The sequence below is a fragment of the Vanellus vanellus genome, assembly GCF_965231255.1.
Source record: "Vanellus vanellus genome assembly, chromosome: 3".
NCBI classification, from domain to species: domain Eukaryota; kingdom Metazoa; phylum Chordata; class Aves; order Charadriiformes; family Charadriidae; genus Vanellus; species Vanellus vanellus.
Genome location: NC_138907.1, coordinates 44,707,958 through 44,844,115, shown reverse-complemented (window position 1 = coordinate 44,844,115; position 136,158 = coordinate 44,707,958). Strand labels below are relative to the sequence as shown.

The 136,158-nt window shown below is 40.5% G+C and overlaps 4 protein-coding genes across 7 annotated transcripts in view; 3 read left to right on the top strand and 1 right to left on the bottom strand.

The window, feature by feature from the left end:
- Positions 1 to 24,171: 24,171 nt before the first annotated feature.
- Positions 24,172 to 51,461, top strand: GPR137B (G protein-coupled receptor 137B). The gene is made up of 7 exons (XM_082480632.1): positions 24,172 to 24,555; positions 33,278 to 33,327; positions 38,340 to 38,562; positions 42,393 to 42,546; positions 44,610 to 44,734; positions 48,575 to 48,699; positions 50,642 to 51,461. The coding sequence occupies exons 1-7, from the start codon at positions 24,187 to 24,189 to the stop codon at positions 50,751 to 50,753; spliced, it is 1,158 nt and encodes a 385-aa protein (XP_082336758.1). The 5' UTR covers positions 24,172 to 24,186; the 3' UTR covers positions 50,754 to 51,461.
- Positions 51,462 to 53,290: 1,829 nt separating this feature from the next.
- Positions 53,291 to 89,153, bottom strand: ERO1B (endoplasmic reticulum oxidoreductase 1 beta; the record flags this gene model as incomplete). Its single annotated transcript, XM_082480899.1, has 16 exons — positions 53,291 to 54,649; positions 56,761 to 56,918; positions 57,787 to 57,920; positions 59,142 to 59,228; positions 60,425 to 60,494; positions 61,370 to 61,616; positions 61,775 to 61,867; positions 63,129 to 63,155; positions 65,103 to 65,149; positions 65,240 to 65,360; positions 67,976 to 68,049; positions 70,021 to 70,103; positions 78,741 to 78,782; positions 79,456 to 79,539; positions 84,236 to 84,355; positions 89,055 to 89,153. The coding sequence occupies 15 exons, from the start codon at positions 89,151 to 89,153 to the stop codon at positions 56,858 to 56,860; spliced, it is 1,389 nt and encodes a 462-aa protein (XP_082337025.1). The 3' UTR covers positions 53,291 to 54,649; positions 56,761 to 56,857.
- An 8,959-nt stretch (positions 89,154 to 98,112) lies between these two features.
- EDARADD (EDAR associated via death domain) lies at positions 98,113 to 113,424 on the top strand (the record flags this gene model as incomplete). Its single annotated transcript, XM_082481145.1, has 6 exons — positions 98,113 to 98,143; positions 102,512 to 102,570; positions 104,271 to 104,310; positions 107,263 to 107,351; positions 110,204 to 110,249; positions 112,710 to 113,424. 6 exons carry the CDS (start codon positions 98,113 to 98,115, stop codon positions 113,084 to 113,086), a joined length of 642 nt encoding a protein of 213 aa, XP_082337271.1. The 3' UTR covers positions 113,087 to 113,424.
- Positions 113,425 to 123,283: 9,859 nt separating this feature from the next.
- The window catches only part of LGALS8 (galectin 8), a 16,227-nt gene continuing 3,352 nt past the window's right edge, over positions 123,284 to 136,158 (top strand). The window contains exons 1-8 of one of the 4 annotated variants that reach the window (XM_082480923.1): positions 123,284 to 123,371; positions 125,523 to 125,660; positions 130,074 to 130,162; positions 131,427 to 131,637; positions 132,291 to 132,407; positions 134,122 to 134,178; positions 134,258 to 134,284; positions 135,672 to 135,760. In XM_082480923.1, coding sequence (XP_082337049.1) covers positions 125,619 to 125,660; positions 130,074 to 130,162; positions 131,427 to 131,637; positions 132,291 to 132,407; positions 134,122 to 134,178; positions 134,258 to 134,284; positions 135,672 to 135,760 — 632 coding nt within the window. In that variant the 5' untranslated portion in view covers positions 123,284 to 123,371; positions 125,523 to 125,618. Of the gene's footprint in view, positions 123,372 to 125,522; positions 125,661 to 127,959; positions 127,990 to 130,073; positions 130,163 to 131,426; positions 131,638 to 132,290; positions 132,408 to 134,121; positions 134,179 to 134,257; positions 134,285 to 135,671; positions 135,761 to 136,158 lie in introns of those variants that run through there. The other 3 variants (XM_082480920.1, XM_082480921.1, XM_082480922.1) reach the window with 3 other exon arrangements.

Below are 136,158 nucleotides of genomic sequence, written 5' to 3'. Positions count from 1 at the left end.
ATGAGGAGGAACTCCTTTACTTTGAGGGTGGCAGAGCACTGGCACAGGCTGCCCAGAGAGGTGATGGAGTCTCCCACTCTGGAGACATTCAAAACCACCTGGATGCCATCCTGTGCAACCTGCTGTAAGTGACCCTGCTCTGGTAGGGGGGTTGGACTAGATGATCTCCAGAGGTCCCTTCCAACCCTGACCGTTCCATGATTCTGGGATCAGAGCGTGTCACTTGTGGGGCAAGGAACTCAGGAAGCTAAATCGGTGCGGGGCTGTAGGCATCCGACAGATACTTTCAAAGCTATGGCTCTCTCCCAGGAGAGAGTTTCTGCGTTAGTTTGGGAAATGCAGACTCCTCCATGCAGTAGCTCCCACCAGCATGGCGAGGGCTAATGTGCTGACACAAAGTACCAACATCAACGCAAAACAAAAATATGAATCCCTATGCTGCCTTCTGAAATAATTTTGACACCACCAGGTGCTTATTATCTGGGGGAAATGAAGAAATGCGCTGGAATGTGTTTCATAAATTCATCAATGTCAGAGTTGCATTTGATTGTAAAATTAAAAAAAAAATATCTGTAAATGAAAACTTACTGACTATGTAAGACACATAGAAAAGAAATATGGGATATCTAAATACATTCTTTCTGACTAGGTCTTCTTGTTTTATAGCCTAGCCCTGCTCCCAAAGAAACACTCGGAAGCAACTGAAGAAGGGATATATTTCATATATTTTTCCTAAAGCTTCCAAGTGAAGACAGCAGTGTTTAAGGATTAAATCTTGTCTAGTAAAGTGTATGCTGTGATATTTCCACAGAATGTTTATAGCAGAAAATCACCTGAGGGCAGGCAGCTGAAATGATACCCACATGCTTTTTCTGTGGCTTTTTACTTTTCTTTAAACACCTGCTCATTTTTTTGGTAAGAAAACACATTTTTGCATTTGGCAAATTGCAAAAGCACAAGACATTCAGGGTAGAACTATACCCATGCCTACCTAAAAGAGAGAAACACATCTGTATATCTAACCACCATTATTAGCACTGGCAACTATTTACGATTGAATCCTATATTTCAGTGTAAACAGCCACTGAGACAAGTAGTGCAGTGGTCTGGGAGGAAGACAAGTCTTCTCTCCACACAATTCAGGTCTTGCTGTACTTTTACCTGCAACTTCTCTCCATATTTTCAGAGCCCGTAAAACAGTAACTGGTGGATTCAGATATATCTGGCTAACCACTGCTACAAAAGCAGTCTCTTTGGCTGGATCACCACCATATCTGAGCACAGTCATACCCACAAAGATACCTCAAGATACCCAGCTGAGGTATCTCTCTCCTTTTTTGACAAATGGATACCTAAACTACAAGCAAACTGTAACTTCTTACCCACATTGTGTACACTGGAATACCACCAACCACAAAATCATCCCCCCATTACAACCCCCCCTCTGCAGCATAAGCCTATTTCCAAACCTGCAGAACCTAAAGGCAACATGTGTTTGTGCAATGCAGCTCTATAGCAAAGAGAGAGCCTAAATTAAACCCCATAACACCTCTAGAACCACATATATACATTCACAACATAAAAATGTCATTTCTGTTAGGCTTGAAGTTTTCCATAGCCACGTTTTCCCTCAATATGAAAATCAACCTCAACAAGAGGAAGATATAAGCACAACAAGAAGAAAAGTCTGAGAGGGTAATGTTTTCCTGTCAGATCCACATAATTTCCTAGTATTATGTTCAGAATTTGGAGGATGAGGACCACTGGGAAGCCAGAAATTCACTGTAGTAAATTTGAAATTATTTTGAAGGCTGAAGAGTTAAATATCTACATCTGCATGTTTAACACACAGAGTAATAGCCATGTTATGGCAAATCCTTTGTGCATTAGTCAGTATATTGTGATTGTTTAGTCTATTTTACCTTAAGTGGATTACAGTGTTTCTGTTGTAGTTGGATAAGTTTACCTTGTATGCAGCTCCCACTGTGAGGAGTAATGAGAATTGTTAGTTCTAAGACTAAAAAAATATTTTTAGTTGTCCTTTCTAGCATCTTCAATAATGTCCTGAAAAAGGGATGGAAAAGCATGCTTACATACGATATAACTAATTGGGAGATATTAGTTGCTAACACCAACCAGAATGGAGAACACAAAACACTTTAGTGAGCTTTAGGCAGGGAAAGAATGAATTCAGATGCAAATTGGAGTATCACCAGCTAACACACCATCGATGAAAATCTTCCAGAACACAGCTAGTAAATGCCAAGAAGAACATCATATTTTCAATGGATCATAAACCAGATGTGACAGCAGTTTACAAAGCAACAGCATCCCCAGAGCAGCCACTGAGAACCTGTACAACAAATGACCAGGTTTTATTGTGTTACAAGGAGGTAGTGACATTTTCTAAAGGGATATAATGACACTGCTTTTCCAGAGATTGCTTGTGAGATCAGAGAACTCACAGAAAATTCACCACTGGAGAGAATTCAGAGTGAAACAATAAAAAAAGATCAGAGGACCAGAGGGAGTGACATATAAACCAGAGGGAGTGCATACAAGGAATTATTAAAGAACTGAACATGTGCACTTGGCTAAATGATAATGGGGAGGAGATTTGATTAACATCTTCCATCAAAGTGTCCTAAATATCTGAAGAGTGCGCTACCAAACAGACAGAGGAATTATATGTGTGAGCCTGAGGAGTACAGATAAGTAGGAGATCAAAGTAACTAAAAGAAGACATAAAATGAAGTATCAGAAAATTCTTCCTTGCCATGGGGTCTATTTTCAGAGGAATCATAGATTAGGTATGGAAGCAGAACAACAGAAAACTTTGAGCCGTCCAACACTAGGTTGGTTGGATTACTAAACAGCAGACCTTAAGGAATAATTCTGTATTTGATCACAGGATGAGACAGCCCAACAGATTTTGACCTGAGTTTCTATGTTCATACAGTACTAAAATAGCTCATGTGTATACATGAACATACATTTGAAAACTGCCTACATGTGGGGAGGCTTGAAATGGGGATTGCAGATACTGTGACTAGTTAGTGTCCCCTTTGCTGGCATGACTGGAGGAAGGAAAGTAATGCCCGGGGCCCCTCATGATGATCAGCTGTCCAAAGACGACAAAGCATTCTAGTGGATGGATCATCAAAGGACAGAGTAACCATGTGGTAATAAACTGGAAAGAACTGAGCATTTGGGATAATGACAGGAAAGAATAGGATGGAGGTCTGCTGAGAAGAAGCATTTTTTAGAGAGACAAGGTCATGGGAATCAGAGGGTCACAAGCAAAGGCAAGGCTTGCAGGAAGATCATGGAGTGAGCATCATAAATTTAAATCACTTTGTCTTGGAACTTAATGTTCATTGTTCATTAGAGTGAAAGATGATGAGATTCTGTAACTCTACATCAGCCTGTACCACTATGGAGGTCCCAAGACTCAGGAACAACTTAAAAAAAAGTGTATTTTGCAGCAGAACTCTCTACAGAAACAGGCTAATTTTAAAGCACTCTTAGATGAGATGCTTGAGAAGAGATGCCCATGAAGGTCAATATTGTACCTTGCCCTCTGCATTAGTCAGGGTACAGAAGACTGTAGAACCCCTTCTTTTTCTCTCATGAGGAGATCTTACAGGGCAACAAAAGGACAAGCTCCTTGGGAACTCATATCTTGTTCTGGAGAACAGCTGGGCAAGAATGGGGATGTGTTAACACTTGGCCAATGACGTGGTCAGTACAGAAGAGATATATGGCTGCGATATAATGGTACATAGCAGTAACAGACTAGTAACTGCCTGGAGCAGGGCAAGAAGCATAGGAGAGACAGTATCTCTCAGGCCATTCCTAGGTCTGGTGCCGGGAGAGACTGTTTACATTTCTTGGGTTACCTTCATCTATTTCTATGTCTTGTTATTAGAACTTATAACTGTATTAATAAGGGACAGAAGAAAATATCATGGGGGAAGTTATGCTTACACAGAAGCATGAGCACTTTTCTTCATCCCAGTTTATAACTTAGGAAAAACGTGATGGAAAATGGGACAGAAAAATATCAGCATCTCGGAAACTGGCTAGATAAATAAAGCAGCCTTACAATCCTCCCATCTGCCATGTAGCCACATGAAAAATACGACACTTTTAATCTTTTCTAATATTTTATCAAAGTATCCTTCTTAAATCCTAATGTTTGTTGTTTTTCAAGAATAGAGTCTCTAATCCAGTAAGAATACTAGGACTTCTCTGTAGTAAGAGAGCTCTAGTAGGGCAAGAAGGCATATAATTAGTCTTCTATTTAAATATTCAGCACTGCACTAACTACTACACCCACTCCAAGTCAACTACTACACCTACTCCAACTCCTACTATTTTGTTATTATCTAAAAGTTTTAGCTTTGTGCAACAAAAGACTCCAGACTATAATAATTGACCTCGGACTTTTAAAAAACACACAGGAGACAGGAATGTATGACCGGTTTCTCATATATGCAAAAAAACAATTAAAATATGAAGAAACATTGTTTTTTAAACAATGGGAATGACATGTGGAAAAGCACTTTGAATGGACAGGAAGACAGATATGGAGAAGGCATCCATTACCTCCTATCCACTCCAAGACTAAAGAAATAAGTACTCTGACCCACTGATATCTTACTGTCAGATTTCAGAACAGGGATAATACACACAGGGAAAACACATCTCCTTGTAGTCTGGTGATGAGATGGTATTTAATGCATCTCAAGTTAAATCATCACTTCAGACTGAATGTGCACCCAAACCAAAAGCATTGCTAAATTTTGTTTTACTTGGGACCCAGACTTTGACAGCAATGACTGTGAATTTCAGTTGTACACGAAACATACAAAAAAGTTGCATTGACTCCTGGCAACAAAACTTTTATATGATAATCAATAAAAAAAGAGAGGCCAAGCACTGGTCTGATGCTAGAGGTGGCTAGAAATTCAATAACAAATGATTACAAGAGAAGCCCAGCCTCAACTTTTCTACAAACATTCAAACAGGCTAATAAAGTCTGAAACATTGGCACAGTCTCTCCTGTAACAGACAAGCCACTATCTCACATCTGCTCCTTGTGCCTATAGAGCACTCAGCCTCATGGAGCCTGGCCCTGCCTAGGTTCTCTGCCTGATAGAAACACAACTTGCAACAACTGTCATTTAGCAAAAGAGTATGTGATTTCTCCGATGAGTCTAAATAATCATGAAAACTTAGAGAAGACACTTACCTCATTTTCCTCCACCATGACTGGGTGATCTCTTTTACAAGGAAAAAGACTTATTTCTGAAACTGATTTTCTGAAGAGGAATCCATTGCCAAAGCTAGTGATATTAACCCAGGAGAATACATCATTACCTTGAGCAGCTGTGAGTAAAACTGATTTTCAGTCAGAGTAGATGATGCCATGGTGCAGCAAAGGCCAACAATTTTAATTACTGTTTTTTACAACAGGACTGGATAAGGGAAGAAATATTTAATAAAGATAACAACTATTCTTAATAACTGTACGGTCTCAAAATTAGATTGTGGTTCATCTTTACACATAAGTGATAGTTGTGAGAGCCCTGCATAGAGGGAGAACAAAGTTACCAATGTCAGTCTATGCTTGGCCAGATTGAACACTAGGTATTAATATTTCCTTTAATGACGTTGCTTGTAAACATTTTCTTTCTTGAACAAGGTCACCAAGAAAGAAAATTACTCCATCCAAAAAAAAAGATCCAAGTGTTTCCTGACCTCTCCTGGTCAACTGTTCAAAGTGAGCTATGCCAAGGAATCCACTTAGCACACACCAAAGTTTCCTACAAGTTACTGAAATTTATTTGTGAGCTTAAGATAATTTGCTGAGTGGGGTGGATGTAAGTGTGTGCTCAAAGGCTAAAAAGTTTCTTCTCAAAAGCTTGCCTGAGGATGGCTGAATCACAACCTTAGACTCCAAGAATGTTGTCAACAACAGGCAAAATTTTGGAGTGACAATTCTGCTGATCACTCCAAACAAAATCCTAGTAAAAACTGGTGGGTAACAATTCAATATTTTCACTGGGTTTTTTTAATTTCTTTTTCTTTTTTTTTCTTTGTAAGATTTCTAGTACCTTGAGTTGAAATTGTAGCTATGAAGTCCTAAAAATATTGTAATTTATTCTTAGACTAGACATGCATAAGTTCAAAAATTTACTGTACCTTTTTAATCTAAAGGCCTAACTTGTGAGCTTGGAGATACATTATGTTTAAAATTAGTTGGACATAATGTATATAGTTGGCTGTAACACACCATGCATCTATAATGCTGAAAGATTTTTCTCATTTTTTAAAAAAATGTGTAAAGACTGTGAACTTTCCCCTGGCCTGACACAGTCCAGATCCAAAAACCAGGAGTAATTCAATGAATTACAGCTATTTATTCTTCCCGACTCAAGGACTTATATTGCTGTTCACTTCACTTGGAATCTGCAGACTAATATAAACAGTGGCCCACTCATTTCTTCCCAAACACAGTTCAGTGTTTTAGCCTAGAATGTAACACTGCAGTTTTGTCACAAAGCAACAATAAAACATGAAGACCTGCACTAAAGCAACTCTGCACAGAAACAATCATGTTGCCCCTGGGAAAAAAAGGCATTATTTGCAAACACTAGGATTGATGCAATAACTTATTCATTGGAGAAATGACAGGGTAGGAGCAAGAAAAGCAGGAACTCTCTTTTTTCTACAAGAGGCTGCTGAGAACAAACTCTGTGTGTAGTCTACACTCCCAATTAAAAGAGGGACAGGATGCCTGAGGCCAAGTAGCAAGGACTGGATTGTGTCCAAACTGCTAACCCCTAGATCTCACTGGCTGTATCCACACATGCCATGATCTCTGCTGGGTTACTGTAGCCCTAGGACAGAAATGTTAGGGTTTTTTTCTCCCCCTAGTTCACAGTGTCTGAAATAAAGTGAACCGCTAAGCAGTCTAGCAGTGGCTTAGTTACAGCACAAGACTACGGGTATACGTCGCATGCCATAGCCTGTGACACGAGGGTATGTGGAGGTATCTGAAGTCGCAAAGCCTTTGGGCTAGCTTTGGAAGATTAGATAGGGCCAAGAACGAAGTCTGGTCCTGGCTTGTGACTGCCTTTAGAGCATAGTCCTTGGACCAAACTGTCCGCAGACCGCTCCTGTGCTTTGTCTTGGAAAGAGATGTTTGGAGCAGGCAGGAAATCAGCTAACACTTAAGCAGTTTGGACTTTCAGGGATCCAGTGCATAAGAGAGACCCCTGGCCCTCTCTCATTTAGCAATACAGATGTACCTGTATATCTGCAGTCAGAGGCGTATTTGTAAGTTTTTCAAGGGGGAAAGACAGCAATTGAAAAAGTTACACTTGCAAATGAAAGGTTACCAAAACCCTTTTCAAATAACTATTTGTTCTTGCTCTTCAGTCTCAAGTGGACTTCTACCTAAACAGTCTTTCTTGTCATATCTTCTCTCCCTTGAGCTCTCTGAACCCACTGTTAACATCCTCCTCCTTTACCTTTTCCCCACAAGGCCTTTAACTCTGACTGTTTATGTTCTTCCTAGTTTCCTTCCTTGTCTTTTTCCAGAAGAGGCTTTTGATTAACCTTTTGGGATATTAGGGCTGACCCACTTTATGGCTCATTGACCAGTTCTCATTCCTTGAGTTCTTTCTCAGAGAAACTCACGTCTGTTTTCCTTTAATTGCAAATCTTTTATGATTCTCTCAAACTTCCTGCATGAAAAAAACATTTGAATGTTTTCCAGCAGCACAGATCTTTCAAAGCACAGTTCTGCCAGCATGGGTTATTCTTATTTGCAAGTAAGGCCACTAAACTTAAGGAAATGACTTAAGAAAGAAAAAGTATTACCCAACAACTCCATCCAAATGTGGTCCTTAATTCTCTATTTTTTTCTTGAAATATAATAAATCTTATTTATGCATTTTATGTATTTAATGTCCGTTAAAACAATGACCCAATCCAGCAATCCCACCCATCTTTAGAGCCATTAAATGCAATACAAAATTGCCATTTAGAGCCCCCTATTCACCATGTGTTGGAGATGCAATTATTGAAAACAAACAATGGAAAAAAAAGTGTATTATGTTGGACCTAAATTTTCACAAACTGATTGATTTTTGTGGATGGACTGATATTTACATTTTTATCATCTGAGGAGGGAATCTAACTTCTGAAGAATGAGCCACAGCACTTGAACAAACGAGAGCATTGTGTTATTCCTGAGGGAAATCTACTGCCCTCTGCTTCTTCCATATTAGTAAATACAATTCAGTTATTGAAGTACTCAGCACAGGACCTTGCCTCATCCAAAATGTAATTATTTTCTGCAGCTTATTCCCTGCAGCAGTGTTAGAGCAAAAAGCAGATTTTCATACAGCAATCATGGTACAATACTCTCAACCGCACTTTCCATTACTACTCTGTCAAATCTCAAAATTTTTCCTGTTGATTTGAGAAACATTTATTATTATTCGACTTTACAAACAGAAAAATTAAGGGACCAAAGAAATACGGCTTGTCTACCTGGCAAAACAGAAGACACACAGGAAACTCAGTGGAGATTTCCTGACAACCAGAAGTAGCTTTCTGAAGTGGACCAGATCATGTTTCTTCCTAAGGCAAATGCCAGTTTCAAGTAATAACTGTCTCTGTGGGTATCCAGTGTGTGAAGCTGTGTAGTTATTCTTAATGCGTACAAGCCTCAGGAAAGCTCACCAACTTCAGATATTCAGGTGGTTACCACATGGCAGAAATTAATGAAAAATCAAAAGGAAAACTTAGTGCAATTTTTTTAACGTGAATATGTAACGAAGAATTCTGTTGCTGGCTGCCAAATTCAGCCTTACTGGGGGGCACAGGACTGACAAATTACAATTCAGCAAGCAGAGAAAGATACAGAACTTTTGCAACAATTTCCATTGTATGGTGGAGGAATTAAAAGGTTGGTCTTAAATATCTGCAGGCTGTTTCTGATCCCCATACATTGTGCCATCACTTTGAAAACAGGATGTATGCTTCAGAGTGAAGTAAAACAAACAGCCTGACTTAACACAACAGCAGCACCAAATCACCCCTGACAGTGCAGTATTTTTCAAATAACCCTCTATCCAAAGACAGCAAAGTACAAAGATAGTAGAATTAGAGAGGAACTTCTGCTTGGAATGATTCTCGCCTGAATAACACCTCACCTTTAAAGTTTCCACAGCATCATGTCCATTTCACATGGCAAACTATGACCAAGACTAACTTATTTTTCTTGTTTGCTGACACTCATTTTCACACATTCAGCATCATGCCCTGCACATTTCATACATCTAAGTGTTCTCAAAAACTTGGGAACATTCCTGCCTGAGCATTTGCAACCTTGGGACTTATATTTAGTATCACATATATTATATATACATACAGAACTTATTTGTACATTACCCTAATTACTTCACTGCCACTAACTGATAATTTTTTTAGTTTCTATGATTTCTGAAACATTCCCTAGAGTGTACTAATGTTTTCTCAGGCTTTTCAGAATTACTTAAACAGAAATCCCCCAAATAGCTCAGCCTTGCCTAAGGACTAGACCTTTGTAATCTCCAAAGAGCCCATCTTCACCAAGCGTGCTTTATCCCTCTTGGTACCAGATATAAAAATTTGTTGCACGTGTTGCTTCAGTAGAGTAACAACTCAGTTACTGTACCATCATCCAAACCAGCTGCTTTCAGCTGCTCCTGGCTGTGGTGGAGCCAGACCCAGCACTGAGAAGATGAAGCCTGCTGAACTTCCACTGGCCTCAGTAACCTTACTCCTTACTTTGAGGATGTCTTTTTTTCAATTGAGAAGGAATAAACCCGGGACGGGGAAAAACTGGATTTCAAAAAGGAGTCAGGTAAGAGAAGGATGGTGGGAAAAAGAAAGAGAACCTGAGTCTTTTAACTCAGAGGATACAAATATAAGCCCTGACATTACCAGCATTTGTGCATACAAATTGTCCCGTTCACTTTAAGGGGCCTGATCACATAGTAACAGCAAGCAGAAGAGAACAACTTGGGCTATCCAGTTCTGCAGGCAGAGAAGCAAGAAGTGAACTGCTGCTGCCTAACCGTGTGTACACTCCCAGCCCTACCAAATGAAACCCAGGGTCTGCTGATCCTTCCAGTCGTGGCACTCTGCATGAAAAAATGGATATTTTCTTTGACTAAAGGTCTCACTTATCTCCAGTAATTCTCAGCTAAGATAGTGAATTCTCTAATTGAGTGCCTGCTGTGTTTGAATAAAGGAGAAATGCTGCCACTCGGTAATAAGGAAGGATGCTTAGAGAAAGGAAAGGAATAGGCACGCCTGACTCGCTAAGCACAAGAAAGGCACTGGTACTGGTCCAAAAGGCAAAACCAGGGTGAAGTTAGTGCCAACCAAAAAAACAGAGCAGCACACAGGAGGCACCAAGAGGCTTAAACTGTGTATTTGGAAGTTATTTCTTGCTAAGATTGACTCCTGCTTCCTATGTCTAATAGTTTATTTCTTTCTTCAGACTCCATTCAGTGAGTGTTAAAGCATTCTTGGCATTGCAAGCTTTCTCTTTAGGATATCTGGCAAACTGAAAATATAATGAAGCAGCAGCTGAGGGCCCCAGCAGGTTTTCCCCTGTCAGAGGTCCCATACCTGTGAAGTCAACCAGGAAAGGATCCAAGCATACGCTATGCAACATGCACAGGCTACAATATGCGATACTTTTAATATTGCACACCTTGCAACCTTCCAAAGGTGACTTTTCAAAGTTGGCATCAGGATTGTTTGAAAACAGCCAAGAAGCTACAATATCAAAAGGGAAGCAAAAGCTCACCACAAGGGATGTACCTATGCAGCTAAAGCTTATGCTAATGGAAGGAAACCTGTTGTGCAGCTCCACAGAGATATTTCAAAATAGGGACAGAGCTTGGACAAACTCAAACCCCTGGCGTGGCAGACTGAGTCCAGTGACTGATGAGAACCTCTTGCCTCCCCATGTGTTAAGCTTTACACATTGAAAGCGAGACAAAACCACCTGACTCCTACCACACAGCCTTTTGCAGCACTCTGCTGCAGACCCTTTCTCAAAGTAAGCTGTTCCCTTCCCGCTCCCCCACTTCTCCCTATCACACTGTAGCAAACACACCCTGGCTTTCAGGATGGAGATGGTGCTCCCTGTCAACCATCAGCAACTACTTCGTAGATTTTCAAGGCTGCGGTGGGTGGGAGTTGGCACCGGCCATGCTGGAAGGGGAACCACATGCTGGCACATTGTACTTCTCCCAGTACAGCTTAAATCTCATTTTTTTCCACCATGATCCGATACAGAAAAGGAACAACAGCACCCTCCGCTGGCCGCTGCCATGAAGACACCTGCGGTAAAGGGGCTGACTGGAGCTGCTGCTGGATCTGTTATGATAAATCTAGAGAAATACACTTTTTTACTAAACATACTAATAGGTCACGCTCTCTGTAAGTGGCCTCCAGCTCCCTCCTGTCACTACACACATACATATCTTAAAAGCAGGGGCAGCGACTATAAAGCTTATGCACAGAAAGAGCATTTCTTTTTAGTGTTAATAACAAGATTCATAACTATGTTACTACATATGAAAAGATGTATTTCCCAAACAGGATAAACTTAATTCGCACTTTAGTTATGGTACCAACCTTATTTGGGAGTTCGTAATGAAAAGTTAAATTAGGTATTATCATCATCATATTTCCTCCTCCAAGATTTCTGGCCATTGGATATGTCCAAAATTCAAACAAAAAAAAAAGGACAATCTAAGCCACTGCGCATGAGGAAGACAGGGTGTCTGTGTGCATGACAGCTTGCAAAAAATGTCTTTCATTTGATCCAGAAGAAGTAAATAGTGACTCTCTGTGAGTAAGCACATTCAGCATATTTTGACTTGTTTATTTTTCTTTGAAGACCACCTGTAAATTATTGATCTAAAAATCTGTATTTTGTGGAGCTACAGAAACTCTTTAGCAATGTTGAGGTATCCAATAATAAACCCCAAAAGGTCCATACTGAAAATAATGGTCTAACGGTTCATGATCAGATTACACATTTATTGGGGAGGGTGGGGGTGTATTTCTTTTCTTTTTAGCATATGTGCATTCATGCAGGTTAATACAGTTTATTTTTATTTTAGTGGCTGCTCCTGTAGAGTAGCAGTGATTCCAAGAGCTGGCTGATATGTATATTTGATTCTGATTACTCTTACCAATTACATAACCAAAAAAATACCTAGACTGAAACTGGGAAAAGTCATTTATAGCCATTATATTTGCTTACTGTAAATACATGGAATTTAGATATTTATGTGGAATTTAACTGGATAGATTGCATTTGAAATATGCTCTCCTGAGATCACATGAGTGAATAGACACAGAATACATATGCAGTGGCTAGATTAAATCTTACCACAAATCTGGGCAACCTGACCATCTGTAAGAATTCACATTGGATTAGATCTTCAGCCAGTATATTATACAAACTTGAGTGAAATCGATAAATACAGTGACTTCAGCTAAGAAAGCAGTCATAGCTTCCAAGACAGAAACATGACCCTGGGCAGGGGGATAAAATCAACATTTTCTGTCTGCCCAAATACATAAGCAGTACCACTTTTAGTATATTTACCTATTCCAATTCTGGTGACGCTCAAGCTTCTTTCTAATAATCTGGCAGCATGTAGGTTGTTACGGAATTTAGAAATGCCCAGATTTTGCATTATCCAAGCTAATAAAAAAAATACTCCTTATATAATTGTTTAAATGTAAACAATTATGAAAAATGTGATTGAAACTAATAAAAGCAAAAAATGTACAATGAAAGCTAACACACTGAGTCAAACTGTTAAGTCTATATAGAATCATAGAGTTGGAAAAGACCTTTAAGATCATTCAGTCCAACCATAAACCTAACACTGCCAAGTCCACCACTAAACCATGTCCCTAAGTGCCACATCTACATGTCTTTTAAATACCTCCAGGAATGGTGACTCAACCACTTCCCTGGGCAGCCTGTTCCAATGCTTGATAACCCTTTCGGTGAAGAAATTTTTCCTAATATCCAATCTAAACCTCCCCTGGTGCAACTTGAGGCCGTTTCCTCTTGTCCTATCACTTGTTACTTGGAAGAAGAGACCAACACCCACCTCTCTACAACCTCCTTTCAAGTAGTTGGAGAGAGTGATAAGGTCTTCCCTCAGCCTCCTCTTCTCCAGGCTAAACAACCCTAGCTCCCAGTGGAATCCCCCTGAAAGGATGGAATTTGTTACTCCTGAATTTTCAGGATTTTTAACTGCTTTGCATATACAGGTATCTATCACAAAATGTCATAGAGATATTTGTATCTTCTCCTCATTAATCTCTGTATTTTACAGTGAATTAAAAAAGGCTGAAAATTTTCCATGGTCTCTGTATCTGTCAGTTGCTGTGTTTTCAACAGAAAGCACAGAAGGAGAGGTAGTTGCTTTACTTTTTAATGAAAATATTTTCATCTCTTCTAACATTAAATTAACTTTTAATATAGCTCTATAAGGCTTCTATAAAGAGGATATACTGTGCAAATAACTAGTTTCATGTTTTCTTTTTTTTTAAATAATCACTTTCTTTTTACAATGTCCTGCAAACTGAACAAATGAAAATAATTTACACTTAGTGTGTCTGAATGAAAACATTTGGAAGACTGACTTTTTCTTATGAAACTCTTTTTTATAGAGCTCTATGAGGGAAACTGATCCCCCCCACAACTGACTTCTGACTACCATATCACACTGTCCTTTTTATTGCAAACTTTCTCTGAAATGACTATTTTGCTTCTCTTAATTCAAAATTATTGATAGACATAAACACAATAAAATAGGTAGACCATTAGAATAGATTTGATAAGATCCTAACTAAATTATAACCAAAGCTGTCTGAAGATACAGACAGAGGCTTGCATATTCTACCTTTGAAGATAGTTCTGGAAATTCTTTCTTCTTCATATATCTTTATCCTCTTTTGCCATGTGTTTGAATACAGGACACACTTTTAGCAAGGTGCAATAAACGGCCTTAGGAGGCCTGTAGGCCTCCTAAGACTACAGTTTTATACTTGTGGTTCTCTACAATTTGTATTCTCAAAAAAACCCAATACTTAGCATGACGTATGTAATGGACACCTGATGCCACCGACCTGACAAACGATTGGGACAAGCAGTCTCAACATATGACAATCCCAACAAGCATTGTCAATTAGTTAAAATCACTTTTGATTTTAGCTTTGTCATTGATGCCACTGACTGAGGTCTCTTTAGTGCATCTCTCACATTTAAACTGACAAACTAGGTTACACATGTCTCAAAACATTTCATACTGATTAATCAGAGTCAAATTCAGCTGCTCAGCTTCTTTCATTAGGGTAGTTTGAAATTCTGTATATTTTTTCTATTCATTAATCAAGTGATTGTACCACCTTCACCTAGCTGAGATTTAGACATTCATTATTTTTTTTTAAAATCTGGGCCAATAAAATGTGTAAAATAAAACAAAAGACAGCAGTTTCTGATGCAACATTCTCAGCAATGGTATAGTTAAAACAAAGCAAATACAGGACAGGAACAGAGGAACATGCCTCTTAAAACATTTTAATAGCAAAAATGATTGAAGTCCTTTTACTGCAATGTTGCCTGTTCTATAAGAGGATTGGAATTCTGCCATTGTATTATACTGGATTTTGCTCCAAAATAAACTACAGCCAGCACAGCTGGAGGTGATAGAAGTATGTCCAGGATAAATACCTACTTCCTGCCCTCCATCCCAGCTGTTAAATCATTCTATCCCTTTTCCTTTCACAGCATGTAGCACTGGACAGTTTCTAACCTTTCCTCTCTGCAAAGCTCCTCAGCTCTTCCCATCCTGTAGTTACAAAGACCTGATATGCCCTTACACAAATCTTTATTTTACCAAACCCCAATTCACATATATCTTCCGCCCTACAAACAATCGTATCACTTCCTAACAACTCTGGTTCCTCCTAGAACACTTGTTATGCTACCACTCTGCCCTCTGAATGAAGCAAGGATCCTGGGGGAAAAGTAATCACTAAAGGTAACACCAAAAAGCACTTGCAAAGGGGTCCATACAAAACTTGCGCTGACAACCTTAATTACACCATTTCCTAATCTTTAAACAGTTAATATCATATTACTTAATAAGTATAATTTGTTATCTAGTTATAATTTAACATATATTTATAATGAATATATTAACGTATAATATGAATATAGCTACACAATGCATTTCTATTTATTTTTATAATTATGATTTATTATAACTGTATTGTCAAATATTACTAAGTAATTATAATTGTAGCTATGATGCTTATTTAATATAATAAACTTATATAGACACAGGTTTATGAAAAGAAAGGAGAAAGACAAAGTTTTTGCTATCCACATGATGATACCATCAAACAACTTGCTTATGAGAATTTTACAAAAATCCCCCAATGGTTAAGAGATCTGCTTAGTACTTACTTTCTCCAAGCAGAGTTTCTTTTTAACATAGTTCCTGTAATAACATCAGCAGCTCTGTTTCTTCAAGCTTTCTCCTTTCCTCTTTTTTCACTATTTTCTTTTTTCACACTTTTATGTTCTCTGCTCTGCTCCACCCACTAGGGAGATTTATTCAGCTGGGCCATTTGAAGTCTAATGCATTTAATGTTCTGTCATGGTATAAGCAAACGTAAACAGTTGGTGTGATTATTCAATTCATGAAATCATCATCTTTTATTTTACTGTGTTGGAAGTGAAAGCAGTTCCATTTAAAAACATACAATATATTCTTGGCACTTTTCCCCCCAGTAAAACCAAGATTTTGTTAAGCAAGCTACTATTAACTTTATTTTTCACATAAATGTAATTTAATGATGTTAAGGAGATAAAGCTCAATTGATTTCTGCCACCAAGCCAAAGTTCATGAACAAATAAAACCCTGCGGAAGCAACCAGGACAAAGAGCGGGGCAATGTGGGTTACTGCTTTGCAACAGGGGTAAATCCAGAAAAGCTGCTGGTCGGGACAGGAAACTGCCTGGCTAAATGCGGTTGGCTGAAGGACACGAACTAACATAACTTCTTGTGTTTCTCTTCCAGGGGAGTTTTATGAAGAAAACAGGCATCTTCCCAGGCAGGCAGTACAGAAAAGCAGATGCCCTCAGGACACACAGAGCTGGAGGGGACAGAAAGCAGCTGCACTCTGTGTCTGGGTGTTCTTGAGTTGGAGTTTTTCAGTCCGGAGAACAGAAGGCTCCGGGGAGGCCTTATAGCAAAGTTCCAGTATCTGAAGGGGGCCTCCAAGAAAGCTGAAGAGGGACTTTTTACAAGGGCATGTAGTGATAGGACGAGGGGGAATGGCTTCAAACTGGAAGAGGGTAGATTTAGATTAGATATCAGGAAGAAATTTTTCACTCTAAGTGTGGTGAGACACTGGAACAGGTTTCCCAGGTAAGTTGTGGAGGCCCTATCCCTGGAGGTGTTTGAGGCCAGTTTGGATGGGGCTTTGAGCAACCTGGTCTGCTGGGAGGTGTCCCTGCCCATGGCAGGGGGGGTTGGAACTAGATGATCTTCCAACCTAAACCTTTCCATGATTCTCAGGTGGTCAGCTGACAGGAGTCACTTGCCTGCCTAGCCCCCTGGCCCCCACCTAACCCTGAATGCTGTGCATACACGCGTGGCAGCCGTAACAAATAATAACCTAAGCGACCCACAGCACACGGGTTAGACCCCTCGCACCCCGCGGGGCCACAGGCACGGCTCCCGCCGCCCACGCTGAGGCAACTGCGCCGCGGGGCTCCCTGACAGGCCCTGTGCGGCGCTGCCTCCCGCGCCCAGCCCGGCTCCGCCTCCGCCCTTAAGTTTGAAAGTGGGACTTGTTGCGCTCGCCCTGCCAGCCCTAAAAATAATAATGATTAATGATTAAAAAAAGAGAAAAAAGCGGCTACGTCCGCACAGCGGCAAACCGGCAGCCACGCCCTGCTTCCCCGCCGGACCCGCCCCGCCGCCACAGCCCGCCCGCCGCTACGGCCTGTTCCAACCAGCCCCGGCCGGCGCTTGCAGCACGGCGCCGCTCCATTAGGGGGCGCCGTGGTGACGAAGAGACAGCCGGGCGGGGGCCGCCCCGGCGCGGCAGGGCTGGCGTGAGGGGAGCGGGCCGGCGCTGACCCTCTGCCCGCGTTGTTTGAAGGGAAGGGCCGCGTGGAACCCGCCTCCCTCCATCTCACCGCTCCCTCTCACCCCTCCTCAGGGCCTGCGGCTGCCTTCCTGCTCCCGCCTCCCCCTCCCACCGTGGCCCTGCGCCTGAGGGAGAGAGGAGTGTGCGGTCGTGGCGCAGGTTGAGGCTGCTTCTGGCACGGGGTGGCCGTGAGTGGGCCTTCCCTGTCTCTTGCTGTTGGCAGGTGGGGGTGGAGGGCTCGAGGCGAGGGGTTCCGGGCTGTTTTTGTCTCCTTTCTGCTGATGGAGGGGCACCTTGGAGGGGGTGAGGGCACAGCTCAGTCCCGGGGCAGTAGATGATGCCCTTCTGCCCGGCCATGTAAGGTGCTAGCTCTCTCCCCTTCCTCGGCCTGAACATGGAGCCACTCAGACCGTCTGTAAGCCCACTTCCTAACACTGCCCAGTCCTCTGAGCTAGGCTGGGTGTCAGCACTGACTGGAGTAGTTGTGGGATGCTGGAGTTGAAAACCCTCTCCAGGCATTAACCTGAGAAGGATTCAGCAAGTTTCGGGATGTTTGGCCTCCACAGCTGAGTTCTCAGCTGCTTGAGCGAGCAGCTAATCAGGGCTGAAGCATATGATTTCTAACGTGGGGCTTTATTAGCTGTGAGCCAGATGCTTCCCCTTGTCCAAGTAACAGAATCCAAGGGAAGAAATTGAATTAACTCTCTTTACTGGATGTGCCTAAAATCATCCCTATTTAAATGGGCTTTTATTCTTTACTCATCAAGGCTCTTGTGAAGAAGAGATGTGTTACCTGCCAGGATGTGGCATAGATGATATGAAAACCGAAATACTGGGCCAAGTGATCTTTAGCACTCAAACCTTCCTCCCTCTGTTGTCAGTCCACATCTAGTCCACCTCTCTTTTCTGGTCAGCTCATACCCAGCTGACTGATAGCTCTAAGGGAGTGCCCGCTGAAGGGAAATACCGAACTACTTTAGTTCCTCTGTTATGGGTTTTTCCAGTGGGGGGTGGGGAGGGGTGCAAAGAAGGGGGTAAACCATAAGTCAAAGACAGCAGAGAAGGCTAGCAAAGGAGAGAATATATTCTACTTGAGCTAACATGGCTTTAAAGTGTCCTTCTGGGTTATGGTAGCATCCAGGAAACTGAAGGCTGCAAAGAATGATTTAAACAGTGAAAAGCAGCAAATCCTTTTCAGTGCTTTTTAATCTTAGATTTACAGATTGCTGAGTCTTGTTTTAAACCTCAAGAAACATGCAACATGAACAGAAATTTCAGGGTGTTCAAGACTTTCTTACCAGTCTGGAATGCAGACTGCATCTCCAAGCTTGAGTCTGCTACTATTGTGTGTTTTGCAATGGGGAAGTCTGCAGGAGAGCCTGAAATCTATGTATAACCACCCAAGTAGAGACAAAACTCCAAAATGAAACAAAGGCACTGATGTTGCCTCAAAAAGAGTGTGGCCAGCAGGTCGAGGGAGGTCATCCTTCCCCTCTACTCTGCCCTGGTAAGGCCACATCTGGAGTATTGTGTCCAGTTCTGGGCTCCCCAGTCAAGAAGGGCAGGGAACTGCTGGAGAGGGTGCAGCGAAGGGCTACGAAGATGATTAGGGGATTAGAACATCTCTCTTATGAGGAAAGACTGAGGGACTTGGGTCTTTTTAGTCTAGAGAAAGGAAGACTGAGGGGGGATCTTATTAATGCTTATAAATACTTAAAGGGAGGGTGCCAGAGGGATGGAAACAGTCTTTTTTCAGTGGTGCCCAGTGACAGGACAAGAGGTAAAGGGCACAAACTTGAACGTAGGAAGTTCCATCTTAACATGAGGAGGAACTCCTTTACTTTGAGGGTGGCAGAGCACTGGCACAGGCTGCCCAGAGAGGTGATGGAGTCTCCCACTCTGGAGACATTCCAAACCCGCCTGGATGCCGTCCTGTGCAACTAGCTGTAGGTGACCCTGCTCTGGCAGGAGGGTTGGACTAGATGATCTCCAGAGGTCCCTTCTAACCCTGACCATTCCATGATTCTGTGATTCTATGTTCTGATGCTTATTTTTCACAGAATCTGCCTCTTTCCATCGTCTGTTCACTGAGTAACGGATTTAATTATTCTAGAAAATTTTCTTTTGGTCAAGTATTGGCTGAAATTATGAAACCACAGTCTTCTTGCTTTAAAGCTACTTGCATTACTCCGATTAGTTTGTTCAGTGAGTTCCTGCCCGTGATGCGTAGGCATTACTTTATTTGAAGCCAATGGAGGCTTTGGCTGCCTTAAGGATTATGGGTTAAGGCCCTACATTTGTACTGTTGTACGCCACTGTATGACCTAAATGAGATTAGAATAATAAATCCTGATTTATTATGAGAGCTTTATTTAGGCATGTTTTGAGTATGAGGTCTGTGTCAGGATTAATAGTGAAATCTAACATGCCCAGGCACAGAGAAAGCCCAACAATGAAAGGACATTTTTTCCCTTGAGAAAACTGGTTCCCAGCCCTCTGTTTGGGTTTTGCCAGAGTTGCTAAATGTTGAATGGCACAGAGACGCTGGATCCCAAAGATGGTGACGTAGTCCATGACTTGGAGATGAGCCCACACCGAGTAAAGGGCGGAAGTATCCCATCAGCAGTATTTTCCAAGGCTAAGTACTCATGCTTTGTGATGCGGTAGCATTCAAAAGGCTTCAAATATAATGTTTTCAGAATTCAAAGACAAATGAGGAATTACAGTTTCAGGATTTACTGGCTAATTCATCCATCATTTTGAGCAGGCACTAGTTTAGGTGCCTGCCCTGTAGTTAAATCAGATTCCTGGACCTGTTCCAAGGGAATGTCCATTCTTTTCAGCATCCCAGCCACCATCTCTCATCGGGAAACCTGACATCTTGTCATGTAATGCACCAGATTGCAATGGTCTAAGTATTAGACACAGAAGGTATGTGCTTACACCACATAGTTAAATTTCTCTATTCTGATAGCCACATTACTAAAGGCTTCAGTGGAATTTGCCTTTCCAAAAAAAGATTTAAATTGAAATGAGTGAACTGCAAGGATGTGACCTGGTATTTCTGTGGGACACAAAATGAAGAAAGAGGAAGTGTAAGTGTTGTGACAAATCCAGGTGAATTAAGTTATCATTAATTCCACAGTATCTCTACCTTTTATTTAATTCAAAGTGTCTTAATACTCCCACTCTCCACCAGCTAGTTTACAGATCTTGTTCAACAGTAGATTTCTGTCCCACTTGTTTTTTGAGTAGAAATAGCAAGAATTATGTCCTTCAAAATGTTGTCGAGTTTTATAATTGTAGGCCTCATGGAGTGCAGAGCAAAATAAAATGTTGAACCAGAATACCGTTTTCTTTCTTTTTCTTTGGTTTGGCAAGAGGCCTGCCTATCTGGCAACCTCTCCTGGTGTGTCTCAGTTGGGGTGGAACTGGATGGACTGGGCTCTCACAATTTTTCAGATAACTTTAGGGAAAACCAACTTTTGAAGAAGGACAAACTTTAAGGTCCAGCTATGGTACTTTACTCAGTACTTGAGGTTAAAACCATGAGAGCCAGGTATTTGTAAGAAACACAATCCAAGAAAAGAAAACTCAAAAGCATGAAAAACCTGCTAGTATAACTGAGGACAAACTCTCTGGACTACCACAGTATAAAATCAAATATGAGTATGGTTCAGTATCTAACAAAATCTTATAATATTTATGTTCTTCACCTCCTAGAAGTGCTCTTTTCTGCAAAACCCTTTTTAAAAGACTTATTGAACTACACACTAGGTGCGGAGTGCTTTAGCAGACAGTGGTTCACTAACAGTCTTGCCAGCAGATGCATGAACTGCAAGTGACATCAAAGATGAGAACGCTAGACCTCTCTGCTCAGGAGCAGGGCAGCAGGTCAAATTGCAGAATTCAGATACTTTATGTTATCTACTTTTGTTTATTTCAAGTCAAATAGCAGTGGGACAGCCTAGCTAAGCAACTTTTTGAATCCTGGAGCTTGACTCAAGTTTATTCCTTTGGACAATGACCCTTAGAAAACAGTAACACAAACAGATCGCCTGGAATTGCCCAACATCCCTAGACAGTGGCAGGAATGTGCTGAAGACCAAGCAGTGGCTGAACTTCTTAAGCACTGGAGAGCGGCACAGAAAGTTTGGTCTGTTAAGAAGTTTCTTGTAATGCTGTAATGCAGAGTTTCCCAACCAACCTTTGCTCACCTGCTGGCAAGGACACATGTCTGTGACGCAGTCTGTGCGACCACTGTTCTTTGCTGCCCCTTGGCAACACCTGATCAAGGGAGCAGCAGCTTTCTTTGGCTTTTTACAACATGCTGCCCAGGAAGTGTGAGTTGGCGATCACATCCACAGGGGCATTAAGGGAAGCCAGCAGTTTGTTGAGTGTAAATGGTTCCTGCTTCTCTGTACATTTTATAATATAATTCATGCATGTGGCAGTCTTAAAATCCTGGTGGTTTTGCTGATGGCATGCCATGGAAGCTTTTACCCTCATTTAACAGGTTAAAGTCTTATAACACAATTTGTGAAGAGTTGTTACAGGTCATTGATAAGCAATAGAGTGCTTATAGCCACTGTGGGTTAATGTTAGCCACAAGCATAATCAGAAGGTTTGTGCTGAGAGCAGAGAGGTGGTGTGTAACCCACTGAATTTATTATCACTGTACTCTGGCCTCTAGATAGTGCATGTGTGCACTGGGGTTGTGGAGACCAAGGGATGTATAAGGCAGGCCTATTAGTGGAACTGGGAAAGGCTAGGAAGAGGTTTTGCTTTTCTGCTAGAAGGAAGTATGTATCAATCTAGGGGAGATGTTTTCCTGATCTGGGAGACAGAGCCTTCTGTAGTATGTATTGAAATATATTTTGCTGCATCTATTCTATTTGTTAAATGTATTGTCTAAACTCCCATCCAAGCCCTTTATCTTCCCCCTGTTTGTCTAATAAATGTGATGGCCTGAGTACAGACAGCTTCTCTACAAGCTTGCTTCAGTAACTGCTCAGTTTTCCATGTTCTACCCTGGTATTGACTCAACTTTACTTTTTTTCCAGGAAATACTCAGGGTCTAGGAGCAGGTGCTAATTTAAAACTAAGTCCAAGTTTATTTATCTTGAAGCCATAAAATGCTCTTTCCTCTGTACATGTACATGATTTTTAGTGCTTGGACATTTCTTATCCTCTCCCATCCTTCACTGTGTGTTCTGTGTATTTCTATATATAGTCAAATCAACACAGCCACTCGGTGCTGTGTATCACCCTGCTTCTGTGAGCTGTTTATCCAGGATTTCCAAAGCTGACTGCTTCTGGTAAGGGTCTTAAAATTATGTCTAGACACCTTAATAGAAGTGACCCAATTTACAGAAGCACTGCGAACTCACAGATCCCTTTCCAGTCAATGGGAGCTGAGTTTGCTTAGCACCTTTAAAATCAAACTGCTTATGTTTTACTACCTAAACATGGATTTTGGAACATAGCTTTAAGTGTTTGGTGTGGGTACTTTTAGGGCAGGATGGGCTTCAATTAGATCTTTTTAAAGAACTAGCTAAACTGATATATGCTGTATTTATATTAGTAAGCACAATTATAATAATTGTCTTTTACAACAAAATAATAGTTCTGAACTCCTCTTGAGATTAGGCACTAATAATGGAAATCATTATTTTAGTTAGTACTCAGCGTCAGAATCAGTATCTCCATACCCTGAACACAGTCTTAGTTCACAACATGGACTCTTTCACTAAAGGAATCTTTTTTCACTGCTCACCAGACATGTGAGGTCCTCCCTGGGGATTGTTCCAGGTAACAAGCACTTCTCCTAATCTGCTTGCTATAAATGATAGAACAAAACATGGCAGTGCTCCAGCCATAACCAAGGTATCTTTTAAAAACTTTGTTATTTGATGGTATATGACGCTATACATGACCTAGAGATATATGAAGCATTTCCACCACACTACAAATGTCTAAACCACTCAGTTTCAGTTCTCACTTCTCACCCCTGTGAGTCAAACCCTGCAGCCTGCCATAGCGCCTATTAATTTATAGATTTAATCCCAAGGGCACATCTGCACACTTGTGAGAAGGCGTGTCTGGTCAGCTGTTGCCACAGTGATGGCACAAATAGACAACAACCAAGAAGAAAAGAACCTGTAGCTGCATGTAGGCTTTGGTAAATTGGAGTATTTAGGGGGTTTTATTTGTTCCTGTGTACACCACATTTGGAAGCCTTGATGTGTCTTTTCGTCCTTTCTAATGAAATGTCTTATGTTAGAAGAAAAAGAAGATAATGAATGTGTTAGATTTGCTGTGCAAATTGTGTATTTCCTTATAAACACAAAGGTTTCTGCAATGCAGAGCTGAACTGTTACAGCTTATTACAGTGGTTTGAATTTCATGGGTACTTTAAGGTGCTTAAAATTATTCCTAATGAAATGCAGCTAAATAAAGTACTTGCTAAATGGGAAACGACAAAAAAATCCCACAAAGATACAATGTGGCTGCCACTGGGAAAATGTCAGGTACCTGCTTCTTGTAGAAAACAGAACATTACTTAACTAATTTAAAATCCAGATAATTTTCCTTAGGGAAAAAATCAGCAGTAAACCGTTCAGGAGCTGGTGGATTTCTTTGTTTCCTAAGGATGGTAAAGATTCGTGCACAAACATCAGCAAAGGGCAGCTTTCTGAGCTGTTCCCTGCCAATTGCTGACAAAGGCAGTCCTAATGAATCATTCTGAATTGTGATCATGTGCTACCAGCCCACAGTGAGCTGCCAAAGAGGAAGTGCAGCTTGTTTTCTTTCATTTTCTTGATTCCTATGCTGTAGGAAGATGAAAGGAGAAGGAGGAGGAGGCAACAGCGGCAGCCAAACTTAATAAATAATTCTGACGATTCCTGATATCAAATGGAGGCCCCTGAGTGGGACCCACTGAAAAATGACACCCTTCCGCCGACCCTGACGCCAGCTGTCCCTCCGTATGTGAAGCTGGGCCTGACCATTGTATATACTGTTTTTTACTCACTGCTTTTTGTGTTCATCTACGTCCAGCTCTGGCTGGTCCTTCACTACAGGCACAAGAGGTTCAGTTACCAAACTGTCTTTCTGTTCCTGTGCTTGTTTTGGGCCTCTCTTAGGACTGTGCTCTTTTCATTTTACTTCAAAGACTTTGTCACAGCAAATTCTCTCAGTCCCTTCATCTTCTGGCTTCTCTATTGCTTCCCAGTCTGCCTCCAGTTTTTCACCCTGACCCTGATGAATCTTTACTTCACACAGGTAAGCAACAGATATTTGGTTGATTAAATCTGACAGAACGGTAAAGCATTATTTTGTAAGAATCGTGAGAAAAATGTAATTTCCTAATGTACCTTGGCAATGCAAAAAGCAAATTTCAGTTATTTAGTTGGGAGTTTTAACTTTTGATCTATATGCAAGTGATTGGTGTTACAATGAAACTGGAGCCTGAAGTGATCATTTCGGGAATGGCAAATAATGTATCTACTGTCTGGTAAATGGGTGTCATTTAATTTAAAGGCTGGGGGAAAAAAATGTATAGGAGAGCTTGAAAGCTGGACATCCAAAATGCCCTTCTATTATTATTATTTATTATTGTTGTTGTTGTTAGTAGACTTCATAAACCTCCTAGCTTAGCCAACCTGATCTCTGTGTGCAGTCACAACTGTAATTTCTAATATCACTGGCAACCCCCCACCCCAGGTTTTTGCAAGCTGGATAACATGTTTCTGAGTGAGATTTCTATTCTGTGTATCACAATCAAAACTGTTGATCGAGTCCTACTGCGGACCTAAATTCCTATAATGATCTGTATTACAAAGAGCAGTGACTCCAGACCCCAGTAAGTGTTAAGTGCTGTACAGAGATACACCCTCTATTTCAAGGACACTGTGATGTAAAGGTAAATTAACTGTATAGTGGGGTGAAGTAAATAGTACCTCTATTTCAGAAAGAGGACTTGAGAGTGTAACTGTGCTACGGACAGCTAAGAAGCCAGATGAGTTAGGCTGCACAGCGCTCTGGGTTGCTGCAGTTAGACTTGCTCGGAAGTATTTATGACGAGCTCGGGTATCCTGGCAGGATGGGATATTGGCATGCTGAGGCAAAGAAAGACTGCTGGGCTTGCCTAACATCTCACAGGAAGCCTGCGGGAGGGCAGGGACTGGATTCTCTATCTCCCCAATCCCACTACAGTGCCTGGAGCAGGAAGCCAAACCTGCATTCAGATGACCCGTGTCAAAGTCCGCTTTCCCAGCGCAGGGGTAGTCAGCCGGGAGAGCACCAACTGGCCCTGGAGCACCCCCGTCAGTGTTCAGGAGGCTTGGGGGGGGGGTTGCTCTGTGCCCCACTTGGAATTGGCTCAGTGCCCAGACGGTGCTTCTGTAGTGCCTAACAGTATTTAACAGGGCTCTGTAGTCATCACAGGCCTGTCAATTCTGAACAGCCTGGCTGGAGAGATTGGGCTGCTTGTGAGAGCTGCCATCCCAGAGCTGAAAAAGCAGCAATGGTAGGCATGACAGCTGTAAGAGGATCACTTGAGTTGTAGAAGGTATTAAATACTTAGAATCACATACACAGGTTTGCGCTTAGGTTTACTTTTCTGGATTCAGTGTCTGAAACACCTGCTAACTCACCCTGCTCCACTCCCTGGGACTTCAGATATATTAAGGGCTTACAGGAACCTTTCATCTACGTGCTACCCAACTCCAGCTCAGGCATGTGGTGACCTATGCTTTATCCCATAGCTATTGTGAGAGTCACTTGATAATGGTGCGATTCCCCAGGGGCAGACATCCATCATCACGCAGTCCATCCCTGTCACAGCAGCTAGGACTAAGTCATAGCCCTGGGTCAGATCCTTCCCTCAGACACACACGTGGGGCTGCTGTGGAAGTCGGGAGGCAGAATGCAGCATCGTGGCTCTTCTCCAAGAGAAGCCGGGGCTTGCACGAGCACAGAGGGGGCACAGCAGTCTGCACTCTCTGCATTAGAGTGCCAGCACTCGGGGGCTTAGCATTCCTTTTGTCTCAGGACGAAAGAGAGCATACTGAATGCACACATATGCCCTTTTAACTTATTTTTGGCATCGCTGTCTGATATCATTCAGGAAGTACAAGTCAGTGGTTGGAAACAGAAAAAATGCTAAGGCTATTGGTTCTGCCTTTGAGACAATTTCTGCTTTGTCACCATGAGTCCTCATGATCTCCCTCTGAGCCCCTCTGTAAAAGAGTGTCATAGTTACCTGTCTTGAAGAGCTGTTGTGAGGATTTGGAAACAATCTTTGCAAGGCACTTTCAGTGTTTGTGATGCGCACCATAATTTTTAAAGATTGTGGGCCACTGTAGACAGGCATATTATTAGTATTGTTTGCTTAGAGCTGGTTGCTCCCAGTGAAATCTCATCTCAAGTATCTCCCCAGCCAAAACAAAGCCTTAAGAAATACAAACACAGCCATTGTATGAATATAATGTAAGACACAGAATAAGTACACATATTTTTAATTCACTGTTATTAATTTTTTACTTCTAACCATTAAAAGGTGGTTTGGCTTGAAATTCAGCATCTTCTTGAGACTGTATATTTAATGTGCATCTAGCTTTCCACAGTAGGCAAGCAAGAACTAGTGTGAAAGGGGTGGGAAGAGAGAATTTTGTTTTCAGTAATGGCTTATAACTTCACAGACCTGTTCAGAAACAACTTTTATCCTTTTTTCTCTAGAAAGCAGGCAAGAAGGGTCTGCAGTTGTGTCTTAGTGCATGAAAACCATGCTATTTAACTGGTGCTTAGCTAGAGGGAAAGAGGTCATCTATGTATCGTATAGGGACAGAGGACTGGAAGAGATCTCCGTGGGTCTCTGGAGTTTGCAGGTGTTTATTATCTGGTGTATGGCACCCAGACATGTGGCGCTGCAGGGAAAACTTTTAGACATAGACGTGAAAAGAAAAAGTGATTCAAAAAAACATTGCAAATCCTCCCGGCCAAACAAAAAACTCATTTGGCAAGTGCCTGAGGGCATTTTTCAGGATAATAAGCATCTTTGAACTTGACAGAAAGTTAGCCACAACTATTCTCTTTTTAATAGGTATCCCAAAGCAATGGGGACACAAATTTAGACTGTATTTTATGTGTAGCAAGACAAATATGCCATGATGGCATCAAGTTGTTCCCAGACCTGAGCATCACCATTAGCAGACAGAGAAGAAGGAGCTTTAATATGTTGGGGCAGGATGCTAAAGTGGGGGACCTGTGGATGAAAGAGAAGTTAAAATCAAAATAGTTTTAACTCAGAACAATTCCTGAGGGATCTTTGGATTAAGATCCAAATTCAGGGTCCTTTGCTATGGTCTTGATGCCCTGCTTATGGCAGAATAGAAGATAAGGCTGCTGCAGAAGAGGCTTATATAATATTAGCCCCTCTCAGAAATCATACTGCAGAAAATACGTGTGATTTCCAATGAAAGTGCTAAATTTATTAGAATTTATTAATCCTTTGTCTGTATTCATTCTCTTCTAAAGAAAAATAATAATGCAATCTACCCTCTCAGGATAAGGTTCTGTCTACTTAGAAATCACTAAAATAAATATCACGTGAGGATGAGATCCAGTGGCACTTTCGTAAAACTGTAGCCCAACACCAGCAAATAATTGCATTGTACCAAGCCGGAGCAGGTCCCTGATCCTCATGCATTGGCTAGAGAGCTGAAGTGTGCATTTCTACCTAAAGAGACCGAAAAGCCCATTAGATATGTTTGCCTCACACCTGCAGCTCACACAGGTTTATTTTGCTGCTTGATAAAGCAAAGACTGCAAATCGGCAAATAACGTATTTTCCACATTAAGTGATTCCAGACAGCAAGGATCCCGGGACTCATGCACTCTTTTATTTATGTCCTTCCTAGCCAAATCTTCCCTGCCCCTGACAAGGGGAGACTGAGATGAATCCTCAAGCTTTACAGTCAGTGCTGTGGGCAAAAGTGTAAAGAGGCTCTGGGAAATAAAATAAGTTGCCTTTTCTAGTGTGTGTGAAGGGTGGGCAGAGAAGGGCTTGCTTCACTTTGTCCTGTTTGCTTCAGACTTTACATTTCCCTGGGGAACAGGATACAAATGATGCAGGAGGGAGGCTAGGATGGAGAGTTACAGACTCAAAAAACAAGGTCAGGGCCAAAGACCGTGAGCTGTAGGAGATGCTGGAAATCCCAGGCCTCCCCTGTGGCCAGGCACAGCAAAACATTTGGTGGGCTGTAGGTTTAATCGTCAGGTTGGGAACTCCTCCAGGACCTAGGGAACTGTGGTGCTGAGCTAAAGAACAGCGAGACTGCATGGGTGGAGAAGGGCTGGTAGGCAGATTTATCTCTCTTTCCTCCTCCCTAGCCATCATCCCTTTTGTCTGGCATCCAGATTGAGAAGCTTACCCTGCCTCCCAGGCAGGGCTGATAAAATCAGGGACTTTCAAATGAAGAGAAATTGTGCAGAGTAAGACAGTTTAGAGGGGAGCTGGCCATGCTGGAAGTGCTTGGCAGGGTGGGGTAAAACCAGCACAAGGCTTTCAGAGAGGTTACGTTTATCTCAGTGGAACTCGGGTATGTCTTAGCTCTGGGAAGAAAACTAACATAACTTCTCATGCTCTAATTACTGGGGATAGCATTTCAAAAGTAATACCACCAGTGAGAGAACCAAGACGGCTTTTTATTTAGGAGAAATACTTATTTTTTAGTAGAAATTAATACACCGTATTTTATAAAGCTTGTTATTAATTTAAAGCATGATTTAGATGTGCATAGAACTACACAGGAGTCTAACTACAGATAGTAAAACATCAGCAAATATGTTTAGCATAAGATGTTGCCCTCAGTATTGGATCTATAGGAGACAAATTGCAACTGCAGACTGGCTGGCTGTCAGCATCTGATATGAAGAATGAGGTAATTTGACTTAGAAAATAATTTGATAGGAAAGCTACACATGCAAGTTTACCGTGGTTGCCAGCCCCACAATAGCCCCTGTCCTTTCAGGGCTATTTTTACCAATTTACACAAGGCTGAGTATGGTAGTCAGTCATGTTGCCCATGTCTGTAAACCCTACAAACTGTAGAGTTTAGAGAGTAGAGGGAAAATTTGCATATTTTGGCGAATCTGATCCAAATGAAAGAATGAATATGTGAGAAAGAGGGAAAGGGGAAGGTGGGCCTAGGACTGGAAGATACACAGCAGAGAAAAGGTGTGCGTACTGATGGTGAGGGACTCCGGGCTTGCATGAGGTTGTGGCATATTTTCAGGGTGCAAAGAGAAGTTTGCATGAAGTGTGACAGAGGAAGAGAGGGGCTGTGGTGAAAGGAACTGGGAAGGAAAAGTACACACTATGCCTCTTGTAGGGTTTTTGAAATGAGAACTGGTAAATAAAGCTGAACTTCATTCCTGTGCAGAGGGCCAGCTTGAGACATATGCAAGCACTTAACACATACCTGAGGCTTTTTGGTAAGCTGAGCTGGGGCTCCTGTAAAATTGAATTGATCAGCTAGCACTAGATGTTTACTGGAGGTTTGTGCCAGCCGTCACGTCAGTTCAGCTAAATCAGAGCACGGACTGAAAATTGCTCCACTGAGATTTTCTTTTTAGCGCTGGGAATATGTGACTTGGCTTTGACACCTGTTTCATTGATACTTGCAGGGCCAGAGTGGCTCCTGATTTAACTTTCATAACTGTAGCTGCAACCCTGCAGCAGCCTGGCCCTGTCTGCCTTCTCTGCTCCCCAGCAGCTCTGCAGAACTCTTTGCAGCTGAGCTGCTGATGGACTCCCATGCCATCCTCACTGCTCCTCTGCTGCTAAAATGTCTTTAAGGTCAGCTGTTTACATCAGTTCCTGCAACAGAAATTTTCCCTGGCTGTATGAAGGGCTTTTTGGAGTCTTTTTGTACTGCTGCAGTTTTATATGCCAGACATATACCTCAGGGGAGTGGAGGAGGGAGTGTGAGAATCTCATTTGAGGTTTCCAGTCCTTCGGCTAAAACAAGGAGTCAAAACAGGATATTTCTCCTTTAAAGAACAAGCAAAAGGGGAAATACTTTTAAGAAGAAAAAGTAACCCTTTAGACATTAGAAAATTAGCGAGGAATTTCACTGAATTTCTGTGTTGCTCTTCATCTTGGGGCGCTCTGAAAGGTCTTTTTAAAAAAATCTGCCTTCTGCTTGCTGTTTAGTCTATTCTTAGGAATAGTCTGGTTTGCTCTGGTTTGCTGGAAGACTTGCTTAGATGACTCAGATATTGACTGGAAGCTTTCTCAACACTTGCGGGGAGGGGCCATTGAGCAACCAGTTTCTTGAGCTAAATGTTAAAAGCAAAAAGCTGCACCCACGCATGTAAGGTATATTGAGATCAGCTTCTGACATCCTTACTCCCACTGAACAGCCCTTTATTCTGTGACAATCACATTGCTTCCAGCAAGGCTACTCATGAACTAAGGCCCCATCAGTGTTTAAGCAAAGCTGGCAGAACTTGGCTGCCTGTATTTCTGTGAATTTGTGAGAGTGTCCATGCCTTATAGAGCAGCTTTCATTCTATGTAGCATCCATTTTTTAGGCAGTGTTCATTTTCTTTCTTAATGGTTATTTTGCTCTGATAAAATTCAGAAGCATTTATCAGCTGGGAGAGGCCCACCACATCTGGAATCACAATAACAGCTGTTTTGGCGATCTCACGTTTGGAGGTCCTGATGGATGTGCAGCAGGAAAGTCATGTTTGGTTTTAGCTAAATTATCCATGGAACTTTTGCTAGGTGGGGCAGCCTTTTTTTTATGTGACAGAAGTGCTCTGTGACATTATAGGGGTGAGTGGGTCCTTTTTGGGGAACCACAGGAGATGGTATTCAGGAACTTGTGAATTTTCTAGGTTTTGTGGACCAAGCACAACTCATTGCCCATTGCAAATTGCTTGTCTTTTGTAGTTCTTTGCACAGGCTCTGAACACTTCTGTTCAGTGCTATTCCTGAAAGCCGTCAAAATTAACGGTACAATATGTGTGAGTCAGTGCTACTCAGAACAGGTGAGAATGGTGGAATGGCCCTAGAGACAAGTTTTACTTGTTTAGTTTCATTGAGGTCTGGAATCTTTTCCTTCCCGCTTGTCCACAGTGTCTTCCAGAATAAGCAGAGTAGGCAACTAGTCTAGTACAAGAAGCATACAGGGAGTATTTTGAACCCCATCTCTTCTCTAAAAACTGACAGCCCCTCTTTGTGTACCATGGAAACAGAGAAGATTCACAAGCCTCTTGTACCTCTCCTTTCAGTAGCAAGTAAGTGAAACAACATCAAACTTCTTCCTGAACTCCTGTGAGAATTCACGATCCAGGAATTTGGAGAATGAATCACAAAAATCTTTTGTAAGGGATACTGCCAGAGATGTTAACTATTTGAGAACAGTGGTTGCAGTGGTTGCAGAATATTTTTAGAGATTTTTTTCTCCAGCTTTTCAATTTTGTTCTCAGCTATTATTTTCCTAGGGCCTGCTGAAAACCTCTATGTTCTCTGCTGCTTCAGCTAGTGCTAAGCAGGCTGATGCGTCACAAAAATAATTTCCATGTCAAGGCAGCTGTTTATGGTGAATAGGAGTTAAATGACAAGTTGTTCCAGGAGCGCTGGAACAAGTGAAGCCTGATTTTCTCCAGATCTATGTCTCATGCTTGACTTTGAGCTGTTTCTATAACTGGGGCGTTTCTTATGAGACTTTGTTGTGCAGACTCTTTCGTATTAGGTGATGTGTAGGATCATCATGCAGGGTTCTCCTCACAGAGGTCATATATCAGATGCATCTATAGGGTTCATTCCTTCTGTTGGGTCAGTAATTTTTAGGAGGGTGATAAAGGATCATGTCTTTGCTGCTTCAAGGATTTTTCCATCAGTGCTCTGACTGGAGTATTTTAAGATCAGTGGGGGAACAGATAAGCAGGTTGACAGGCAGACACATGCCTGCACATACATAGCAATCATGTAAGTCCTCTTTCCTTGGGAAAGCATGATGATCATAGAAATATTAGGCAAGCTATACTAAAGGGTGTGCAAAACCGAGTGAAATGGATAAGGCAGGATAACTTGAGGAGAAAACAATTAGGAAATAACCCAGAATAAGTCATACAGCGTGATTTTTATTAATACTAGCAATCAGTGTGCTTCAGTGTTGGTTTAAACGAACATTTGTAAACTGAGCGTGTTCGGAAACTGTGTTAGCTTGTGAAAAAGCAGTGATGCTTCCCTGTAATTTTCTTTAATAAATATGATATAAAATATGCTAATATATTTTTTAAAAAATTCTGATGGTGGCTAAACACCTGTGACTGATACTACCTAGCTACATTGCAGAAAACCTGTCAGTATTTTGCCTTTTATTTTACAGCAAGGTAACTACTGTGCCTGAGCTATCTCTCCATAAAAATTCATATTGTTGTATAGTGAACCGACAATCTGCATAAGCTAAATATACCTCAGAGTAAAACAATGAGTTTGGTTCTCAATGGCATCCTTTTGGCAACGTAACATGGATACAAACACATACATCCAATTTCAGGCCAGGGTACTATGACAGGCTCTTCATGGGAATAGAGCATCTGACCCAATGTGCCAGTAGGAGCCGGTCTATGTGAGAGACATGTACTATTAGCCCATGTAAGAGCCTAATAATTACTTGCGTTTATGATTATACTGGCATTGGTCCTCTTGTGTATACTGGTATAAAGGACCCTATTCCCAAGCCAGAATAAGTAAAAATAATGGTGTAGACAATTTGTATACAAGTATATTGTGATTGCCTGATGAGTGGTTTTAATACTTTGCTTAGAGCTTGACTGCCATGGATAAGCAATAAATGCAAATCTATTATATAATGAAACCTATCATTACGTTTCTTGTGACCTGTGAGACAGGATTCCTGCAGATCACAGTGTCTTCCTTTACTTACCTGTATCCTGTTTGATGCAATGTTTTTCTGTTTTGCAGGTGATTTTCAAAGCTAAGTCAAAATATTCCCCAGAGCTACTGAAATACAGGTAAGAACTACGCAAACATTTAATGCGGTAAAGAATAGAGGCCATGCTCTTTGAGAAACACTACATCTTTGATAATTTGTGACGCTCATCTCAGCTATTCATATTGATATACCAGTGTTTTATGATGGTGGTTCTGAGGCCAGCTTCTTCCTACGACATTTAGAAATCTTTGACATTTCCCAACACGAGCACTATTTTTAGACATTCACATTTTTCAACGGCAAATATTTCAAATGCAAGCAGAAAACACTCACCCTGGTGATTTGGTTACAGGTTCTTAACATTTGTATTGCTAGGTGCATTCAGATCCAGTGCTTTGGTAAAGGTATCAGAGTAATGTATTTATTTTGACAGAAATGAGTGGGACTGGGTATGTATTAATCTGTGAGGTCAGTGGTAATAAAAGACTCAAAAGTTTTGGGAAGATGAGAGAAGAGTTGTGAAGGGAAAGAGCTAGCAAGAATGGATTCAATTTGATGATGTGTTTGGAAACTCACAGATAACCTCCCGTGGCTCCATAGACTTGAGGTTATGGTAGCTTTGCATTTAAGTGGAGAGATTTGGTTGGGATCTTGTTGAGCACAAGGGATTTTCAGGAACTACTTAAAAGCTCCCCAAAGGGCAGTAATGTCCAGAAAGCTGAGGAAGAGCTCAATAAATTAATGCTTATTGTTGCAATGCCTAAAAGCCTTAGTCGAGTGATGTTGTTTAGACAGGGGAAGAGAGAGATCGTCTCCATGCTAAAGAAAGAATTTACAATCTGAATTCAGGATAGGAAAACAGACTAATTTGAAACTGAAATCTGACCTGTTATTTGCTGACTATTAGGAGAACATAGAACTGTATCAACAGGTCAGATACTAACATTGTCATTGTCATTGCCCTGGAAAGTTTGTTATCCAATTGGGGTTTGATACAGCTGGAGAGGCAAACATCTGGAGCAAGTGCTTCGGAAACCATGTTTGGTAGAATGGCAGTACAGTGAGAGCAGGCTTCGGTTGGGCTGTGCTTGGGCTGGTGAGGGTATGGGACACGCAGGGTGTGATGGCTGACTGAGGGATGTGAGGATGCTGAACCGCAGCTGATGCAGAAATTGTCAGGATGGGAACAGAGAGGCTGCGTCTGTTTTGGTGGCCTTGGGAATGCTTTCAAGTTAGTGGGTCTGTGTGCATACCTTGGCCACATCCCAGACCCCAAGAGGCGAGAGCTGGATGCTCCCCTTTGCACTCTGGTTTCTGTGAGAAGGAAATCCAGGAGTATGGGCTGGCAGACAAGCACAGCATGCACCAGCCATGTCCCCAGCCAGCCCCCAGTGCAAGCATGCCTGCCTCTGATGGTACGCATAGGCAAGAGGAACAAAGAGGACGGCTTTGCACAAAGCCTGGGCTGCAGGTCAGGGTGGTATAGGGCAGGTCTGTGAACATGTTCCCAGCTGGCTCTAGAGGTGAGAGGTAGAAGCTTTGAACCTCATCTGTTACTGATGTTTGTAGCAAGGTTTTGTTCCTGAAAACTGCTTGAAAATGTCAAGCAGAGGGAGCTTGTGATATTTAGTTAATGCCTATGAAGTGACTATTTCAGCACCATGCTGATATAGCTCTTGGAGCATTTCCATTCCTAAACACTTATGTATTGTGACTGGAATTACTCATGCACAGACTACCCTCCCCACAACAGCTCCATGTCCACCCTGACGATTGCCTACTGCATTTCTAACGCAAATCACTCTTTGACCTGGTCTAGCCTTTTCTCTCTTATTCAGCTTTGTTGATAAAGAAGTGACAGGACTTCAGTAGTATTTTGTTTTAACATCCAGATGTCTTAGCATGAATGTGATTAGCCTTTGTAAAAGAGCCATATATATAAAGCTGAACTTGTTTCCTATCTTATACAGAGCAATTGAAGCGGTGTAATAAGTGCACACCCACGGCTGAGGTCCTGAATCTTAATTGTAACAGTCTAGTGAAAGATCACAGAATCACAGTGGTTTGGGCTGAAAGGGACCTCTAAAGATCATGGGCAGAGACATCTTTCATTGGATCACATTGCTTAAATCCTGATGTAGAGGTGGATGATAGAGAGATGAACGGCCTACAGACAGCGGATGGAGTCTGCACTTAGTGAATTTGATTTTTCTTCATTGCTAAATGTTCACTTTTTTTTTCCTAATTTTCTTTAATAAATGTCAGAACTTATTGCCTCGTATTGGTATTTCTGCAATAGATAATGGCAACATAAACAGGGCAACAGAGAGGTAGGACTGTGGTCTGTGTATTGGCACAGGTCTCAGAAATCAGGATCATTTCAGATACGGAAAAAATAGATAAAATCCTATCAGAGATCCAGAATCTTAAGCGAACTTTACTCAGCACAGCCTTCAGTGTTGTTAGTCACTGTGGCAAAAGAGCTCAAGGCGAAGCCTGTGCCAGCCCAACTTCATATTTAAACAGTCCTTCTGCACGTCTCCCTGGGCTTGGGGATTTCTTACATTCACTGACTGGGTTTGGATGAGGCTTGCTGGGTTGTGTGTGCATGCCTTGTTACTCACAAGCCTAGACACTGTATGGTTTCTGAGGAAACCACATACAAAATGCAGTAGTTTCAGACAGATTTTCCTGTTCAACAAAGCAAAACTCACTGCATTCATCTGAAGTTTGATTTTAAGCTCAAAGAAAAACTTATGGGTGCATCCAGCCTGACACAGAAAGAACAGAATACCCTGGCACGTGCCTTTGCCGTCCAAGCCAGATTACACACAGTTCCTTTTAAGGGACTAGCCCCAAAATGGGGATTAGGCACAATAGGCTTTTGAACAGTCACTGGCGCAATCTGGAAGCACCTCTCCTGCCCTGCTTTTCTATTTTCTAAAAAAAAACCCATATGCTTATTCATGCCACATAGGTGCCTTGTAGTTGAGCTGTAAGGACGCATTCTGCCTTTAAGTGAGTTGGGAATGCTTTCTGCAGCTGCAGAGACACTAAAACTGCCCTGAGGCACACAGCCTGCATCTCCATCAGTGCTTACTCAGAAGTTCAGCTACAACGCTTCTATTGACAAAAAAGGCAGCCGTTTCCCCGGCCACATCATGTTAATAAGGGGCATGGAAGATCATTATGTGAAGAGCTGCACAACTGACTGGCCATGACAGCTCACCCTGGCTTGTATGGGAGTGTGTGGGCATGAGAGCGTGACAGTGCTTTTTTTTTTTTTTGCTAGACTTAGTCAAGGAGGAGCCTGGCCTGGAAGCCTCTAAGGCTTGCTGGTTGCAAGCCAGCATCAAGGGCATGCAGGCTGTGCTGAAGCAGAAGGTCCCTTTGGCTAAGCTGAGAAAAAAAAGAGCAGGTACTTACCGTCCCATGAGCAGGCAGCATGTAAGAGCACACCTTTCCTTGTAAGCCTGAACCCCATAAGAATATTTTAACTGCAGTACAATGGACGAGCAGAGATGACATTATTAAATAGGTTTTTGGAGGGGAAAGAAAGGAAGACATGTGACTGTCACTTAAGGACTTTTGAGATATTAATAAAAGCTGTAAATGCACCACCACTACAACTGGGAACTACATTCTCCAGAGGAAGCTATGTGAGAGAGTAGCTTCAGGACTTCAGTGCTTCCAGCATGAGACTGTGAGGTTTAAAGGAACTACTCCTAAACTGCTTCTAAAAACAGAGCCCTGCCCTGGAAGGTTAAGAATGAGCACAGTCTTCCCCTGAGAGGGAATTTCCATGACCGGAGAGAAGGGTATTATCATTGGTTCACAAGCAGGGAATTTTAGGCCTTCAGTTCTCCCTGTGACACATTTAAAAGTTCTCAAAGGTATACCCTTTCCTTTCTTGCCCTCTGGAAAGAAGCCACTAGGCTTCAGCTTTGTAGCTGGGTTGATGCTATCCCAAAAGGATATGAATGTGTGACAGAAAAAGATCACCATTGGGTAAAGTATTTTTAAACAATCAGAATTTGATTCCTCGGGGACAGTCTGGATGTTTGTTGTCAGCCAAATTCAAAGTTCCCAGCAGGCATGAAAAGCTGTTGCCAAAACCTCTTGTTCAATCACTGGAGATTATGACCCTTATAAGTAATTTCCTTGGTCAGCAACGATAATGAAGTAAGCAAACACCTGAAATGGAAAGGTGCTTTTTTTTAAAAGTGAAAAGCTCCACAGCTGTGTGTAGGACTAAAGAGAAATTAGAAGCAGCTTTCCTTGAGTATGTAGTACCCTTATATTGCAGGTATCAGTGCTGAGTAGGTGTGAAAAAACAGACGGACCCATTCAGTTCAGCTTCTGGGTTTCTGTCTGTGACATTTCTGTTCCGGCTCTGTTCCTGTGGTTGTGCAAATGAACCTTTTTGTCTGGCATAGATGGCAAAATGTCAACCCAAAATCAATACGCATATTTAAATTTCTTGATATTTCTTTCAAGAGGTTGCCCATGACCACATTATTCAGGAAAAGGGACACAGAAAGATACTGGGGAACCAGTAACTCAGAGATTTTTCCTACTGTTAGACAGTTCCTTAATTTAATATGAAAACTGGTGGCAAATATCAGCAGTCAGTGATGCTTCTCATGGCAGTGGTCGTGTAGTAAAACCAGGGTCAAAACCAGTTCATTCCAGGTAAATCAACCTTTTGCAAGGTTTCTCCTGTCAGTGAGTAGTCAAAGGGTTTGTGCTGTGTATGAAGTGCATGCTCTAAGAAAGTACGTCTGTATTTTAAGTGGGTTTTAAGAACTGTGCTGTTGTATTTCTGCTGCAAACAGTCTTCCATGTTTTGCTGCTTGACATTAGTTTCTTTACTTACAGCTTGTTGTGTAACTGTAAAAACAGGTTTGAAATGAGCTAAGTTAATCTCTCCAGCAATCTGGAGTGCTTTGATTTGGGCTTGGGTAGCTGGTCACTCTGTCAGCTGTGGCAGCCCAACACGTACAGCTTTCATTGCTCAGAGTGCATCTTCCATCTCATGACTGACACTTGCTGAACAATGTCGCTAAAACTGTTTTCTCCTCACTCTCCCAGGTTGCCACTCTACCTGGCTTCTCTTTTCATAAGTCTCCTCTTCCTCTTGGTGAATTTAACATGTGCAGTATTGGTGAGGACACAGAATTCAGAGAGAAAAGTCATTGTCTCTGTCCGGGTGGCAATTAATGACACGTTGTTTGTGCTGTGCGCTGTTTCACTCTCCATCTGCCTGTATAAGATTTCCAAGATGTCTTTAGCCAACATTTACTTGGAGTCCAAGGTAAGGTACATTTTCAGTTCTTTTCAAGTACCTTCTGAGAGACAAAGGCAGTGCAAGGCAAAACCACACAGTACTTTAGATCCCCTGAGAGCTGGAGGCCTTAAACTTCACAGCTTGCACTTGGCTGGGCATCCTGCTCGATTTATTAATTAAATATTAAGTGCTAGCAAGGGTGCTTTTGGCTAACACCAGTGACCCCAAAATATGTATTTTTAAGGCAGAGTTTACGGAACTTATTGGCTGGAGTTTCTCACAGCTGTTTTTCAGGTGGATACTGCTTTCTCCAGATCCCTGCCTGAAGACCATTTCATTTCAATGCTGCTGCACAGAAGTGGTCTATACTTTGGGATACTTCAGCTTGTCAAATTATTGACTGATTAAGTTAAGTGTTTAAGGTAACAGCATGCTGAAGATAAGCCAGTCAGAGGAATAAGAATCTCCCTTTATACATTTGCATACTGTCCTATAGATAATGAGAATGTGTTTTAAAAGATTTAATGCATTATAAATTCAGCCAAGTGGCGAGAAAGGGAAAAATGTCTCTCATGTTACTCTACAAAATGTTCTTTAAAGAAATATTATTAGGTTTTCAGCTTTGGACACATTCAGTGGTCAAGGCACTGGGTGGCATCACGTAAGCCTGCAGTGTTTATTATAAAATCAGTGAAGGTGTTTTGTATTTATTATAAAAAATGAAACAAGGCTTTCAAAGGTCCCTGCGTTTGCAGTAGTTAAATCTTAAAATAAATTATTAGTTTAACCAATAGCACATTACCTTTACTACAACAAACCTTTCAAAAATGTAAGTTTCAGCTACTGTTTAGAAAATCTTATAATAAAATTCCTCTCTTCATTTACTTAATCAGATGAAAGTAGTACTTTTCCTGTTTAATCAAATCTGGCCATACTGCACAACAACTGAAAGTTCAGGGCTGACTAGAAGATTTAAAAACACAGCTTAGTTTGTTTTGTTTCTTTCAAGCCTGTCACTTGCTGACCAAAGGGCATGGGCGATGGATTATTTTTACTAGTAAGAAAAGTTTTTCTACTGCTGCAAATCACAGAAGTGTAAATCTCTGTAACAAAGCAGTGTTAACCTAAGGGAGGCTTTGCGAGATTACTTTGTTCCGTTTCCTCCTCCTGCAGGAAACTTGATCTTCTTTACTTCAAGCTATTTCACAAAAACCAAACAAACTCTAACATTATTGCAGACAGGAAAAGACAGAAAGCTCAGCTGATGAAAGTTTGAATGTGGAAATGAGAATTAAAGAGTGCTTTGCTCCTTTCTGCTGACCTGAAATGGGAGTTCCTCCGGGGACTTCCAGTAGGATTTGACTGCACATACTTAGGGATACAGATGGCTGGACCTGGCAGTGGAAAAACATCCTGGTTTAATCTGCTACTGTTTTGCTGAAAAAAATAGCTGAAGAGGAAAAATCCATTCTCTGCAGCGATATGATAGAAGTAGCACTGGAGATAATGCGTGCTCTGCGGTGCATGTAGATAGGCATCGGTAGTGGCAGCCTTTTATTTGCATCTCCCATCTGCTGGCACGTATCTTCTGACCACATGTGAAAACACATTCACCTCTGTCACCTGGAACAGGGGACCACCCTGGTACTCTGCACCAAGGCTACAGCAGCACGAGGAGGTGCACAGCCCTGCCCTTAGGTGCTGACTTGGGCCAGGTCTGCCCTGGCCAGAGCACATGTAGTGGGGCATGCTACAAATTCGGGGCTCCCCCTCTCTTCTATAAGGGCCCGTGACTGAAAAGGGATTCCTCTGGCCTTACTTTTACTGCTGTGCTCTCCCTTCCCCAGTCCATTAAGTATATTTGACTGGCAGCAAAACCAGGATGCTTTCACCCCTTTTTTTTGTATTTGGTGGGATTGAAGTTTGTTAAATCTGCAGCATATTTAACTATTAACTATTTAAGAATGACAGCTGTGTAGGGAAACCTATACAGGGGAATACTGACCCCATTCTGCTCTTCATTTCTGCTATCCCCAGTCTGTAAATGCCACTGAGCTGGGATATGGTAGGTGCCAGTCAGCAGCTTCTCTCTGCTCTCTCACCCTCGGTTTCCATGACAGCATCACTGACTTGCTAGTACAGACGGAGAATAGAGAAGTGCCTCACAAACATTTCCTCTTTGGGGCATTTCCTGCTTGCTGGTCTTGCCACAGCTTTCACCACTGCCTACTACGTATCTGGCTCCGATTCCCGTATAGCAGCAGGCTTTTGGCTCACTCCTGACACGGCTTCGGGTTGTGGCCCGGTGAATGGTGGTAGTTCCAGCGTGTTGTAAGCAGAAATTCAGTCAGAGAGGCTGACTGTATTGGGGATTTTGTGATACTCCTGAGCCTCACCCACGAATCAATATTATTTTGCTGGGAAAACAGGCAAGCTAGTTTTCTGCAAGCTTTTCCGATGAGTCCCTGAGCTCCTCTTTACTGACACTCACCGGGGAGGGCAGACTGAGGAGCTGGTTTGACAGAGCCACAGGGACAATAGCCACCGGCGTGGGTGAGCGGCAGAGGAGCCCTGGTAGTCTCCCAAAGGCCAGGGATTCACGACATGGTGACTTGGTGACTTTCCCTGATAGTTCACTAGCCATTCTGTTATGTCTGTGCTCTACCTGCCACAGCGCTTTGGACCTCTGCTCGATGGCTGCAAACCTGGAAGCAGAGTGTGTGAGTGGAGGGAATAAGGTGCAGACCTTTCTGTCTCCTGGTATAAAAGGTTGTGTGAGGGGATGAGCAACTTCCCTCTTGGCCTCTCTCGCCCCCACATAGATGAGAGGAGCCCATCCTCGTGGTGTGGGTCTCTGCCAGGAGAGGGAGAGGGCAGGGCTAGTGAAGCAAATGACTGCAAGGTATCTTGCTCCTCTAAAAGCACACAGAGCTTTAACCCATCTTGTCTCCTTTGGCTGTGCGAGGCACTATTCCAGAGCCAACTGCACAGAATTTGCTTTGAGCTTCCTTCAAAGCCAGTCCTATTTTTGTACATCTGCCTGCCTCTGTGATCAGACTCACACTGATCCCTGTAGCAATGGCTCCTGGATTCCTTCCTTTCTTGCTTTGACAACTCCTGTGCTGGTGTCTCAGCCCCCCACAGTGACCCTCTGTGCCTGACACAGTGGTCAGGCATCTCACTTATTCCTCATGCTGGATTAGGCTCTTTCCCCTGCTCTGCCCATTTTTCTCTCTAGGGCTCAGGAACTGTAGTCTCATTCCTCCCCTTGTGCCCAAGCTCGAATTCACCGACTGCCCTGCCATGGTCACTCTGCCCGTAGGCTGTGCGTCCACTTTGTCTGCTCTGTGTTGACATTAGGTAAGGCAGGATGTTCTGTTCCTGTCTGTGCTGTGTTTAACTGCTGACTGTTCTGATCTGCTCTGTACTTAGGAAATAGGAGCACAGCAAGCAGTTGTAAAAAGATGCAAGGTTGCATCATGCTATATCTAGCCAGCATCCGATACAGGATGCTCTATAGCTAATGCACAGCTGAAGGCTGAGTTCTCTTGCTCCATCTGATACCAAGTGTACTTCTTATGCGTTTTCATTGCTCTGAAAATAGCACTTGTACAATAAGTTCTAGGAATTAGTCACAGCCCATCGTGGTAAGGACTGGAACTGGTACCATTGCCTGGAAACCACTGTACTGATAAAATACAGGAACATACATAGTATAGGATATACTGATCAAAGAAGGAAAGAGAAAAAGTCATTTGCATTAGGCAGAGCAGCATGACAACCCTCGAAGTCCAAGCAAAGCAATGTTCTTGTCAGCTTCCCTTATGAATAATAACCTGTGTTTAAATCTCTTCTAGGGCTCATCTGTCTGTCAGGTGACAAGTATAGGAGTGACTGTTATACTACTTTATACCTCACGAGCCTGTTACAACTTGTTCATCTTATCGTTTTCCCAAACCAAGAAAGTCAATTCTTTTGATTATGATTGGTACAACGTATCAGATCAGGCAAGTATGAAAATATTTGCTAATGAGAAAAACTTATTCTGTATGTGATGGCTGATTTCCTAAATGCTATGACAACAGGAATTAATATATTTAAATCCTTTTTTATTATTATTATTTAATGCACTAAGATTGTTTTGCTCCAGGAATATAAATTTCTGGTAATTTCAGCATAAGGAGGAAAAAAAGCCCTCAGTGCTAAAAGAAAGAAGTAACCACTAGCCAAATGATTTTAAAAAATCAATCTTTTATTTACTCAGATTTTAACGTTATAAAAAAAAGCCTTTTATTAAAAAAGACAGGTGTTTTGTCGATTAGAAAGAATGTGCTGTACTTGGAGAAGCAGAAAAACAGTACTTGGTTCCACTGAAATGCTCAGTTCTGAAGTCATCATCAAATCTCCCATTGCCATCCAGGGCTGTAGAGTTATTTACCTTAATTCTGTCATTATTGTGATAACTTCTGTAGTTTGAGGATAAGACTAAGATTCTTCCCAATTTTTGATTGCAAGTGACAATTCAGATTGAAAACCAACAGTGATAAAAACACTAAAGGAAATAGCAGGGGATTTTTTGTGGAATTTTATGAAATTTGGGCATCCAGCTCCTTTCTCTGCTTTGAAGCATGTAGTTAGGTCCCAGTGGTTTTCCCGCTCTGTCAAGGCTATGCAAAATAGCAGGCCTGGGTCTGGACCATAAGTATATTTTGTTTGGCCTCAAAATCCGACACTTGCTGTCTCCCCATACTCTCATCAAGCACCTGCAGACCAAAAGCAGTGCTCCCAGCCACGCCAGGGCCTTGTATTGCCAGGGTGGCCAAGTGAACCTGGAGCCATTAAAAATTTTCTGTTGAGCAGTAGATAAAACTGTAAATAACAAGTAGGTAAACAGTAGGGTAGGATTTCCCAGAGGACCTCATTAAGAGTTACTTGAGTAGGGTCTGTCAAGGGACCACTGATCAACCCTGCTATGGTGCAGAGAAGAGTGCAGCTAAGCGGTGCCACTCCGTGTAATTAGAACACACAGGTTTAGGCAGAAGAGCACTAGGTTGTGACTCATCTACTGAATCAAACATTTTCCCTCTTGTTGTTGGGGCCTGGAGTGTCACTACTGCTCCTGCTGACCCCTTGCAGGGGGCACTTCTTGCAGTCTGGAGTACCAGGGGCTGGAACTTTATGGCCAGAGTATTTGATCCTGTTTTCCCTTGTGGAGGCAGAGGTCGTTCATAGGGAGCTCACTGGAATGCTTTAGGCTTTAGGTCGCAACTACTGATTTTTGAACAACTGATCTGACTTGTGACATTAGGGTTGCCTGGAATTTGGGGTAAATGATCTGAGCTGTATGTAAAGGGCCTGGAAATAAGGACCAGCTACTCAATTTGGTACCAGAATCAAAAGTCACTTTTAAAAGTACAGCCCTATGTTCATACTGTGGTACTGCCTAAGGTCACCTGTCAGAAACATTACCCTTTTCTCTCTGTACAAAACACGAGAGGACAGGATTTGCCCTCTGCAGCTATGGTGAATAGTGGAGGCGAAATCTAGAGACAAGTTCAAAGCTAATGCTATAGTAACAGCATGGTTATTCAAGCTAACAATGTGCACTGATTTGAAGGGATCCAAGCCTTAGTTTTCAAAAGCCAGATTGCCAGCAATGCCCTTGAAGATCTGGGCAATGATTGTTCCTTTACATATTATTCCCATCTGGAAAAGCTCATTTCTCGTTACCTGCACTCGATCACTCGATCAAATGGTTGCTTGCCAGGCTCCTAGACTGGGAAGACCCCTGCATTAAGCTTTGATTTTGCTGAAGAAAAGATAGCAGGAGGAGGAGGAGGGAGGAAAGGTAGAAGGAAAGGGAAATCATGTACCCAGCATATTGATTTTTTTAGTATGCCTTTAATCATTAGCCAGGTTATCTGGCTTTACTGAATGGAATTTCTGCCATGTTGTCAAGCTTTTCAGCCACTTAAATATAGATCTTCATAAGAAGACATGTTGCCTCCTGCACCTTTAAATGAGCTGCCATCTTTATTTTTAAACACTTTTCTCTTTGACTTTTCAACAGGCAGATCTGAAATGTCAGCTGGGAGATGCAGGTTACATAGTGTTTGGAGTGATCCTTTTCGTCTGGGAGCTCTTGCCTACTTCCTTGGTTGTGTATTTCTTCCGTGTCCGAAACCCTACAAAAGATCTTGTAAGTGGAATCTGTTAGTGTATTTATTAGTGTAATGTCTAGGCAGGTCCAGAGGGCTCAGTTTCTGAAGGGGCTTTTTCTTCTTTACATTTTGACTTCTCTTTTTCAATGTGTCCTTAGCAGAATAAAAGCAACCCAAACTTCCCACTTCTTTATACTAACTTCTCACGAAGGAAACTCATCATATTTACCCAGAAGGAAGACAAGGTGTTTCTCATGCAGTTTACCTTAAAAATCAGGAGCCTTCTTAAATTTAGGGACATCTTCCCTTTGAGTTAATACAGTACTGTATTGGAGTCAGTGGAAAACGAGTTTGTTATCCAAACTTGGGATCTTTCCTCACACAGCAGTGAAAATGGTTGTGTGCTAACTGTTCAATGACAGGTATGAAATAATAGATTGAATTCTTTCAGCCCTGTACCCATTGAATTGTTTCCATGTCAAAGACCAATAGCCGGAATGAGCACTTGGTGACATATTTGTTTGCTGTTTCAGCAGAGCAGAGATTAAGGTGTGAGTTGTAAGGATAATTCCCTGTAAGTATCCTTAATATCTAGGTAATTAATAGATGGACGAGCATCTTTTTATAGCTGTAGGCATAGGCAATGTCTCCAGGTAAGCATAGGATATGCTGGTTGACAAGCATATGGGGAATATCAGCCCTGCGCTAGGATTACTGAGGTAATGTCTCTGTTTCTGTAGGCCAAACCAAAGCCAATTTCCCCCAAGAAGGATGTGAATGGTAAATTCACAAGTAAGAGAAGCAACTAATAGAATAACTTTTTAGAGAAGGTGATGTTTTTTATTCTCACATACAGATTTCAGAGACAATGATAAAACTAAGATGAATAAGGAAGTAACAAATCCCCAGCTGTATAAAGCCCTTCTTACTGTTCACCTGTGATACCTGACATCATACTAAGAAACCCCATGGACCCCAGTGTCCATCACAAAAATCTCAGCCCCACTCCTGTTTAGGAAATAGCCAGGAAAACTGCAAAGAGAAGAAATGTTTTAATGTACAGTCCAGTGGTGCTGCTCTTCTAAAAAGTGACAACAGAGAGATCTAACTTTATTTAAAGTGAGTTTAGTAAGGCTAGACCTGGTGGTCAAGTTTGGAGAGTGTGGGAGAGATTCACAACCGAAGGAAAATAAGGTAGGTGGTACAATCTCTCCTTTCAAAAAGCTGATCACATAAAGACTTGGAATCCTACTCAAATGAGAGCTCCAATGCAGTCAAATGGGCAATATTCTCTCGCAAGTCAAAGAACACTGCAGTAACACATGTAACATTATCTTTTTGCATTGTGATTTGCGGAAAGCCTTAGATCTCCAACTTCATAAAGATACAGTTCAGAAGAGCCATAAGTGATATAAATTCCTTTATGGATACCTTTTTTAGGGTAGACATTATAAGTCATAGTAAGTAGGTCATATATGGATTTTTTTCTACAGAAGACTTGTATTTATGCTAAAAAATATCATGGTAAGAGTTAGAAAAAAACAAAAATTAAGAGACTGTGGTAAGGCAAAACTGAACTTCGGTGCAAGTATGCCACAAGAGGGAGACCAAGGGCCACAGGACTTTAATGTGTTCAGTACGCTAATTTAGCAGCAAAGTATCAAATTGTCCAGTGGTTGAAAATACTTGGCCTGAAAGCATGAGATGAGAATTAAAAAAAAACCTCTTTTAGTTAAAGAATCTTAACAACAACTCTGATTTATTAAAAATCAGAAATGTTCCTTATTTTTAATAAGGAACAATCACAAGAATATAATAATATTTTACAATATCTTTATCAATGATCTGGATGAGGGGATTAAGTGCACTTCAATAAGTTTGCAGATGACACTAAGTTGGGCAGGAGTGTCGACCTGCTTGAGGGCGGGATGGCTCCACAGAGGGATCTGGACAGGCTGGATTGATGGGCTGAGGCCAATGGTATGAGGTTCAACAAGGCCAAGTGCCGGGTCCTGCAGTTGGATCACAACAACCCCATGCAGCGCTACAGGCTTGGGGCAGAGTGTCTAGAAAGCTGCCTGGCAGAGAAGGACCTGGGGGTATTGGTCGACAGCCAGCTGAATACGAGCCAGCAGTGTGCCCAGGTAGCCAAGAAGGCCAACAGCATCCTGGCTTGTATCAGGAATAGTGTGGCCAGCAGGACTAGGGAAATGATTGTCCCACTACTCAGCACTGGTGAGGCCGCACCTCAAAAACTGTGTTCAGTTTTGGGCCTCTCGCTACAAGAAAGACATTGAGGTTCTGGAGCGTGTCCAGAGAAGGGCAGCGAAGCTGTTGAGGGGTCTGGAGTACACGTCTTCTGAGGAGTGGCTGAGGGAACTGGTGTTGTTTCGTCTGGAGAAAAGGAGGCTGAGGAGAGACCTTATCACTCTCTACAACTACCTGAAAGGAGGTTGCAGTGAGGCGGGGGTTGGTCTCTCCTCCCAAGTAACAAGCGATAGGACAAAAGGAAACAGCCTCAAATTGTGCAAGGGGAGGTTAGATTGGATATGAGGAAAAATTTTTTCACTGCAAGGGTTGTCAAGCACTGGAACGGGCTGCCCAGGGAAGTGGTTGAGTCACCATCCCTGGAGGTATTTAAAAGATGTGTAGATGTAGCACTTAGGGACATGGTTTAATGGTGGACTTGGCAGTGTTAGGTTAATGGTTGGACTTGATGATCTTAAAGGTCTTTTCCAACCTAAACAATTTTATAATTCTAAGAAATAATTGTGCTTTGGTTTTACATTTCATTCAGGACTTCAGAAACAAGAAGTTTGACTAGAGGCAGCCTGCGTTCAGCACTGTTCAAATGTAAAGCTCCACTCGACAGCCGATTATAGCCTGGAACGAGCTGTCTGTGTGCTTTGGTGCTGACAGGGTAATGGCGGCGTGTGGTCCTTTGCCTTGCCATACCTTCAGCCAGACAAATGTTGGAAATGGGGAGAGGACAGAGATGGATGTATTTTTAGTTCATCTCTGTCAAAGTTATTTAACATCTAAAAAATAGGGGGAGATTAAACTGCTCTCCTGCTTAAGGCCAAGGAGAAGATGTCATCCTGGTTTAGCTACAGGTGCAGGGAACCCTGTTCCCTGGGGATAGAAGCAGTGGATCCATGGAAGAGGCTCAACTGGGTCCTGGATGTCCCTCTGCACTGCTTCCAGAATCACACTGACCTTCAGAATCTTCTGTTTTCTGTTTTGATACATAGGGGAATAAAAGCAAAATGCTTTGTAAATGAAGGAGTTACATGTACACCTGTTTCCTTGTTTTATCAAAGGACCTTTCCTTGGGATTTGACCCTCACAACAGTAGATACTGAAACTGCTGAGAGAGATCCTAAGGGGCTTTTCCGCTGTGGTTTCATTAAGCAGGGTGCCAAGGTTCAGCATGATCAGTTCCTGAGGCAAGGGAGGTAACACACCAGGAGGGAGGGTTACAACTGTGGGTGGTAAAACCAAATCGCTTTAGGTGTTTCATATCCTTCAGCTCCTCAGCTGCTTCCCTGTGCTTACTTCAAGTCAGCTGGCTAAAAGTGCAAAGTGTCCAGGATGGACAGGAATTCCGCAGTCAGCTTAAATTCATACTGGAGGGTGGTTTCAGAAACGGGTCGTGTCTGTGAGCTAGAAGGAAGGAAAAGGAAAAGCTGCTAAGATCAACAGACTATCATTATGCTGGTAGCGAAAAACAGAAAATGCAAAAAGATTTGTTTTCTACAGCAAATGTAAAATTGCCTGGTTTATTTTGGAAGCCAGGAGGTGACTTCTTTTAGGAGTCAGGCACCATGCAGTTTATCTGTATCTGTTGCAAGTACTGACTGACGTTTCCCTTCCCTCAGGCCAACGCAGGAATGGTCCCAAGCCATGGCTTCAGTCCCAGATCTTATTTCTTTGACAACCCTCGCAGATACGACAGTGATGACGATCTAGCATGGAATATTGCACCACAGGGGGCACAGGGCAGGTGAGATACAAGAGGGAACCGCTTGTTTCCCATAACAGAAACTGGAGGAGGAAGAACTCTCACACACTGCAGGAGACTAATGTAAATTGTCTGGCTCCGATTGTTGCATAAATTCCAGGGGATGAGGGGAATCAAAGGGGGAAGCTGAAGTGGAAGGGCAGCACCAAGTGACTGTAGGGATCCAAGGGCCCCACAGAGACTGCAAGGACACAAGAATGAAATCAGTTACATAGTTTAAGGATTGTAACAGCATGCTGTTCTGAAGAACTCAGGTCAGATCTTTGCGTTGCATGTTTCACCGTCTGTTTCTACCAAGAGTAGCCTAAGAAGTGCCATTTACTAGTTTATGTGTGTGAGTAAGGCAACCTAGAATAACAGCTGTCTCCCGGCCTTCAGGGAGAGCAGGGAAAAAGCTCAACAGTGCAGGCAGCAGCTTGCGATGGTGGTAGCGAGAGCCTCTCCACTTAGGTTGCCCTGTAATATGGCTAAATATCTTGGGGTTTACCTGAAATAAAGGGGGCGTTTGATTTCCCACTTGCTGAAAGCTTATGGGAATCCACCTAACTGCCACTTCTCAGCCTGGAGAAGAGAAGGCTCTGGGGAGACCTTATAGCAGCCTTCCAGTACCTAAAGGGTGCCTACAGGAAAGCTGGGGAAGGACTTTTTATAAGGGCGTGTAGCGATAGGATGAGGGGGAATGGCCTCAAACTGGAAGAGGGTAGACTTAGATATTAGGAAGAAATTTTTCACTCTGAGGGTGGTGAGGCACTGGAACAGGTTGCCCAGGGAAGTTGTGGAAGCTCCATTCCTGGCAGTGTTCAAGGCCAGGTTGGATAGGGCTTTGAGCAACCTTGTCTACTGGGAGGTGTCCCTGCCCATGACAAGGGGGTTGGAACGCGATGATCTTCAAGGTCCCTTCCAACCTAAACCATTCTGTGATTCTATGAGATCCCACAGAACCCAGAACTGGCTCAAAAAGCCTGTTTTCTCTGTGTAACTGTGAGCTCTTGGTAAGGATTCCCTTCCAGGAAGGAGCAGTTCACAGCAAGAATGACAGCACCCAGTGCAGAGAAGGAAAAGCACTACCAGAACGCTATCTTGTCCCGAAAGGAGGCTCAGGCAGTGTTACTCATTTGCTGTTTCCTGTACCTGCAGTACACTCGCAGTAGATCGGTGTAATCTTAAAATGCAGGCTAACTTGCTAACCGTAGCTAACATACCTAGCTCTAGTTCTTGTCACTCATTTAGCTAAGATCATGTAGTCACTGTCTCTGAGCCCAAACCATGATTCAGTAGAGTTGGATATTCACTATTTACAGTTATCAGTCATCCCACCGCTGCATTAGTTTTTCACATCATAACTAAACCCATCAAGGATGCTGGAGGTGGTGCAGGCCAGACTGGTATGCAGCCGACAGCTGGAGGCACCCTCCCTTCTGCACAGAGGCGTGAGGGAACCAGCCACACTGGTAACACAGGCACAGTTCCCAGTGGAAAGCACACCAGCCACGTGCGTTGTCTCACCCTGCTCGTGGGAGAAAAGCCAGTATGCCGGAGCGGCTAACTAAGTACTGGCACCTTGTACGTGGAGCCAGGAGGTTCAGGTCTGTCACGGAGAGGCCCTTGCAGTGCCAGGACTTGGCAGGGATTAGCAGCACTGCTTCTAGGGATTTCAAACACCTTCTGGACGAGTGAAACAGAAAGGGGAGAGTCTTTAGTGAACTAGAAGAATCAGGAAACAGTGCGTTGAGGACACTTGGGCCAAAATAATTGTCAGATCCAAAAAATTAATAGCTGCCTGAACCCCCGGTTGGAGTTTTATTTTATTTTTGTGCTTCAGCGTGAGAACCACATCTATGCGATTGCATTTTGCCCACATTCACTAAGCAGGTACCTGCAGGACCAACCCGCCAGTCACTAATTCTTTTGTTTTCTTTTCCAGTTTCTCTCCAGACTACTACGACTGGGGCCATCAGAACAACAGCTTCATGGCTTACATAGGATCCCTCCAACAAGATCCAACACTGGACACAGACCGGCCAAGCCCTATATAACTTCAATCAACTACAGCGTTCTAGGACATTCCAATATTAAAACAAACATTCTGAAAAACAAAGCTTAGCAATTTTTCTTCACCTTTTGGTTTTTAGAAGTGTTCCTATGCACAGATAAATGAAGAACTTGTCTTTGCCATGAGCTTTTCATAGTTCAAGGAGAAGTATAAGCTAATGATTTAAACTTTGAACTGTTCTAATTAATACCTTGTTCTAAGCCATGGTATTTTGGCTTTGAATAGAGTTGTTAGAGGATATAATTTAATCATTTTATGCTCATTTTAAAAGAGCAAATTTCATGAAGTGAAATGGCATAATTATTTTCTAAGTATTTTTATTTTTACACTGTGTATTAGGTTAGAAATACATGATTATGATGAATATACTGTAAACACATGAACGGGTTGTTCAAATGCATGACAGTAGCAATTCTTACATGCACATAAAAGCCTGTAAGGGAAGAATATCAACCCAATTAAATACTGTCTTTTCAAGTTACTGCTACAATCTCGGAGCACAATTTACTCTTTGGATCATCACCACTTACTCAGTGTGGAAAGATGGTTGGAGGCTAAAAGTCATCGATACTCTAGTTATGATCTCAAAACACACTGCATTCTTCTAAGAAAGTAAGAAAATTGTATCTTCTCGCCAGTTATGGGGACAGGCTCAGAATGGCAGAGATGGGCATCTGCTCTGGCTGGAGCCTTCTGAACTGCAAACCAAGCCGAAAATTTGTAAGTTTGAAAAATTAAACTTACGTGATCATCTCTGTAAACCAGTTCCAGATATATTATGTAGAAGAGCAAGTGAGATACCTAGTCAGGGAGATGGGTACGTATAACAGTACTTATTTATTAAAAACCCAGGAGGTACAGTCTGGGAATAGAACAAGAGCCAGGAATACGTAAAGCAGAAAAAACCTCAAATGGACCTAGAGAATAAATTCGGCATAACTAGCAGGTCAGCAAAGCCTTGTATGTTCAGGGATAAATTTGGTGGATAAATACCATTCTAATATGTGACATTTGCACTTAGATTAGTATTAATTATTTTTAGGCTTGCTGAGGCAAGCAGGAACCCTACCTCTACTTCAGGTCTTTTTATTGTGCCCAGTACTGCCTGGTATGCTCTGCTGTAGAGAGCTCTGCGCCCCCAGCATCTCTTTCTTCTTCCCCACATGAAACAAATACTGTAATTCAATCCACATTTCCCTAGGAGAAAAACATATTTCTTACAGTAATCTTTACTTCTATAAACGTAGTCCATTTTAAGGTGTAGTACAGCATCCCCAAATGGCAGACAGGCTTGATGTTTTCCTCATATTCAGCTTCAGGAAGTACAAGTAGAACATTCGCATATACATTTCACAGGGGATATAGAGGAATAAAAGAAGGGATGGGGCGTAGATCTGATCAGGTCTGCTTGGAAGCCGAAAACATTGTAGTTCCACACTCATATGCCAAGTCTTCCACGGGGTCTTTGGTTTTTGGGGCCTTTGTGGCAAAAATCAACACAGGAGCCTTGCCTCTGGCAGAAGCACCCTGCCACTTGTTTGCCCTCCAGAGCTTCCGTTAGTTTCTTCTCAAATGTTCACTGAAGAAAAAAAGCCAATTAAACTGTCAGCCAGAGCTTAAAAAAGGTGCCACAGGGTTAGAAGAAGAACAGAAAATTTATTAAACCCTTTGGAATTCCACAGTCATGTTTGTACAAAACTGCCTGAAGACCTAGTGCAAGAAAAGTCCGCAGGAATTACGTTTTCTTCACAGTAGATGCAGCTGCACAGCAAAATCTACATTTGCAGATACACAGCAAAACATTTAATGATGTGAATTCTGCGCTTAAAACAAGCTTAATCCCTATGCCACAGTATGCATGCAAAAAGTGGAATTACAAGTGACTGTAACCAATGAATTAAGTACTCTCAAAACACAGGAGATTTAAACAACAATGTGAAAGGGAAGATCTTAAATTTAAATTAAATCACTATAATTATCATCACCTGCATAACAGGTACTTACCCACCTAAACTGAGGATGAAATATGTGTATCAAATTTTTAGTAAGACAATTTGTTAAAAATACATACATGGAGTGAAACAGAAAGCTGCAGAGACCCTTTAGGGGGAATAATTTCACCACTGGGTAAACCAACCAGAGAAAACATTTACAAAATTGATTTCATAAGCTAGTCTGAAAAAGGGACAGAACAGACCAAACTTCATTTCAAAATAAGCTTTTACACCTCTTAAAACCATTGGACTTAAACAGTGGCGAAATTTGGCCATTCATACAGAAGCATACTGTAATTCTGCCCCGTAAATTTCTGATGTGCTGACACACTACAATGCACTGTAAACAGCAACAGATACACGGGTTACATTCATCTTTTGAATGGGATTAAAGTGAGAATAAAAGCCTGCTCATCATCTTAAGCTTAAATGACTGACATATAAATAAAGTTATATATTTCTACCAAGTGCAGTTGAAAGTTAAATGAAATGAGAGGTAAAAAAAATTTCAAGTGAAAACCCAAAAATTACATTCACAAAAAGAAGTTGTAGCAGAAAATACTTTAATTTGCATTTTATAGATTCAAACATAGCAAAGATTCAGAAGTGTTTAGATCTCAGTAAGCAGTTCCAACACTGATTTTGATTTTAATAAATATTACATTTCAATAGGCTAGGTATATGGAGGAATTGTGAAGTGATGAATTGCTGATTGCTCCTTTATAAACCATAAGCATCTAGATTATTTACAACATATTACAGGTCATTTCCCAGAAAAGCTCAAAGCAAGGTCAGATGAAGGCAACCCAACCATCAAAACACAACTCAAGAAAGTGTGGCACAGTGTATTTCATGCACATACAATGACAAACAGCACAAATCGTCATCTGAAGTAGGAAAACACTTTTGTTATTCCAGCTTACACGAGTCTCTACATTTTACTGTTTCAAACTGATATTCTCAGCTTCCTCCTCAGGCACTGAGGAGCTCGTTGTTCAGCAACAGCTGAACAACTATGCAGCCTGCACCGAGTCTTTTCACCATTTCACATTACGTCTTCATGACTTGGGAAAAATGAAACATTTTTGTCTCTGCCTTCTCACTACCTCTGGGATTACAATCATTGTGTCATTTGTACAAGGAATGCACTTTTACTCTGAAATGAATGGCAGGCAATGTTGTCAACCTGATCTCCAACAGGGAGTTGGAATTTAAAATAGTTTACAGGTCATGGACAGTGTAACTAAACGTATTCTTTACTATAAAAACAGATCTGTAAATTTCTAAAATTTATTTTAACATATAAAGAACTAAGTCGTCCAACTCACATGGCAAAACTTCATAGGCAGCATAGTCACAGGATATACATCAAATACAGTAGAAAAGATGGTGACAGGAAAATTGTTTCAACTAGATTTGTAACAGGCAAACTCTGATGTCCTATTTGTACAATGACAGTGAAGTGAAATGCCTTCCATATGTGACCACCAAGCGAGATGTACCTTCAAATGCGACAGAACTTCCCCGTGCACAGAATGTGCTGTTCAGTTGCATTCCTGTGTTTTCATGACACAAAGGAAAAGAAGAAAAGCTTCCCGTCTCTCTATGTCCTTACCCAACGGCGTTAACCTTGTCTGCACTGTGCCAATGAGGGCTGCAAGGAGCAGGTGTCCAGGATCCGCGTGCCTGAATCTCTCACCTGTCCCACATGCAAGTGCACGATGTTAGTATGTGATGCTGCTTCAGTGTCTGTAGATTTTAGCCAGGCACAGGTGGAAAAAAAGAAAAATAGCAAGTTGCATCCCCAGAAGAAGGTTGGAAGCAATTCACTTTCCTCATAAAGCAGGAGAAAAGGGAAGAAACAATTCTGAGACTCAGGTCTTTCCTGGGGCAGCACAGACAACACAATATTTTATTATTTTTTCTTAATAAAAAATCCTGCCTCAAGCTTTAGGCACTATAATATATTATAATACAGATAAATGCCAGCTATACAGCATTCTTCACACAAGTGAGCCTACGAGTTCTAGCCCTTGCAGGTCAATCCAAAAGGCAAGGAATTCTTCTTCAATTTAATGGAGAAATATAAACTCTAGGGTGCAAAGCGCTGCATCCTAGAGTATATCATAAAGAGCTTGGAATAGGCCAGGTGAATCCACCGAGAAATCACCTGCTCTTCTCCACTAACTAGAAAAAGGAAGCCTGTGGTGACGTGCTCAGGCAAGGGAGGCTGCTGGGTCAGAACATAACAACCCCAGACTGACATCAGGTTTCTCTAACTCTACATTAAATTATCTGCTGGCTTAAACAGGAACTTAGGACTGGACACCAGGTCATTGCCAATTTGTGCAACTATCCCCAAAGTTTTGTGGGGTGGTTTGGTTTTTTTCCTCTGGTTGAGGTTGGTTCCCCCCCCCCCCCCCTTTCCTTTAGCTTATCCCAGTTTGACTCAAGAGGGTTTACTTTCTTGAGAAACAGTGTTTTTTGTAATAGCAAGTATCAGCAGGACAGTCTATCTCATCTCCAGTCAGGTAGAAATTTGAGGCTAGTCTGGAAACAAAGGACACAGAGCGTATTCCAGCTTTCAGAAAATCTCAGCTGTAAAGGACCACATTATGGAAGCCAATACAATTACAATCAATTATATAAACAGGTCACTAAATATCTGGTTGGGTGAAAAATGTTTAAGAGCACTTTATTTTTTTGAAGACTTATTTTTCAAAACAAGAGATGTATCTACACTGTACCAGCACTTCCTACATTCATAATGCCTAACTTCACTTTGAAACATGCTGGTTTAAAAAAAAAAATTTGTTACTTCATTTTAAATTTAAACCAATATTTGGTTGCTACTAACTGGTAGTGCTGTTTCTGAATTCTGTTTTGGACAGTGGTAAGTTATCATTGACATTTGCAGACAATGATACACAAGTAATTTCTTATTTTATGAAAGTTACGTTATTAACATACCCGTTTTATTAATGCTGACTATCCTTTTAATGAAGATACAGTTAGGGATTGCATAGATAGAGTATGCAGTATTAAATGTCAGTATGATTATGATTTTAAAAAGCATCTTTATTTAAAAGTGACTACAAAAACAAGTTCTTATTTTTTTGCACTGACCTTTTAGTGTAGCACTAAAACATAACCCATAAAGAGCAAATCTATTTCCACAGCTCAAAGATTGAAATGTGCTATTTTAACATGTTAGACATTAAAAAGAATTTCTGAAAACTGAACTTGTAATTACAATCTAGAAAAAAAAATTAATTTGATTGACTGAGGCTTTTCAGCTAGCAGCACTCCACTAACCATCTCCCCCTGCCCTTACTCCCACCCTCAACAAAATGCAGGTAGCCAAAGGGCTGCAGAAAAGTCCCTTCCAACTGTGCTGCATCAGAGACAAGGTAGTCATTTTAAGGAAAAAAGGAACTTCTGAAAAGCAGCACATAAGGAAAAAAGAATGTTGATATCAGCAAGATGCAAAGGAGCTTGGTAAGAAAGAAAATGTTCTGCTCAGTAAATTTCCTATTTTTAAGCAAGTTTCATTCTTACAGTAAGAGGTCAGAACTCAACAAGAGCCTTGTTTCCTTTTCTGTTTGTTTGGGTTTTTTTTTTTTGGTTGTTTTGTTTTGTTTTTGTTTTCCTCTCTCCTTTTAGACAGCCAGAATCAGCATACCCGGTCCTCAGAATATACCAAAGCTCAGTACTGGGGAGAGGCGAGAGGTGAACCACATCTCTCAGGACAGGCCAAGTCAGGGTGGAGGTACATATGTTTTCATATAAAACAACTCCTTGTCGCAAAAGGACAAGGAAATAAAGAAAATTTATGAAGTTTCAATACAATGGAACTGTGAGCAGAGAACTTAAAAAATAAACAGATCGGCATAATTTACACATTTAAAAACTATATATTTCATTCATAAATATCTTCTCTAATTAATAACCATTCCTAGTTTAAACATAAATATTCAAGTTGGTATTTGATTTTACTTTTTATCAGTTCATGTGAGTCCTGTAAGGATCAGTTCCTTCTGCTCAATGCAGTCATGTAAATGGTCTTCACTAATGGGTTGTACGAAGGCCTTCATTACCTAGTTTGTTGTAATAAAACTTTAAAATTCTGCAACTCTCTTATACTTGTGGAAAGCCTGTAAAACAAAAAACCCTTAAGTGTTAGTATGTCAACTGCAAGAGACGTGCAAATCATCATCTTCCATGGGGTCTTTTTGTTTGTTTTTTTTTTGTTTTAACACAATTCTGTTCCAAAGATTAACTAAGATACTACTTTCCCTCAAAAAAATCTACTATCTGACTCTCTATTATATTTACATACTATATGGATTAAAGGGATTAAAGTTTAGATATATTGTAAATTTTCCGACTTCATTAAACATCTATAAAAATAGCTAACCAGAGGTAATAAACATTAATTACATTCTTAGATTCAAGATCTGAAGAATTAGCATAATGAACAAAGCAAGTTCTACACATCTTTTAAAGCTGTTGAAATGTTTTGTTTTACCACTCAAATGGGGTAATTTTTTTCAAAAAACTAAACAAAGATAAAATATTAACAAAAATAATCATATAATACACAAAAATACAAAAGCCTAAGGGCTAAATGAAAGTGGTTTTCTTCCCTTTCGCTACTTTTAACATACACACATTTAAAACAGAAATAAAAAAATGTAGAACAGCTCTACTCAGTGTCCAAAACTGAGGAGATATACCCAAAGTCTAATGCTTGAGACTTAAATCCAGCTTTCACAAGATGGAATTTATGCGATTTGAGATAAAGAAATGAATTGTATCCCAACACACAATGATGATCCACGCTAATAATCAGCATTCCACATACTCAGTTTGGTGGCACTAAGTTTATCAATATCACTATTACTAATAATAACACAGCCTTTAAAAGTTACTGCTGCGCGTACAATATGATCTTTCCACAGACCTTGAATGTTGGCACTGAAGTTTTACTGTGTTTCGACTATACAAATCATAAAAACTTACCTTCCAAAGGCATTTACAAGAGCAACTATTTCTTGACGTGTGAGTTGAAAACCTTTTGATGGGCTATTCTCAGGAAGGCTCTGTATTTCTTTCTCAGAAAACAAGATCTTCAGAGCAGTTCCTAAGCCTTGAGTCTACAAGAAAAGTCCAACGTTTTAACATCAATAAGATCACTCCTTCACTTCCCATCTCTTTTCTTCTCAGCCACAGCAGATGCATATGAAAATATGCCTGTTACAACACTTGCAGCTCCCTCTTGCCCTTTACCTTACAGATGCCCCACTGCTGCAGGAGCTGTTGGATCAGATCTCCCCTTTTCTTCTCCCCTCCCCCTTCCAAGTCAAACTAGGTTTTATTATGAGGTATCACAACACTTCTGCTTTTTCCACCTCCAGTGCCAGTGGCAGACATTGCAGTTTCAGTTTCGACTCCTATTTTCTATATAGAAATACAACAGAAGAAGCTATTCTTATTGCCCCTTTTAATTGGACACTGGATTTTGACAAAAAGTAGTTGAGGCTGGGTGCAAGAGAATTTTCTAGGTCAGGAAATCTGGCCCTATTTCATTTTTGTGAGAAGGAAAAAACAGTAATAGATCAGAAGCATTAACTAGGGCAAGGTAGGCAGAACGCCGGAAATTCAGTAGAGACCACCAAATTTTTGATGTTATAAATTTCTTTGAAAACTGAGCTCCGATAAGCTTAATGTTATACAGCAGTATAATAAAGTAGGCACCCCAAAGTAACAACTATTCTCAACCTGGACTTAACATTAGTCTTAAGTTTTTAAAACTTGTTCTCAATTAAAAAAATAATAGGCGTCCTGAAACTGAAATTCTGCTTTTCAACTTTCAGCTTTACTGTACACCTTGGCATTCATTTGCTGCCTTCTGCATAAATTGTGAAAATCTAAATTACTTCTTTTTCTTATGCTTCAATTTGTGAAGCTAAATCTCACAATGAATTTTCTAACAACTAAGCAAGTGCTGTATTTCTAGGAAGGCTTCCCACAGGTGATTCTACACAGCTCACCCAATCACTGAATACAGATAAGATATTGACTGCCAGTCAGACTTTGCCACGAAGCATCTGCTTTAAATACATTTTTTCCAGAAAATACAAACTAAACCTTTTAGTAAACTAAATAGCTGTAGACTAAACAAAACAAACATTTTTTAAAAAAAAAAATTGTTGAACATATGTCAATTTTTAATACATAGGTAAGGATATCAAAGACCAACCATGTGCACAAAGTCTGAATGCTAAGGTAAGAGGCATCCTGTCAAACTGAAATAGATGCTTATCTTCTAACCTCCACCCTCCCCACCATGTACACACACATAAAATAAAATATACCTGCAGTTTGCCCCACAGCCTGCACTTATCGCAGCCAACACAATCCATTATGCGGGATATATTCTTGAAATGCAATCTGAATTCTTCCTATCAGTTAAAAACAAAATAAAAAACATTAACTTAAATTATTTCTTAGCTTTATAAAAACAGAAGGTTAACTAATCTAGTACCACTAGAATATAAATTCTTTATTACTAAAACTAAACAAAACTACTACCATATGCAGTCAGGCCATAACAAAGGTCCATGTAAACCCAGAATTTTGTTTCCGAGCCACTGCTGATAGTTAATTCATTGAAAAACAAAACAAAACAAAACAAAATACAGGACATGCAGAGTAACATTTGGATTCTGTACACTGAGTTTCTACCAACTTGCTCAAAATTTTGTGAGCTATAAGTACTGTATCTGTGTCCCCGCTCAATTTCTCTACCACTATTCAAATCCCTTTTGAACCAACCTACCTTTCTGACAAACAGGCAAACAAGCTACAATTCACAAAAGACATTTCCTGTCAAAAGCTATGGGTAGGTTGTTGCTTTGCAGCTTCAGACAAAGTAGAAGCAAGCACAGCACAGAACTAATTAAGATCTCAATTAAATATTTAAGGTCAAAAAAACACTAGCTGGGCTGATAAACTACTGGCACCTTTCTAATAGCATTCTTTCTGCTGATGATGAAATTCCATACTACTACTGAAATAAGCATTAAAAGTGTTAATAAGTATTAAAACAGACCTTTACTACTGAGCCACACTCCAACTGTGGAATTGTAGTGCATACCAATCTGAACACCAGTATGTTAACACTGGAAGTTACTAGGCAGTAACAGCATTCACATTAGGTTCCCACGTTTAGGAACTATGCTTTTCTAATGTTAAGTATAATACTATATAACATTATATTATACCATATTATATTACACTATATAAGGCATGTGTTTTTTAAGCAAATGTCACTGGATTGTTGGGTTGTTTTTTTTTCAGGCTCTATTTAAAAAACACCATTGCGTCTACTGGTAATACCAATTCATTTGCCTCACCACAGTCCTGATGGCAGACCCAAGGCACTAAAACAGAGATTTCAGTCTGCTGGGCCCAGGACAACACCTTGCATTCATTTACTACAAAGTAGAGTAAGAGGCCTCAGATACAATTCTGTAAGTTTTTAACCCTGCCTTTTCTACTCTTGGTAGTATGCTTCTGGTAGGTAGAGAAGTTTTCTAAAATAACAACCTAATTCTAAAATAGGTATTTTGGATGTCATTCAGAAAACTAGCTTTACCTTTAATGACTTGGCTCCTTTTTTATCTCCAGCAAACATGGACTTTTCATCAAAGTGCATATGGAAGGACCTAATAAAGACGAAATGCAAAAAAAAAAAAAAAACAACAACAACCAAAAAACGCTGGCATAAACAACCATGTTCCATCAAGCTTGGTGAACAGCTGATGCCATCAGTGTAAAATACTTTTCAGAGCTCCTAGTCTTGGCAGAATAGCTCTTAAATATTGACTGAATGGTATCAGTTTTACTATTTAATCACTCTAGCCTGAAATCTGTTATTTACAGTTTTGTTGAGAACTCTCGTCACTCCGCTTCCACTGATCAAGATTTCTTTCTCATACACACTGAAATTGTTTTAATGTTTGCCTTTCAGTTGATCATTGCCTGATCACATCTCAAACACCCAGCAAGATTATGATTAGGGACAACAATGAAGTCACACAGCACATTACCAATCACAAAAATTGTGAGAAGGTGAGCAAAGGAACTGGATTAAATAACCTTACAGAGCAAACAGAAGCAAGAAGGGATGGCTAAAACCCCAGATCTTAAGTCTATGATAAAAGCTGGATTACTCACTAGATCACAAAACACTACATGTACTATTTTCCTTTTCAAAATAAATCATGTGGATATTACACTGAATAATTAGAAAAAGCAATAAATGGGGAGTAGCCCAGGGTGTTGTGTGGTTTTTGTTTTATTTTGTTTGATTGGATTTTTGTTTTTGTTTTTGTTTTTTTAGATTGGTATATTCAAACCTCAAAAATATTCATCTCTTCCAATCAAATGTACAAATTCCTCTTGTTGTCTCCTATTATTTATTTTCATTTCCTCATTCCACTTTCCTGCTTGTCCTATCTTACCAAGAAGTCATCTATTCTCACTTGTGAATATAACTGAGAATTTCAAACTATTGATAAAAAGAAATCTTATGCCTTACTTTGTATCCCTGAAGATATCTAATAAAAGAGCTTTAGATTCAGCATCCTCGTGGCCATTTCCAGTGTAAAGGTCAACAACTGAACGCTCAAAGTATGGTGCAACCTTTGACAAAGCACGCAGCTCTATCAAATATAAGAAATATAAATTTTTGAGCCTCCTTGGTCCTTCTCCTTTTGTTTCTATAGGGTCAAAGCGACGAGTGAACTCTTTCACATTCGGTCCCCAGCGAGGCTTCCCCCACGTTTCTACACAGAGGCAAAAAAGGGCAGAGGAAATAAAACATAGTTACTTTCTTTTTCTAAATAAGCAAGTATGCATCAAAATTTTTCAGAAAAAAAAATCTAAATACATGTTACAGATATTGTAGAATTCCATTCAGCAATTTTACCTAGACTTAAATTACCTTCAAGAAGATAATTCGCACAGAGATGCAAGTTGATGCTAGCATGAAGTCCAGAAATGAGTTTATAAAACACTCTTTTTTCAAGGCAAAGACCTGTCCAGGAAAAAAGACAAACAAACTCCAAGCTAAATACTGGAAATAATGTCTTCAAATGAATATACCTTGACATTTCAGTGATGCAAATCTGCATCATTTAACTTTCAAGAGTTACAAGTACAGTACTTCAGCATTGTTAATAAGCCCTTATATCCATCATAGGAAGTATTTACCTCTTATTTTTTACATATTCTTAGGAATAAGTTTCACATTTCTTACTTAGTAATTTAGTGTTCTAATAAATACAGTCAAATAAGTATCTGGTCAATTATTGCAGATAAATTGCCACACAAAAATAAGATGCTTACATTGTTTGAGCAATGAATTTGTAATAGTCTTGAATTTTGACAGTCTGGAAACCAAAACTACACTGTGATCCATCCTAATTAGAATTAAAGTTACCACTGAATTAGAGTAGTGACCTTACAGAAAAACATAAAAAAAAAACAAACCAGAAAACCTTATGGCATTGGAATACAGCAAAAATATTTCTTCCTAGCTTTATTGTAAATTCACTGAAGATTTCAATGCATAGAGCAAAACCTTGAAAAATATGGTTTTGATGGATACAAACTTTTACAGCACAAAAAGAAACGTAATGGCATTGAGTGGCCAAAATATAATTTAAATGCAGAAATTGCTTATGATACCACTTGCACCCAGAGACAGAGGATAGATACACTTAGAATTTAGGAGTTTGTTCCCTTCTCAGAGATATGTTTGTGTGAATTCCCTGCCACTCCAGTCTCCACAAACAGAAGCAGGAAGAGCTGATGGTGAAGCCTATCTGTGAGGCTGCGATACAATGTCATTCACAGACATCACATTTTGAAAAGCATGTAAATTTGTATGCTTTCCTACAATAGCACCAGTTAGAGATTTCAAACCAGGACAACAAGTAAAGACTTCCGAAAGGCAGAATGAGCTAAGTTTAAAATTAAGTACATTTAACTCATTTATGTTTTTCCACACCTTCAAAATGCAATTTTGATTGCTACCACTGTACTAATACGTACTAAGACGTGAACTCCCCCTTTGCAAAAGATGAAACAGTGAAGGGTTTAAGGAGTACACCATCTAAGTGAATGAGATTTCCAAAGACCATCGAGAAAAAAAATACTCTTTGAATGACACTCAGAGGTTCCACACAATTTATTAAAAAAACCTACACTATGAAAAATATTTGGGGAGAGGAAAAAAGTACTAGTGTTTCTTCTAGTGAATTTAACATTATATTAACCCATCCAAGAGGCTTTACCTTCTAGCCATGTGTAGAAAGATTCTCCTGTAAATGAAAAGTAAATAGTTAAATGAAGAGTATTCATTTTCAATATCACAGTATCTTTATATTACTATGCACACTAACATTAGCTGCCATTTGGACATAAAGCTAAATAATTTAGTTATTAAAGTGAGAATAGGTACTGAAGTGGCTGAGCTTTGAGGTTAGTTTAAATCTGATGGGGTGAGAAGAAGAGAAATACAAGAATGAGCATGACTAAGCTACTAGTCAGGGCATTCAGAAGTGTAGGGAAGCAGAAGCCTGATTATATGCACTAGTGGTGAAAACTATATCTGATAGCCTTAACCTTGACTGCTAACTGTCTTAATGTTTCCTGTAAGCTTCGATCTTTTGCCGAGAGCTTTCAGTTGACTGAAAAATCTTAGTCTGTCTCACTGTAGACAGACCAAATGTTTTTTCTCCCCACCTTCCCAAAATCAAGAAGGACATTCAAGAAAGTACACAAGAAACCCCATCGCTCTTCTTTTAAGGGATCTTACATCAGTATCAACGGGGCTCTGGAGGAGACCCAAGAATCTTAATTTATGCATCTCCAGTTATCTCGACAATAACATTATCACAAAACATATTCTGTTACAAGGATAAGAACAAACAACAGAACTGTATTTTGCTCTTATGCACTCCTTCCCCCTAATCCAAATGAAAAGTTATCCCAATAAAAACATTTTCTGATCAATCATCTACATAAAAACATAACTTTCCTGCCCTCTAATGCAATAGCAATAAAGTGAATAAATCAGATATCCAAAACTTTAATGTTTGCTTCATTTCTGCAGATCGAGCAAAATAAGATGACTTACCATCATCTCCTCCTTAGGGGGAAAAAAAAATATCCATAAGCATTAAAAAGATAATTTCCACATCAAAACAGTAATGAAACACAGGCTTTACTACAAACACTGAAAAAGTGCAAAACCCCTTGTTTAATCTACAAAGAAATAGGCTACTTTCCATCCTCTTCCTCCTCCTCAAGACTACCTGCGACTAAACACAGTAAAATAATGAAAGTCACTAATAATTTGAAATCTTAGTAGCAGCTGATTTACATATTTTTGAAAGCTATATTTTAGCTTCAGAAAGATGGTTAGGTAGTTGTCTTCTTCAGTTCACATTATCCAACAATCCAACCAGTGCTCCTTTCTGAAATTCTGATCCCTGAGTTAAACTGCTCTTACAATTCTATTTGTGTATACTATCAATATCTTATCTTAATATTTATAACTGAGAAAAGCTATCTTGATTTTCTAATGTGTCGTGTGTTTTCTAACTCAATCTATTGGCTAATGGTCAATTTTTAAGGGAAATGAGACACACTGACAGAGGAAAGCTGATTCATTTGGAGCATCAGGTTACAGTTTTCAAATTAAATTGAAAACTCAAAACTCAAGTCATTGGCATACTTTCTTTTTAAACATTCTTGCATATAACTAAGCCTTCCTAAGTATCCATTCTTTCTTCAAATAATGCCATTATTTTTACAATTGTAATACACTAAATATTATGGATGGAAAATGTACAGCTACATTACAATAGGATGACTACGAGCTAAAGTGATTAAATTAAATGCTCTAGGAAAAAAAGACACAGGAAGAATGCAAGAGTGCTGAAATTTTTGTTGAATTTCAATTCCTTCTCATTCACACTGGAAAATTACTCTGATACTTACTAAACAGTGAAATTTACTTCAGTTTTCATGTTAGCTCCCCTGACATTAATAAGCCTATTCACATGCATAAGATTAAGCATGTATGTAATCAAGTATCACAAACCTTAGTCTAAATATTTAAAATGGACAGCTACTTCTACACAGGAAATTAAAAAAAGCAGAAAGGAAACCTAGAGACTGAAAATTACTATTTGTATCACTTGTACTGCAATAGTCACTATGTTAAAAGAACTGCATTAGAAAATAAAACAGGCAAGACCCACCCCTACTAGGCGCCAATGGATTTAAAGGACGATAGACAGATCGAGGCCTAGAAAATAAGTTAGAAAACACAAAAATCAGTTTTAAGCTAAATTGAAGTGCAGGTGTAAGAAATAGGCTTCTTCTCCCTCCCAATTACTTGAAGCAGTTTTCTTCGTAGATGCTGTTCCACACTCTCCAAGCAGAAGGCCCCTTGTATCCAGTGTAACGTTCTGGATTCAGCAACAAATCCACATACTGTGCATCTGGAGATCTCTCATCTAAATAGGAAACCTTTTGTTACATATTCTAATTGGTCATTTAAAAAAGATTCAATTTTAAAAAAACAGTCACACAAAAATTAAATATAAATGAGGTCTCATATAATACTATTCTGTCTTCCAGTTGGATTATAAATGCCTTGTGTGTAAAAATACAGCAATAGACACACTAAATAGAAAGCTCAAAAGTATATAATTTATTCTAAAGTCTCTTGTGCCACCATAATTTCTACAGCGTCTGAATACACTCTCTGTGGCTTCAACTCCACCATAAACACTTCTCATGCAATGTGTTCTCTCACCCTATGCTAAGATATAAACAGTGTTTTGTTTTAAACGGGCTTCAAATTCAGGTTTCTTTGTCCGGCAGTATTTGGTTCGGGGGGTTGCTTTTTTGAAACAGGTATACTGCTACAGGGGCTTCTTAATAAAGACAAGGTCAAAGAAGTGCATCTTGTAGTTGTTACACATTGTATATTTATTAGCTAAATCACTTTTTTCCCCCCACATACCCTGGTATACTAGCAGAAAGTCTGGATCACATTGCTTAACTGAACAAGCTTTCAGCATATTGCAGAATGCTCTGTTGGTTATGGCAAGAAACATGTTATTTAAGCAGCATTTCAACAAGTTATACTCTCATCCCTAAAATTCACTACCAATTCAGGCAACATACCCAAAGAAAATTGTGAAACAATATTCTCTCTGGTTGAAAACTATGTACAAATAGAAACTTAAGTTTTGAGCTACAACCAGTAAAAAGCAGGAAGAATTCCCTCTTCTTTGAAATTCTAGGTTAAAAGCAACTCTTGCTTAAGAAAACCCGCATACAATACAAGCCAGTAGTCCAGAGACTTATTCATAGGAATAGGCCAAGCAGTGCTACCAAGTGTTCCTTCCGATGTCGAAAAAAGCCACAGAAACAGAGGGTGAAAACTGCTCTAAAAAGAAGAGATGATTCTGCATGAGCAGTTAAGCATCGCTTCAGCAGTAGTAGCAAAAACAGAGAAAAGAGACAGACACAAGACACACAACACAGTGAGTGCCAGATGGGACAAAGTCAAATTACAGCTTTATTTCTTTCTTTGACAGCATGGCTAACCTAAGCAGTTCCTACACTTCCTGGTCACTTCACGTCTCCACTTTTTCTTCTCATTATACAACTGAGTCTGTGGGGCAGCGCAACAGAAGTACAGAAAACTGACCCGGGTTATGAAGTTTTTTTCAGCTAGATCAATTCCCTTATCTAGTTTATCATTAAGCTCAACAAAAAGCTAGTGAAAAGTAAACCTGATTATATGGCTTTGTGCTACAATTGAGTGAATTAAGAGCTCTCTCACCACCAGGAAGAGAGGAGAGGAAGAGAACAAGAGTTTCTACCTCCCTCAAGTAAAGTTATTCTCTCTCACCTCTCCCGGCTCCAGGTCACAAACTCACCTGATAAGCCAGTTCAGCCCAGCAATATGGGAGATGTCAATTTACTTTCCTGCTATTCAAGTAAGCTGAATAAGCTTACCATGCAGAAAGATGCACACCAGTGCAAAAAAAGCACTGAAACAACACAGCTGGGGGCAGCACAGCCTCCTTCAGCAGTGCATGATGCACGGAGAGATGGAGGTAGAATCAGGAACTACTTAAGTTAGTATTGCTTCTAAATGCTCCTAAACTATACCTTTCCCAACTGAGTCCTCTTAAGTAAGGAGGCAGCTTGAAGATAGTAGAGACGACAGCGGCTTACTGCATTAACAGTTCAGATCTACAGTTATGCTCTTTGAGTTATTTACTACAGACACAGCTTATACAGAAAATCTTCAGACGAGACACAGCAGAAGTGCTGAAAGAGAACCGCTGTTGGCACACCCACTACAGCTGCTACTTTCTCAGGTGACACTAAACATTAGCCTTAAGGTAGATTAAAACATCTTGCATTATACTCTAAGTCTTCCCAGCATAGAATGCGTTCTAAGGTATTTGTTAAAAAGGCCTTTAGCAGCCATTCCTGAACTTGGCAATTCTCATCGCTATCTGAAAAACATTCCTTTGAGCTTTGAATGTTACAAGCAAATAAAAGGACTCATATGTGGAGCAGAGGGAAGACACCTAGCATCCTAAAGTTTTAACAATAAGAAAGTCTTTACAAATAAGGGTGACTTTAATGCACATATCATTTGGAAACATAGCAAGGCTGGAAGAGGAACAAACTCAGCCCAAGTATAGACAGTAGAATAGCAACAAAAATAACATAGTAGTAAGAAACTGACTCAGGTGCAAGTATTTAGTCTAATATTTGTGCTAGAGGCAACTCTTGTGAGAAGCAGCTTTTTTAAAAAATATATGCTGAACTCCTCCCATTTACCTTCTTTTTTATTTTCATAAAAGTCTCCTGTCCCCACACTAACAGGGGGGACCAGTGAACGTGCACTGCGTAGACTACCAAATGCTCCTTGTAAAAAAATTAATTCTTTGCGTGTAAGGTGATATGAACTGTCACATTCCCATGCAGTACAAAATTAAAACTTTCTAAAAATTGTTATTTGCAGAGAAACTATAATCTTTTGTGTTTTTTAAGAGACAGCAAATAAAACAAACACTCTGAAAAAGCTTAAACATTTTACCATCAAGTTCACAAAAATGATCCTGTGAATCATCGTATCTTGCCCAGTCAATGAAAGCCTCCTTACTTTGGTTACTGAGGGGAAGAAAATAATTTAAAAAAATTTTAAACTTTTAAATAAACAACATTAATAAGAGCTACCAAAAGAAACACAATCCACATATAGTAGTTAACTCGGAACTGAATTCTGAATTACTATATCTGACACTCAAGAATATATGGAATTACCGCTTGTTAGCAGCGCAAAGATTCAAGCAGGCATCAACTGCAATACTTTAAAGAGTCATTTTAATGACAGACAGCAAGAAAGATTTCACCATCATTATTTGAACAAACTGTGCACCGGCAGTGACTTCTCTTTCTTCAGAAAGAGCTTAGTAAAATACTTTCATAGCATACATTTTTAAACACTTTTCAAAGTACTATTTTAGCAGCTGTCACTTGGGTGGGGGTGCAGAATTTGCGTATTTTCTTAACCTGCACTTTCAGCAAGATCTACAATAGTGAGCCTTGCTTGTTAGTGTGAGACTGGACAACTAAACACCCCTTCCAACCTAAATTACCCTGTTGATATGATTTGTCTTAAGACTTTTAAATAATAACGGTATTCCACTCACCCTAGCATTTACAAAGGTGTACTGTACCAGAGACAAGTACTTTGAAGCTCTCACACTATGAAACACAAACAGTGCCAAAAGCTGAATGTTTCTTCCATGCACATGTGCAGCACAGAACTACTGATGCCACACTACTGACAGCAAAACATAAGCAAAGTTAAGACTGGGAACTGCTCCAGGGTGCAGGGAAGCACCTTGAAATAATGAAAACAACCTATTCCATTTGACCAAATTAGTACTAGCTCAATTCTACAAACAGAGGCAATTCTATAACAAAATACATTTCTAATCTTCTGCCAAAACACGATAGGAGACTCTATACTTCGCCTTACATGAGCAACTTCTCCAGTAATTACTAGCAGGCAAGATTTGATAATCACAAGAAATACAGTTGATAAAGGAAAATAACCCAAAACCATGAGAATGATGACTGCTAGGTAGAGAACGCAGATGTTTGCCTACAAAGCACAAACTCTTCCTGCCACTTGCAGGATCCATTACCTGCCCTCTCCCAACTTTAATCATCTATCCTACTCTCACAAAAGGCATTCACTTTACCTCTCCGTATGTGTACTCAGTCTCCTATTTTTTTGCCCTATAGGAATGAAAGACATAGTTTTTTATTTTCCCTAAAAAACCATGGATAAGGGCTCTACCCAGTTGGGTTTAAAACACCACACACCAGGCAGAAGTAGTTGCTTTTTCACGGCAGTCCCATTTTGTCAGATGACAGGAAAGAGTTTCAACATCTCTACGATGTAGAACTGCTGAAAGCTATGGCTAAAGACACCACACTTCTCCATCAACAGTGAAAAATTGATTTTTACAGTTCTACTTTTTAAAGGTGGGGAATCTGGTAGAATGCAAGTCTTTCTAAGTGGTATACCGCACACTTTCCTACTAAGGGGCAACACCATCCTGCAGAATTCCTCCCACACAACCTTGACTGTACCATGCAATAAGCAAGATCAGGGAATTGATCCAAGCTAAAAATAACTTTGCCAACAACAAAAGTAACTTGCAAGCTCCCTGATCTGGTTCACTGAATGATCACAAACAGGCAAATCAGTGTAACAGACTGACATAGCAGGACAGAATGCCTTAATCCAGCACAGTCATGAAGAACAAAGACTGATACTGGTAAAAAGTAGAAAAAAGATGGGTTTATTTGCAAGTTTCCTCTGACTCTTGATGCTGTAAGATGCTCTTTCAAATCATATCAAAGTGTAATTAAAAAAAAAAAAAAAAAAGAAAGAAAAGTCTGCTTATCACACTTTTACCTTCAGATGTTACTGCATCATTTCACATTTACTTTCTAATGGGCTATGGAAAGAATGGAGAACAAAAAACAACATATTGCAAAAACAAGACAGACAAAATGAAACGCTCCTTTGTTACTATTTTTGTACTATTGTAAATCCCAGCATACCTTAAGGTACTGTTAACAGCTCCCAGTTTGTTAGCTTGCTCACAGTCTTCCAACTCTTTGGAATTATTTGCCGCTTTTGAATACTGTAAGAAAGTTCATATTTAATTTCCAAATGAATTACCTAAAATCCTCTGAGAAAGGTGCCGTAAAAGGTATTTCTAGGTTTAGCAGTGAATCAGCTGGTATCAGGGAAAATCCTGAGGACCATTTCTTATTTCCATTTTTCTTCACTTAATTTCATCAGGTCAATTTGAGTCTGTGGGTTTAACTACCACAGAAATTCAGCTAAACATGTAAAAAAATTGTTTTGCCCTTTTTGTTTTGATTAAATGGAGTTCTAAAGTGTTTCTGATACTTAGCTACATTGTTGTAAAACATTGGAAGACAAGCAGTGTCACACCTATAAAGATACCTTGTATTTCACAAGTATAATTATCCACAAGTTTCATTGGTCATTTCAGTATGAAAATGTATCAGTTTTGGCCACTTTCCCCTCGTGTTTCATTTAATCCTTTTCATTAGCATGCTTTAGACGTGCACAGGTCTGGAAGAGAAGCTTTTCAAGGTGAACTCAAATTTTGATTATTTTAAAGCCAGAATTGAAGTATTTAAGCTGAACTCTGATTCTACAGTATTTTTTAAAAAGTAATCCACTAAAAGAGACTTTTACTATTAGAATACTTCTAAGGAAAACATTTGAAGAATTAAATTCCACTGTTCTTCAATAATACGATTATGTCATCAGCAAAAATGTCAAGTCGGTCAGCTTAAAGCTCAAAACATCCTTCTAACAGTTTTGGAACATAATAGATAATATCAGTGCTCACTTAAAAGATAAACAAACCCAATTTCCTCTTTTTTCGGGGGCCAGGGTGGTTTTTGTGTGTGTGTACGTGTGTGTGTGTATTTTCTTTTGCAGACTGAGCCTTAGGCTTACACAGATTTCTACCTTATCACAGTCCTTAAGAAATACAGAAAATTATTTAATGTTAAGCAACTGATAGCTTACATAGAGCTAAACTGCTGGCTTCCCTTCACTCCAGGGCACATACACACCAACATAAAGGATTACTATCCAAAACCAGCTCAAAATAAAAATGTAAGCTAAAGGCTTTGGTCAATGCTTCAGAAATAGCAAACAGTAGTAATTTGATAAATTTTAAGAGAAAGAAAATAGTTCATTTCTGAGGACAGACTTGTGGTCAAGATGCCAAACTCTGGTTATTTCCTGCATGTATTTAGAAAATTTGCGTGGTTTATCTGCAATGCATGCACATCACAGAATCATAGAACAGCCCGGGTTGTAAGGGACCTTGAAAGGTCATCTGTTCCAACCTTTTGTGGGAAAGGGAATCCTAGATTAGATTAACTAGCACCCTGTCCAGTCATGTCTTGAAAACCTCCAGTGCTGGGAACTCTACCACATCCCTGGGAGGTCGTTCCAGTAATTGATTGTTCTTACTGTAAAAAATTTGTCATATCAAGATGAAGCCTCTCTTGGTGCAACTTTTACCCACTGCCCCATGTCTTCTCCATGTGGCTACCTGTAAAAAGAGAGGCTCTGTCCTCTTTGCAGCCACCTTTTTAGTACTGGAACACCGTGATGAGGTCTTCAGGAAGAAAAGACCCAACTCCTTCAGTCTTTCCTCACAGGGCAGGTTCTCCAGCCCTTTGCTCATCTTCGTGGTGCCCCTTTGGACCTTCTCCACTCTGTCCACATCTTTTTTGCATTGTGGGGACCAGAACTGGACAGAGTATTACAGGTGCTGCCTGACAAGTGCTAAGTGGGATGATCACATGTCTATCTCTGCTAGTAATGTCCCTGCAGATACAGCCCAGGAACCAATTTGCCTTTGTTGCTACAGCAGTATGCTGCTGACCCATGCTCAGCAAAGCTGCTCCCCACCCACACAGATCCCAACCTGTACTGTGCTCTTTAGTTATGTTGTCCCACGTACAGGACATTGCACTTGTCTTTGTTAAACATCATACTGTTCTTGCTAGCCCACTCTTCTAGCCTGTCCATGTTTCTCTGAAGATGGCTCTCCCATCTGACACGTCCACCTCACCATCCAGTCTAGTGTCACCAGCAAACTTGGTGAGGGTGCTTTCAATCCCATCATCCAGATCATTTATGAACATGTTGAACAACATGGGGCCCAGTATTGATCCATCAGAGTGACAGGCTTCCAGTCTGAGTAAAAAAAATTGATTACCACCCTCTGAGTGCCGCCTGTTAGCCAATTTCCTACCCATGTTGCAGACCATGCACCCAATCTGCCAGTTTGTCCAGAAGGGTCTGGGAATCAGAGTCAAACACTTTGCTGAAGTCCAGGTGAATGACATCTGCTGCTCTCCCCATGTTGACAGATGATGTTATTTTGTTGTAGGTCAATATGGCATGACTTGCCTTTGGTAAATCCCTGTTGTTTTCTTCTAATCACCTGCTTTATTTAGTTTGTAACAGTTTCTACGAGGACTTGTTCCATTACTTTCCCAGGGACTGAAGTAAGACTAATGGGCCTGTAGTTTCCTGGGTCTGTTTTGGGCCCTCGTAGATGGGTGTGACATTTAGCCTCTTCCAGTCATCAGGGATATTCCCTGATATCCATAATTTTTCCAAGATTATATAAAGTGGCCTTGCAACAATGTCAATCATTTCTCTTAACACCCTGAGGTGGATTCCATTCGGGGCCCATAGATTCATGTGGGTTGAGCTTTGCAATAGGCTGCAGACCAGCCCTTCCTCCACTACCAGTAGGTCAACCCATGTCTTCTTGTAGCTGCATGATCCTGTGATCTGGGGTCCAGCTACGCTGGTAAAGACAGAGGCAAAGTACCACCACAATACATACCACAATAATTCTCAAAAAAAAGAAACGATTTAATTAAAACTGTTCAGATGAGTAAGCAAGATGACTTGCTTTAAAAATACATTTGCCAGAACTAATACAAGGAAAAACAGCAGAACCTACTCAAGACCAAAGAAGTGAAGGAGATTAAAAAACCCAAATAATTTAAACCTTGTTAGGGGCCTTGTCCATAACAAAGAATTACTCTAGAAGGAACTTCTCATTCGAATTTCTCGAATTTGCCAGGTGTGGAGCTCCTTCTTTAGCATCATATGGATGTTAAATGGAAAAATCTGAACAAGGAATGGATCTGACCTAGAATGAAACAGACACTGATGATGAAATAACATACTGAGATGCTGAAGTAAACATTCTGCATGTCTAGAGCTGCAAACCAATCCCTACCCTGAAGTGAAACAATTACTGCCAAGAACATAATCCCAAATTTAAGGTTTCAAACAGAACCAACATTCAAGTCTCAAAACATGTTCCCAGGCTTCATTATTCTCCAGTGTTTAACAGCAACAGCTATTGGATCGCTGCTCTGCAACCAATGACTAGATCAGAACAAAGTATCTGTTTCTGCCAAAGCAGGATCTACTAAGAGCAGTTTCTAGAAAATAATATTTTATTTCCTGCATATCTCTTTTTTAAGTTAAATGTTGTAATCTTGAGTTACTGCATCCTCTTCCTTGCTTCAAAGATTAATACAGCAGCTGTCATGACAGTTCTGTAATGTCTAGCCCCCCCAAGTTTGTTCACCACTCAAATGAAACGGGACTGTAGAAACGGAACTTTTTTCCCCTCCAGCACCATTTCAAAAAGCTTATGTTGGTGCCAAAAATTAAGAAGAGATCCTCCATTGCTAACTGCCTTTCCTTGGGGAAGGTGTGCAAGTGCAACCCTGCTCTTTGTAGCTAGATGAGCTTTCAAAAGAAGAACTGTTCTCTCTATGGTTCAACAAACAAATCCCCCGTGGAAGCCTAAATAAAGCTAGAAGTTTACCAGCTCATGTACATTAGAAGAAAAAGACAACAGGGAACTGCACAGAAGCCAAGAACTTAGGCCACAGAAAACTTCTCCACAGGATTCTACCCTGAGTATATCTACTCAAGAGGTTATAGTTCTCCTCATTAAAAAGTTTCCTTTGGTTGTTTTCACCTTTCAAAGGCAGACACTATCGGTACGAAAGAGAGAAAATGGACAAGTATGTCCCCCAGAGGAAAAACAACTGTTTTTTTTTTTTTAAACCAATACTTTAAGGATAGTCCACAAGATAGATGCAGGACTTTCCCAAATGGACCGAGCACAGGCTAATCCCTCCACCTGGGGATGGATGAAAAGCCAACGGAGAGTTTATGGGTCAGGATGAAAGGGGGGGCAGGGACAGGTGACATTACAGTGGAGGTCTGTTACAGGCTATCTAACCAGGATGACACAGTGGATGACGCCCTCCACAAAGATACAGGTGCTGGCTCATGTTCACAGGCCCTGATCCTCATGGAGACTTCGATCACCCCAATATCTGTTGGAGGGACAACACAGCAGGGCTCAAGCAATCCAGGAAGTTCCTAGAATGCATTGATAACAACTTCCTTCTCCGAGTGGTAGAGGAGCCAACAAGGAGAGGAGTTATGGTGGACCTTGTCCTTACCAACAAGGAGGGGATAATAGGTAATGTAAACTCAAGGGTAGCCTTGGCTGCAGCGATCATGAAATGGTGGAGTTCAAGATCCTTAGGGCAGCAAGGAGGGTGCACCGCAAGCTTACTACCCTGGAATTCAGGACAACAGACTCTAGCCTCTTCAGGGATCTGTTTGGTAGGGTACCATGGGATAAAACACTGGAGGGCAGAGGGGCCCAGGGAAGCTAGTTAGTATTCAACGATCACCTCCTCCAAGCTCAGCAGCGATGTATCCCAACAAAGAAGGAGACAAGCAAAATAGCCAGGAGGCCTGCATGGATCAGCAAGGAGCTCCAGGACACACTCATAAACAAAAAGGAGGCCTACAGAGGGTGGAAGCAAGGACAGGTAGCCTGGGAGGAATGCAGAGACACTCTCAGAGGAGCCAGTGACCAGGTTAGGCAAGCTAAAGCCCAGAATTAAATCTGGCCAGGGACATCAAGGGCAACTAGAAAAGCTTCTGTAAGTGTGTCAGTGATAAAAGGAAGACTAGGGAAGATGTGGGCCCTCTCCAGAAGGAAACAGGAGACCTGGTCACCTGGGATATGGAAAAGGGTGAGGTACTCAATGATTTTTTTGCCTCAGTCTTCACCAGCAAGGGCTCTAACCACACCACCCAAGTCACAGAAGGCAAAGGCAGGGACTGCGAGAATGAAGAACTGCCCACTGTAGGTGAAGATCAAGTACTAGACCACCTGAGGAACCTGAAGGTACACAAGTCCATGGGACTTGATGAACTCTATCCACGGGTACTGAGGGAACTGGTGGATGAAGTTGCTAAGCCACTACCCATCATATTTGAGAAGTCATGGCAGTCTGGTGAAGTTCCCACTGACTGGAAAAGGTGAAATATAACCCCCATCTTCAAAAAGGGACTAAAGGAAGACCCGGGGAACTACACGCCAGTTAGTCTCACCTCTGAGCCTGGCGAGATCATGCAGCAGATCCTCCTGAAAACTATATTAAGGCACATGGAAAAATAAGGAGATGATCGGTAACAGCCAACATGGCTTCACTAAGTACAAGTCATGGCTGACAAATTTGGTGACCTACTATGACGAGGTTACAGCATTGGTGGATAAGGGGAGAGCAACAGATGTTATCTACCTGGACTTATGCAAAGCGTTTGACACCATCCTGCATGACATCCTGGTCTCTAAATTGGAGAGACATAGCTTTGATGGATGGACTACTTGGTGGATAAAGAACTGGCTGGATGGTTGCATTTCAAGACTTGCAGTCAACAGCTCAATGTCCAAGTGGAAACCAGTGACAAGTGGGATTCCTCAGGGGTCAGTAGTGGAGCTGGTGCTGTTCAACATCTTTGTTGGTGGCATGGACAGTGGCATTGAGTGCACCCTCAGCAAGTTTGCCAATGACACCAAGCTCTGTGGAGCAGTTGACTTGCTGGAGGGGAGGGATGCCATCCAGAGGGACCTTGACAGGCTTGAGAAGTGAGCCATGCCAACTTCATGAAGTTGAGCCAGGCCAACTTCATGAAGTTGAGCCAGGCCAAGTGCAAGGTCCTGTACCTGGGTCAGGGCAATCCCAAGCACAAATACAGGCTGGGCAGAGAATGGATTGAGAGCAGCCCTGAGGAGAAAGACTTCGGGGTGTTGTTTGATGAGAAGCTCAACATGAGCCAGCAATGCACGCTTGCAGCCCAGAAAGACAACCACATCCTGGGCCGCATCAAAAGAAGCATGGCCAGCAGGTCGAGGGAGGTAATTCTGCCCCTCTGGACAGAGCGTCCAGCTTTGGAGTCAAGGACATGGACCTGTTGGAGCAGGTCCAGAGGAGGGCCACGAAGATGATCAGAGGGCTAGAGCACCTCTCCTATGACAGGCTGAGGGAGTTTGGGTTGTTCAGCCTGAAGAAGAGAAGGGTCTGGGGAGACCCTATAGCAGCCTTCCAGTATCTGAAGGGGGCCTACAAGAAGGCTGGAGAAGGACTTTTTACAAGGGCATATAGTGATAGGACAAGGGGTAATGGCTTCAAACTGGAAGAGGGTAGATTTAGATTAGACATCAGAAAGAAATTTTTCACTATGAGGGTGGTGAAGCACTGGAACAGGTTGCCCAGAGAAGTTGTGGATGCCCCATCCCTGGAGGTGTTCAAGACCATGCTGGATGGGGCTTTGAGCAACCTAATCTAGTGGGAAGCGTTCCTGCCCATGGCAGGGGGATTGGAACTAGGTGATCTTTAAGGTCCTTTCCAACCTAAACCGTTCTATGATAACACAGTACTTGCACAGTCCTCAAAACAAAACATTCATACTAAAATGAGTTTGATGTTTCCTTAAAAGGGATAATAAATGTGATTGTCAATTTTTCATTGGCTCCAACAAAGATCTTTAACTGCATCATAAGAAGTATGAAAATGGTGTACTTAAGATTTATGTCAGTCCTCATTACTATTTTCCTGCAGAAATATTTAGTTTTCTGACAGAGAAGCAGCAGATATTAGTGTCTTCATTGTACTACAGATTAAAGGTGCAGAACTGCCCACTTTCAGTACTGTAGCTGGTTGCAACAACCTACAAGGCAATTCAAAGAAAACAACTGTAGCAAACATACTAGCAAATGACAGTTTCCCAAAGAAGCTATCCCAGTTTCTTTATTGTGATGAAAGCAAAAGGTGGCTGATTTTTCACTTCCAAAGTCCAATTCAATATACTCATGTGAAGTATCTTAAGAACAGCATACTCTTTGGCTACTAATTAACATCTTAATTATGGCTCTCAAGATTAATCCATTAGGAAATTCAAACACTCACTAGAAGAATCCCTTCTGAAGCAGTCTTTAAAGTCTTAAAATGCCCCTTTATGAGGCATTACGGTATTTCAGGAGTCAGTTTCTCTACAATCATGCTTGGAAGAGAACAATGTCAATGAAAAAGAGAACTGGCAATAGATTATCCAGTTAAAACTCAAGTTCTTCTGCCCAGAGATAGTGCCAAAACTTTCCCAGAACAACTACTACTGCTTGTGCCAAAACAGTGAATGACTGACATTTAAGTCATGTCAGTGAGAAAGATGTCTCTTCTCTGATCAACAAAAACCTTTAAAATGAAGAGGCACACTTCACTTCAGAGTGAGCTTACCAATAAGTATAAACATACTTATATGTGTAAACAGGAGACTAGACTTCCTCTTGAGCTAACGCTTGGACATTCTTGCCTGCACTGTTCATAACAGCAGGACAGAGAAATCATTAATTCATGATGAAATACTCCTCTCTGCTATCTTTGGTAATCTTGCTTGGCATAAAGTCTAAACCTAATGTCAATGGTCATTTATGACACAGTCAACTACGCCCAGGAGAGACAAGCAGCAGCTCTGGCTGCCCAGAGAGGTAGAATGGAGGATGGAGATATGATAGTTAAGCAAGAATAAGCATGATTCTACAACACAGCCGAGGCACTCAACAGGAAGATCTCTCATTTAGGCACCATTATCCCATCATCTGCTGAAGTCCTTATTCTCGGGCACTGTGTTTGGGATTTGGGCGTGGGGGAGGGTTGTTTGTCTTTCTGCTCTGACCTCTTTTCTAGGTGCATATACCCTCTTTACTTTTTTGGCTTTGCTAAGATCACTTGGTCATCTAGGAAGGATGGCTTGGAGAGAAGCAAGCAAAAGCCAACAGCACAGACTGACCACTTAATCTTGTACTTTAGCCTCAATTACGTTTAGACTAATGACCTGCTCAAGGTTAGACATGGCAAAACTTCAAGTAAATGTTTAGGTTTTTTTAATATTGGAGGTTGTGTCTGCATATGATTCTTACAAAAGACTGCACTGCTACTGCATCTGTGCATCTTAGCCTACGGCTTTATAAAAGGTGGCCTGTACTCAGAAATGAACAAAGAATTTTGCATTAGGCATTCTGTGGCCATATACTGCTGTCCCTGGTCATTCATTGATTCAGTCTGCACTAGCTCTCAAGCTAAGACAGACTTAAAATGACACGATGGTACCAGCTATGTCAGAAACACTCTATAACACATAAAAGTAAAAATGTACAGCCACATACAGAAACTGATCAGTTATGTTAACAATTTTATCACTATGCCAAGACTGACAATTTGTAATAAAAAGCCACACAGCTACTGTAATGTTAAAAATAATAATAAAAAAAAAACACAGAAAGAACTTAGAAAGTAAACGACTACTTACTACCACTTACTTTATTAGAGCTCCCAGCTTTAATTCCAACAGGTATTTTGCTCTAAAACCAAAAAACAAATGACAGATTTTACATTGTTCATAGAAATGATTGAGCTTGATTAAAATCTACAAACTAAATGTCATTCCTACAGAGGTCAAAGCAAACTTGTTTTTAAATAATTAACTTGGTCCTTTACCTTCTCAACGTGTTATATCCAAAACAGTGTTAGAACTTAGAAGAGACTTATTCTTAAAGTCATTTGTTTTATTGGTAAAATGACTGAGATCTTAAAATCATAGAATCATAGAATGGTTTAGGTTGGAAAGGACCTTGAAAATCATCGAGTTCCAACCCCCCTGCCATAGGCAGGGACACCTCCCACTAGACCAGGTTGCCCAAGGCCACATCCAGCCTGGCCTTGAACACTTCCAGGGATGGGGCCTCAACAACCTCTCTGGGCAACCTGTTCCAGTGCCTTATCACCCTCAAAGTGAAAAATTTCTTCCTAATGTTTAATCTAAACCTGCCCTCTTCTAGTTTAAAGACATTCCCCCTCCTCCTATCAATACTTTCATTGTATTTCTGCTTTTGAAATGGAAAATAATTTTATTGTCACTCTTATTTAAATTTAAGTTTTCATTAGTAAATATTATTAGTACAGTATTAGTTACTGCAAATTAACAAACTTTTTAACCAAACAACTTTTTCCTATTTTATATTATTTGATCCATACCTCAGGACAAGGCTCTACATGACAATCTTTGATAGAACAATGGCCATCATCAGCCCAAAATGGGCATGGTCTCTTCAGGTTCACCTAAACATACAAAACCAAAAGTTTACAATCAACACTTACCTAAGGCAACTTTAAAAGTAAGAGCTCTCAGTAAAACCTTTTTTTCCATACAAGGAAAAAGGGTTAATTTTAGGAGACTTTGTTGGTTGGATTCTTTTAACTGCTGAGTTTATAACCTAAAGCTTGATGCAGTGGAATTATTACTGATAATGGCCTCCAGTGGACACATAGTATATTAAAGCACAAATTAAATCTCTCAGTACTAACACAACTTCAAAGCAGTAAATAAACTACTAAAAAGAAGGCAAACCAGACATATGCAGCTCTTAAATGGTTGTACTTACAATCAGTTGTATTCGTACTATTCTGATCAAGAGAATACATTTGATGGAGGACAGACTAGTACACAAGTATACTGATTCAAATAAGTGCTTGGATGATTTCAGATTTCAAGCAATAAAAACAGGCAATCATTACTGCATATCATAGCTAGTCAAGGAAGAATGAGTATCATAATGGCCTCAAATTAGAGAGCTGATATAGTACAAATATAAATAATGAAGAGAAACCACTTCAGAAATATTACCAGCAAATCCTGTGATGATTAGTGCTCCTATTTGTCATCAAATGACACAAAAAAGGCAGGGAGTACCACATATATTAGTATCTAATACATGGCAAGAGATTCAAACACTTTACTCCATTTTACTTGGATTGTCAATGTCACAGTCAGTGGGAAAAAAAAATAAATGAAATCACAGCTCTCCTTTACATTAGCCTGGTACATACTAACAAACAGTAGTGATAAAAAACACTTTAACGGCATTGCTCCTAAACTGAAGACTACAGACTAAAGGTTTTCCTGCGTGATCAAACAGAAAAACTGCAGAAGTACACCATCTTTGAAATCTGACACTACAAATAAAATACAAAGCACTTATCCTCAGTATTAACCATTATTTTCCAGTTAAAAAGTCAGTTTTAAAACTTTCAAAGTAATTTGAAAAATAAAAACAACAAAAATTACTTCTATTCTTCTACTTTATTTTCCTTCAGCACAGCTCGTACTAGTTTTCTTCAGTTGATAAATACTATTCATGAAGATATTCAACTGAAGTCACTACTTCAGGCAACAAACTACAACATGAATGATTTGATGTATCACTTCTTGTTTTAAACTGTTGAAGATACTGGATTTGATTCTGTAGTCAGACACAGCAAGAGTGCTATAAAATATACTGCAAAATTAAGACCCATAACCCAAGGATGGCATCAGGTCCTAGAGCAGTTTCAACACAAAAATTTAAGAATTAGAAATGTGCTTATAAAAATTATTTAGATCTATAAATCTTAAGTCAGAAAACTAATCCTTATGCTGGCTTATGGGAAAAAAAATACATACAAGCTGTACAATAAAAGGACAATATCCTTTACACTTTGAACACATTTAACTGGCAGAGTACATTTATACAGGATCAGTGATTTGCACTAAGTGAAGTGTTTCTGGGGGGGAATACAGTAATAGAAACCCAATGGCTACATTAGCTGAATTTTCAAACCAGAGTTTCAACAATTAAAAAAAAATAATTCAATTTTTTTCCCAAGCATTATACATAATATACTAAGCCTACGGAAAACTAGATCAATATGTCTCTGGTACAAAGCAGGCACGATATGAAGAATCTGAAATGAATTATAGCCAGATTTTACTCTCTCTCCAGTCTATTCTCTTAATTTTCACAGCTAAGAAAAATCAAAACTATGTACCAGAAATAAAGAAACAACCTTTAATGCTTGAAGGATAAATTGTTCTTTGGGTTCCACCTACCCAAACTAAAGCAAAACAAAAAGAACTCCCACTTCAAATATTCTATCAATACCATAAAAGATCCCCAAAGAATAAAATTACTGTTTGACTTGCTCAGCTGCCCTTTATTATACTGAATTCCTCTACAAAAGCTTTCAGCTAGTAAGTTCTTTCTGTATTTTCAAAATACATATACAAAGTGAACTGCTATATAATATCTGAAGGAAAGGCTGTTTTCCAGGTTTCCATTTTGATGTACTTATTCAGCATGACTAGGGATTATAAATTCAGCTTTAAAATGTTAAAGAGATTGCTTGGTTAAAAAAACCTAACGAGACATTAAGCAGACGGTATGACTTCTTAGGAGTGATGACAACTGTCTTCTAGTTACAGTTCAAACCATGCTAGCACAGATACATTAATAGCAGAGATTTCAGGTTTCCTCTATTCAATTTCCTCTATTCAATCCACAAACACTATTCGTAGAAAAAAATATGTTAAATGATCACTCATCTTTCTAAATAAAGCACAAAAATGTGTTACATTTTACATCACCTTCACAATAAAAGCTATTATATAAACATGTCCCTCACACCGATTTCTACCAAAAAAAAAGACCAGCTAACACATACGACAATCTTCTTCGAAGTAAACTCTAACAAAAAAAATGCTAACACACTTAGGAATATCCAAGTAATGAGGCAGTCACTGTTTTTACACAGAGGAACACTATGAATAAAGAATACTGCTGTGTAAACTGCAGATTAATTCAGAAATAACAACTGCAAATCAAGATATACTAGTTCCAGAATGATTCAACAGCGCTAAAAACCAGCACACACAGACACACTTGTGAGACAAATTGAGGTTGTATGGCACTTGCACTTCAATCAATACCAATCATGCACTGACTACATAGAACACCCTTCTACTTTCTTCAGGGCCTGAAGTATTAGATTTAATTATTATCATTTAGAGTATTATTAAATACTTGTCACAGATTAAAAGCTAGATTCCTCATCACAAGGCTCCCATAGTTTGTGTGGTTTGATGTATAAAACTATAAAGAGATACATTTTTTTTCATTTATTTCTTTCATTGAGAAGTGTTCCGCTTACTATCTAGAAACCACCTAGCACAATTTCAGCAGGACTTTAAAGAGAAAGTTTTCTTTGGCCTTTAGATAAAAATTAGCTAGTCCATTCATTATTACACATTAAAGTTTGAGTTCTTTTATGGCGGTTGAACTAGTAACACAATGGGATTACGGTGACTGTAGTTACAAAAGTTCATGATCCAAATTCCTATTACAAATTAAATTACTTCAGAGAAGAAGCATTTTCACTCCCAAAACAAGTATAATCCCCCTATGCTTATTCAGTATTTAGCCACACTGTAGTTGATCTAGATGATCGTTGCTTATCCTCACAATTTCCACATCCATCTATGTGCTTAATAGCACTTCCATGATTCTGTACAGGGACATTATAAAACTCTGTTGCTTGTTCAGAGGGGAAAGGGTGAAAAACGTTCTGACTTAATCAGTTTGCTTGTTCAACACAAATTCTTCCCCGTCACAAATGGAAGTACTAAATAATATGTGATAATGAGTGGACTGCACACTGGCCTTTGTCATTGCCCATCTATTAGGAAGAACAGTATGAAAGATAAGGTAGGAGTACAACTCATCATTAAAGTATGATCTGCAGAACTGCTGTTGAAATGAAGATTAGCTCTAAATTTGCAGGATGAAATTACTGTTGTATAAAACCTTGTATACCTGTCGCTCCTCTTCTTCAAATACTTTGGTTTGTATCTCTCTGTTGCCTCTGAAGAATCTAATTACCACTACTCTGATGTATTATCACTCAAGTTGCACATATCTTGTTTCTCCTGAAGAATGAAGTTAGAAGTGTATCATGTAGCAGGAGGAGATTCAGCATGAAGTTACACATTTCTGCCTGCTCAGACTAGAAAGGGAAGAGTCTAATGCTTTTTTTCTCCTTCCTCATTCATAACTGCATCTTGCATGAGTTTAATACTTGTCTGATTCCAGATCAGCTAGATAACTTGCTACATCCTGGAAAAAAGAAACAACAAACCAACAAAAACAAAACAAAACAAAAAACCCCTAAACCCAAAGATCCAAACTAAAAATCTACCGGGTTAAAAACAGATGCATCGGCTTAATGCACAGTCAGACAAGCCCAAGAACTAGAAATAGGGACAGGCTAAAAAGGCAGGACGGTCTGCCCTAAAGGAGTGGAACCTCCTTTTTCCAGTGGCAGACAACTGTCTGATTAGTTCAGTCAAAATGCAACCTCATTTTCAACTTAAACATATCTGAAAACAGAACTACCAGGCTTCAAAGTGTTATTTTGCTCACCAGATTCTAATACAGAGAAAAAAAATGTTTTAAATCATAAAAAAGTGATATTACGTACTACTTGAAAGTTGAATATTTTTACTTATTTTTCAAAGGAGAAATGGTTCTCTAGATAACAAACGCTAAAATCAAAACTCAGACAGCAACTTATAAGAAAAGAAATCATTGCAATATTTCAAATTATGCACATTTCTTAGGAGACAAGTACTGCATGCTGTCAGAAAGTTGCTAATATACAATTCTTTTCTAGATGCAGCAGTACAAAGATACTAGCTTTAAAATTACCACTTATCAGCTGAATGAAAGCAGTCATGATTTACTGTCACCGATTCCAGGATTAACACAGCAAACATGACTTATTACCAACATAACTGTCAGGGACTGAAAATCTGCTACAACCAAATTAAAGAGCTGTGGGCTTCTAAAAGACAACTTAATACAGACAAGTTGAGTTGATATGTAATCCTCTATATATTTTCCGGATTTTATTTAAATTATTCAGGAAAATACCATTCTAAATGTACCTTATAATATCTGAAGTAAGCACGTTCTTGCAGTTTCTGTATTTTGGGGAAGATCTTGAAAGTATTGAAGTCATCGATGCTTTCTATGTCACATAAACAATCATCTAGGACTCCTGTGAGCTATTAAAAAAATACATAAAATTTTATTTTTAGTCAAGAAGTGCAATATGAACTACGGAAAAATCCTAAAGAAAAAAACCTGGCAGTCAAAAGAAATACTAGTGAAATGCAGTTCCATAGCAAATAATTTATTTCTAGTCATTAAAATACTCTACAACATACCTTACACCTTAGAAAATAACAGACCTCAGCACTTTTTTTGAGCTTAAGACTACCTCCCAAATGCAATGCTGAATCAATTATTTTACCACTTTCAGCACTGAAATTTGTTGACAGATTCAGCATATAGAACTTTTTGCAGAATGAGCAAGATTTTCCAAACTATGAACACACTGTTTATTAGAACATGAGAGTAGCGTACCAAGTATTCTCCTACCAAATGCTCATTAGTTGAATTGCCTAAAAAAACCCACAATCGTGTATTGTCATCTTATAATTCTCAAAGTGTAAGAACACTCCAGCTAGTTTCCTTCGGGCCATAGGAGAAAGAGGAATAGGTACTTCTGTGCCCAAGAAGTTAGTAACTTCAGTTAAACTCTACAAATACAAATACATACTAGGAAAACCAGGTGCAGGCACCTATACTGTAAGGCTGTAAATCTACTGTGAAACTAAGTCCGAACTTCCCAGGACCCTTCCCTCTTCTTGTGCTAGGACAGCAAGCTGGTTCAAGGCACTGCACTAGCTTAAGACCACAGCTGTGAAAAGGAGTGCACACAAGTGCAGAAGTGCTGTTGCCAGCACAGGAGGGTAAGGCAGGACTGTGCAAGTAGCAGAGAGGACAGGCCCAACTAACTTAGTCGACTAAGCTATGGCAACACTTTTGCTGAGACCCTGACAGTGTCTTAGTGAAATGCAGAAACACTGAAAGTGCGCTTCCATGAACATTTGTATGATAAATTTCATTAAATCTAAACTAACTACTCTTAAGCATAGTTTCTTAAACAACTACAAACATGTTTGAAAGGCCTTTCAAATACAAGTTTGAAGGCTTTAGACCATATCTAAGGGAATGGAACCAAACACTGTTGTTAACTACTACTATTCTTCAGCCAGACAGGAAATTAATCAACACACATGATGGCCTAGAAAGCATATAAAATAGGAAGGTGTACACATCTTATATCTTACAAAAAGCTTAGAAGACCTTCTCACAATTAAAAGGTTATGTGCAAAAGGAGATGAAAAATACTTTGTGGCTTTTATTTTCCTCCACAGATTTCACATAGATGAGATTATGAAATCATCTAATCTGTTTTATGCATGATAAATCACTCCACTACTTTACAGAACAGATACCCTTATGTAACCAAGCTCGATGTAAAAGAGTTACTAGAAACTGAATTGTGCGCTTCTGCTCTTTTCTGAAGCATAAAGGAGGCCTGGGAAATAGATTTCCCCCAACCCCTGTGAGAATAAAGAGGTGAGAGTATGGCAATAAAGCATTTAAGTAGAAAATTCACCTCATGTAGATCCTACTTTTCCTGAGGCACTAAATAGGCTGTCAGAGTTCTGCAGAGATATGGCAATGGCAATGACATAAAACTTATTTAAGGTAAGTTACTTTACCCAAAGTCTTCTATGCTGTTATGCTTGCCTTTGTTAATGTTATCTACCTTCAAACCCGGGCAAACAGCTATGAAAGAGACTATGGGCAATTACAGGTTTTTCACAAAACCAAGAAAGCTCACAGCCCACATGACTGCCAACTTCAAAGTCAGAAGACAAAATTTGTTATTACTGATACTTACAGAAATAAAACACCCACACATTTTAATCTACAATGATCTCATTAAAATTTTCAAATTTTCTCATCGGTCACACATAGGCAGTGTTTACAGGTATCACCATACCACAAAACAGACAGCAGTACTTTTCATTATAATATAAAAAGGCAAAAAGATAACTCTGAACATTTTGCTCAAGTATTATTAAACTGTAATAAACAAGATAAAACTTACGTGAAGAGCAATAATTTATTAAGCTGAAAGCAGTAGGAAAGATCCAAGACGTTTTCTTTGGACTCAGAAGACAAAGAGACTATTTTGGTGACCACCTCATGAAGCTATCCACTGCTTATAAAAATATTTTTACCATCTATGCAAAACTGAAAATGCTTTTTCAGGGGAAAGTGCTCCAAATAAACATGCAGTAGTTACACTCAGTGTCAAATTCCCATGGAAAAATAAAAAGCTTCAGTCTTGTAATTCAACTAAGATAGCAAACTAATGGAGGTCACACCTTTGCCAGATGTCTCTGATAAAATCTCAATTCTAAGAACACCTTTTAAAATGCAGCATGGTTTACTTTGAGCATTACAAAGTTTCAGAAATAAACACTTCCCCAAAACTAGAACCGGTCTAAGAAATTATTAAGAGAAAAATAAATCTAGTGTAACAAGAGCAAGCAAACAAAATTCTCCATTTCTTTCTCACAACATTTTCAGAACTGGAACAGTAGCTCCCTGTATACATAAAATAGCAAAATCAATGTTTCCTTGGAAGGCATGTTCTAAAATTAAACTATGCTATATCTGTACCAAACCATGATTTGTAAAATGGTTTGACAGCACATATGAAATGCCAATACTGCACCTCAGCGGACTCAGTTCATAGCACACTAATACAACAGCAACACAGGCTTCAAGTACCCCAGTTAGAGGTTTTTTATTAGTCCAGCTGTAATCTTCAGTGCTCTCACTTGAGTAATAACGAAACACTCTAAGAACATGCAGAAAAATGGTTTCATTTTTGTCAACACCTGGATGTTCCAGTGAATTCTCTTTCAAACTGGAGATATCAAAATAAGAACAGTGTATTACACAGTTAAAATTACCTATTTCAAGATCTACTTTGCTATTTATTTTTGCCTTTTTTTTATTGAACTATACTAGTTAACTTAGTCCACAAATACAGAGCCAAACTGTACTGTAAGTTATCACAACTTTTATTACAATGGCCAAGTATCAAGCTTTCTTTTCATCTGTTAATTACTTTGAACTCTATGATAAACTCTAAAAGCAGTAGCCTACTATAATTTGTGTTCAGGAAGTCGTGTGACATAGAATAGCTGCTATTTCTTCTATATTTCCAATACGCTTATCAAAGTATTTCTATGTGTTGTCAAATCTAGTTTAGTTTTTGTACAGATATCAGACCTGTACAGGAGATGTTAAACTTCTAACTTATCTTCTCTAAGATAAATCAACCTTTCAGAAGAAAAGGTCAATGTCCAACATGCATCAATTTCTCCTTATGAAATCTGGAAAGAGAAATGTATTCAGCACTTCAACATGAAGAAAAAACGGAATAAACGCACATACTAACAAGCAGTCATACAAACAACCTTATTAGCATTATCAGGTTGTTGTACTTTAATTGCTTCAACAATTAGAAGACCACCTGGGACACCTTGTTTTGTTCCTTAATGTTTTACTTTGCCATAGCTGCACAATGAAAGAAAAGCAATAGGTAACATGACTCCAAGAACTAATGGCTAGCTTATCTTTTCCCTGTACAAGTCAAACTCTAAGTATTTAAACTCTGAATACAATATGCTAACAATTTTATGAAATAGCAACAACCGATCTCTCTGCCAAGCATTATAAGAATATCATGCCAGTTTGTTATTAACTTCTTTAAGAATCCCAATTCAATTAGCATTTAATTATGCTAAAATAGCTACTAAAATAAGGGATTTTTAAACCTGAGAAAACCACAACTTATAACAAAAAAAAACCCAAAAAACGCAATAAAAGCTGTCTGTGCTAGACTACTGTAGTCACTGCTTTGGATGATCACTTACAATATAGCATATCATACAAAGCAGAAATTTAGAAGATATAAGAAAAAGAATAATCTGATATAGAAGAGAAACTTTGCTCCACATGGACATAGTACTTCCATATAAACTCACTCTAATGTCTTTGGCCCAAGTGAAATCCCTCCCTACTCAGCAACATATATTATTTCAGTGACAGTCATACTGCCGATGTATACCAAACTCCCAACTACAGACACTTGTCCTTCTGAAGCTGTGAAGACAGAAAGGGGCACTCTCATCCTTCTCTGTAATATGGGCAGACACGACCTAAACACAAGCTAAGCCTGGGCACTGGATGGTACCATTTGAACATATGGCTTCTCATCGACTTCGTAAGGACACCGAAGTTTCTGCCTAAAAGCCAAGCATATGATCCAACCCAGAGCTCCTCAACACAACACCGCACAGACAGCTAGCGGTGTTACTTGGATTAAACAACTCCTCTGTGCAGCTGGACCCTTATTTAAGGGTACTAGCAGTGGTTCCCAGGTCAACCAACTTCTCCCGTCACTGTAGCAGCAGGGCCCCACAGACCGGAGGCCCCGGAGGCCCCGGGCTGGATCCCAGCAAGTGGCAACCGCAGGGTATCGAGTAGGAAGGACGTGGGCTGCAGACTTCAGCGAGGGATCCCCAGACTTCGCCGCCCGGAAGGCTGCACAAGACGCGGCCCCAGGCTGCCCTCTCCCCCGCGACCCTCCGACAGAAAGGACCTCTGCTCTCCTTCCCCTCAGGCAGGGGTCCGCAGCTCTGCCCACGGCCGGTGGGGCATCCCTGCCCGGCCACCCTCTCTTCCTACACCACCCCCCCCGCCCCAACCCCCGCCACGAGGGGACCCTGCCGCATCGCCGCATCGTCCCCACCCGCCGCTGGTTCCTACCTGGGCCTCAGCTGTCAGGACGCAGCTGAGCACCGCCAGCAGCCGCGCTGCCAACCGTGCCCTCGCCGCTGTGCTCCGGGCGGCACCGCTGCCGCTCATGCTGCTGCTGCTGCCGCCGCTCCGCCCGCCGCGGCTGACGGGGGAGGGCGGCCCTCGCCCCAGCGCGCAGCAGCAGCAGCCGCCGCCGCCGCCACAGGAAGGAGACGGACGGAGGAACCGAGGCTCGGCGGCGGTAGCAGCGTCTCCTCCCGGCGCGGCCACTCCTGCCTGCGGCGGGAGCTGTCGGGCGAGGGCGCCGCGCTCACCTCAACCTGCCCGCGCGCTGCCGCGCCGCCACAGCACCGGCGCGCGCACAACGTCCTCTCGCGCAGCCACCGCCACCGCCGCCGCCGCCGCCGCCGCCGCCACCACCACCACCACCACCACCACCCGCACGGCCGCCCAACCGCTCGCTCCTCCGGCGGCCGCGCGGCATCCCGGGAACTGTAGTCCGCGCGCGCGCGCCACCCCCGCCGCGGCAGGGGCAGGGGCGGGGCCGGACTGGACCGGGCCGGGCCGGGAGGGGCGCGGCGCCCAATAGGAGAGGACCACGCGCGCCTCCAAAACAAGCGGCGAGTGAGGAGCTGCTGGGCGCGTGCGCGCGACGGGGCGGGTCAGGGAGAACAGTCGTCGCGCCCGCGCGCCGACCCGTGAGGGGAAGCGGGAGTGGAGCGATGGCGGGGGACGGGGCTGTCCCGTGGGGGCCGTCGCCGGTAACATGCGGTCACCCGGGCGAGGGCCGCGCTAGCCCTGCGCTACGTGGTTGCGTTAGGCAACGCCGCAGGTCGCCTCCCCGCGTCGGGCGGAAGGGGGGCCGCCGCCGGCAAGTGGAAATGTCCGGTGTTTACCGGCGCCCCCACGTCCAGCCTTCGGCCGGGTGTCTCACAGAGACAAAATGTACTTATGGAGACTTCTCGTCTTCCTGCTGCTTCCACGGAGTGCTGGGAAGTGCCCTAGAGGTGAATTGAGTGTTTAGAAGTGGCTTTTTTCTTTCAGGTTAGACTGCCCTTTTCTCTCAGCACAGCTGCTTTTATGAAAAGCTGTTTATATAAAGATGGGCACGCTTTTTTTTTTTTTTAATAGCAAGAAGTACAGGGAGATGGGAAATACGGCTTTGCTTTGGCTGATTCTCTTACCTGTTTCTTTTGAGAGCAAGACTGAAAGTTAAGGGAAAGCTGTAGACTCTCCATCTGCTGTTTGTGTGGTTTTTTGTTTTTGTTTTTTTTTTTTAGTTCTAACCCCCCCCCCATATTTTTTTTTCGGTGAGGCACAGGCTACTGTGTAGTAAATTGAAGCCTACAAGAGGGGAATGTGCTTTCAGATGTGGTTTCACGTTACAGCTAAGATAATGAAAAACTGAGTTGTAGGAAGAGGCAGTCTTGTTTCTCCCTCTCCTCCCTCCTTCTCCAGGTTCCCCATCCCATGTATCTGAGCTAGCAGTCCTAAAGTTGCATGTTAAAGCAAATCAGCTACTTGAGTGTTTTGTTTGTGGTTTGTTTGTTTTGGTTTTTTGTTTTTGTTTTCCTAGGGACAATTTTATGCCAGAGCAGCCAGCTGAACTGACTCACTGTATATCTGCTTCATCACTCAACCTGGTCCAGGTGGAGAGGCAAGGGTACATACCCTGATAGGAAGAAGAGAGGGTAGGACCATCCCTTCCAGTGGCTGCCTGCTGTTATATCATATTAGTTTTTTACTGACCCCTTAGGTAGACTGGTTGGCACTTGAGATGTCGATTGAATTTGTCTAGCTGTGCTTTGCCAATAGTTATTGGAACTGGTCTAAGACTGTTACTGCTGCTTCTTTTCAGTTCCTTTCAAAAATTAAAAAAAAGAAAGCAAACCAAATGAAAAAAAAAAACACACCCAAAACAGCTCAGAAACAACCTCTTGTTCCCAACAGGTAGATGTATATCTGTAATGTACTTCCAGAATTGCAAAAAATCATATTCCTGTGGGAAAACATGACTGTTGTGTTGATTTCATGTGCAGGGTTGCTGGAATTAGGATTTTATTTTCGGTCCATCTTGTAACCCAGGTTCTTCTCACACTCTTTCAGTTAGAGGAGAATACTCCTTTACTGGAGTATGGAGACAAGCTTTAAGGTTGAAGAAACTATTTTGGAGAGCTTACAAGTTTTTAGATTGGCCATTGTTATTTACTTACAAATTAATTCAAATCAGTTTTCCATTATATTTGCCCTTAAATGTCAGTATGTCACAGATTTTGCATTGCTGAAAATGACTTGAAAAGAAGGATTGACAGCTATGAATTACAGAGACCATGAAATGGAGTAGGCTGTAGTTTTATAGTTCGGTCCCAGAGAGATAATGGGACCTCTGGAGTACAGGCAGTAGACCTGTCATTTGGGAAGCATTAAATGAGAATCTGTTCCTACTTTCTGCATCAGTGGACCAATAAATTATCTAGATGTCTGAGAAGAAATAGCAGAACAGCTAATGTTTACATTGCCATAGTTTGCTCTAGCTATCCATACTTTATCACCACTGGTTTGTACTTCTCACAAAGGAACTGTTTCTATTTAGCAGACTCAGGTGAATTCATTGTATTTGTTTACATGTTATAGTTTTGATTCTGGAGTAAATTTTCTATCATGAGTATTTAAAAAAGCCCCAAAACCTTGGAAGAATCAAGCATTTGCACTGTCACACACTTGCACTGGATAAAGGACTATGCAAATTAGGTGTAAACTATCATGTTTTCTAAGTCATAGTGTTCACTCAGTTGTTAGTTCAGAACACTTTATGTTAATTACACAAAGTGCTTTATTTCTTCACCTCTGAGTCTTATCCTGCTTGCATCAAAAGTCAGTAGCAATTTTGTTTTTGACTGCCATATTAGAAGCATAGGGAATTGGCTGTAGAAATGTACAATGAATAATTTTAAGAGGCAAAAAAAAGAAATTAATTCCTTGTATACCTAAGCATTATCTGCTGTACCAGAGCTGAATTTAGCTTAATACAATTTTCTAAACTCAAGGGTATTTTCAATCTTATTTTATGTTTTAGTGTTGATTTCAACCTACGAGTGCTACTTTAGTAGTGGTATAAAAATATTTTTAAAAAATTTAGATATCCTAGTCTAAGATTTCTTTGTGAAATAATCTATTTCAGGAAATAGCTGCAGAAGAAATGGTCTTATAATTGCAAATGAAACCTGACAGGATGTTACAAAGCTGGGAGTAGCCACTAAGCCTGTTTCTCTTGAAGAAATGTTATAATATTCTAGCAGGGGCTGAGGACAAGCCTTTACTGGAGAGAGGGATAATATAGTTTACAGCTTGCTGGGCTCATGAAAAGAGTCTATCATGTATATTTAATTTTTCATTGTGCAATGTACATGCTTGGCATAAGAACAAATATCTGTGATTTCATAATATGCATTGCTGTTAAAAATATTGACAGTTTTATTTTCAAGCTCTAACATTTTCTTTCTATGTGCAAGCAAAGAAAAAGCGTTCAACATGGGAATTAAAAACATTATTCTGTATTAGTAAATAAGAGTTAAATAACGCACATAAGAGTCACCTCTTCCCCATCAGGACACTGTTCTCTATAGTGGACAGAGATCTGGGTGCACCGATGAGTGGCAGTTGGTCTTGTAGTGGATATAACAAATCTGCAATTATCAAACTTGCCTCTGGCCTGCAGACAGGACACAGTGGGAACTGAAACTGATAAAGTCCCGCTACTTTTCTTGTATTAGCCCCATTGGTGCTTTTTAGTCAGCTCTGATTTGCCAGAATTGAGTTTATGCACTCTGGTTGTACACAGAAATAATGACCATGTAAAAATGTATCTTAGAAATTATTATGGACCCATTTAAGTGAACAAACAGGCAAAACAGGATGGCTTCACATTTCACGTTGGTAAGCTTGGTAAATCCTAGCTGCTTTGCGAAGTTCACGAACTAGATTTCAGTAATCTGAAACGTGGATTTCTGGAAACTTTTTGCCCTTGAAACTTTTGCGTTTATTTATTTTTCCAAATTAACATTTGAATGAGTCCTTTCTAAACTTAGGAGAGTAAACCAGAAGAATCAATAAGCCACAAACTTCTGTTAAAGTCTGGCAAACAGCAGTGGTGGGAGTGCCTGTTGAGCAACGGAACATCTTGTGGTAGTAGCCTAGTTATGAAGATCTGATGACAGAGCAAGGCAAAGCTGTGGGTAAGAACATTAATAAACCACCTGATGTAAGTACAAAAAGCAGACAAGTAGTGGGGCACATGAGTTCTGTGGTCTATCAAGCCTGCTACAACTGAAGAACTTGTACACCCAAACCCCTGTTTTATCCAGCTGTCATTAGGCCAGATACAAGTTATATTTCCTTGCAAGACATGCTTCACTGACATCCTGTTCTCACCTACTGATATCTGCCTTAACACCCCAATGTATGCTCAAGTCTGAGGCAACTGTTGCAAATAACTTTTGAAAAGTACCCATGGATGTCTAGACAAACAAAGGTCAGGTCTATGGCCTGCAAATGGCAAAACAATAGGTCAAATTCAGTACAGTGAAAAATGAAAATTTGTAATATAAAAATTGCATACAGAAGTATCTTCACAATGAGTATGAGGAAAAAGAGGAGAAAGATGGAATGCAGTAAAAATAAAGAATAGCAAAGTACAAAGAGGAAATACTTTTTTTTAAAAAAAGTTTTTGTAGGTAGTGAAAAACTACCTACAAATCTTAGCTATACACCTGTATCCTAGTTCCTATGTTTCATGTGTGTATTATAGGTGAACATCACAAACTGCACTGTGTAGTGTATGATTGCATCATCTGAATCAAGAGTACAGAAGTAATCTGGAGTCTTACTGTCATTCCTGTAGTACCTACCTTTTTCAACAAAGGAATGCTAACAAAGAAATCAGTCTATTAACTCTGTCAAAATTTCAGAATATAGTAGGTGCAGATCACCATGAGTAAGCTTGTTTAAAAAAAAAGATCTCAAGATTTATGCACTTGCACTTTGTGTGCGTGTGAGCTTATCTGTCAATAAATCTGATTGTGAGGTAGAGATCTCAACTAAATTATTATACGTTTTATGGAAACAAGCAGCCAGGCAGGAGGACCCTGCTAATGCCCCTGCAGAGGGATAAACTGCAGCCTGAAACCAATCGTATTAGGCTTAGTTTCAAAATGTCAATCTAGAGAAAGCAAGGTTTCGCAGCTTCTGTGGTGCGTGTTTGACTTGGACACAGCACAGCTCCCAGAGTGGTGGGAACATTCCCATATCATGCAGTCCTAGAAGGCAAACAAATTATCCACAGGCTTACGTAAGATGGTCTAGGTCTGTGTAATTTCTTATACTTTCTCCAAATAATGTTGTTTCTGTTAAATAAATGCCCAAAATGTGACATTTCCCCTATAACAGTAAAAGAACAGACCAATATAATTATTAGCAAAGAAAGTAGTTTTAACTTTTTAGATGCTGGTTAATTATTCCTACTCCAAAATAGTCTCAGAATTTTAAAGAACTGGTCTAGCAACACACTGAAGCTGCTGACAGTTGACAGCTATCTATAGGATACCTGGAAAGGAAAATGCCGGGAGGTATTTCCTAACTGTACTGAAATACGTTAGCGGTGAAGAGCTTATGTTGAAACAGAAGTATTTTACTCAATACAAACTTCCTTAAATAGAGATGTTTGAAATGTATAAAGCAAACGAATGAGGAAGAATAAACAAGGTTGCCATGCAATACTGGCAGCCCCACAGTTACCGTGACTATTAGCAACCCCTGCCAGGGAGGGAAAGATTACTGTTCCCCTCTGTTAGTGGCATTTGTGATAGAGAACAGAAGTTCTTTATTTCCATGGGGAAAAGCTATAGAGGATCAGTTAGAAAAAAAAAAGTTTTGTATCTTTCTTTGTTTTTTTTTTTTTTCTTTTGTGGGGAGATAGCAATAATATTTTGCTGGACAGGAATATATTGTCCATGGAAGAAAAAAGATTTCATCTGCAGCCTTGTGGTCAGAAGGCAGGAAAGCCCTCGAGACTGTGGGTTAATGGCTATTTCAAACAATAAACTAACTGCCTGTGTATTACCAGATAGTTTGTAGATCTTTGGGAAAAGTCTTTGTCCTGATCACAGATGGCTGTTTTTTTTTGATGGGGCCAGGAAAAGGGTAAGAGGCGGCATGTGTGGACTTGATTTGCAAAACCTATTTGACAATATTAATTCTGTATTTGAGTGGAAATTTACAAAATCCTGAACTCTTCACATTATCATTAGTTACTTTGAACTTAACAGCTTGCAGGGTTACAGCAAGATAAGATATAGATTGTACTTATGTATAGAAATTTGATTAGAAAGTTAATCCACTGTTTTAGAGAATGCTGCTGTTTAAAGTTATCTTATTCAGGATTTCATTTTGATGAGACATTTATATTTAGTTCTGCCAAAATAATTGCTGGCTTTCTGGACTGGTCAGTTAGTTAAGTAGCAGACAAAGATTTCTACAGCACTCATTAAAGAATGATACAAGAACAGGCACGCAGCAGCCAAATTAATCTGTACTGTTGACAGTGCTCTAGAAATATTTATATGTAATTGCAGGCTTCTCCTTCAGTACTAGGAAAAAATTGTTAAATTATGTTGACTAACCTAAGTTTTGAGGCAGTAATGCTACTTAGATTATTGGCTTCTACTATTAAATTCCACTAATTTAAACAGTTTTTTATGAATAATTTGTTTTTAAAATCTGTTTCAAATTGAAAAGCCAATGTAATTTACAGATCAGCTTTTAAAAATACATGATTTTTAACAACATTAACCAGTTTTGGTGGCTGGCACAAGTGTTGTTCTGCTAAAATTATTTTGTTATTGTTTACTAAAATAATTTTTAATACCAATGTAGGAAGACTTTGGGGTGTAAGTTATCAAAAGAGTAAATGCCACATTGATGGTAAAGCCTGGCTTAGCCACCAACACCAATGCTTATGGAGTACGTTTCTGTAGCTTATAGCCATCTGTGTAATAATACCCTAGGGGTATTTTGAAGGATGTAAATGGATACATTCTTATATAGATTATATATATATTTATCCAAAGTTTTTGTAGTCACTGACTGTATCTACTTCTGGGATTAAAACCAGTAGTCCTCAAACAGCACACAGAGGCAATACACCCATGCAGGTCCTCAGGGCAGATATGGCATTCATTTAATCAAGGCATGCATTTGGCAGGTTTAAAATCCAGAAAATTCTTAGCTCTACTGTGGCTTTGTCATTCCTTACAGTTATAGGAGAAGCTCCAATTACTACTCTAGCATTTGTGTGGATCTGTGTTGGTAAGAATACATTTTCTCCACCCTCTAACTCTCAACCTGATTATCCTTCCCAAAACATTGTGCCTCTAAGGAAATATAGGGAAACTTACAGAATCAGCAATTTTATTTCTAATTAGACTTAGTGTTACCCTTTTCAACAAAGAAATGCACGCATTCTTTGGGATTGAGTTTTAATATTAATGTGGAAGCAATCAGAGCCAACCCATACCATGAACAGCTGAACCCAAATGGTATGCCTAAAAAAATACTACTTTGTTTTTTACACATCATGAACTACAGAAATGTTAGTGATCTATTAGCACTACCTTGGAGTTTAAAATATATATAGATGTACATTTGTGTTTGCTTGTGTGTATAACCCAATGGCAAAACCTCCATTTATCTCTGGCAAAATAAGGGTGATGCTCTGCATCTTCTAAATACCATGTCAGTACTGTCACTGGTAGGATGATTTAGGTGTACACCATGAGAGCTCTATTCACAAAGACTTGCTCTTTTACAAGAATTCACAAATTCAATAACAGAATCATTGAAAAACATTGATATTATTGATACTAATGAAAAAGCCAAACAGCAGGATGAGCCCACTGTATTCAGTCTAAATTCTGTAAATAAGAGTAATTTAATCTTTATCACTTCTTTTGTTTGTTTGTAATATGCAGGAGAGATGGAAAATAATCTCTGGAAAAGCATGCAATTTTTAATGCTTTACGGACCACTGGCTACTTTTAGTTACTACAATGTAAAGCAGTTGACTGAATTGGAGCGCTCCCAGCGTAACAGAGTAGAATTTGGCTGTAAGGTAACCTTGTTATTAAACAAGTAAGGTGGCTAATACACAAATATGGTCTTTATAATGGCAAATTCAGTTATGCTGGTTTCTTTTGTTAGTATTGTACACTAAATAGCAATACATGATATTTCTTATTTAGAAACTGGTTTCATGCACGGACGTCATTTAAGAAATCTGTATTACTTTAAGTATATTGAAACCTTAAGTGAGAGAATTTGCCAGAGTGGGGACACAAAGCAATTCCATAGAAAGATCCGACATCATCATGGTATTGGAAGTGCCTGTAGCATAAGAGGATGAATTTTAAATATTTGTGGCAAACCGGTGCGGTTTATGATTGTTGCTCTGCAATACGTGTGTGTTAAGCTCCGTTCCTGCGCTGAGCCATCTGTAGGCGCACCTTAAATCCTAACCGAGACCACCCCTCTCTGTCTGAAGGCAGTTATTTAAGGGCGTAGATATCTGTAAGAGCAGGAGAGCGAGCATTTGATTTTATATTGCTGAAGTAACTAACTTAACTTTAGGTCCAAACTAGTATTACTTGATGAGCCATAATATATACCTTGTGTCTGTGGTGTTAACGAAACGCCGAGAGTTCATCTAGTGGAGCACCTCCCGCCCGGAGGAGTTACCCCGGCGGGACAGCGGTACTTCCCGCTGGGAACTGCGGGCTCCCGGTGGACACGCTTCCTACCCCGGCCGAGAGCGCCGGGGCTGGGACCCCCTTCCTTCCCTCCTCCCCCCTCCCCGCGGAGGGCGAGGCGAGGCCCCGCACCCGGCCCTACCTGCGGTGGGGCTCCGGTCGGGGCGGCGGCAGGAAGGGGGCGGCGCAGCGGGGCGGCGGTTCCGGGCACGTCGGCGGGCGCCGCTCGTTCCTCGCGCTGGGACCCCGCCGTCGCCGCCGACCGCCCCATGGCCGCTCCGCAGGACCCGCTGCCCCCAGGTGAGGAGGACGCCGCCGCGGGGAGCCGGGCGGGCGGGGTGCCCCGAGGGGCGGCGGCGGCTCCCAAGGTTCCCCCCCGCGGGTCCGGGGCAGGCGGAGCGCGGCCCGCGGAGTCCTGCCGCCCCGCTTCCCTGCTCGGGAGAGGGTGACCTGTGGCCGTGGCTCATGGGAGCCAGGTGAGGAGTACAGCCCCGGCCGAGATTAAAAGGGTTTGTTAGTTGCTCCCTTCCCCCTCCGCACACGCTAATTAAGCGTAGTAATAATTTATCATGTGCTCTGCTGATGTGATTTAGGGCAACTTGTCTTGTCAAGCCTGCTCCAGTGTTTAGCATATAAGTTTAATGTGCTTGCTAACAGCACATTAAAAAGCCATTTTCTTAAAATCCCAGAATCCCGGTCGTTAGGAAGCCCACGGTCTTTAACTTACATGCCTAATGGTGCAAATAACTTTTAAGTACCTCATCTCAGGTGTGCCAGCATCACAGTTTTTCCCTACCGATCTGGTCAGGCAGAGACAGTTTTGAGTAGGTAATAGTAAACAAAAGTGCACAAGGGCTGATGGACTTAGATTTTTCAGAGAACGAATATTCTAGTATAATTTGCTCTATTTCCTCCTCTTATTCAAATCTGAAATTCACGTGCATCTGGCCAAAGCACCGTTGTTGATTTGGGTTTAATCAAAGGGTTCATCTCTATGAACATTAATAATAGTGTGATCGCTTTGTTCCTAAGTTGTACTCTTAATGTGTATGCCCTGCCTTGGCGTGAAAGAGGTCTTATATGTATATGGTTGAACTACGTAACAACAGCAGACCTTACGTGCCTCACTGACTACTGGCAGCGTCAAGGCTATGTTGCAGGGAAAAAACTGTAACAGAGGGTAGTAGTATGGTGCTTTGTGAACCCCCTCCTGCTTAAAGGTCAAAATGCTAAGGTCTCCAAAACTTGCCTTCAGACTTCCTTCCAATGCAAGGATGAAGAGCAGATAGAGGGCTAGAAGTTTGAATATGTTTGTGTAGACACGTATATACTCGCATATATATAAAACTGGCAAACTGTTCACACTAAGTGTGCAGCATTGCATCCCTGTTAGAGTAGCAGTATTGAACAGAGGGAAACGGTGGTAATGGCTACAAGTCTACTGCTCCTGTTGCAGACTGGTTATACTGGACAGGCTCAGGCAGAAGAGCCATGGCAGCCGCTGAGCCGTCAGCGTGCAGGTGCTGGGTGGCAAAAAGAAACCTTGGGGGCAACCATCGAACTTGCCTTATGTCTGTCTGAGTCAGTTTGCACGTGCTGTTTTATGTCCATCTGAGTCAACTCACGTGCGGTTCCTGGCAAAAGTATAAATGTAGGCCAGTGGCTGTATGCTGTTAGTGGAGAGTATGGCAATAATGATTTTTTTCAGGGATCCCAGATAGCGTTGTTATCAAGCTGTCTGTCAAAATAACTATGAAATAAGATGATGTGCACTGAATAGTCAGTCAGATGATACCTGTATTTCCTGTTGGCCTTTCAACATGCAAAACTGTGGATGTTTTACATTTGAGGTAAACAGAGAACTTTCCTCCCTGCTGTTTTGTGCACCTGCATCCAGCTGTATGAGATGAGCTGCAGAATGCCGTGGGAGATACATGTGGGAAAGAGAGAGGGGACATGGCATTTTAATTGCCTTATTCCCAATTAAATATTAAGTCTCTGGTTTTCAAATAATCTGTCTGCTGTCAGTGGTCAGCAAGACCATGGTGAATCATCTGCAGCCAGTATGTTGAGCCTTTATTCCTAAGTACAAATATTCATAGACATATGTGCGACTTACAGAAAATGTTGGGACTTGGTAGTGCTCTACAACATGAAAAACATGGAAATTGCTATTCTTCATAAAGAACTAGAAAAACAAAAGGGAAGAAATTGAGGTATAGGGAAAGAAATACAGTTTTAAGATATTTTTCAGGATGTATACTAAGGAAGAAAGATGCAGAGTCACAGATTGACAGTGACTGTGTTTCCATGTGAGACCTAGAAAGCAGGAGTCAATTAAAGGTACCACCCTGTACCCCATCACCTCTTGTAGAGTCACCCTGGGGTCTGTCCAGTCCTTATTTCAAATGCCTGTATTCTTGGTGCTTCCCTCTGGAATGTGAAAAGTAAATTACCAGTGTCGCCATGTACCTTGGCAGTATCTTGGAGATGTTACAAAAGATAGGGGATGAAGCCCTTACCATAGCTACAGTAGCCACCAAGGTTCACCAAGGCATGGACCTTTTGTGGGATCTGCTTTCGTCTACCCCGAGACTCCTCATATTACAAGGACAAAAGAAAGAACTTTTTTTTTTTTTTTTTTAATGCATCTAAAAATCCCTAAGGAGGAGCTGTAAGGTCTTCAGAATAAACTGACAATAAGTTGCATGCTTTGCCACTGGGTTTGTTGGGTCTTTGCTGATAGTAGAGAAACAGTGAGACTAGGGATGCCTGGGCTGGCCTTCTTCCTTGGAGCTTTTCTTTGGCTCCCGGTACCTCCTTCTTTTTCAGCTTTCCTGTACAGGTGGGCTGCTCTCTTTGCCCCAGCTCCCTTTCCAGTTCCTTTACAGCTCTCCACTACAGTTCCCACTTGGATCCTCCATTTTTGGCCCTACTGTCATGCAATGTTTTACGCCAGCTTACTGTATTTTCTCGCATCCCAATCTGACTCTGAACCTCTCTGCATTTCAGTTGGGAAGCTTATGGCGGTGTGTGCTGGCCCTTGCCATCAGGACAGGCTTTGTCCAGAACATTCCATTAATACCATATTTCTGGAGCAGAGATTTCATATTTACCAAAACAGTCACGTGTGACAAGAATATGGGGGTTTGGTTTGGGTTTTTTTTCCTCTTTTGCGTGTATCTTCCTAAACGTTATACTGCAGTGTGAACATGCTCGTCTGAAATTTCATAGACCTCTGCCGCCTTAAAACATTCAGTGTGTGTATGTGCAAAGGCTGTGCTCAAGACTCGTAGACCTGACCCCTCTAATCCAGGCCACCTGCCTGGAGAATACGTGTGGTCTTCCTGTGGGCACAGAACTGAGAAAGGCTCTTCCTAGCACTGCAGAGAGGGGCTGGGCACCCCACCAGACACCCCGCAACTGCTGCTGATGGGGCTGCCTTGCAGAAGCAGGAGGCAGAAGGGCTCTGCCTGGAGCCCTGGGGCTGCTGCTTCTGTCCCCAGTGCTGCCACCTTTTTTATTTTCAAGCCTGTTGATTGTCTTATGCTTTAGCTTGTTGTTGTATTGTATTGAGTAGATCTGCAGGAGTAGGTCCCAAAATAAACAACTATGCTCAGTTTCAGTTGGTTAGGATAGTGTCTGTGTAACTTCTGGCTATTTTGGCACTCAGTGTTTATGCTTGTGCATTTTGTAATTAATTTCTGGGACTGTGTTCTAAATGTACTGGTTTCTGTATTTTTGGGGAAAAGGTAATCACCTAATATTGATTCCAACCACCTCTTACTGGTTGCTGTTGAAAGCATTTAACGTGCTTTTAGTAAGTATAAGGACTTTTAGAATGAGAGTGACAAGAATGGAGTGAAAATCCTACTACATAGTTTAAAATGCTTTTCAGTTTTTGAAAATGTGATCCTTATCAGCAGAAGAGATTTCTCAAGAAAATGGCAGGATGATGTTAAATTACTGGAGTGGTTTTGTGAATCCTGACTTTTGTATGAGATTTGTTTCAGATTCTCTGTGCACTTTTGTTCAGTACCCCTCTATTATTTGTCAATTTAGCCATTGGTGCGGAGTGGTTGACATTTAATGATTCACCTGCAAGTACTTTGAAGATTTATGTTTGTATCTTTTTGATGTTAATATAATTGACATTTATGATTCTATTGTATACAAATAATTAATGTTTACCTCAAATAGGTTTTTTAATAGGTTTTGTACTACAATCTGCTGTTTATTATAGTATTAATTTTTGTTGTAGTGGGTATGTTTACTGTTTGAATTATTTCTCTGAACAAAAAATGGAGTACTGTCACTTGGAGAACAAAACTTACCTTTTAGCAAATTTGCTGAATTTTACTTTTTATTGTGGAATTGCTTTCTGATTTATTTTTTTTTTTTACTAAAGATCATTTACAATTTTCATTTAGGTCTATCTTTTGTTAGCTTAGAGTTGGGTTTCCTTGTTGCATGTAGTGTCTCATCTATGTGCTAATAGCTCTGACATTTTCATTTTGACATGTTTTCTTATGGAAATGTAATTTGACATAATGCATGTAATGGCTGCATAGTTGTGCTTTATCTTGGTCAGACAAAGAAGCAGGATATGAATTGCCAGACAAATATATTGAGGATTATGCAGTGATAGAGCTTTCTTATTTCCAGCAGATCATGCAGCAAAAGAGCCAGTGGAGGATACAGATCCAAGCACTCTTTCCTTAACAATGGTATGTGTTTCTGGTCTAACACAGTTAAAATCATTATAGCTCTCTACAGTTATGTAGTGCAGAAGTGAGGTAAAACATTCAAGTATGTTAATGTAAACCATGCATATATCTACATAAACAAATTTTATTTTACTAACCCTATGCAATTGAAGTGTGAATAAAAATACCAATAGGTACTTAAGCTGAATTGGATGTTACCATCTGAGCTGTCCATGGAATAGCCTCTAGAGGCTATGACTACCTTTTTTTTTTTTCGTTAAAAAGAAACCAACCAACCAACCAAAAAAACACACAAGAAAAAGCAATCAATAAGGATTAGTGCTGGCATTCTTCTGTCTATATGGGTTGGAGGGATAAGAAAACCCACCTAAGGCCTAAGATTTAATTGTACTAAGTTATTATTCCTTCCTGTACCTATTTTGTCTGGTGGGTTAGTCATGGAAAAGTAAGACCTAGCAGCAGTGCCTTACAGCAGGCATGGGTGAACCTAGGGAGAGACCAAACAGTTCTTGTGGGCAAATAGAGTAACACATCTTATGATAAGTTTTTGTGTCTTAGGATATTAAACATGCCAGTCTTATGCTGAGACAAGGAGTATATCAGGTAAAAGTAATATGAAATTCTGTCAAGTCTTATATGAGTTTTTCTTTTTAATGTTGCTATGGATTGTTTTCTCTGGGGAAAAGTTACAGTGCCATGTAGCCCAGAGAAGACTGTTGTCTAATATAGTTATGTGAACAAATTGAAATGCATTGGTTTATTTTATGGATGGCAAGTGAGCAAGCTATTGCTTTGCCTTGATGTTTTCTTCGCATTTTGAAGCTTTGCAACAGAGAGTCAGCAAGAAACTCTGAAAATTTCACCGGTACTTTAAATGCTGATCCTTCATTGGGATCCATTATTGCAGTCTGTGTACATGCATTTGTGTCAGCAGGTTTTAATAAAAGATACAGACTTTGTGATTGGTTTTGTTGACTGACTAAATTAGATGCTGTGTTTTGCCAAGGGGAGTTTTTAAAAGGTGGGGAAAAGTTGCTATGTCTGAGACAAATTAAAGTTTGTCCCTCGGGTCCCCAGTGGTGGATTTGGCCTAAACCACGACACCACCCCTCTTCCTTAAATTAAGATGTCTTTAATCTGTTTGCTTTGTTACCAGTTTCTATAAAAGCCACACCTACTTCTACGTAAGGGTAGGGGTCATAGTGAAGGAGGTAGATTTCAGGTATAATACTAAGCTATCCCCTTAAACTTGGTAATAATAGTTTTCTATTGCATCTGGATCAGCTTTTTAATTTTAGAGCAGAAGGGAAAAATATTTTTTCTTTCAGTACAGTTACATTTTACTAAAAGCTTATATCTGCTAAAAGAGCTGTTCCTCCTGGTATGTATTACCTTTTATAGATTATCTTGCTACTTAAATGCAAAATTTCATTCCCAATCTCTGCTTTTTCACTAAAAAAAAAATCATTTAAAAATTCTGCAGCACAGCAGCCATCTCTATTACTTTTGCATGTGCTAATCAGTAGCATTAGTAGCATCTCATTTCCTGTGTAAGAAGCATGTTACTATGTCTGATTATAGACAGATCAACTAGTAGCAATTTAAGAGATGCAGCTATAATTATGCAGTTTTATATACTTTTTCTCTGGCACAATTACACTCAAAATAAGACATCTGTGTCTCTTGCCTTTTTGTGACAGACTGAAAAATATCCTGTCCAAGATACAGGAGTACCTAAGGGTAAGTATCGTGAATTCTTTCTATTCAGGTGTCATAGATCTGTGTTGTTATGTGTGATAAACCCATTGGTGTTATCCAACAGATTGAAAGAATCTTGTTTTTTCCTAGATGTTTATGTTTTAAGTGTAGTGTTGTCTTCTGTATTTTTAAGGTCAGTTTGGTGTATACATATAACTCTCAAAATTTCCTTACAAAGTTTAGATTTGATCTAAAAGTCAGTCTAAAACTATCATCAGAAGATCTTGGTTCTCAATCTGGAAGGAAAATACAGTGGTACCATGAAAACACAGCGTTCAGAGAATAGATGATAGAGACGTGATAACATTGGAAGGTGGCTTTGAAGAGATAACCAGTGCGTTCAGGTTATCAGAAATATAATCCAAAAATACCTTCCAGCTTTCTTGCCTCTGGTTGCATTCTCAGCCCTATAACCGATTAAGTCTTTATGCCATGTTTTACCTTCAGCAGGTATTAATACCATCTACTTGGGAACCTAATATAGGTCCACTCTGCACAAGTTCCTGCCTCTCCTTACTGAAAATGGAGTGAGGCAGTGCAGATTCTGTATTGCACTGAAGTAAAATACATGTATTACACAGTGTGAATATCCCCTTTATGGTTTCCTTGACATGTGGGGTGGGTTTTTTTTGTCATCCCAGGCTTCACCGTTGTCCAGGGAATGCACTGGCAGGGGCTCAGTTGAGGAGCACTCTGCAGGTAGTGTGTTCTCCGTCTTGTGTTGCACACTGCACTGGGGAGAGACACAGGAAACTATGCAGAAGCTAGCTACAGTGGAAAGTTTTGCTGAGGAGCTTGAACAATATACCACTGGGGTTAAAGAAAGGTCAGAGACTATTGTGGGGGCTTGAGGGAGCCAGCCAGAGAAAACAAGCATCTTCTCATAAGTGCTGTTCAGTAAGGAAGGAGAATGTGGGATGAAAACTAATTTGAAGTCATAAACTACTTTCTGTTTATTTGCACCCAGGTGGTTTATTCCTTCAAAATTGTTTATTAACACTAAAGAAATTTCTCTGTAACATTCTTTTCCATGTCCTGTTTTTTATTTCACCTGTGACATCAGGTCCTACACAAAATTAATCAGATAAATTCCTAAATTTCATATTTGTCAAAATTGTTTGAAATCTGAGATTGCATCTTTTAAATGCATTTAATTTAAATAAGATACATGAGAGGAAGTAGACACTTCCTGTAGAAAGGAAATGAACTTGCTTTATTTTTAATTTTAGTTTCCGCTTCCTTTTGCTAAGTGTAAAAAGATGTAAGTACTCATATAGCTTGACATTTCCCCTTTGGAGTTGAAAGTGATACAAATACCTCTTAATATTCTGTTCATTTCTGTGATTTATTTTTTTTTTTCTGAGAATGACTTTACATAACTATTTCTATAAAAGTACACACTCAGAAATATAAATCTGTGAGCTAGAAAGTGTTACAGATGTGCAGGTTTGATTCTGTGTAACAAAATTATGTGTGCTTCCAATACGTTTGAATAGACAGTACATTAGCTGGGGGTGGAGTGGGGACTGTTTTGTTGCTTTTGTAGGTCAATTAATTAATGGACCATTTGGGGGCCATAACTTATTTAAGTTCTTAGCACACTCTACCAATTATGAATTAAAGGTGAGTTGGGGGAACTTTTCATCTTGCAGGACTAGGCTTAATGTTTTCATGATGTTTTGATTATAATTCTCCCTCCACTCAGGTACAGAACAAATTTCACATATGTTTCCACACAAATGAAGTGGAATTTTGATGCCCATATTCTGCATTTTCAGCAAGACTTTTTTGATTTTATTTTTTTCTGTTGTCTCTGGACTTAGTCATAAAGAATTATTAAACATTTACCCTCCTGGGGGTGGAATATTCTTTGACTTTGAGTTTCAGCAGTCTTATAAAACCAGGAAAAGAAGAAAATAATTGTTTTGTTTTCTTGCAACTGCAAGGAGGAATTATTTGATTCAGATCAGTTTCTTGAGTGAGATAAGGAAATATGTCTTCTTTCTGTTATCTGACGATTCATAAGAATAATAGCTGTTCTTTAATGAGATCTTACCACTAAACAAACAGCAAATGGAAATGTACCAGCACTATAAAATGTAGTCACCACCGTGGGGAGTTCTTGTGTGTAAAAAACATATAGAATATAACCTCTTTTAAGCTCGTGTTATTGGTTGGTCAGTACCTGACCCAGGGGAATTATGCAGATGGTTTAATGATAAGGACCTTATTAATTATGCAGAGTGAAATTAGTCTGTTTGCACAAGGTTCACAAAGGCCTTATGCATCCCTTGTACCTCATGTTGAGGGCTGAAGTGAAGCTTGAAAGGTAAATAGAGTTTGTGCTATGCTGGAGAATGTTGTGCTTTTCAGTGGACTCCCAGGGCAGGTGATAAACACACTTTGAAAACGGATTATTTGAGTGCTTCAGAAAACTCCTGTGTAGTAGAGATAAGTAGGATAAGCCTAATTCACAAAGGGGCAGAATAAAAGGTAAACATTTGTGTAATACATATTTCTACAATTATCATTTTAAGTGTGATGAGAAAAGCAAAGCAAAAAGGGTTGTACTGACTTGTGACAATCATCATCCTACTTTGATGTATTGGTTCAGTTAATATTCTCTTGTCAGCTTTCTGAAAGAAGAACGTGACTCTTGCTTCAAAAGTACTGTGGTGGTTCTTTAAAAAAAACCTGTTACACTAATATCTGATCTCTACAAGAATTATTTTTCTTTGCACAGTCACGTTCTGCATGGTTGTTTCAGTTTCTGCCAGTTTAATATTTTGGGCTTTTAATCCAGCGTTTCCCAGTGACTGGTCATGATACAGAGTTAAATTTTGTGTGCTAGACATCTGTAATTTTTGTTTGATAGTCTTACTATTCAAATTTGTATTTGGGTGGAAGACTAGTGTTTCACAGTCTTTGTCTTAGATGAGGAATACCTAACAGATCAAGTTACATTGGAAATTGCATCTGTGAACATCAAGACCCTTACGTCAGATTCTGGTCTAATCCAACAGGTAAGAAAAATGATACTTGAATCTGTACTAAGTTATTGCTGTTGACAAGTAATATGTTGTTAAATATATTTTCAGACTATATCTGGAGAGCATGGAATTACTCAATAAAACAGACCAGAAATAGGCTCTCTTTTCAAAAGACTTCAGTGAAGTGACCTTTTGTAGAGAAGAGCAAAAGAATGGTTATTTAATTGTTAATGTGTACTGTGTCATTTAAATAGGTTTTGATTAATGTGTAGATGCTCTGAAGAAGAGCCAACAAAGCGTTAAGGTTTTGTCATGCATGTTCTCCCTCTTTCCTGCTGAAAATAGAGCCAGGGCAGAGAATAAGTGAAGTAGTAAATAATCCTAGGTTTTGGACACCTTGTATTTTGTCCTTAGGGAGGTATTTGACTGTTCTGCTTTGAATTTGGGACACTGCTCTTCCCACAGTGGAAACTCTCTGCTGTTTGTGAAATCTTATGTTGCCATAGGGTGGGTAATGCTGAGTGGCTTCCATGCTCCATGGTTACCATTTTTCAAAGGGAATGGTTTTTGCTGCATTTCAAATTGACTCTCTTTGGGTTGAGCAGAAAACTTGGAGAAGAGAAAGGAATGAGCCTTTTCCCACAAGATGAAGAATTAAAAGGAATTCCTAATGCCAGAGTCCCAGCTGAATTTCATCAGAAACAAACATGGGTTTGGTATGCATTTCATAGATGATGGAGGTAACCATCTTATTCCCATCATCAAGAAGAGGGCATTTATTACCAGCTTAGAATCACTATAAAGATATTTCAGTGTCTTAGGGTGTTAATGGTTCTACAGAGCTGGAAATCTTTCTGTTTATCTTCAGATTGTGCATAGGTTTATGGCTTTGATTAGACCTGTAGAGGTTGTTTGGATTTTCATTGTGGGGAAAAAAATACTCTTGCGTTATACCTTCATTTCATGGGCAGTAACACTCACTACATTGTCTTATTGCAATTACATTACAAGAAAATGATCTTGAATAAACCTGAGTGCATCTGATTGATAAAAGTGGATAATAACTGATCAGTAAAATTACCAATTTTGAAAGCAGATGCATGGCACAGGTAGGTATCCCTGGTTTTCATTGTACTTTTTGCAGTACTAGCCACTCCTGCTATTTTTTATCAGGAGACTTGAGTATAATGACATCTCTTAAAGTCATTTAGGTATTAGCTTTCACAATACAGTTTGAACTTTCATGAATTCATAAAGTCTGGGAAATGTTACAGAAGCTCAGGATAGCAACTAAGCTATTGCAAACTAAGTGAATATCCACTTTTTTATTATTATTATTATTTATCTTTTGTTTTTATTTGCTTGTATGTTTAATCTGAAACAGATCTCTGGGAAGGCTGAGCTGTGATAGGCAGCTCCTCATTGTCCCAATGAGTTACCCTTCTGGGGATTTGCTGCTCAGGGCTCAGTAATAATGTCCTACCTTTTTAAGAAATTTGTGGGAATGAACACAATGATTATAATCAGGATTTCCAGATTTAATTTTTCTTAAACTTTGGGTGCTTAAATGTTGCCATGAAGGCCAAGTTCATGTTTAAAAAGCTCTGTCCAGAGAAAGCTTACATGGTGCCAGTGCAAAAATTAACCTACTAAAAGATAATGGCAAGGATTATTTGTTGCAAGTGGTATATGCAGTGTTAGATCTGTCTTGAGCAGAGACCAGACATTTTGTGGGGTGAATAGATGTTGCATGTGTGATCTTGCAGTTTTCAGGGAATAAAGAAATGCTGAAAACAGCATGCAAATTTTGGCTTTCCTAAGAAAGTCTTTAAATATCTTGGAGATAGTTTACCTTCTTTGTAATTGGACTGTGAATGTATGCATGTTCACCACATCAACTGAAGCTGCCTATATTCTATTTTTAGTGGATTTCTTAGGAAAGAAGGTGTAGCAGGTAGGAATAGAGTATCTTATTACACTATATTGTTACTCAGTTGGCTTGTGTTTGCATACACAGCCTGTAGAATGTTAAGAAGCCTGCTGTTATAGTTTTGAAAGAGTGACGCAATATGAAAAATCAACAATACTTTATTACAGCTATCTAAGGGGAAAATCCCCTTCTGCTTTCATCTTTAAATCCTCAACAGAAGACAGCTATTTCACCTGGCTCCACACCCGTGTAGTTAAAGTAAGGGCAGCTGCAGTTTACCGCAGTCCTGGGATCAAGGTGCTGTCCTTCCAGTTTTTAGATGTTGCTCTCTAAACAGTAGAATTGAAATGTTACAACGTGTGTTGCAGTCTCAAACTGCTAAGTAATTTCATTATGTTTAATTAGCAGGCAAAAAGCCACTGAGGGAATGTTTACTTCACACAGGAGGAGGTTAGACGTGAACCAGCAGAAATGTTCAAATCCACCTGTTGTCTAGAAAAGCTTCCTATGTATGTAAAGAAATTTGTAAAAAAAGCTCCTCCGCTTTTCCTCGATCAATGAAACAATCCCTCACTGCTGCACATTACAGGCAAAATTATCATTTTTTGTTACAAAGCATTTAAAAAATCTTTTTAATCAAACCATATGAATTGTTGAACAGTTGCTGAGGAATTAAAAACAAATTATTCAAAAGATGTAACCTCATAGCATATCATTAATAAAGATGACATTGTTCAGTGGATACAGGGTAGTTTTGTGAGCCAAAGCATGGAAATGCTGCCTGAAAAGACTGCAGATTGTCTCTAATTCCTCAAAACAGGATATATTCCCTGTCTGACTTTACAAGTAGCTTGGGATTCTTCTAAGTAATCTCCTGCCACTTGTAAATTAGCCAAATAGTTATTTTGATGTTCAAATACATTGTTCTGATTTATATTTGTTTTCTGCTTTGTAGCCAGAAGACAAAGACACGCAAAACCGTACTGATGAACCACTTTCAGGTAATATGTCAGCTTTACTTTTCTACATGTTTTATTCCTAGATTTTCTTTGAAAGTACTTTACTAAAAACTGCTCTTTGTCATAACCAAGAACTGCCTGGGTAATCAGTGCTTGTGGAGCTCATTTTATTACCAGTGTCATTTACAGCTTCCCCTTTGTTCTAAAGGAGGTGATGATCAATAATGTAGACCATACAAAATGTGTAAGACATCTAGTAAATCCACCTTTGGAATAAATCTGTAAACAGCTACCTGGAGAGAGCAGAAGGTGGCGGTGGGCTGTGGGGGCCATAATTGTATAAACTCAGCTGGGGGTGGGGTGTGTGTGGATGATGTACAGCCCCGTTAATCTAACAGTGAAAAACTGAGAATTTCCTGTTAGTAAAGAAGCTTGTCCTATCATGTAGCATTAGGATCGTGCAGTTAAATGGGTAGATCATCATTTGCTCATCAGTATCTAACACGGGGCATCTTAGAAAAGCAGGATTCTTTATAATGCTTTTGATAGTCTGCACATGGTATAGCACAAGAAGCAGGTTGGTTTAGTTTTGTTTACGTATAACTGTGTCCTGTGTTTTCTTTACCCCTTATTCCCTGCTTCTGTTGGAGGATAAAACTTACTCTGGCATCCTTGCAAAGCAAAATAAGATGAAATTCAGATAGGGCGCTCTCCTGCCCTTTGAGCTCAGCCAGAACTTTGATTGGATTACATTTTGCCTTGTTTGTATAACTAAATCTTGGTATGAGTGAAGCAAGCAAATTTTGTCTCACTTCATCAAGAGTTCAGGGTTTGCAAGAAGAACAGAATAGTTCACATACATATTTCTGTACAGAACATCTGCAAGGCCTGTGGAATACCTATGAGCAAAGATGTCACCAGAACATGTTTCCCCTTAACAGGGAATCTAAGCATTTGTATGAAGTTATGTGTCTGTAGCAGTGTTGCTGCTGCACGTCCTAACTTGTTGAAGACTTCAGAAGTTGTCTTTGGCCTGCTAAAAAAGCAAGTCGATGAGCAATGTTACAAAAATAACAATAGTCTGTTCTTCCCTTAAAACCAAAGCGCATGCTGAAGCTACGTTCAGCTGAGTTGCTTTTATCAGCACTAATACTCAGAATAGAAAAATCACAATTTGATGGGCTTTCTGGAATTTTCACATAGTCTGACAATAATTACTGCAAATGAAAAAAATAAAATCCAAACAAAAACAAAAAAACTTCTATGAGTAGGTGGTACTGAGTACCAGATTTGCCTTTTCCAGAGATACAGTTCAAGTCTCTTAGATCAGCACTGATCCAGCACTTGTAAATTATGTGTTACTGTTTTTAATCACTCTTTTGATTAATATCAGTTTTCTTATTGTAGTGTCCCTTTTTCAAAGAGTTTTATCCCAAGTAGGACCAGTTTCTTCCCTATTTCAAGCTGTACAATGAGGCTGGAGGACAGAAGCTTTAGAAAGTGCTTTTGGGCTGCATCCATTATCTACTACTCTTTGACATACCGAATTCTCCCTGCCTTCAACAAGGAGCAGGGAGAGTTAAGGTCATTATCTGTAGTCCAAAATGCTCAAACAATGCCCTACACCACTGCAAGGTTAAAGGTCTTAGTATTAGTATTTAACTAGAAGTATGACTAAAATTGATTTCTATGTGCTTTTATGGATTATTAATATATAATATAGTCTGATAGCACCACATTGTTCACAATGCTGGGGAGATATTGACTTTTGTAAGTAGGAGACCTTTAAATGGCACTTTTCAGTATCTGATGCAGATTTTAGAACATACCACCTCCTTCTTCCAGCAACTTGGTATTTTTATTTTTCTCACACATAGAAGAGTATGCAATTTTTTCCTTTGCATAATGTACATTTAAAATAGTCTTGCTTGGTAGGACAGGGGCAGCTTTTATTATAAGAGCCCTTACGAAGCAAAGGAACATTTCCACTTTTTCATTGTGTTAAAGTACTAGATGTTAGTTGTGTTTGCAGCTGTCAGCAGAGATTCTCAGTGCAAATATTTCATGTTATTAAGGCAGCAGTTCAGAAGTGCAAAACCTTTTCTTTCATCCTACAACATGTGTATACAAGATGCACATAATGTGCACATAATGCTGTTGGTGATGTAGGCAGGGATTATGGCAGACTCGAGGAAGTGATGATCCCAGCTCACACACTGTATTGAATCTCATGCATTTTCTATAAAACTATAAACATGGTGCTTTCAAAATAACTGTCCTTTTGATTATAGCTACTGAGCGTAGTGAAGAGGGAAGTCTTAGAAAGTTCATTTCATCAGTACTTTATAAGGAAAGGCATTAACCTGTTACTATTGTGGCTTTTTCAGAAACGATTCACAGGAGCATAATACTCTTCAACCCTTTGTGCTCTGAACTTTTTGTTCCTGGTGAAACCACGGCAATAGATCCTAACTTCTCTCCATGTAATGTTTTTTACTGCAGATCTCAAGAAAACCTGCAAGGAAAATGGCACCTGCTCCTTGTGCTTATTCCGTGCACCGACTATCAGTGACATGCTCAATGATGAGGACTTGTTGTACACAGTGAGGCTAAAGCTGGATCCCTGCCACCCAACAGTGAAAAACTGGAGAAACTTAGCAAGCAAGTGGGGGATGACTTATGATGAATTGTGTTTCCTTGAACAAAAGCCCCAAAGTCCCACCTTGGAGTTCTTGCTACGGAATAGTGACAGGACTGTGGAGCAGCTGATTGATCTCTGTAAATTTTATAAGAGAATTGATGTTGTGAAAGTGCTGCTGAAATGGGTGGAGGAGGAATGGCCCAAGAGAGGGAACAGAACTTACCAGAATGACTTCTAGGTCAAAGAAAGTTGTTAGGCTGTACGTGTTAAACGCTGGGACTAGCTGCCACTAGTACACGGGAAGTTTTCCTTGCAAGAGAGAGAGAGAGAGCCTGTACTGACGGTTTGTATACTGTGTAAGCTTTATGTACTGTATACATATATATGTTCTGTGCCCTCAGGGTTGCAAAGATAACCTTCCAAAAGTGGATGGAATAATGCAGGTTGTATTCTTGAGCCTACAAATGCCTTCAGTTTCCTTGCTGCTGTTTGTAGGCTTCCTAAGCAGAAGAGGAACGAAAAAGCCAGACCACTGGTTGTACTGCAGCAGTTGTGAACCATGTCAGTTGTGTGCTGTTGCTATTGGGAAAGCCATAATTAGAAGGCAAGTCTCGTCCTTTCTGGCAGCCCTTCCACAATTTTATATGTTCTACCTAGTAGAAGTTGAGAGGTTATTTTTTTTCTTCCTCTTTTTTTAATTATTTTTTTTTAAGCTTTATGACACTGGTTTTCGCACAGGAACACCTCAGTGTTCCAAGCAGCAATTTGGATTTGCGTGTTACAATTAATTCAGTATTTCAACATTGCATTCAGGCAAATTTAAGCTTTAAATCTCTTGTATAAACAAGAACAGATGTTAAATGAAATAATTATTTGCATACTTCTACATCATAGGGCATGTCTTTGCTATAGAAGAAATCATGCAATTCAGAGAGACTTTCCAGCCCATAACCACTAGGTACCAAAAAAAAAAAAACCACATTAAAATGCTTTATACTTACAAGTAGTTTCCAAAGTTTTGAAGAAGATATGAATGCACTTATCTGCTTATCTCAAATGCCTCTCCCTTTGCAGTGTGAGGTGATGGCTAATACCTCACCCAGAGTATATCCTTAGTATTGAGTATAACTTCCCTTTTCACAGGCTGTGGTTTTCTTTACAGTCCTGTGGGTTGACCTACTTTGTCCAACACCAAAGTAGTTGCACACTTGCATGCAACTAGCACAAGTTTATGTATTGATGAAAGCCACTCTAATGGGAAATTAACAGGGTGAATTCATCTACAGTCCAGGTGGATGGTTATTAAAGCACTTATGGTAGTTTAGACTGATGTTTCTCAAAGAATTTTGATACTCTGAATTACGCTGTTTGCATTTTAAATATTTTAGAAATTGGTCTTTTTCCTACCATTCTTCTGTGTTTTAATGTTTTAAAAACAAATCCTGAAAAATCAGTTATACAATATGATCTATAAAGTACTTATAGCTATAATGTCCCACAAAAATTATGTGACTTAAGCATACTTCTAGTTGTTACCCTTACTAAAAGCATCTCAGACAATACTAATATGTACATAGGTGTATATACCAAAGCACTGGTGAACAGTATGTCAAGATGTGGGGCAAAACTAGAATGGGGTACAGGTTGATGCACTGTTTACTTTTCTCGAGTAGAAATTACTAAGAATTAGTAGCAAAGCTGAGGGAAGTCTAATGCTGTATACTGAGTTTCTTACTGTAAGAGAATGAATAGGGACCTCTAATAGTACTATACTATAGATACTAAGTGATATGGTTACAGAGGAGCTAGAAGTAAAGACTAACGTTTTCAATGTCAGGCACTAGTTCTGGGGTGACATAAATTAGCTTTATTTTAGTAACTTCAAGAAGCTGAAAATCTAGTTTCAAGGTACAAGGCTGACCTAAATTTGAGGTTTGAATTTTTTCTCTTTTTTAAGAGCTCCTTGAAGACTGGAGTTTTTAGTAACTTTTAACTATTCCTCAAAAAAGCTGCTACTGTTTAGAACAGTAAGTTTTCTAGCTATATTTTAAAGAGGAAATTATTCTGGTGTATCTTGTTGGTGCTGCAGTTCAAATGTTTCATGTTCCTCTTCTAGGGACAGGGGTTTTCCGATAGATGTCTGTCAACTCTAATTTTTGCAAATAATCTTCTGTCTTTAGTCAGGAGCTCTAGAATCAGCTTTGAGGACTACTGCTGTGACTGGGCTGCCTGCTATTTTCAGTTCTTACACAGGCATCCACTGCATATGTGCAAATAGCTCATAATACAACTTGTCCAGCATGCTCCCCGTACCTTGGGCCTACAATATGCATGATTTAGGATCATGTGTCAAGTTGTTCTTCAGAGTGATGAGTGCTGGCATGTACACCAAACAGCTTTTCTCCCCCACAACATACCACAGTTATACATGTGTGGTATTAGTAGTATGCTCTGCTTTGGTAGATCCAGTCCAGCAAGGAGCTGGAGCTCTCACCTGAGACTCGCAATGGGAACTTGAAATGATGCAGCAGCATTTCTAAATCAAGGTGTTCAACTGAAATCTATGTCTTCTCCTGTTTTCTGGCTAAAATTTGTACAATTTTGAAGAAACCCTGGAAATTAGTTCTGATCCCTTGAAACTCTTGAAAAGTCAGTGTCAGCTGCAAGGATTCATGTCTGATGGAAATAAACCTGCTTTGGAGAGTTCATATGTGGATTCTGCATAAGTTCGGCACTGAAAGTTGAAAATGTTAGCCTTAAATCTTCAACACACACTGGATTACTCATTAGTATACTTGAAATATTTTTTTCCTCTTTGTATGATATGAATTGAGATGTACACACTTTTTTTAGTTTTGTATCTGTTTACAAGATATTGGGTCTCAGTGTTCAGTTTATTCTTATATCTTCTGTTATAATGTATACTATTTTTAGAAGAAATATAGATTATCGATGTTTGACTTGATTGTATTTGTTTTTATTACAGCTAGAAAAACAGCTGTTTTCCTTCTCACCAGTCACCTTGGAACCACTGAACTATCAACTAGTTGTGCTATGTGAAAAACATCTTATATATAAGATTCATGGCATCTTAAAGCATCTATGTTTGCAACTGTTAACTGCTGTTCAAGGAAGGAAGATGCACTTACTTTATCTTTTCCATATGAAAAATGAGTTAATTTTGATAAGATGATGGACAAAGGTGTTTATGTAGAAACTTGCAGTGGAGTTACTAACTATAGAGAGGTATGAAACTTACGCTGGGTGAACTTTTCCTGAATTAAAAACCAATCTGATAATGAAGGCGAGAGAATCCCATGGACACTGAAAAGGCTCTACTAGGCTACCAGTTTTGTTCCATCGCATATTTCTCCTATTACTGTACAAGACCCACTCTCCCTTCAGGGATTTCCTGTCTTTGGCTGCCATCTCTGTGCCTGCAGGGTAATCAGTGGCCCTTCCCGCCCACTTTAGCTCTATGAAGATGTCCAAACCACTATGTTCTTTAATTCCTGCAACTTTATCTAAGACATGGCAAGTCTAATAACTGTTCTTCAACAGCAAAGGTACAGTCCTGTGCTCCAGGAGCCCTTGGTTTTGCTGTGAGGTCAACTATGGAGCATCCCCAACAAAACAGATCTGTTTTATGTATCTTGTAAGTCTTAAGTTTTGGTTCAATTTTGGATGGCAGGGCAGTGCACCGTTAAATGAGGACTTGGGTTTGTGGCCTGTTTTGACAGAAAAGTGCTTTTCCTTCCCCCTGAGCTCAGCTAGTCCCATTGCATGGCTATAGTCAGTTGTTAGCCTTAGTTGTATAGGGAAGGTATGGATCTACTGGTCAGACAGGCTGAATATAAGCAGCACTAAGAAGAATTTATTTGGAAAGGTGGATTCTGTAGTATTTGTAAGCCTGTACCTTGGCCAAGGACTGGGACTGACTCTGTCTTCCAAGAAACTGATGGCAAAGAGGAGTTGACAGACCTGGGAAAGGCTTGGCTGTACCCTCTGTTGGGGTGGGGGCAATTAAACAGCTGGGCAGACTTACTAGTTGGTAGTCTTTGTATTTTACCTTTGTAAAATTGTGATTCTTGATTTTAAAGGCAGGTTGTTTGGGTAGATGTGTATTTGTTACTGTGGTAAGGAAAGTCACATGAAAATCTTAAATGTGAGAAAGATAAAGCAGTGCAAGTCTTGTTAGGATGGGATCACCAAGGTTGCCTTTGGACTTTTTGAATGCTGACACGAAAGAGTATTGGTGTGTTGGGTTTGTTCAGGCTTCATCTACTGGTCTTCACAGTGCTATGAAGATGAGGATTAAAACTGGAGAAGAGATGAAAAAGAAGTAGCTTCTGTCAGAAAGAATTAGTGAGAAGTAATGTCTATGTTGTTAACTTTCTCTTTCATCTGATGTATGTATAGAAATAGTTTCCTTGACTGAAAATTTTACTTACAGCTGCATCTTTCAACTTTTTTTTGAGAAAATTGCAGAAATGAGGCCAAATTGGTTATTAACTTGGAGAATGAATATTCTGTGTGTCTGTGTACAGCATGAGATAGATATGTAAATTTACATATCCATATAAAGGTGCTTTTTTTTTATTATGAATTTGCTTCAGAATTACCCAATATTTAGTTTTGGAATGCTTTTTGTCTCCAAAAATAATCGAAGTTTCATGTTGTTGATGACATAAACCACATTTAATACAACTAAAAAGTTTCTTAACAGGAAGAGCCAGGATTAGATAAGAAAGGGGCATCCAAATCCTTACGCTAGGTAGGTTTTTTTTTCATGTTTGTGCCAAATATATGTGAGCTTCCCCCACTCCGCTCAAGCCTCAGTTCATTCATGATCTCATAAGTAGTTTATTAGATTTTTTTTTTGTCCTATTTACTTTTCTCTCTACTTTTTCTGAAGCTGAGGAGTTCACCAACTCAAAGGGCTATTAAAAGCCTATTCCCCTTTAGCCATCAGAAAACACCTACCATCTCGTGGTGAGAGGTGATACTACAGCACTCTAATTTCTCCCTTGAAAATGCAGCAATGCTGAGGGCAAGTGAGCCCATCTGTAACTGCAGAGACCCAACAGGGACATCCAAAGACGACTGCAATGAGGATGATGGTGTAGCTAAGGTGTGAAGGTGTAGTCCTGAGGTTCTTGGGTTTTGTCACAGTCTCTAGTTTGGAGAACATCGCACAGCTTTTTGTTTTGCACAGGTGAGTGGTGTTTCTTTTTATTAACCTCCCTAGGTAGGTAGGGACTGAGGCACTATGTGTAGACTGTGGCACAGTCGTCTTTTAGGGGGAGCAGACAGGGCAGGTATAGGCACAAGTTTGCTCTGGTATCTGTTGCAGTGCAAATGAAGAAGTGATCCTGACTACTTTCAGAATCTTAGAGTGTTGTCTCACTGATTTTAAAAAAGAAGGGGTGAGTATGTTTTAAGGGTTATATGGCCTATAATTGGTTTTCAAAAGGACTAGTGACTTCTCTGTGATTCGTTTGTCCTTTGGCCCTTATACCTAATCTGTATCTTGTTTGCTCCCATGCTTCTCTTCAACCTTTTGCTTTAAAAGGCAGGCATTGCAACAAAAAAAAAGATTACTTAGTCATTTCTGAAGTAGCAGTAACACTTTATGGTTTTGAATGAGTAAGCCCATTAGAAAAAAAAAAAAAGACTTTTTATTTTGTTTGCTGTGATTTGTAAAATTTGTGCATTTAGGCTTTAAGCTGAAAACCGGAATATCTGAATGATCCCTGGAGCCAAGTGTTGACATATCAAGGAGGAGTTATGGAAGGCCACTGGTTAAGTTGTTACCAAATAACAGCTGAGCCAGCTGGGCTGCCAACTGGAATTTTAATGTTGGTGTACCAAGAAGTGGTGACTCATGTCCACTTTGAATCTGAGGCCTTTCAAAGAAGCTAGGGGAATAATTTCCATCAGAAAATGCTGTAATGCACAAACAGCTCCACTTAAGCTATGGGAAGACACAACGTCAGGCTTTTGAGATCATATGAAGTCCTTACAAATAAAATTTCTGCTGGACAGTACAGTGTGCTTGTACTGTATTAATTAGGGGAAGAAATTAGCTATTGTACCATACAACAATATTAAAAAATTAGCTGAGAGTAACTTCCACTGGGGCAGGTTTCTTAATAGGGACTCATAGCCTACTTTGATTGCCTCACTGCAAAGCTAGATTATATGTGTATCCATCAGCTTTGGGTGAGGACAAACAAACTTGTCATAACCCATACTTTTGATCTGTTACCAGCCTGTTAAGGACTCTTGATGAGACCACTAAAATATACTACATGCTGCCATGGATCATGTTGTGGAGGCCCAAAAGTGGTGTCATTGACCTAAAAATGAATTGGGCTAATTCATGGTCTGCTTATTCTGTAAGCTGGTGGAATTATAACCTTTGGCTCAGAAAGTCCTAAATGGCCGATGGTCAGAAGCTGAATGTGTTGTACTGTGTGCTTGCCTTGGTTCTCACTCTGCTTCTCTAGGCAGCTCGTGATGGCCACTCTCTGCAATGGTTGTGGGTATGTGATCCTTGGGCTTGATGTGGTACAGCCAGTTTTGTCTCTCCTAGACCACAGGTGTCTTGTACCAACCTCAAAAGAACAGCTTTACTTAGGAAGCTGTTATGGTACTGTATGCATCAGAAAAAGGACAAATGTAGCCAGTGGGGGCAGCCAACCCTATCACTAGACTGAAGTCAGCATAACTTTGGGCTTTGCTACATAGGCTAGGAAGAAAGGTAAATAAGCATATCTAAAGATTGAGAAACTGCAAGTAATCTATTACAGGAAGTGTTTGATAGGCCTAAAAAGGAAAAGCAGCCTCTTAGATAATGGGGGAAGAGTGCTGTTTTGAATTGTGGAGAGAAGGAGAGTTGAACAAAAAGGGACCCGTGAGAGGTTTTGAAATGTGTTTATTTGTGTCAAGTCTAGGGACTTTTCTTAAGTAGCTCACCATTAATTGGTTGAAATTTTATAATTGAGACTGTGTATAAAATATTGGGCTGAGTAAATATGACTACGTATGCTGTTACCCTAACTTTGGGTAATGACTTGCGGCCCTGAGGGGTACAGGTTATAGGCTGGGAAGCAAGGACAGGGGCTCTGCTTAAGAAGTCTCCTTTGAGGAAGTAGAATAGCATGTAATTATGTACTTTGGCAGTCTGCTGAAAAGTGGGAGGAACTGGAGAGCAGGAGCAGATAGCCAAAAGGCAGCAGGTAGCTAGCAGAGCCAGAGCACTGCTGGAGCGACTCACAAAGGACAGAGGAGCTTGTAATGCTGCTGGGTCTGGTGCAGTTTGGATGCACCCCTGCTGCACAGCAGGGAAGGCACCAGCCTCTGCTTTGGAGAAGTGCAGATGTGAGATGAGGTGTTTTCTGCAGGAAGAAAGGAGCAAACATAGCAGCTACTTTAACAGGAAATTACAGGATGGCTTAAAATAGTCTATGGTTGTACTCTTCTTGTTCTATCCAATAAAGTGGTGGTTGTTAAGCCACCTGACTGAGGATGTGAGAAGGGGTTAAAAAAGTGCCTGGTCATCTCTTTAGTTCCATTTTCCCAAATTTCCGAGTAGGCTTTAACTGTTATTAGCATGGCCTACATTGCTGTCAGAAGCTTACACTGAAGCATGCTACAATTATACAGGTGATTGATTGTAACAAACTGTATCAAGTCCAGTTTTGCTGACAACTGACTCAGCACAATATTTATCTAAACTAAAAATTGTCACTATTATACTCAGTCACATAGATCCAAAAGCTCTGTGTAAGATGGCACTAGGCACCATCGGTCTATCCTAATTAGTGGGTTGTGGTCTGACACTGCTGCTCACATGTTAAGTCTGTCTCTTCTCCAAAGTGGAAAGGGAAAATGGAATGGAAAGCTAAATGTAAAACATCACGTTTCAGTTTTTAATGAGATGAATCAAAACAGTTCTTGGGACCCAAGGGGGAATACGTAAGATTTGGAGATCACCTAATTATCACGGAAAATGAGCAGGCAGTTCGTAAAGGCTGTACCCAGTAGTGCTGGTTGGGTATGGCAGCAGCTGATGTGCAGTAGTAGTTCCTGCACTGCTGGTGTCTTGTGATTGTTCTTCCTCTCCCAGTTCTTGTGGTTGGGGCAGGAAAGGCATGCAAAATTTCTTAGGGTTAACAGGCTCCTCCCTCAAATGCTGCCTTTGGGCCAAGAATAGCTGCTAAATTTGCTTCAGCTTAGAATTGTCTGCCTCTGTCTTGACGGAGCAATTCTGTTTCTCCAGCAAGCAAATTTCTGCTGGAACATGGGAAGTCAGACTATGCTGACAGGGTAACACACAGCCCCAGCAATGGTTGTGCGCAAGTTGAATTGCAGCTTTGAAAGCAAAAGCCTGAATTAGGACTTTGACTATGGAAATAAGGGAAGACTTTGTTATTTGCTGTCATGACTGCCATTAGTAAATGGTGCTAAAAATAGCAGTCACAAGAAATCAGCAGGAAAATGACAGTCCATGAATAAAAGAATGGCAGTGTAGTGCCAGGCTACTCAAGCTGTAACCCAACTGACTCATTGTCAATGGTGCATTAGGTTTGGGAGATGAAATAGGGATTTTCCTGCAAATTTCACAAACTGCCTGACTCAGCTGTCAGAGGTGATCAGCATGTTAATCAAACAGCTGTTCTGCTTTAGTAAAGAACTGATGCATACTTTAAATCACGGTATTTCCTTTGGATTGTTTCTTCCCAAAAGTAGAAGAGCTCTAAGCCAGAAGTAGTAGTAAAGCAGTAAAACTTTATTTTCTTTGGTTCTTCTAGAAACACTTCCACTTATTGCTCCTTATTTCAGCATCACCACTTTTTTATTCCAGCCCTTCAGCATCTTTTTTGTCCCTCTTGTTTGAGACCCAAACTTTCAAACCTGCTTTGAGGTTGCTTTCTAATACTGAGAAGTGAGGCATTTCACGTACTTCTGTCACTCTGGTTTTATCAAAACTTTCTACTCTTTAAACTAGAATGCTTGGAACAATGGCTTCAAAGGAAAACTAAGTGGTTGTTCAGGCTCCAGGACCTTTTCTTTATTCTTTTTTTTAAAAGTGCAGTGGAAATTTTTAGAACAATTGAACAGCAGTCTTTCTCAAAACCATGCATGATTCTAAGGTATCTTTCCCTAAGCAATCTGCTTTGCTGCTCTTTAATCCGAGTAGCTCATTTCTGCAGTTCTTCTCAAAGGAAGTGTTACCATACCTTTCTGTGAATTAATCCTTCGAATCTGATATGGCTAAGCAGATGTACCCTTTAAAGCAGCAATCCTACAACTATTAGCAGAGGTCTAGCAAGTAGATATGATTTGGTATGAGGGGGATTGTGCTGGTTAATTTTAGAATAGAAGACTGGATATTATCTAGCTGAGATATTGAAATGCTCTTTGTGACAAGACTGGGTGAATACCGTTCTAACTTTACTATATAGCCATGTGCGCTGCTCCCTGCAAGGCAAAGCAACACTGAATGTCTGTAATTGAATAGGATATGGTGATTTAATTTTGTTGGCTGTTTCTATTGCAACCTTTATTTTTTGTGCTTATTTTTCACCTATCCAGCATATGACCAGGGGGGGCTTTAGATAGTGCTTCCCTGAGCAGCTTGTTGCTACACATCACAAGCTGTAGAACTACCAGGGACTTCATTGCCCCATCTGCTCACTGGACCGAACCAGCCAAGAGCACCTTAGTGAAGCCGGCGAGAGAAGGTGAGGGTAACAGCATCCCCTTGGTGCTGCGGGTGCAGTAAGACTGGGGGTGGATCTGAGATTTCCAGGTTTCAGAAACTCCGCAGTCCTGGAGCAAAACATGAGGTATTTGGCTTTTAAAACTGCGTTTGGGTCTGGTGACAGGAAGCGCCTCTCGCTAGGAGGAGACGGGGTTAGGCTGGGACGAAGGACCCACGGAGCAGACACGAAGCACGGAAGCAGCGAAGGGTTTGTGGTGGGGAAGCCTCTGGTAGTGTTAAGGAGCTGAATTAACTTCAGGACCAAGTTCTTACTTTAGCGCTGGTAAACCCAGGCGCAGAGGGCAGGTGGGCCAGGGGCCCGTGGGACGGCTTGGCCTGGGCCCCGCAGCGCTCTGCCACACGTCCCGGGCACGGTGCGGGGCCTCGCACAGGCCGGGAAACGCTGCGGCCGCCGCGCCGCCTTCATCCCCGGCTCACGTCAAACACACCCGGGGAGCCGGGCGGCCTCCCGGAGTAACAGAGCACTCCCTCTGGTCTGCGGGGCCGGGCACGGCGGGGCAGCTGGGGGGCTGCTGCAGAACCGGGACGGGGCCGCGGCCGCGGCGACCAGCACCGCCAGGCCCGGGGCGGAACCAGGCCCCGGGAGGCGCGTGGGGGACGGCCGTGCGCCGTGACGTTGGAGGCGGCCGGAAGCCGTTGGGAGGGGCCGGACCGGGCCGAGGAGCTGAGGGGGGGCGATGGCAACGCCGGCCGGCCTCATCCCGCGGGTGTGCAGGCGCTGCTAGTCACGGAGGTACGTTGCGCAGATAAGGAAGGAGGTTCCCGTGAAGGGGAAACCGGAGGGTAAAAGTAGCAATAACCCCCCCCGCCGTGGGGGGCCGGGGGCTGAGGGTCGAGGAGAGCCAGGCTGAGGGAGGCGCTCTGTGGAGCCGGGGCTTCCTCGAAGCGCCTTACGGCTGAAGTGGCTGAGGTTTCCCGGTGAAACTAAGGTCCCGTGTCCTTCTAACGAGTTGCAGTGTCGGGTTTATAGCGGAGGGAGGGGGGAGGGGACGCCACTGGTGTTTTGTACTTTAATTGCTTGCAAATATCCAGAACGGATCTCGCTTATTCTCTTTGCAGAAATTTTGTTTGCCTCGGTGTAGAATCTAGCTTTGATTATAAACCTGAGTTACCCTCATGAAAGGTATTTTTTGCCTGTCACAGAGGGACAGCGTAATAGCTGGTTGTTGGCCTTTCCGTTTTCCTGCTTTTTTTTTTTGTTGTTGTTTGTTTTTTGTTGAAGAGGTTTTCAGCTGCTTTGCAATGTGTGAGATAACAGGAAAGCATACATATCTTTCAGTTCTAAAAGTATAGTCGGGAAACCTTAATTTACGGTGTTGCAGACATAAGATTTGGTGTAACGTACTTCTGATAGAAGGTTACAGGAGAACCTTGCAGTAGCATGCCCATCTCCTGTTTTGTCAAACAAAGCCTGAATAGCAGCTTTCCCTCATTTTTGTTTGTTTATTAGCTTTTTATTGAAAAAGGTCACAATAAACCCCTCAACCCATCACTTTGCCATAGTGCCACCTGGTCTGCCAAGACTGACAGTCCATTCTCTTCCAGGATCCTCTTTCAGCAGGATGTAGATTGCTGTTGCAGACCCAGGGAAGTTCAGTTAGTAGGCTGCTGGATGCTGGGTTATAGCTGTGGGTTTCATTTTTTGGGGTCTGTTATTGGACTTTCTGATGCTAAAGTCAGAATTATTGTTTGCTTTCATCTTGATTTTTCTCCTTTTAAAAATGAAAATAATGAAATTTGCCTGCCTTTGCACATTCCTGTTATGAATTGATGGTGGTATCCCATGAGAAGATGAAAGGGGCAGAACAGTTGTGCAGTGTAGGCACCTTATGTTCTCTGAATGGCATTCTAGACACTGATCTTAAATAGGAGAATTAATACCCTTCTGGCCCAAATCTCCCACAAGATAAGCCAGATGTTTCAATGGGCCACTCTGTTATTGAATCATTGCAGAAGATTAACCCCAGGGCCCTGTGGAACATGTCACAGATGTTGGGGTTTTGGTTTGGTGGTGGTTTTGTTGTTTTGTTTTTTTTTTTTTTTTTTTTTTCTTTTTTAATGCTGCTAGCAGTTGTTACAAAGTGATGATGCTAGAACTCTCACCTTTGACTTTTTCCCTGTCTGCCTGTCATCACCACACAGTTTGTATGCTACCTTAAGTTATTTCTCCAGAATGTGCAAGAAATAATTGCTAAGTAGTTTCAGTTGGGCCCTGAATTTTGGTCGTTTTGTTAGAAGATTTGCTAAAGGAATTACAGCGTAGCTGGATATACTCATAAGCTGTTGTCTCATTTCTTATTAATGCTATGCATTTAATGCAAGTTTTACAAACTTCTGTAGTTATTTATGGAGTTCAGGGATTGTATGTGTTGGAGGAAGAAACATAAAACAGCCTTTGCTTTCCTGCTATGTCTTTGCCTAGTATCTCTTAACTTTATGTAAGATAAAACTGGAAAAAGCAAGTTCAGCCCCTAGGGCTTGTCTGCCTTGGGAAAGCTGGGAATAGCATAGGAAGTGTTAAAGGAAACAGAAATGGTGGATTGTTTGTCTTGGACACTGCTTTTGTACTGTGTATCTCTTCTCTGTCTGCAGGCAGGGTTGGCTGCAAATGGAGAGCTATTAGGGCCCAGCTGAGGGGCACTGAGTTATCATTGTTCCCCTGTACAATAATGATTTTTTACATGGGACTCTGTCTCAGTATATGTAATCTCAGGAAGCTGCTGATGACATTGTGTGCCTGTGTACACTGTCCCTTGTTAGGGTGGCACCTTATTTATTTAAGCCTTTAATTTTCGTATTTCAAAACCACAGCAAACTCATTGGAAAGGAAAGATATTTGCATCATTTCTTGTGCTGTTTAAAGTTGTACCTTGTTTTTCTGAAGGGATCCCTCTTTTGGTGCTACCTGACCAGTGAGTCATTTAAATACTCTCCAGCAGTCGTCACACAGAACTGACAAACTTGAACTGGAGGAGGGAAGATGATGTCCTTGGATGGACCACAGAAGACAATCAGTAACCCGGTAACTCCCCTGTCATGTTAACAACTTGTCCCTTGGGAAATGAGACTTTTCTATTTTATGTCAATAGTTAGTACTCATACTGTTCTGCACAGCGTGGGGTGCTACTGAGAACTCTTTGCATTTGAGGAAGAATGTCACAGGTGACACTAGGAACTGATGGTGTTTAGAAATTGTGCGGTAAGCAAATGGACATTTAAAGCACAGGACTTTCAAAGCAGGAAGTTCTGTTGGCCTTGGAGAGTAATCCCTTTTCATACACAGCTTATTGGATGTCTGGCGTGCTGGATCAAAGGTGAAAATATGATAAGCAGTGGTTTCACTCATAATTCTCTGTAAACACAGGTGGTGCCCAGCAGCCTTCGTGAAATGTTTTTTTTGTGTGTGGTGCTTGTAACTTCAGTCTGAACAATTAAACTTGGAATCTTTTTTGATGGTTGATATCTTACCTTACAATAAAAGCTGTTTTGTAAGGAAGACTTGAACTAACACATGCAGAGAGTGGATTTGAAGGAATGTTGTTTGCCTAGCTTAGAGTCTGGAGACCTCCTCTGAAAAGCTCTAGTATTTTTGTGATCTGGAACAGCGGTCTGATAGTGGCGTGTAGCTAAAGGGGTGGGCTGGAGCTGTGCTTTTCATTGTATCTTTAAAAAGGTATTTCCTTTGAGCCTGCAGGAAATGATATTTCTAACATTCTGTGCTAGAACTCTTCAAAAATATCAAAGTCTGTAGGAGTGTACAGTAGTGCAGATCTGCACAGGACTTCCTTATCTATTGCAGCATTGCACTGATACACGCCTGTGCCCTCAGTGAATCTGATTATTCAGTCCCACTATATATTCACTGCTTGCAAAGTGGAGAGAATTAGGGATGACAAGGGAATTGCTTCAACTTTCTTCAGAGAACCCAGCTGGGAGAGGAAGGAAAGCTGAATAGAGATTAACTAGAAGGTGGAAGGACTGAACTGCAAAAGGAATGGGAGGATGAAAGTTGGTAGATGGGGATTTTGGTGGAAGAGGAAGTGTGAAGAGGAAGATAAGGAGGGGTTTAGGATAAATAATGTGTGTAAGGGAGACAATAAGAGTTCAGCAAAATTGGATGGCTGCAAGGGGACTGATGAGTATGATGGGTGACAAGACTAGGCTGGAGAATATAAAGGGGTAAACTAGGGCTTGGTGGTCAAGAGTCTAAGGTAGGAATAAGAGTGAGTATTTGGGATTGGAATATGGAGACAGAGTTGGGAAGGACAGTGCCCCTGACCTCAGGAAAGCCCCCAAACAAGGCCATGTGCAACCTGCTCTATCTGACCTTTCTTTGAGCAAGGCATTGACACCAGAGGTGTCTTCCAACCTCAGCCCTTCTGTGATTCTATAACCTGTGCGATACCACAAGATGAACTTAGTAGGGATCAAGGAGGGTAGGCTATGAAGATTTCACTGTTTCAGTGAATGTTCCATGAGGAACAAAACTTAAGAGCTTTATTACAGTTTTGAGTCTGAGACGTACTTCTTCACTACTGTACTGTTCTGAGTCATCCAGAAAATCCTGCTTCCCTCTTTATGCCCTTTACTTCACTCATCTGGCAAGAGATATTGTCACGCCCCATCTGATGGCGCAGCATCCAGCAAACTGGATGAAAGCTGTGTTATCACAGTCCTTTCCTCTGTAAAACCATAATTTGTCGTCTTGTGAAAACTGGCAGATATTAGAAAGAACTTGATCTTTGAGACCTCTCAAACTCAATTGACATTGACCAATTGGCTTCAGAGGTAATTTTGGAGGTCTGAAAGAGAGACGGGATGCCAGTAGATCATGTGATGTCACAAGCATTACTCTTAAACGAGGAAAAGTTGGTAGAAGAATGTCTTGAGACATCGTAGCCACAGTCTGTAATGACAAACCCTCGTTAAGTCTGTAGTATTGCACCCAGGAAATGCTCTATTATGGCCTTGCAGATTCCATGTCTGACCTTCTGAAGAGTTGATAGGCCAACCTTCTTTTCTCTTAAATAAATGCATCCTTTTGAATATAAAGAAATCGTAGGGTTTTCTTTGCCACAGCTTCTCTTTCAGAGGTAAATAACTTTGATCCACTAGAGTGGTTAAGTCCCAGCATCCCTGGCCTGGGTCTGTATGTTTCTCTGGTTCATCTTTGGAGACTGAACCAGTAATTTATTTCTCTACTGAATTGCTCAGAGTTACTACCCCTCAGGAGCAGTGTGTTAAAACTGAAATAATCAAGATATGTTTTTTCTTATTTATCATTGTTGTTCTTTGAATAAAAATAAGCCTCTTGTTTACAGCTTGTATATTAAGGAATGAAGCTACTACCAGTAAGTGAAGGGATTTCAGCCTATTTATTCTTTCACTTTCAATGTTTAATTTCACATTTTGATCCTCCTCTACTGCAGCTGCTTAAGCCAATAAAAATACACGAAACTTAAACTAACTTAAACTAACCATTTGCAAGCTTATGCTTGAGAAGTGAGTTCTTCTATCTGTTTTGCCAGTGTAGAAGATGACTGCAAATTTAGTTTTTTTGCAATGTGTGGGTAGCTGAGAAGGGAAGTGGAGAGAGGTCTGAAAATGATGTGTATCTACTAGCAAAAATGATCAACACTCTGGATTTAAACAATTTTTGCTGTCATCCCCCTTTCCCTCTTCACAAATTCCACAATTGTCAGCAAACACTTTTCATATCTTCCTATTTTGCATGATGAGATATATATATGTATTTAAAAAAAAAATCTCAACTTGTCCTTTTACGGTCCTATATTCCATTCAAGAGTAGTATTTCCAGTCTGTTAATTTTTTGTTATTAAATTACTGGAACTCTTGTTTGCAATTGATGTTTCGTCTCAAAGATATTGTAAAATCTTATACGCTGTTCCACAGATCAGGGATTTTTGGGGAAAAAAGACCCAAAACCCAGCCTTGTGGCAGAAATTTTTGTCTGTTAACCAAAGCAAATGCAACATTTCACAGAATCACAGAATGGTCAGGGTTAGAAGGGACCTCTGGAGATCATCTAGTCCAACCCCCCTGCCTGAGCAGGGTCACCTACAGCAGGTTGCACAGGACAGCATCCAGGTGGGTTTGGAATGTCTCCAGTGTGGGAGACTCCACCACCTCTCTGGGCAGCCTGTTCCAGTGCTCTGCCACCCTCAAAGTAAAGAAGTTCCTCCTGATGTTTAGATGGAGCTTCCTATGCTCAAGTTTGTGCCCGTTACCTCTTGTCCTGTCACTGTGCACCACTGAAAAAAGACTGTTCCTGTCCCCCTGTCCCCCTCCCTTTCAGTATTGATAAGATTCCCCCCTCAGTCTTCTTTTCTCTAGACTAAAAAGACCCATGTCCCTCAGCCTTTCCTAATAAGAAAGATGCTCCAATTCCCTAATCATCTTTGTAGCTCTTTACCCTGTCCTTCTTGAACCTACCATTTACTTCCTTTTTCAATCTAAAGCATATGTGATGAGATGCAGACTTACAGTTTCACTTTCACATCAGTCTCCTGTGAACTTCTGTAGTTTTCTATTAAGGTGCTCCCCTTCCCTCCCTGAAATTCTGGGTGCACCATCTGATGGTCAGGGTAGGGTTTCTGTCAGCATGTCTGAGCCTTTGTCAGAGAGCTGTGCAGGGGTGTTTGGGGCTTTTATTTGAACTTACATGTCTCCTCACATGCCTTAACAACTCCTACCATGTTGCCATTTCACGTAATGTGCATGTGTTACCTTCTCCAGCTATTGAGTTGGAAGGAAAAATAGGCAGGCTTTGAGCCACGCTGTGTACTGTAGATACCATAAGGACCAAAATGCCCAAACAGGGCTACTTCAGTGCACCTTGCAGTTCTTAGCTCATTAGGATGAGGTATTTTGTTGTGTTTGTTGTGTAGTTTTTACTAAGAAGACACTGTGACGTAGTCTCTTCTTTTCCCATCACTGTTTTCCAAAATGGGCCAAGAACAAGCAAAAAGGTGGCTGCTGTAGTCCAGGGTCCGAAGGGTTGAGGAAGGTGCTTCCTGCTACCAGCAAAGGGCTGATAGTAGTCAGCCCTTGGCAATGACCTAATTTGAAGTGAATTCTCCTTATACTCTACTAAAAGTGAGGCAATAAAATATTACCGGTCTTCATTTGAGAGCTAGGAATGGAGGCTGGAAATGATAGTTTTAATTTTATCTGAGAAGCTTGGTTTTCACAGGTAAAAATCTGCTGTGTTTTTCCTTCCTGTTGTGGTGGGTATTTAGTGCTTTTCTACTGTTTCTTTTAAATGAAATGCTAGTTGTGTTTCTTTTAATGTGCTAGAGCACTACATAATTAATATTAGAATATTATTTTTAAAACTGTTGTGGGGGGTTTTGCCTCCATCACAAAATGTTATTGGAATCTCTTTAAATCTTCTTTCTCCCCCCTCCTCTTCTAGATCATTCCATATGTTGGGACAATACTTGGTGGCCTTGTTCCTGGAGAGCTGATTGTGATACATGGGACTGTTCCCGATGATGCAGACAGGTAGTGGCTATGGTGTCACTTTTTGCAGTGTCACCATGTGAAAAAGAATGTTATGGATAAAATGTTTCCAGGGGTTCTATTTATGTTGGCACACAAAGGCTTGATCTAAATCTTTGTGGTTAATGAAGGCTTTGTGATGATAAGTGGAGAATTAATTGATTTTTTTTTTTGCGTTCCGGTGATCCTCTTGTCCTTAAAAATAAGAGTTCTTCAGCCGGTGTGTAAGAGCTGATGAACACACCAAGTCGAGATATTTGGCATTATTCCAGTTCTGTAGAATAGGGTGCTAAGTATGTAATGCAGCCAGCACACCTGTTAGGAAACACATAGGGTCTTTTAGACAAAAAGATAACCAGCTAAAGTCACATCAAAATAACTGGTTGGTCACTTGTAATTATATAACAGAAATGCAAATGCACATGTCTTAATTTCTGTCTGGCTTATTATACTAAGGTGGTCTTACATTTACCTATAAAAATCTCATCCTAGAGGTGTGATATTGTTAGTATTAAAATTATCTAAGGTAACTTGGATATACCTTCATGCTATCAGCTACCACTAGGTTACTGCTTAATTTTCTGTTCTGCTGTGGTTCCACTTGGAACAATGGCTAATTTCAAGTTTGGATTATTTACGTTTACAGGCTTTTTGTTTTAGAGACTTTCTGTTCCCATTGCTATGGTTTCAGAGCAGGCCATCATGGTCGCTGAGTTCTGTGGATTTTTAGCTCTTTTCAACATCACTCTCTTCTCTCTTTTTGCTTTGCCTGCTTTGACTTTTTTTTTTCCCCTGTTGTAGCATATGTTTGATTGTCTAAAGAGGTTATCTGAGACTAACAAAATTGATAATGAATGTGTTGCATGAAGTAATAAACTTAAACTGGGATAAGGAGGTATGAACTAGTGCATGTGCCCAGTATGGTGGTTCTGTTCCCTGACTTTGCCCAAGGTTCATTTGGTTATTTGACTGAAGATGATGCAAGGGAAGGTGGTGAACACAGTGAGAAGCTTACATGATATAAATGATGACCATTAAAGACATACATAAATATTTTAATTCATTGCAATAAATCATGGGAGAACCTTTCACAAATGTGTAGGAGTTGGACACATACATGTTGTTTTTTTTTTTTTTTCCCTTATCCAACAACACTCATTGCATTTGCCTGTTCTGAGGCTCCACAGTAAAACACGAGTGTATTGAACTTTTAGGTGATTTCTTGGCAGACTGAGCTGAATGTGGTTTATCTTATTTTTATGATTAGGTTCCAGGTGGATTTACAGTGTGGCAGTAGCATAAAGCCTCGAGCTGATGTGGCATTTCATTTCAATCCCCGCTTCAAAAGGTCTGGCTGCATTGTTTGCAACACACTGGAGAGGGAAAAATGGGGCTGGGAGGAGATCACTTATGAGATGCCTTTCCAAAAAGGGAAGTCATTTGAGATTGTCATCATGGTTTTAAAGGATAAATTCCAGGTGAGTCTGGGTTGATTCTTTATCCATAGCCAGTTGTCAGGCCAATAAGAGAGGTATTTTGTATATTTACAATAAATAGTTGGAAGCTTTGCTTTCTCTGTTACCTAGGTATAGTCTAACTACAGAAAAGTTTAGAAGCTTTTTTTAAAGTGGTACTAAGTAAATCAGACCTTTAATTTTGTATCATTTCCCTTTGAGTTGGATGAATAGGCAAGTAACTTTCTGCCGTGGCTAATGGCTATTCCACCCTTCCATTCTTATGTGCAAAGGGCTGATCTTAGGGTAAACCTGTTTTGCCATTAGTGTAGGACAATCCTCTTGGAGGAAACCTGTGAGGTGTATTTGTCTTGCTCTGTTACACTGCAATAATAGATTCTGTTAGGTTGACAATAGCACATTGGTATATGATCAATTGATAGAAACAAAAGGTGTGAAATGCAGATTTTAGTGTAGTCAAATAAATCCCCCTCATAGTAATGGAGAGAGAGACTGAATCATGGATGAGCTGAATTTAGTTGCTCTGAAATTTGTAGGACACTCCCTGCTTCTGTACCAAAATAGTGTAAAACAGAGATACATCACGCCAGCCACGTATCAAATTATATGCATGTATGTTTAATACAATTTTCCTATTTTGTTTCCTGTCTCTTTAGGTGACGGTAAATAAGAAGCACTTGCTGCTCTACAACCACAGAATTAGCCTTGAAAGAATAGATACTCTTGGAATATACGGCAAAGTGCAGATCAAAACTATAGATTTTGTTTCTAATGTAAGTTATATAGACAACTGACTCGTTAGATTCCTTTTCTCTGTCTTGCTAAACTACATAGTAGGATTCATGGTGAAAAGGAAGTAAAGAAAAGCAGCTACACAGTCTAATGTCAGTAACAAGACTTTTTTTTTTTTTCCCCAAAGTTCAACATGCAAGTCTCACTTGAGGATCTTGGTCTTCCCTTTTTCATCTTGAGTTTAGGGGCAAAAGGGTGAAAAAGTTTACAGCTTACAAAGTTAATGGGACAGATACTGAATCTGGGAGTGAATTAGACTTTTCAAATATTGCAGGAGCTCCAAAATGAACTGCCAGTATTCAGTGCTTGGAAGTGACAAGTTCAGCCAGAGCTGTAGCTGTGGCTTGGCTTCCAGTTGCCAAGTTCAGCCGCGGCTGGAACTGCTTGTACACATAACCCTGGTTTTCCTGCTAAAATGATCGAATTATTGATGAAATTATAAGTAGGAGTGTATGTTTATTTCTGCGGGGAGAAGAGATGTCCTTTTTTGAAGAAGACCTTGTGGCTTGACTTGCACTTGGACCAAACTGCAGTGAATATGAAGTGCAGGCAGTGCTGTGCTTCCTCTCAACTTCCATCTCTGCTAGAGAAAGTAAACCAACAGGGAGGAATTGAACAACATGTTTTCCCCTATGCAGAAGGAAAGATACTTCTGCTCTGGAAGTATGAGACTTTTAGAGCAGAAATTAAAAGTGATAAATTCCAGGCAGATACAGAAGGTTAACGCCTTTTACCTTTCTTCCTGCCACTCACTAAGGCAGCCTACCTATGCTACTTCTGTGTAATATTCTGTGGGTCTCTTCTCCCCCATCCTCACTACATTGTGCATAAAGCTTGGGTCTCTTGCTGCCAAACATCAGGTCTAAGTCGGGTCAGCAGGCTAATGACTGTATTGATGGAAGGGAGATTTAGGCCTGAACAAAATGGGGTCTAAACTTTAAAGGTAAGTACTGACTGACTGCAAAGCCTCTGCACAGAGTTTTACAGGCCCCATCACTTGGCCATGTTGCTGCAAGGCTGGTTTTAGAGGACTGATCCAAGAAGAGCTTGGGGGCAAGCAGGTGCTGTAGGTTGGTTTCTGTCCCAAGCATGAAACAAAGCAGAGTTGCTTTAGTCTGTGGTTGCTGATGCTGTATCTTTTGGAGGAGAAAGGAATGGAGAATGGCAATTGTTTCCTTTGCTTCTAATATACTCTTCCGAGGGGGAAGAGGGAAGCTTGTATTGAAATAAACAAGCTGAAGATACAGTCTGCCAAGCGCTAGGCTGGAACTGTATCTCTGCATGGTCATGTTGTTTATATGCCCTTCCTGTGGGAAGGGACGGGGATGCAAGGGGCTGCTTAGAGTCCCAAAGTCCCCTGCGTGGACCTGCCCTGCTGGTGTTCCTACCCCAGCAGAGAAAGCTCAGTGGGTACCCTAAGATGCTAAAGGGTTAACAGTGCTCTGACTGTTAAATAAGGATTCAAACTGTAATGAGGTGGTCTTTAGAAATCTCAATTTGGCTTCAGCAATTGATCTTCAGGACTTTTCCTTGGTTTGTAGGGGTTTAGCTATCTCTTTCTTTGCCACAGCCCTAGATTTTCACGTTAACAGTTCACGCTTCAAAGCAGCACAGATCCGTATACAGTTCTAAACCAACTTTATGTTAAAGTTCTATGATGTTAGCAATGACATCTAAATATCTCTCTTTCTGCAGTCTTTACAAGGCTCTCAGCCATCATGTCTAGGAGTAACAAAGATAAACACAGAAAATGTACGTATGTTTGTAAAAGGTTGAATGAATCTCCCTGTTATCTGATAAGCTAGTCAATGTTGTTTGTTTTCTCTTGTAGGGGGAAATGCCAGATGGCTCGAAATTTGTAAGTGTCTTGTGTAGACTTGTGGCAAATGTGAAGAGTAAAAAAAATTGAAATAAAAACATCTCATTTATTCATGAAAACACATGCACAGAACAAGGGAATTGAGAATCTACTGGAAGATGATCATCAGTGAGGTTTTGTAGAGAGAAATCTTTGCTGCTGCTAGTAGAAGTGAGGCTATTTGTTAAATCATATAGAAAACCCAAAAGATAAACGCAGCATTCACAGCCATAAACGTAAAAATAAAAAGTGAGGTACCTGCAGTTTTAAAGGACCAAATCACATTAAAACCTTTTTCCAAATAAGCATACTTAGTTTTCTCTGCCTTAGGGAATATCTGCAAAACAAAAGCATTCTGTAGTCATATTACACCAAATGGCCTTATGTTAATGTGCATATCTTGGAACCTGTCTGGCTACATCTTCCTCTTGCTGACAGATCCCTGCTTACCCTGTGTACACTTCAGGTGGCTGGATGCAAGCATTGCACCTTAGGATTGGCACTCGCACCCAGCTAGCATGGAGCATAGACAGAGCAAATGCTCATCTTTTTGTAAAAAGCTGTGCAGGTGGACAGTATCCAGACTGCAGTAAGGATCATGCTCAAACTGAAAAGGGGTTGGAAGCCCGGAATACATGCAAATAGAATTTGTGGAGAAGGTGAAGTTGCAGTGAGTGCCATGATTTTAGTTGCCTTGTCAGTTGACGGTCTGCCGCCTTCAGTTTTGAAAAAAACGAGTAACATGCAATATTGTCATTTGCAAGTGGTGGACTTCAACAAAAATATAAAGGGGAAGTACTTCTCCATTCACTCCTTTTTCCTGATCAAAATTAACTTACAAAAAAAAACCAACCCCAAATAAAATACTTGAACTATCATTATGAACTGGTGCCAGGAGGACAGAATACGCAGTGACCCTACATCTAGAACTTATGCAATGGTGGGACGACACACTTAGCATGAGTTTTGTTTCTTTTTTTTTTTTTTTTTTTTAAAGCATAACTGAAGCTTTCAGAGAGTAGAGGTTGGGATGTCTGTATCTGAATAATTATGTGATACAAATTTAAATTAGTGCAAGGAGTTCAGGGGGTTCCATGCTCCCCCCCCCCCCTTCCACCGTTAGTGGTGGCAGAAGTAGTTGTAAATAATGTTTATTTTGAACCCAAGGTGGTAGTCTAAAGCAAAAACCCACACATTTGTATGTTTATCTCAGTGTGACTTTTCCACTATAGTATTAGTATCCCAGCACGTGTTGTTAGGCATAACTTTAGCTGTAAGTGCAGATTTGCAGTCGTAGACCAAATTTCTTCCTGCCATAATGAAGCTCAGCTTGTATATTGAAAAAAGTAAGTCACAGTCAAAATTTTTACTGGTGGTGTACTTCCAGGGAGTTCCTTACGTTGGGAAACTTGATGCTGCGCTTTGTCCAGGATGCACAGTTGCCATTAAAGGAGAGGTGAATAAAAACCCAAAGAGGTAAGCGTTACTGATTTTTTTTTTTCTGCTATTTAACTGAGCTACTCTTGCGAATGAGTAGGCTTTTCCATTGCCTTAGTATATCCTTACTCACTTGCAACTTTGCATCTGGAGTCACCTGAAACTGCAGTGCAGTTTTCTCATGAACCTGCAAGATGTGGCTTTAGAGAGGACTTAAAGAGCAGCTCCATTGTGAAAAGTGAAGGTAAAACCTGAGTGTCTTACCTACTAAATCTGCATCGTTCACAAGATTGTGTGTCTGTTCAGGGTTTCCATTGTGCAAGGCATGTCAGCACACATACTGTAAAAAGACAGCTTTTATTATAAAGACATCCAAGAGTAAGGGAACTGGCAGAAGTAGATGGAAAATGATTGAGTTAGATGAGTTGCTGGTGTGC

Coding starts and splice junctions, on each gene's coding strand:
- GPR137B (XM_082480632.1), top strand. CDS start 24,187: ATGGAGGCCCCTGAGTGGGACCCACTGAAAAATGACACCCTTCCGCCG. Junction 38,563..42,392: donor ACATTTACTTGGAGTCCAAG/GTAAGGTACATT, acceptor AATCTCTTCTAG/GGCTCATCTGTCTGTCAGGT. Junction 44,735..48,574: donor GAAACCCTACAAAAGATCTT/GTAAGTGGAATC, acceptor CCCTTCCCTCAG/GCCAACGCAGGAATGGTCCC.